This window comes from Sciurus vulgaris (assembly GCF_902686455.1).
Source record: "Sciurus vulgaris genome assembly, chromosome: 15".
Taxonomy (NCBI): Eukaryota; Metazoa; Chordata; class Mammalia; order Rodentia; family Sciuridae; genus Sciurus; species Sciurus vulgaris.
Genome location: NC_136476.1, coordinates 53,528,746 through 53,640,314, shown reverse-complemented (window position 1 = coordinate 53,640,314; position 111,569 = coordinate 53,528,746). Strand labels below are relative to the sequence as shown.

Here is a 111,569-nt window from a genome sequence, read left to right as displayed (position 1 = left end):
ATTTTGATAGTTTTTCTTTACCGAGTTAAGGAAAATTCCCCATATCCTATGTAACAGAAAGGTCTTTTTTTATGTTTTTAAAATCAGAAATGTATGTAACAAATGCCTTTCAGGATCTAAAATAGATAAGTTTTTCTTTTTTGTTAATACAAGACTATAAATTATATAAAAAGTTTTTCTAAAGTTGAACCATCCATACAGTTGTTCTTGTCATTGGTCATTAGCTACTATTCCTATCATACACTGCTGGATTTATCTACTAATTTTTTTATTTGTGATTCCTTAAATCTATTTTGTGCGATTTTGGTCTGTACTACCCTGTGCTAGTTCAGTAAAACATGCTAGCCTGTGCTTGTCCATATACTTCTCATCCCATTCATTAGTTTTTTTTTTTTCTATTCATTAGTTTTTACAAATAGCAGTACTGTCTTTTATTACAAGTGAATTATTTTTTCAAAAAGCTTTTTATTACTTTTTGTTTTAATAAGTTTATTTATTTATTGGTTCTTTTTAGTTATATATGACAGTAGAATCCATTTTGATATAATTATACAAGCCTGGAATATATCTTACTCTAGTTAGATTCCATTCTTATGGATGTACATGATGGTGGGATTCACTATCTTATTTTCACATAGGTATGGGGAAAATTATGTCAGATTGAATTACTTTGTATTATAGCTTTCCTCACATGGAATATAAAGTCATGTGGTAGATAATTGTGCATGTGAGCACTTACCAATGCAATGGGGAGTCTATTTAACAACAAATAGATCTTTGGTCAGTATCCTTGACAAGTATCTGACCTGGGAACTCTGAGCACCAAAAGCACAAGGCGTTTCCTTTATAAAATGTAGTACATTTTCTCTTCTATGTACTTAGATGAAATGCAACAATACTTATTTTCATTCAATTTCATGAAACTAAAGGTTCCTAATATCTTGATGTCTATGGTTATTAAGGAATCTATGAAAATTTTCCAGTAGAGCCAGGCACAGTGGCACATGCCTGTAACCCTAGCAACTGGGGAGTCTGAGACAGGAGGATCACAAGTTCCAGGCCAACCTCAGCAACTTAGTGAGAATCCTCACTTTAAAATATAAAAAGGGCTGGAATGTAGCTCAGTGGTAAAGTGCTGGTGTTAGATTCCGCAACCATTAAAAAAACAAAAACAAAAACAAAACAAAAAAACTCCAGTTTAGTTCATTTTACTTCTTTGTTCAAAGTCACATCTCAACAAATATTTTGAATGTACCATTGTGTGAAAGCAATATGAAAAAGCTCAGAGTTTGATTATAGGATTTTTAAAATTTTATATTCAGAAACGCAGAAGAGAATTTTTCTCATGGAAAATAAAATCATTGAATAGAATGGCATATCACAAAAAGCAGGACAGGGTGGGGGATGTGGCTCAGTGGTAGAGGCTTGCCTAGTACATGTGAGGCACTGGGTTCCATCCTGGGCACCACATAAAAATAAATAAATAAAATAAAGGTATTGTGTCCATCTACAACTAAAAAATATATAAATATTTTTTAAAAAGGCAGGAAAATAGGGCTGCAGATGTAGTGTGGTGGTAGAACATTTGCCTAGCATGTGTGAGGCCCTGGGTTCCATCCCCAGTGCCACCAAAACACCAAACAACACACACACACACACACAAAAGGAAGTAATACTCAGGTGCTACTGTCCTCCTGCTTACAAGTCACTGTCCAGGAATACAGGAAGAATTCAGAGTCACTTTTTTTTTTCCTTCCTTTTCAGAGAGGCGGGGCTTAAGATTTAGCCCGGAATTCAGATGCTCACTGGTGACTGTTCAGTGACAGCTGAACCAAGAGAACAAACAGCTGCTCTGCCCATTAATTCACACCACATCTGGTACAAAGCTTGTTCTATGGGATGGACACCAACGTGGATCTTCAGAGGGAGTCCTGCTATCTAGGACCTCATGTAAGTAATGTAGCAATTTTGGAGAGCTTTATTACTGATGCTGCTATCAGAAAAAAGGGGGAAATTATAAGAAGGAAGAAGGAAGCTTTGGTTTTAAATCTATCACATCCATTATTTTTTTAATGTCATTTGTTTTTTGTTTCTTGGGTTTTTTTTTTTTTTTTTTTTTTTTTTTACTGCTAACTCAGGTTAGTCATTCTGTGGTTGCTATTGTTTCTCAGTAACTGTGCTGAAACTCATTGCCTCTTTGCATTTCCAAATGGAAAGGAAATAAACTCTTTCCTCCAGGTTCTTGACATGTTCATCCGATACAATGGGTTTACTTTTACTTTTTCAATTCTCTGCTTCATAAATACAGTTTATTTCCAAAGAGTTCAGTGTTTGCTGCAACTATTTTAATATTTTCTTTTTCTTTTGAAAGATGGCATGTAGAACTTCCTAGTTTATATCTTTTTCCCCTAGTTATTTCACTGACCATATGGGAGGGAGATGCATTTACACTGAGTTTATTAGTATCTAAGCCAAAATAAAAGGAAGTTGCCACGTTTAGCCATATATAAATGAATCATATAGTGTGTCATAAAATGTAGTTTATTTAACCTAAATTTTTATTGAGGCATGTGAATGAATATTCATACATTTTAAGAAATCATCACATTCCAATATCACATTTTAAGATCATCTATAGTCAAGGAATGGCTTATAAGAACTTCTCAAATTTGACATTCCTGAATTATTTCCAACAATTTACATTTAGTTGTAGCACTGATGCAGTAACAGAGCTAATTTCAATTTGCCTTCTTCAATGAGAATTTATTTTTCTTTTTTAGTATTAAATTTAAACTCACAGTCAGATTTTCTGAATTTTCTGAGCTTTTAGCTGGAAGGTGTAAGTTTTTTTCATCATGTCTTTGATGAAATCTACCAAGAAATGGTTGTCTCTCTCCACCTATTTTTCAGTGACTCACTTTATTATTATTATGATTTTTTTTTGGTACCAGGGATTGAACACAAGGGTGCTTAACCACTGAGCCACATCCTCAGTCCTTTTTATAGTTTATTTTGAAACAGGGTCTCACTAAGTTGCTTAAGACCTTGCTAAATTGCTGAGGCTGGCTTTGGTACTTGCAATCCTCCTGCCTGAGCCTCCTGAGCTCCTGGGATTACAGGTGTGCGCCACTGCACCCTGCTCACTTTTCTTTTATTGCAGCTTAAAATGACCATTTCATTCACCTGCCTAATATTTGGCAGATTCTCTGAGCACATCAGCTCTGAAAGTCTCTGTGTGATCTTCAAATTACCTTCTAAGGTACTCTCCCATTTAAAAATCCAGTTATATTTTTTAATATTCTTCAATGAAACATTTCTCCTGTCAGGCTGATCTCCTCCTATGCTAGTCTCATTCTCATTTTATTATGTTCAATCATACCATTTTCTCTTGCAGAAAATTCTCTCTTAAAAAATGCAAAATTGATATGATTACATGGTATGCTGAATGTGAGATAAAGGACAGAGAGATGTCAAAGATGCTCTCAGGTTACTGAGTAAATGATAACACAATTTGCTGAGAATGAGAATTGGCAGGAAAGTCCAGGTTTCTAGGGAATAAAAAAACTTAGTTTTGAACAGGTTGATCTGAAGCGCCTATGGGACACATTCCAATAAGTTTGTCCTATAAACGGTTATTGGGTTTGGCCAAAGACTGGGCTAGAGATTCAGATTTAGCAACAATTTAAGTGCATGAGGAAGTTTGGAGGAATATTAAATGAGATACAAGGAAAGTTAAATACAGAATCCTAGGAAAGAATAACTTTTTAAAAGGATTTGAGAAGTATAGTAGCCAAAGAGGCTGTGGGTAGAAAGGAAATCAGGTGTCTCAGAAGTGCAGGAAATAGTACATTTCAAGAATGAGGTAGTGACCAACAATATAAAGGAAGGCTTAAGAGTCATATTTGGCCAAATTATATTGTTATTCTATTGTTATACTGCGTGCATGTGTGAATATGTAACAACAAATGCCATCATTATGTATGATTATAATGCACCAATAAAAAATGAGGAAAGAAAAAAGAAAGGCTTAAGAGAAGAGAAGCTAGAGGGCAGAAAGGTGAGATAGGTGTGTGGGCAGGTGGGAAAATATGAGTTGGAAAAGAGGGAACACGGCCAGGAGAGCATGACTGAATGTTTAACATGGAGCACATCAGACTGAAGTTCCTGGGTTTCCAGAACCCAGAACAGAACTTTACACCTTATTAAATTAAATTTAATAATGTCTGAGAGTCTAATTGTCTAAGACTTGGGCAGCTGCTATATGTAAAGTACAGCTGTCCCTAGGTATCCAATGGGAGATTGGTCCAGGACTCCCTTGGATATCAAAATCTGTGAATGTGCAAGTCCCTTTTATAAAACAATATATAATCCGTATATATCCTCCCATATACTTTAAATCATCTCTAGTTTACCTATAATACTTACTACAATGTAAAGGCTTTGTAAATAGTTGTTATATTGTATTATTTAGAGAACAATGACAAGAGAAAGTCTGTACATTTCAATATGGATGCAGTTTTTTCCCCTGAACATTTTGACTCATAGTTGTTTGTGGATACAGAACACGTAGGTACCAGAGGCTGACTATACTACAAAAGAATTGATCAAGAATAAGAGTATGAGGGCTGGGGTTGTGGCTCAGTGGTACAGTGCTTGCCTAGCATGTTGTGAGGCGCTGGGTTCGATTCTCAGTACTGCACATAAATAAATAAAATAAAGGTCCATCAACAATTTTTTAAAAATATATGAAAAAAGAATAAGAGTATGATAACAACTATAATGCACCAGTAAAAAAATGTGAAGAAAAAAACTGATGAAAAAAGAAGAAGAATAAAAATGTTACAAACTAGGAGTCAGGGGCAGAAAAATCCAGGGAAACAGGTAGGGTAAGAAATATAGTTGGGTGCCTTGGGCTAAGAGTGAGCAGTGTTTTTCAAACAGATGTAACACTTATGGAATAAATCATGCCTATTACAAACCTTTATCTCCAAATCATATCTTTTTCCAGATCCTTAATCTCATGAAAAAGTCTGATAGGTGCTGCAAACTCAACATATCCAAAATTGGTTTGCTAATTTTAGAGTTTGTTAATTGGAGTTTGTTATTCTAGTTTATCCCCAAATCCACTCACCTTGTTTCAGATAACAGTGTTGCCAGTCGAGGTAGAGACTTCATTCTCTTTCATCATTCCGTCACTATCATCTCTCCACAAGTTCTAGTCATTCTCCACATTCTTTTGATTCCATCCTCTTTCTTCCCACTACTATCACTTCGTTTATTTTTTTGTTGCTAACTACTGTGTGTCCAGTCTGGGAGTGTGGGGGTACAGAGGTCAGCCTGGCTTTGGAATGTCCTGGAATATTATCCTTAATGGGTATCTATCTCTTCAGCTAGTCCTTCCTCCTCTTTCCAATCCACCATCTGTAATTTTAATTAAGCAAATCTGAATATGTAACTTCTCTGATTAAAACTGCTCTTAGCTGGGCTCAGTTCAGTGGTGCACACCTATAATCCCAGTGACTCGTGAGGCTGAGGCAGGAGGATCACGAGTTCAAAGCCAGCCTCAGCAATAGTGAGGTGCTAAGCAACTCAGTGAGACCCTGTCTCTAATACAAAAAATAGGGCTGGGGATGTGGTTCAGTGATCCAGTGCCTCTGAGTTCAATCCCCAGTACCAAAATAAACAAACAGTAAACAACAACAAAAAAAACCCTGCTCTCAATTTCAGTGAGGAAAAGCCTGGCCTCTGTATCTGACGTCATGCAGGGCACCTGCTGACCTGGCCTCACTCTGTTTCAACCACGTCTCTAGTTACTTTCTGCTTCCTTGTATCTACCTTATACTATTTCTAAATTTCTTTTTGTTCTTCAATTCACCAGGCTCTTTTAAACTTGATTCATTACAAAGACTGAGCAATGGTATTATACTACTAAGATTATAAGCGTTGATGGTGGAGGATGATGGATGGGGGAACTTGAATACAAGCCATGTGGGCTAGCCATAGAGGAAAGAAGAGGGATGACAATGAGTCTTTGGTAAATGATGTGATCCTCCTTTAAGTCAATGTTTATTGACTGCTTTTTTAAAAATTAGAGCATTATAGTTATTCATAGTAGTTGGGTTCATTTTGACAAAATCATACATGCATGGAATTTGATTTCAATCCCCATTCCCTCCTCTCCCCCCTGCCCTGTTTTCCCTTCCCTCCTTTCTCCCCATTCTCCTTCCTTCATTCATCTTCCTTTGGATTGTTTGTTCATTTTGGTACTGGGGACTAAACCCAGAGGTGCTTTACCACTGAACCATATCCTCAGCCCTTTTTATTTTATTTATTTTTTATACTGGGGATTGAACCTGAGAGTGTTTAACCACTGAGCCACATCCCCACACTCCCAGGCCTTTTTATATTTTATTTAGGGACAGGGTCTCAACCTCTCAAGTCGCTGGGATTACAGGCATGCATCACTGTGCCCAATTTACTTATTTTCAGTAGGTACTTTGTACACATATGTGAAGGTGAAATTCCCTGTGGTACATTTATATATGTGCATATCATGTGATTTTGTTAAATTCATTCCATAGTTCCTCCCCTTTCCCATCCTTCCTCTCTCCTTCCCAATCTCCTTCTTATCCACTGTTCTTCCCTATACATTTATATCTGATGCCCTCTATTACCTTCTTTCCCTGATTTTGCTATAACTTCCACATATGAGAGAAAACATTTGACCCTTGACTGCTTCTGTGCATCAGTGAGACAAGCATACCTAACAGGGCTAACTTTAAGCAATGTAAGATCTGATTAAAGAAATAGGTCATATATAGTGAGATGACTAATATTACTGTTTCCTTATAGTATATAAATTATAACTTTACAGTCACAAGCATTCAGAGACACCAGATATTTAATACTAAGTATGAAATGGGTAGTCAAGCTAAGTGCTACAGGAAGTCAGAGGAGGAAGGATTATTTGGGGATTAGAGTGTTCAGATTAGGCTTCTGAACAGAGAGAGGATTTGAAGTCAGAGTAAGGTGCAAGTAGCAGAGACAAAGAATAGACTTCTCATGGGGGTGATGACGGAGAAATGACACAAAGCAGAGAAGGAAGTGCTCAGGACACAGGATGGGTAGGGAAATAATGTTGGTAAGACCAGCAAAAGATCATGGATCTTAAATGCTAAACTTGATCTCCTAGGTTTACTTCATCCAGCTGGTAATGGGGAACCACTGATTATTTCCTTGCTTAAAAGCAGTTTCCCTGAAAGCAGTCTTTTAAGGAGATTAATAAAATAGTAGTACGCAGGACAGGTTAGAAGAGCAAGGGAATTTGGCAGAAAAACAAACAGAAACATAGTAACCTAGGTGTTTGATACCAGTTTAAATTTTTTTTTTTTTTTTTTTTTTGGTACTGGGAATTAAACCCAGATTCACTTAACCACTGAGCCACATCCCTAGCCCTTCTTACTTTTTATTTTGAGATAGAGTCTGAGTTGCTTAGGGCCTTGCTAAGGCTGGTCTTGAACCTGTGATCCTCCTGCCTCAGCCTCCTGAGTCACTTGGATTATAGGCATTCAGCACTGTGCTTGGTTCCTATTTTTTAGAACAATTTTGAGATATTATTAACAGAGGATATTTTTGCAATTAAACCCTACACTAAACCTATACACTGATTATAAGGTAAAGTTTGATTTTTGGTATGTAAAATCATTAAAAAAGTAGGCATCTCAGAATTAAGGACTTACAAAGGCAAAGACCTGAACTAAGATGGTAGACTGGAAAGGAAAAAGCATATGCAGGAAACATGTCAATAAATTTGAAGGATTAGATGTTAGAAATAGACTGAGTAAAGATTAAAAGACGACTTTGAGTGCTGGCCATATAGCTTGTCTCGTAGAGTGCCTGCCTCTCATGCTGGAGGCCTGGGTTCGAGTCCCCAGCCCTCTGGGATTGTGGAAATAAAAGACGACTTTGATGATTCTGATGACTCAGATGAATCTGAGTTTGGATGAAAGTGACACATTAGTGCCATTGAAAGAAATAGGGAAATCAAGAAGAAGAAAAAAAACAGAACTACATTTTACATATATGTACTGAGTGTGAGGTGAGGAGATATTTAGCAGGCAATTGAAGAGACAGATCAAGCCCTGGAAGGAAAGGTCAGGCAAGTTTGTATCCAAGGAATTATCTACATGGAAGTAAAAAATAGAAAACTTAATGAGTGAATCAAATTCTGAAAGATGGAGTATATAAAGGACCAAGGACAGAAGCATAATCATAAGAGAGTTGTAAGAAAGAAAAACAAATGATCTGAAAGACAAGATCAGGTCGGGCGCAGTGGCATTCACCTGTAACCCCAGCAACTCAGGAGGCTGATGCAGGAGGATCGAAAGTTCAAAGCCAGTGTCAGCAACTTAATGAGGTTCTAAGCAACTTAGTAAGATTCTGTCTCTAAATAAAAACCAAAAAGGGCTGGGGATGTGGCTCAGTGGTAAGGCGCCCCTTGGTTCAATCCCTGGTACCTAAAAAGAAAGAGAAGATTAGGTTTGTTCCAGAGTCGGGGTGTTAAAAACATGAGGACAGAGAGGTTGAGGGCTATGTTCATGCTTAGGCTTATTAAATATTAATTATGAATATTTGGCTGTGTCTTAGGCATTCCTGCAGGTTTTGTTTTGTTTTGATGTGTTACCCAGGCTGGTCTCAAACTCCCAGGCTCAACTGAACTTCCCACCTGGGCCTCCAGAGTACTGGTACTACCTGAGTGTGCCACCACACCTGGCCAAGGAGCAGTTATTTTTAGATCATAATTGTGTTGACACACTTTTTATAACAGAGTCAAAGTTAAAGGCAAACTAGCTTTTAACACATTTCCAGTCCTTCTGAAATAGTTGTGCTAATTAAACTTTGTGAACCTCCATTAGTCAGGGATGACTGAATACTCTCTGGCTTACATCATTTCCCTAGTAGCCAGATAATAAAATAATTTATCTTCATAGCCCACAAAGAAAAAATACATTTTAAAATCCCAATATAAGGACAATATTTCACAAAAATAAACACAAAGTCATATTGATGTTTATCTCTCTTTTACAATTGGGAAAACTAGCATGGAGATGGTTTATCATCACAGGTATTGTAAAAATCTGATTGGCTGGCATGATAAACTGATTAGTAACTGATTAGTGATTAAATGGTCCTGAAATCTGAGTTACAAAAAGACCTCTCTTCCAGTTATGAGTATCTTAATTGGCACATTTGAAAGCATGGTTTTTGAGAGGCATGATGGCTCACACCTATAATTCCAATGACTTGGAAGGCTGAGTTCAAGGTCAGCCTCAGCAACTTAGCGAGACCTTGTCTCAATATAAAAAATACAAAGGGCTGGGGACATAGCTCAGGGGTAGAGCATCCTTGAGTTCAATATCCAGTACCAAACAACAACAATAACAACAAAAATCCTTACCTTTTAATCTCATGGTCTTACAAACCTGAAGTTGACACACATAGTTTAGGATTTTACTGAATTATTTCTTGCCAATGTAATCTTTTTTAAAAATATTTTTTTAGCTGTTGATGGACCCTTAATGACATTTATTTATTTGTGGTGCTGAGAATCAAACCTAGTGCCTTACACATGCAAGGCAAGCGCTCTACCACTGAGCCACAACCCCAGCCCTGCCAATGTGATCTTAATCCTTGATCCTTAAATGCTTTTCTTAGGGGAAAAGAATCACTTTCTTCATTTAGTGTAGCTTTATTATAGCCTCATAAAGCTCCTCAGTGCAATAGGAGCAATTCTTTGTTCTGGGGAGGCTATAAACAATGTGGCTTATGCAGCGATAGCTGATTTGTGTGTTCTACCTGGATACTATACTCTAGACACTATACTAGACACTCTGGCAATTAAAAGGGTGGTGACGAAGGTATAGAACAGGGTGAGAAGGATAGCTAAAGTAAAGATGTTTGTTAACATAAATATCCATTTAACATGGTAATTGGTTGCTTAGTTTTTTCCCCACCTCTTGATTGATTTCCTCATGCTCAGGGCAGTGATGGCAAATAGGTAGCACCATCCCTGCCTCCCTTGCATTCCCCTAAAAAACCAACATGACAGGCATCAAAGTACTCTTTTCCATTAAACTTTTACTCTATCTCAGAGTACCTCTGTTTTTCTTATACTGGAGGTCAAACCCAGGGAAGACCTCCCACTGAGTTACATCCCCAGTCTTTTTTATTTTTATTTTGAGACAGTCTCACTGAGTTCCAGGCTGGCCTTGAAACTTGCACTACTTCTGCCTCAGCCTCCCAAATAGCTGGGATTACAGGTGTGTGCCACCACACCCAGCTCAGAGTTCATTTTTGACACAGTTCTCCAGGCAGCTATTACCAATAAATTGGAGTTGGGGATCAAAATAATGGTTGGAGATTCTCCCTGGCTTACAGTTTTGTATTAGTATCTTCTGATTGCAAGGAATATGACATCTTAAGAAAAAGAGAATTTATTTTAAGGATACAGATGGATTGAAATCAGAAAGCAGTTCAGGATCCAAGACAAGTCGGGGAATGGATTCTTTCCCTGCAACCCACCTGTTTCACCTCTTATAGTATATCTGTGCCTATGTTTTTAACATGTCCCTTTTCCTCTCACATCCAACTGGCCAAACTTCTGTTCTCTCCATCCAGATTCTTTAGAGAGCTAGTTGAACTTAGGTAATTGCCATTGTGTCTGTTAGCTAACTACCTTCTTTTCACGGATCATGGAGAGGCAGCTTTTGAGTAGGCAGCCCATGGGCTCTGGTAATGTTTCTTTCTTTAGCTCAGTGGTGGTTTTCACTTCATGAAAATTCAAAATTCAACACCTGCTTAGCTATTCATTGACATCTCAATAAAAAAAAAATCTGTCTTAAAAAAGTTTGTGCCAAACTGATCTTATTTTCATTTTTTAACAAATAATTTTCTGTTTGTTGTTTCATTTTTTTTTTTTTTTTGAGTGGTGCTGGGCTAGAACCCAGGACCTCATGCATGCTAGGCAAGGGCTGCACCTCTGAGTTAAACCCACAGCTCACATCTTACTTTTTGAAAGTGTTATTAAACTGGTAGATCAGGAGAATTCCATTGATACTTACATTTTATTTTTAAAAAGTTATCTACAAAAATCTCTCAAGAGCCAAGTGCAGTGGCACACTTCTATAATACCAGCAACTCTGAAGGCTGAGGCAGGAGGAGCAAAAGTTCAAGGCTAGCTTCAGCAACTTAGCAAGACCCTATTTCAAAATAAAAAATAAATAAATAAAAAGGGCTGGGGATGTAGCTTAGTGGTAGGACAGCCCTGGGTTCAATCCCTAGTACAAAACAAACAAAACAAAACAAAAAATAAAAAAAAACTCTTAAGATATTGGTGTGAACAATTCAGAGAGATATAAACTGAATAATGGAAGAGCTATATTATTATTATTATTATTATTATTATTATTATTTTGTGGTGCTGGGGGTCTGGGGAATGATCCTAGGAACTTCTGTATGCAAGACTAGTGCTCTACCATTGAGCTACATCCCCAGTCCTTAAATTCTTAACTATGGAACAATGTACCCAAAAATTGATGACTAAGATGAACCTGAGGGTAGGCTCTGTTATTATGTGTAAAGACTCTACTTATATTAAGAGGAAATACGTGGTAAAAGCTGAGCAAGTGGGATCAACTGCTGGTCTCTTGTTATTAAAAGCTGTATGACCTTGGGCACCTTTGCCTTCTGTGTTTCAGGGGTCCTAATCTATAAAATGTGGGTGATAGAAAGGTTGTTGAGTACTGAGTGAGTATAGATAAAGTGTTTAGAATAGTGGGTTACAAATACATAGGTGTAATTTACAAAGTGGCAGGTTAGTTTATAATAATCACCAAATAAAAGAGCAAGACAAGTCCTTGTTAGAAGAAATGTTCCCAAAGCGGCCAGATGAGTATCTGTTAAGAACGCTATGGAAAGCCTGGGTGTGGTGGCATGTGCCTGTAATCCTAGAAGCTCAGGAGGCTGAGGCAGGAGGATTGTGAGTTCAAAGACAGTCTCAGCAAAAGCGAGGCACTAAGCAACTCAATGAGACCCTGTCTCTCAATAAAATACAAAAAAAGAACCGAGATGTGGCTCAGTGGTTAAGGGCCCCTGGGTTCAATCCCCTGACTCAAAAAAAAAAAAAAAAAAAAAAAAAAAAAAAGACTGCTGTAGAGGTTGGGGATGCAGCTCAGTGGTAGAATGCCTGCTTAGCATGTCCAAGGTCCTGAGTTCAATTCCCCTCACCACCACCACCACCACCACCAAAAAAAGCTCCTCCTTTGATATTCTTATAAGAACTAAGATTCTTTGTTAGTCTAATTATGTTCTGAGTGATTTAAGTTATATTTCAGCTTACAGAGTAATCGATAGAAAAATTTGATTTTTATTATACAAAGCCCTATAAGTACTTTTTTTTTTTTTTTTTTTTTTTTAAACTGGAGCACTTTGCTACTGAGCCACATCCATAACCCTTTAACTTTTTCTAATTTTGAGATGGAGTCTTGCTAAATTGCTTAGGGCCTTACTGAATTGCTGAGACTGGCCTCAAATTTTGTGATCCTTCTCCCTTAGTCTCCTGAATTGCTAGAATTCATAAGTACTTTTTGCAGCTTGTACAACCCTCAGACTAAAGCCAAATGGAATCAAACCAAATGAACAAAATAAGTTGGGAGGAATTTTGATATGTTAATTCACTTTTGAGTAGCAAAGTAAAAGTGATCCAGAAATGTAACATTATTTACCCATAGAAGAGTAAGAGAGAGAGAGAGAGAGAGAGGGAGGGAGGGAGGGAGGGAGAGAGAGAGCGCGTGAGCGCACGCATGAGATGGAGGCTGAGGCAGGAGGATTGAAACTTGTAGGCCAGCCTCAGCCTCAGCAATTTAATGAGAACCTATCTCAAGATAAAAAAACAAAAAGGGCTGGGGACTGTAGGTCAGTATTAAACCACTCCTGGGCTCAATCTCCAGTTTCCCTGCCAACACACATACACAACACAGAAGAAAGTTCCAAAATGGGCATCTCCCCTAAGGCTAGATGATTTCATCAACACAGAGCTGCCTGACTATTTATGGATATATGAAATTCTAATATTGGTCAGACACAAAACTTACAAGTGGCTTAATAATTGGGTGCAAATTCACAAAATGTATTTGTCAAAAGTACTTTTCCTAGGCACAATCTTAAGCTGAAGTGTTTTGAAAACACATTGCAGTGTAACATACATACAAAAAGAACACATTAAGTGTACAATTTGAATTTTTACATACTAAACAAACTCATGCCACCAGCACTTAGATTTAAAAAAAAAAAATAAACCTCAAGCATGTTTTTAAAGTTAATTCTTCTTAATTGTCAAAGAAAAAAACAATGTGCTTTGGGTGGTATGGTATGTAACTTTATAATCAAATGTCCCTCCTGAATATCTCCTTGACTTTTAGTACCACTTCTGGTAGGCAAAATAACAGCTCCCAAAAGGTCTACATCGTAATTCCTAGAATCTATGAATGTTACCTTACATAGCAAGAGAGACTTGGCAGACATGTTTAAAGATTTTGAGATGGGAAGATTATCCTGGACCACTGGGTGCACCCAACATAATCAAGTGAAAGAGGGAGACGGGAGAGGGCAGAAGATGTGAAAAGAAGAGGTCAGAAAAGCCATGAACCAAGGAATGTGGGCAGCCTCTGTGAGCTGGAAAAGGCAAGAGAATGAATTCTGTCAGCCTCCAAAAGGCAGGTGACCATACCCGACACCTTGATTTTAATCCCTGAAATTCTTTCAATTGAACTCCTAACCTCCAGAACTGTAAGGCAATAAATTTGTATTGTTTTAAGACACTAAGTTTATGGTAATTTGTTTCAGCTGCAATAGGAAACTAAAACAGCGTTTGGAATATCTGGTGAATCTATGTCCAGCTTAATTTACCTTATTGCCTATTTAATAGCTTCACGTGGCTATTTCATAGACATCTCAATTGTATGATGTCCCAAATTAAAATTTTACTTTTTTCTTTCCACATCTGGCCATTTCCCTGGTCTTTCTCATCTTAGTAATGGTATAATCACTGAGTACAATGACAGAAACCTGGAAGCCATTCTTTTTTTTTTTTTTTTTTCCTTAAGAAAAATTTTAAATAAGGTGGCTTCCTTTATAATTTATTTATTTATTTTGTGGTGTTGAGGGTGGAAACCAGGGTCTCATGCATGTTGGGTAAGCACTCTACCAGTGAGCTACAGCCCCAGCCCTGGAAGTCATTCTTGATTCCTTTCTTTTTATATCTAAGCCATAATTGTTTCATCCATATTATTTCCAAAATAAATCACATATTCGTCCACTTCAGTTGTCTCACTACCACCAATTCTTGACTCCTATCCAGTCCATTCTCCATCCAGGAGTAAAAAATGTTTAAAAAAGAAATCTGATGGCACTTCCTTGTATAAAACCCCTTAACGCCTGTACTGTTGAACTGATGTGACCTTTTAGTGGCTCCAAGCTAGCTGCAGGGAACTAAAGGTTCGTAAGTATGCTGCAAACTAGACCTTCATCATTAATTGAAACACATCATGCACTGCAAAAGTATGATGGAATTTAAAATTAGCTTTGTACCAAGAAATCTCAGTAGGCTGTTAAATAGTTTCAATTGTTGTAAATTCTTTAATGGTCGTAAAAAGTTTTCATATTTTGTGTCAATTTAGAGGCTTATTCGGTTCATTAACAGTGACTCAAAAATTTGACAAAAAACATTTACTTCTTCATTAGGAGCTGTGCGAACCCTTCTCACCAAGGTGTCTCTCAGGACATCCCGGGGAGTTGGAACTAGCTAGTTACCTGCAGTGCCAACGCTGAACTGACTGTAACGATCAGTTAGTATCTGTCTTGCCTTGTCATGACTCCACAAAGCCTTTCAGCACATATGGCAAGGAGTGACAAGGCTTAACTCCAGGGACAGCTCTGGGGCAGACGGGCTGCGCAAGATATTGCTTTGGTGTTGGTCTATGAAATGACTGAGAAAATGGAAGGCGGAAAAAAAATCCCACCTTAGGTGCAAGGCCTTAACAACCATCCCGTAGGAGGACTCGGGTTTCAGAGTGTGTGTCGCGGGCGGAGAGAACGCCTCGAGGCGGGAACAGGTTGGCAGGCCAGCTCCGTGGCCGCACTAGCGCTGCCACGACAACGGAAGGCGAGCTCGGAAAGCGGCCTCCTCAAAACCGGGGGGAAGGGGGCCGGGGCGGAAAGCAGCCAATCACCGGAGTCCTCTCAGGCGACGTAAGGCGCGTTCGCCGACTCGGCGTTCAGGCGGAGGGAGCGTGCGAGAAGCCAGGTCCGGGGTCGAGCGACGAGTCATCGACCGGCACGCCCGGGTTGCGGAAGCCTCGGGGGCGGGCATGTGCCGGCCTGCTTTCTGGCTATAGGTTCGGCTCTCGCCGGAGAAGGGCGGCAGCGGCGGCGGCGGCGGCGCGCGCGGGAGGGAATCTCTGACCGCATCTGGTGAGAGCCGCGCCTCAGCCCGGGACTCGGGAGAGCATCCTGCCAGACCCCCGGACCTCATCTTCTGGGCCCCTTTCCCGAGGCCCCATTTACCCGGCCGGCTGCCCGCAGCTTTCTATCGCTTCGCGCCCCCGGGCTCGCATCCCGATCCGGGACTTGCCCTGTGCCCCGCTGGCCTACATGAGAGTCCGGCTTTGGCCCGCTTCAGGGCCCGGGCTTGTGGCTGCTGGAACAGACGGGCTCAGTGTGAGCCAGGTGAATAGGGCTGGAGGTGCAGAGCGAAGCCTTAGCTTGTCTCCATCCCCACCGGCTGTGCTGTCCAGCAAGGACAGAGTGAACTTCCGTTACAGAGGCGAGCAAGAAAGGGTGGAGAGCTGCTTGACAGACAAGGTGCCCTGGAGTGTTTAAGGACCGGTCTGAAAGATGGTCTTGAAGGACCTGCCCAGCTCTCAGTCTCTTTGGAGTTCGGGCTCCCCAGGAAGTTTGATAGGCGTTTATTACCCGCACTCCAACCCTGAGCACTCTTGTAAAATTGTTAGAACGCAAGAAGTGTGTTTTGCTCCTCGGATAGGAAGGAATGGGGTACAGTTTAGCAGTGCAGATAACTGGTTAACCCAACTGTAGGAACTCAGGAAGGAGAAGCTAAATTGTGTTATAGCTTGGGGATAGGGTTCTGAGTTTCAGACAGACCACTTTCTATAACCCCTTCTATTACTGTGAGTCTCATTCCCTCTTCACTGAAAGGAGGGTCACATGTTATGTTATTTTCAAGGAAGGTTTACACTCATGGATGATTTTGGAATGAACATACCGAAGGCCATTGTCGAGCGCTGGGCCATTGTCAAGTGCTGGTGGATCATCCAGATCTGGGTTTGATTTTGGGTGATGTCAGTGATTGGGGACAAGTAAATAATTTTCTTTGTAACTCAGTGCCCCTGTTTGTAAAATGGGGCTAATAAAAGGGCTGTAAAAGTGAACGGAGCTAGTGCTTATACAGCTGTTAGCACAGTGCTTGGCAAAAGTGCTTGGCAAATGTTTACTGTTACCATTGTTTTCTTTGTTCAGTGACCAGCAAGTTCAGCTACCTTAAAAAAAAAAAAATCTCTTCACAAAGAACTCTTTCCACAGTTGAATGGAAAGTTTTTAATTTTGCTGGAAAGAGTTGAACATCTTTTGTCAATATGTATGATGGACAGTCTTGAGTAGAAAGTGGTTTTTAAGAATCGAGTTTCTCAGAGATTGCCAGTGAGTTTAAGAGGAAGACATACTATCTGTATATCTATCCATCCCTCCTCTTGTTACACTTATGAAATTTTTTTCCACTTTTTTTTTTTTCCGGTACCAGGGATTGAACCCAGAGGCACTTAACACTGAGCTACATACCAGCCCTTTTTAACTTAATTTTTTTATTATTATTATTTTGAGACAGGTTCTCCCTGAGTTGCTTAGGGCCATGCTAAGTTACTGAGGCTGGCTTTGAACTTGCAGTCCTCCTGCCTCAGCTTCCCAAGTGGCTGGGATTACTATGCCTGGCACATTTATGGGATTAAAGAATGAAATGAATGCAAATAGCCAGTTTCTCTTTGTAGTTTGTGAGCTCTAGGCTTTAGGGGATTATGGACAACATCCCTGTTCATGCACATTCATTTAAAAAAGATTTCTTGTTTTTGTCTGGTGTGGTAGTGCACACCTGTAATTCCAGCTACTTTGAGGCCAGCCTCCATAATTTAGCAAGAACCTGTCAAAAAATTTAAAGTGCTGGGATGTAATAGCTCAGTGGTAGAGTGCCCCTGGGTTCAGTCCCCAGAATCACAAAAAAAAAAAAAAAAAAAAAAAAAAAGATTTCTTTTTAAATAATGAAATATTTCAAATATCCTGAAAAAAATATCAGTATGATACCCTACCAATCCCAAGATTTAACACACATTGATCTGTTACCATATTTGTTTCTTATCTTTGCTTATGGTATGATTTAAAAAAAAAAAAGTTTATATAATTGGGCATGATGATGCACACATTTAATGCCAGTCACTCATGAAGCTGAGGCAGGAGGATTACAAGTTTGAGGTCAGCCTAGCAACTTAAGTAGATTCTGTCTCAAAATTTAAAAAGGAAAAAAAAAATTTAAAAAGGGAATGGGGTGTAGTTCAGTGGTAGAATACTTGCCTAGCATATCTGAGGCCCTGGGTTCAATTCCCAGTACTGTCCCACTACCCCCCAAAAGTTTACATATTATATAGACAAAGTCTACATAAAATGGTAAAGCCCTTTCATCCCCATCCCCCCCCTTTCCTCCCTTTCAAGAAAGGAGGATCACAAGTTTGAGGCTAGTCTCAGCAACTTAGGCCATAAACAATTTACTGAGACCTTGTCTCAAAATTAAAAAATTAAAAATGGGCCAGAGATGTGACTCAATGCTTAAGCACTCCTGGGTTCAATTCCTTGTACCAAAAAAAGATTACATTGTTGAATATTTCACAGTTTATTTACATGACTGGCTTACTCAGTTCAGGTAGAATAACTGTTTAGTAACTTGGTAAATACTAAGCACTGCCAGATGAAAAGTTTACTGTTCTTGTAAAGTAAGTAGAAATTGACCAACCATAAATGATTTACTTTGCCTCAGCTGGCAAATTTAATACCAGCAAAATTTATTCAGCTCAAGTTTTATCAGCGGAAGAAAAACTGTGTACAAGAACACTCAAGACAGCCATTGTTAGAAGAATATTTTTGCCTTTTTAATGATTAGGTAGTGCTTAGGTCTTCTGAATACTCTCTTGGCAGAATGTTCATTATCTTACAATTGCTATCTTTTGGGTGGAATTAGTTTTTACTGGGGATTGTAAATTCAGAATGGGCCTAATGATGGGGCAATTTGCATGGTCACAGAATTTTTCCCTAAATGATGAAGTACCAACAATAGAGTACTGCTGATAGGATTTCCAGTGGGTTTCGAGGGCAACACCCCTTGTGTTGACACCTGTAGTCAAGTTCCCTGGATTCCTGGTTACAAATTCTAAATATTGATGTACTTCCTGAAGCCTGAGCATTGAGATCAGAGTCCATGAGGTGTAATTTTACATCGATATAGAGCAGTTTAAAAGGTTACATGGGCTGGGGAGGTAGCTCAGTCGATAGAGTGGTTGCCTTGCATGCACAAGGCCCTAGGTTTGATCCCCAGCACTGCAAAAAAAAAAAAAAAAAAAAGTTTCCATAAAACAAACCTCCTATTCCCTGCCCCAATTTTTACTTTTGAATGGAGGGTGATGGGATGTGGGGATAAGTAGGCAAACAAGTTGAAAAATAGTATATTTGTATATGATAGGGCTACAGTGTTCAAAGGGAGGTAGCAACTAAGAGTAGCTGGGTGAGGGGACCTAGCTGAGGCTTATGGGAAGCCTTTAGAGAAAAGGTGACACTCAGCCTGAGTTTTTCTTTCTTTTTTCTTTTGGTACTGGGGATTGAACCCACTTAACCACTGAGCCACATCCCCAGCCCTTTTTTGTATTTTATTTAGAGATAGGGTCTTGTTGAGTTGCTTAGGGCCTCAATAAGCTGCTAAGGCTGGATTCGAACTCAGGATCCTCCTGCTTCAGTCTGAGCCACTGAGGTTGTAGACATGCGCCCCAGACCCAGCCTGAGTTTTTCATTTTCCATTTTTTTCCCAGTATTAGGGATTGAACCCAGAGTTGCTTTACCACTGAGCTACAGCCCGAGCCTTTTAAAAATAAATTTATTTATTTATTTATTTACTTATTTATTTATTTTTGAGACAAGGTGTTGCTAAGTTGATAAGTTTGAACTTGAACTTGCGATCCTCCTAGTGCAGTCTCCCAAGTCACTAGTATTACAGGTGTACAACGCTGTGCCTGGTTCAGACTAAGTTTTGAAATATGAGTAGGAGTCCAAACAAGAGGGAAGGCAAGTTTTAGGTAGAGTTACTGTACCTATAAAGGCACAGAGATCCATTAGTTGAACTGCAGGCAGTTTGGTATGGCTGGTGCTTTGTCACAGAGTAAGGATAATTTTAGATAGGGGAGAGATGGTCTAAAATGATGGGCTAGTTTCAGATCAGCAGTTTGGATTTCATCCTATAGTAATCTATCCTGGTTAGCATAATAATCTGATTCATAAACTTTGGAGGGATCACTTTGACAGTCTGTGGGAGGCAGGGTAGGACTAAAGATGGATAGACCACTTTGACAGTTGTTTCAATAGTTCAGGCCCAAGATGTAGGATTGAACTAGGGGAAGTCCTGGAGGGGAAGAAAAGAAGGAGATTTGGAAGATATTTAGAGGTGAATTGATAGAGTTTAGGAAGTAATGGAACAGAAAGTGAGGATGTGAGGAACAGAAAGGACAGGGACATCAAGGATTTGATGAATGATGTGCAAACTGAGTTAAAGAACAATTGAGAAGGAACATGTTTAGAAAAGAAAATGAATTTAGTTGGGAACATTGACTTGTATTTGTTTTGTTTTGTTGTGGTACTGGGGATTGAACCCAGGGCTTCACACGTGCTAGGCAGATTCTCTACCACTGAGCTACATCGCCAGCCTGGGACACTAACTTTAAGGTGCCTATGGGACGTACAGCTGGAGATATCTGGTAGCCATTTGGGGTTGTCAGTTTTGTAGGCACTGATGTGTAGGCGTTCTTGATGTATTAAAGGTAGGGGTTTTATATTACTTCTCTTTCTATTCCCCAGCACTAATCACAGTGCTTATATTTAAGGGAGTGTACAGTGTTGCCTCATAAGATGTGATCTTGAATCTTGAGGAAGTAATTTCCCCTCGAAAGACCTGTGTTTCCCTTTCTATAAAGAGAGGGAGTTCAACTATCAACAGTTCCCTACCAAAGTTTTCCAACAGTTTGGTATGTTGGGCTCATTTGTGAGATATGGCAAGTCATTCTTAACTAATAATAATTAAAGAGCTGATACTTACCCTTTAAATGTCACTCTTTCTTAATTGCATTTCAGTGTGTTTTCTTGAGTGTGAAAGAAAGGAGTCAAGTAGAGTTCGTCTGCTGGAATTTCATAACTGGCAGTTACCGTAGGAGTGTCACAGGAGTGGGGTTGGAAAAAATAGATTAAGAATCACTACACTAAATGGTAGGACTTAAAACTTAAAAGCTCTGTTTTATATCTATGAATTATTCTGATAACAATTTTTATTTTTGCAACTTCAGGAACTCTATTTTAAGAAACTCTCAAAACGAAAAAAACAAGCCATGGAGAAGAACGGGAATAACAGAAAACTTCGGGTTTGTGTTGCTACTTGCAACCGTGCCGATTATTCTAAACTTGCCCCGATCATGTTTGGCATTAAAACGGAGCCTGAGTTCTTTGAACTTGATGTGGTGGTACTTGGCTCTCACCTGATAGATGATTATGGGTAAGATGAAAGTGTTTTCTTATTCTTGCAAGGGTATACTCCAGAGAGCTTGCATATTTTGTAGTCATATGGACCTAAGTTTAAATCTCAATTCTACCACCTAGTTTTTTAAAAATTTTTATTTATTTTTAATTTATTTATATGCGGTGCTGAGGGTTAAACCCAGGGGCCTCATACATGCCAGGCAAGCGCTCTACCACTGAGCCACAACTCCAGTCCCATACCACATGGTTTTTATATAGCCTTTGAGAAGTTGCTTAACATCTTTGAGACTCAGTTTCTTCCATTTTAGAACAGAGTAAAAACCTATGTTGTAATTTATTGAGAGGAATAGAGATAATGATTTAAAGCATCCGTCACAATGATATTGCTTAGAGATACTTGATAAATAATCACTGTAAATAATATTACTGTTTATTATTATATTCAGTAGAAATGCCACGTATATTGTGTGACTTTAATAATATGATTCCATATAATCTATTTGTAAGTTCTTTTTTTGTGAGACTTGGTAGGTGCTGGGGATTGAACCCAGGGCCTGATGAATGCTGAGCATACACACTACTACTGAGCTACATCCCCAACCTGTTTTTTTGAATTCTAATGGCAATTCTTCAAAACTGGTTTGTAGGTCAACAGCATATGAAGTGGTATATACAGAGCAACATTTTAAAATATCTGATTGATTTATGAGGTAAAGTAGAATGTTATATTACTGTGACCATTAATATTTATTTTGAAGACATTAGGTTTGTATCGAATGTGGGATATATTTGCAAAATGAAGATTAAGTGGTCTTTGAGGGAGCAGAATATATAAACCAAAAATAAACATTCATCTTGCTATATGTAATAAAGTGGCATTTAGTGCACCCTTGTGGCATGAAAATGTTCATGCAGTCTCCAAAGGCGGGCAGAAATACATTATTATATATGAAAGTGGCTTGTGTTAAAGTAAAATTGTCCTTTTCTGATACTCTTTAAAAACAAGACAACACTAGCAAAACAAATAGGAAAACTACCTCCAAAATCTAATTTAGTGATTTGTTCTAAGAAAGTAAAGAGTAGAGAAGAAATGTATGGGAAGCTCAGTGAGCCATAGATTTTTTTTTTTTTTTAAATATGAGATGAATTCTATCTAAGAAAAATCTACATAGGTGATAGGACAAGGTAGAAGAGAAATTTTAGCTAGAGCTAGAAATCAAAGTCTGAGCAGGTTCTTTTTGCCTCAAATAATGAAATTTTGACAGGAAGACTGATGGAAGAGAGGCTTCTGGGAAAACTATAGTAGGTTTCTTTCTATTTTTTTGGTATCAGGGATTGAACCCAGAGGTGCTTTACCACAGAGCCACATCCCCAGCCCTTTTTAATATTTTATTTAGAGACAGGGTCTTGCTGAGTTGCTTAGGGCCTCATTAAATTGCTGAGGCTGGCTTCGAACTTGTGATTCTCCTGCCTCAGCCTCCTGAGCCACTGGGATTATAGGTGTGCACCACTGCACCCAGCTGTAGTAGTTTTCTTATCTTCTATCATAGCAACTGAGGGTGGAAGGGTAATATTTGTCTAATGAGACTATTAAAAAGGAAATTTGGCTAGTACTTAATGAAAATTTAAAGTTTAAAATAACTTTTTTTTTTTTTTTTTGGTACTGTATTGAAACTAGAAGTGATTTACAACTGAGCTACATCCCTACCCCCTTTTACTTTTATTTTGAGACAGGGTTTCTCTAAGTTCTTGAGGCTGGCCTTGAACTTGGAATCCTTCTGTTTTAGCCTTCCAAGTCTCTAGGATGATAGATGTACACCACTATGCTATGCTAAAAGTTTAAAATACCTTCTACCTCAAGAAATTGGTTGCTTCTCAGGAGAGGAATTGGGTGACCAGAAGACAGAAGTGAGAGTTTTTTTTTTTTTTTTGTTTGTTTGTTTTTTTTACTGTATAACCTTTTGTACCTTTTGAAGTTTAAACCAAGTGAATGTAATTTCCTTTCCCTTTCCTTTCCATGTAGCCCAGACTGGCTCTGAACTCCTGGGCTCTAGTGATCTTTCTGCCTTGAGTAACTGGTGTATGCTACTATGTGATTGGGACTATAGTTGTATGCCATCATGCCTGACCTATCTAATTTAAGAAGACATTAAAATAACAGGAAAATAAACTGCCTTCTATTTCAAGTACATATAGTCCAAGATGTATGATAGTTTGACTTAGAGTTTTTCAACCCTATGATGATTGAGTTTGAAGCAGTAAGCATCAGTAGAAATGTCCTTCAAGTTTTGATTTTTGATCTTTTCCTGGGCTGGTGAAATGCAGTATGATACTCTTTAGGAATGCTAGGCAACAAGAACAAGCTCCAGCTCCCAGTTAGCCTTGAGATCCAGAGAACAAACAATTCGAATTCTACAATGTACTGTGTTTCTAAGCTGTGATGTTTGGTAGGGTAGGTATATTAAGTGCATTTTCTTTTTTCTTTTTGGTACTAGCAATTGAACCCAGGGGTGCTTTACCACTGAGCACATCTCCAGCCCTTTTCTATATTTTATTTAGAAACAGGGTCTTGCTAAATTGCTTAGGGCTTTGTTAAATTGCTGATGCTGGCCTGGAACTCGTGATCCTCTTGCCTTAACCTCCCAAGTTGCTGGAATTACAAGCATGTGCTATCATGCCTGACTTAAGAACATTTTAAACTTGAGATATTTTCAGTTTATAATACGGTTATCAGGATGTAATCCTATTGTAAACCAAGGTGCATTTGTCCTTGGACATTTTTTTAAAATCAGCATTTTTATACTTCTAAGAATTGGGTGAAAAAGAAGATCAAATGAGTAACAACAGGATGCTCAGAAATTCATTTGTTCACTCAACAAATAGTTATGCATCTAGAATGTGCCAAATGGCTAGTGAGACAAAGTCCTTGTTCTCAGAGAACTTCCATTCTGGTGGGGGAGATGAATGAGATATAGATCAATAATAAAAACAAGAAATAACAAAATAATAGAGGAGATAAAATAATAAAGGAAAACTTTGTTATTAGAAAAATAAGAAAAAATTTTATAGTCTTAAGTGCTTTCATTACTGGGGGAAAATTAGGAGTAAATGAATAAATATCCAACTCAAATGTTAAAAAACCTATTTAAGAAAAAGAAGTTCAAGTTCTAGTAATGGCAGAGAAGCTTATATCTGATTAACTCTCCCACAGCTTCCTCTTAATTCTGGGAAGATATTTAGAAAAATATTTGAAGGCACTGGAGAGCAATCAGCAGCAGGCAGAAACTACAGGATATTGAATACCTAAAAGAAGGGATCTATCTGTACTATAGTAGGTGAGATACATGTTTAAATAACTCTTCCCCTGAGCATATCTCTGAAGCCACATGGTGTAAGTGGCTAGAACTCCAGTAGAAAGCCTCTGTTATTTAGTCTGAGATACTAGAAAATGGAACTTGGGTTGCTACAACATCTGGAAATTGAGGGAAAGATTCTAGAAATGAAATATCACAAAGGAGAAGCCCAGAATCTGTACATAAATTCTTCACAAATTCTTGTTTTACTACTGAACTGCACATACATGAGACTCCAAGAAATCCTGGAAAAAGCAACAGCTGGAGGCTGAAGAACCTGAGCAGAAATTTTATCTGTTCAGGGAAGATAGTTTGGAGTTTGAGTCCTACCAAGTTAGAGAGGCTTAGCACAGACCTCAGACTTTTCATTAAAACCCCAGAAAGGCTGCATGTTATGAATATGAATTATATTCCATTTGTTCTGTAAAAGTAAAATTGAACCAGATTCACCCTAATAAAGTGTTAAACCAATCTTCCATCAGTTGTTCAGCAAGTAACTGAACTGCGTTTAATTTCATTAAAGTGAAAATCAGTGGTCTTAAGAGAAAGATAACAAAACTTGGAGTCTCTTCAGTGTATCTATAGTGTTGAATATAGAACTACTAGTTGTGTGAAGAAGGAAAATTTGATCCAACATCAATAGGAACAGACCTAGAGATGGCTTAGATGTTGGAATTAGCAGTTATCTCAACAGACAAATGGAACTATGAAGAAGAATCCTAAAAGTCTAGGACCAAAATGTATAGCTTATAAAATGAAAATCCAACTGATACAGATGCCAGAGAAGAGAAGGTCAGTGAACTTTAAGACAGATCAATAAGAATTATCCAGGTAAAGAACCAAGTGAAAAATATAACATAAAACAAACAATCAAAAACAGATCTTCACTGACCTCTGGGGCAGTAACAAAAGCAATCTAATATACATTTTAATTAGAAAAAAGGGGGAACCAGGTATGGCCGTGCACACCTGTAATCCCTAGCTACTCAGGAGGTTGAAGCAGGAGGATCACAAGTTTAGAGCCAGCCTGGGCACCTTCAGGAGACCATGTTTCAAAGTAAAATAAAAAAGGTCTGGGGATGTAGCTAGTAGAGCTCTTGCTTGCATGCATGAGGCTCTGAGTTCAATCCCTAGTAAACTCCAGCCCCTTGGCCCCCACTCCAAAATAAATAAATAAATAAATAAAAGTTAGGGGAAGGGGAAAATGGGGCAGAAAAAATAAAGGGTAGAACTTTCCAGATTTGGTTAAAAAAAACAGATAAACAAACAAATGTCCACGAAGGTAAACACACCCTGAAAAATAAAATCAAAGAAAATAATACCTGGGCACAGCATATTCAAACTGCTGAAAAGGAAACTTTTGAAAGGAGCAAGGGAAAAATGATATTCCAATAGGAAAATAATGGTATGAATGATTACAGACTCTAATCTGAAACAATAGAGCCTAGGATATGATGGAACATCTTTAATGTGCTGAAAGAAAAAAAAAAAAAAAACCTGTTAACACAGAAACTTTTATACCATGAAATTATTCTTTAAAAATAAAGATGAAGTAGGGCTGGGGTTGTGACTCAGTGGCAGAGTGCTTGCTGGCATGTGTGAGGCACTGGGTTCGATTCTCAGCACCTCATATAAATAAATAAAATAAAGGTCCATCAATGATGGAAAAAAATTTTTAAAAATAAAGATGAAGTAAAGATATTTTCAGATAAAAGCTGAGCAAATTATTACCAGCAAGTATGCACTACAAAAAATGCTAAGGCAAGTGAAGACCTAAGAAAAATGATACCTGTTGGAAACTTAGATTTACAGGAAAGAGTGACTAGACATGGTAAAAATATGGGTATATATGAATGAAAACCTTTTCTGTTCTCTTAAATTTGTAAGAGTTTATTATAGAACTGTGCAAAAATCATGACATTGTATTGAGAGGTTTATAATGTAAGTAGATTTAAAAAATGTATGACAACAGAGGCACAGAGGATTGGAAGGGATGTTTACTATTTTAAGGATCTTTTTAAACATAGAGAGATATGATAATAATTCAAAGTAAACTGATAAGTGTTCACTTTCCTAGAACAACCTCAAAAAAGAGTACAGAGATGTATAGATAAAAATTCAATTGAGGAATTAAATTTATTTAAATAAATTTATTAATTTAACAAATATAAATTTTAATTTTATGTATGCCTGTAATCCTAGCAACTTGGAAGGGTAAGGCAGGAGGAACATGAGTTCAAGGTTGGACTGTAGAACATAATGAGACCCCATATGAGAGAAAAAGAAAATAGAAAAAGAAATTAACCCAAAAGAATGCATGGAAAGAGGAATAATAACAGATACACATGAGATAAATGGAAACAAATGGCAAAATGATAGACTAAAGCCAGACATAGCAATAATTACATTAAATGCAAATGAATTAATTTCTCCAATTAAAAGACAGCAATTATCAGACTAGGTGAAATAGCCACATGATGTTGGCCAGCATGTAAATGTAAATATAAAGAAATAGAGCTGGGCATGATGGCACATGCCTGTAATCCCAGCGGCTCAGGAGGAGGATTGAGAGTTCAAGGCTGGCCTCAGCAATTTAGTGAGGCCTGTAGCAACTCAGTGAGACCCTGTCTCTAAATAAAATATAAAAGGGCTGGGGATGTGGCTCAGTGGCTAAGTGTCCTTAGGTTCAATTCCTGGTACAAAAAAAGAGAGAGAGGTTTAAAATAAAGGAGTGAAAAAAGATAAACCCATGCCCAAAAAAGAGTCAACATAAGATATGATTATGTTTGTATCAGACAAAGTAGACTTCAGTGACTGACTGGAGACAAAGAGGGACTTCCACTTCTACAAACATTAATAAAAGTATCAAAGATCAATTCATTAGGAAGCTGTAACAATTCCAAATACATAAGTATCTAATAATAACAGTTTCAAAATATATGAAGCAAAATCTGAGAGAGCTAGAGGGAGAAATAGACAAACCTGTTGTCATAGTTGGAGATTTTAACCCTCTCTCAGGAGTTGATATAACAAGTAACTTGAAAATCCTTAAGGATACAAAAGCCTGGAGCAAAATGATTAATCACTTTAACCTAATTGATATTTACAGATGGGGTTTCCAATTACTGCAAAATACATGTTCTTTTCAAATGCATATGAATGTTCACCAAGGTAGAACATATCTGGGGCTTTAAATTGAGTTTCAGTAAATTTCAGAAGACTAAAATATGAAGAGAATATATTCTTTAATCAGAACAGTCAACTTAGAAATAAATAACAAAAAGATAACTAGAAAAACTTGAAATATTTGGAAATTAACACTATACTTCTCAATAATCTATAGGCCAAACCAGGAATCATCAGGGGAATTAGAAAATATTTTTAATTGAATAATAACTGTTTTAGATAATTGTAGACTTTCTTTGATATTACCAAACTTTGAAAAGTGATGGTTGTTTGAAGATTAATTGTGACATGGAATATGAAACCTGTCAATGAACTTTTCAGACTTTTCCATTAAAATCTTTTATTTTTTTTACTTATTTATTTATTGTGGTGCTGGGGATCAAACCCAGGGTCTCACACATGCTAGGCAAGCACTCTGCCACTGAGCTACATCTCCAGCCCTTGAACATAATAAGAATTATTATTATTTAAAATTTGTGGGATGTGATAAAGCAATACTTAGGGGGAAATTTATTGTTTTACATGCTTATATCAAAAAAAAGTTTAGAGTCCATGAGCTGTGTTTCTACTTTAATAAACAAGAAAAAGATGAGAAAATTAACCCAAAGTACCAAGAAGGAAACAAAGAGTGGAAATCAGTGGAATATAAAAATAAACAATGGAGAAATTTAACAGAACACAAAGTTAATTCTTTAAAATATTAAACAATTTGACTTCTAGTAATGCACAAGGGAAAAAGAAAGAAAATAGACCTTATCAGTATATGAATGACAGTGATCACCACGAACATAAGAAGGATAAAAGGGGACTATTATACCCATAAACTAGACAATTAGATGAAATGGACAAATTCCTTGAAAAACCACTGCTTACCAAAACTGATACTGAAGAAATAGAAAAATCTCAATAGCCCAATATTTATTATAGAAATTGAATTCATTATCAAATACTTACCATAAAAAATTTCCCACAAAGATGGCTTCATTTATTAATCCTATCAAATATTTAAGTGAGAAATAACACTTTCAAAAAATAGACAAGCTTTGCTAGCTTATGTTACAAGGTCAGCTAATACTAATGTCAAAACCTGACAAAGACAAGAAAATTCAGTCTAGTATCCTTCAGAAATAGACATAAAAATCAAAACAAAAATAGCAGATCATAGCCAACAATCTTATAATTGTGTATAAAAAACATAGTAAGACCAAGTAGGCTTATCTTGGAATTCAAGACTGACTTAATATTGAAAGCCATTGTAATTGACACATTAATAGAATGAAGGGAAAAACCTACATGATCATTTCAACAGATATCAAGAAAGCATTTAACAAAATTAAACAACCAGTTATGATAAAAACTCTTGGAACCTTGGAATAGAAGGGAAACTTCAACTGATAAAGCTGTCTGTGAAGAACTGACAGCTAACATAGAATTTATGCTTTCTCCCTAAGATTGGGAACAAGGTAAGGATTTCCACTTTTCCCACTTTTCTTCAACTTGTACTGGATGTGAAATAGCCAGTGTAATAAAGTGAGAAGTAAAAATAAAGGCATAATGACTATCTTTATTTACACATGATTGCTTGTATAGGAAAATCCAAAGGAGCCTACAAAATAACTGATAACTACATCTGTATGATGTAAAATGATACATGTAATGAATCCTTAGGCTGGGCTCAGTTGGCACATGCCTGTAATCTCAGCAACTCAAGGGGCAGGAGAATGGTAAGTTTGAGGCCAGTCTCAGAAATTTAGTGAGATCCTCAGGAACTTAGCAAGATCCTGCCTCAAAATAAAAAATAAATAAATAAATCCTTAATAATCTCACAAAATATGAAATGGATTAAGTATGAAATTGCAAAATTGTATGTATAGTGTGTTCTCAACCATGTTGAAGTATTTGCATAAAATGGCTAGAAAGAAAGATTATATTTGTTGCTGAGTAGTAGGTTTGTGAATAATTTCTGATTCCTAATTTTAAATTAAATGTATATTATATATTTAGAAAAAAATCATATCTTTTACAATTTAGTCATAACTGGGAAACCTTAAGGCATCAAGAGTTGCTGTTATTAAAACATGAAACAATCTGGAAGCTGCATTTCATAGCCACTTTAATTCTTTTAACTTATATTTTCATTCCAAACAATTATGCCTACATTAATGGTACCAAAGAGAATTTATAGTACGGTGACATGTCAGGCATCCTGATACTCTATTTTTTTTTTTTGGTAGAAATGAGCTTCATTTTCATAAGTAATATTTTTCCTATTACAATACATATTTCTTTTTAAAAATTGGTAAAGAAAAAAGTCCTAACCACTGTTTAAAAAAAAAAAAAAAATTCTGCCTCAGATGTTTCTCTCCCAAGTACTGACTGGAAGGGGCACAAGTGAGCATTCTAAGGTGCTACGTGTGGGGTTTTTGTTTGCTTGTTTTTTGTACCAGCAACTGAACCTAGGGGCACTTAACCACTGAGCCACGTCCCCAACTCTTTTTCATATTTTATTTTGAGACAGAGTTTTGCTAAGTTGCTGAGGCTGCTCCAAGTTGCTGAGGCTGGCTTTGAATTTGTGATCCTTTTGCCTCAGCCTCCCAAGTTGCTGGGATTACAGGCAAAGGCCACCATGCCTGGCTGCTGCATGTGTTTATCTCAATCTGAGTGGTGGCCACAGAGGTGTTCACATAACAAAACTAATCAGGCTATAAGTACACTTGTGGAATTTGCTCTTCATTTTGTGTGTAAGTTATGCTTCAATTTATATACTTTGTTTTAACAAGTAAAAATGTAAACATGTTTCTCCCATCAGGATTAGTTAGATTGCTTTTCTTGTATGTTAAGAACATGGTGTCACATCTTTATTTCTCTCCTGCTTTAGAAACACTTATCGCATGATTGAGCAAGATGATTTTGACATTAACACCAGGCTACATACGATTGTTAGAGGAGAAGATGAAGCAGCTATGGTGGAGTCAGTAGGTCTGGCCCTTGTGAAGCTACCAGATGTCCTTAATCGCCTGAAGCCCGATATCATGATTGTTCATGGCGACAGGTTTGATGCCCTGGCTCTGGCTACATCTGCTGCCTTGATGAACATCCGAATCCTTCACATTGAAGGAGGGGAAGTCAGTGGAACTATTGATGACTCTATCAGACATGCCATAACAAAACTGGCTCATTATCATGTGTGTTGTACCCGAAGTGCAGAGCAACACCTGATATCCATGTGTGAGGACCATGATCGCATCCTTCTGGCAGGCTGTCCTTCCTATGACAAGCTTCTCTCAGCCAAGAACAAAGATTATATGAGCATTATTCGGATGTGGTTAGGTAAGTATGTCAGACTTATTTAGCCTAATGGCTGTTTTTGTCAGGAAGTGTTGGGTGCATTTCAATTCTTTTGGAACTCATGGTGAAAATATTTCATTAGCAATCAGAAAGCTAAGGTTTGAGTTCTTAGATCTGCCCTGTGGTACGACGTTACCTTTGAAATTCACCTTTTCTGTAAAATAGGCTTATTGGATTGAGATTTTGAAAGGTACATGCTATATTTATACATGAAATGCTTTTAATTTGTTATATAACAAATATTTAGTGAATAGTTACAAGGACAATTTCTATTATATCAAAAAGGGAAAAAGTAAACTACAAAACTATGTGAATATGATGCCATTTGTATAACAGCTATAAAAATGGAAAGGCTAGGAAGTATGTATACTAGGTCATTTCTAGTGTGGGATTATGGGTGTTTTTATTTTTGGTTTTTCTGCATTTTATTTCTTAGTACAATAAAAAAATTGTTATTTTTTCTTTTAATTCTTTTCTAACAGTATTGTTGGAATACTCAGGTGAGATAATGAATGTTGAAAGCAAATAGCAAACCAGAAGTACTTATTAATATAAGGGATTTTGATGGTTATTATTAAAAAGCGAAAGTCATAGTTGTAGCATCAGAGTTTGTTATCTTTGTAAAGCAAAGCCTTAAAGTCTGAAATTTTCAGTGGTCAATAATCTGGCTTCTTGGAAATTACCTTTTTAAACATTTTTTTTTAGTTGTAGGTAGACACAATACCTTTTATGTTATTTATTTATATGTGGTGCTGAGGATAAAACCGAGTGCCTCCCACGTACTAGGTGAGCACTCTACTGCTGAGCCACAACCCCAACCCTGGAAATTACCTTTTGATAATCAGAAATAAAGAAAACAAGTCTAAGAACAGAATGTTAATAAGTAATTAATAGTGAGAGTACTATGTAGGGTAAAAATCAGGACTAATCATCTATTTCAGATCTTCCTTTTCTAAAAGGTAAATCCACTGAATAATGAAATTAATGAATAGGAAATTGATTTGGTGATTATGTAATCAAAGAAATTTGGTATATTTTTTATGCAAATCACATTAGATCAGGAATGGAACTGGGCTTTTTCCACTAGATAAGTTTTAATCCATTTTATGTATTTCTTGTCCTTGGATAGATTTATAGTCATCAGGGAACCTGCCTAGATAATGCTGGTGGAACAAGAGTCTCTCTTCACTCCCCTTTTCATATGCTCTTAAGTAAACACTCTTGCATTCTGTTCTAATCATACTTTTAGCTCTATATATTCTTGGAAACCTTGCGTTACTGAAAAATTCCTAGAGAATAGAAAATAACCACTGGAAAGCAGAAGTCAGCAAGATTGCACTTATAAGACCTAAAGTCTTATTTGGAACCATTTAAACAGTTTTTTATGGAAAGAGGGATGACAAAAACAGTGGTTATCAGGGTGTGGTCATGGAAATGAAGTAACTTTTCTCCAATGGGTGCTGCATCTTGCGATCCTATTTGAAGTGGGTATGCCATAAAGATACATAGGACTTTAACCTATAAATTAACTGACAAAGTTATCTAATTGTTTTACTGATATCTTGATAAAGTCATAATGGTTGTAGGGCTGCCTTGAAACTAGTTGTAGCTTTGTTTCCTAAAAGAAAATACAGGACATAGAGCTGGAGTCATCTACCCTTGGCAATAATACATTTTATATTATGTAGTGTTTGCCTACTTTTTTGGTTAGCAGCTTTTTATGTTGTCATTCTGCTTGCAAGAAAATAAGGTTGGGTGGGTCACTTGTGGTGCTTTGTAACCAGAACATTAATGTATATAACAATTCTAATAAAAACATTAGCAAAGGACTGGGGCCATAGCTCAGTGGTAGAGTGCTAGCCTAGCATGTGCAAGGCCCTGGGGTTCATCCCCAGTACCAAGAAAAGAAAAGAAAGAAAAGAAAAAAATGTCCTAGTAACCAAAGACACACCATGGTAAATATAGAACCTTACAATGCAAAACAAAGTCCTAGTACCTTAATAGAAAGTGTTGTATGGAAGGGCTGAGGCTGCTGAGTTTAGACACAAAGGTAGGATGGTTGCAGGTTGAGCGCTGGTGCCAACTTTACACAAGATGTATCACTGCCAGGAATAAATAGCTCTGGCTCAGTGTCATGTTTTCTTTCTCAAAGGTTTAAAAAAAGACATCTAGTTTTTGCTATTTTGCTAGTCTTTCAAAAGAAACTGCTTAAGTGGCTCTGTATAGAATCTTGAAATGCAAAATGCCATCTCACTGCATCTGCATTGTACTACGGTTATTTTCTGTGTACTACAAATATTTCTTACACTTCAAGTAGAAGATAAATGAGAAGGATTTTGCATTTCATTTCATAATTGTCACAGATTTCATGCCAAGTTTTTTTGCAAAAAAAATAGGTGTAGCCATTATGTGAATTATGCCAGTATTACTTAAAAATCATTTATTATGGGCTGGGGATGTGGCTCAGTGATAAAGTGCTTGCCTGGCATGCACAAGGCCCTGGGTTCAATCCCCAGCACCAAAAAATCAACAACAACAAAAAAATTTATTACTAAACTTCCTTTGGTGCAAGATTAGGATGCACAATATATTTATGAATATATGTTAATGTGGTAACAATTATATGGTGAAATATGATATACTGGGTGTGGTGGCACCCAGTATTATGCTTATAATCCCAGCTACTCAGGAGGCTAAAGAAGCAGGAGGATCCCAAGTTCCAGACCAGCCTGGGTAAATTAGACCCTGTCTCAAAAATAAAAAGGGCTGGGGATGTAGCCCAGTTCTTGCCTACCATGTGCAAAGCCCTGGATTCAATCCCTAGTACTTCCCTATGCCCACTCCCCCAACGAAAAGAGAGAGAGAGAAAAAAATGGAAAGCTCTTATGAGGCAAACTGCCAGCATTTTTCACCCTCTTAATCTTCTGTTTGACCTTTGGCAGTAAATTGTAGCAATAAGTTGTGTAAAACAATCCTTACTGGACTACAGAAGCTTCATAACATCCTCACTTTCAAAGAAAATTTGCCCCTGAAAGCCCAAGGATCAGAAAGACTTGCACTCTGTGTTTTCAAGGCAGAGTCCATGGGCAAACAGAACCACCATGAAGAGTGTGGGTGAATGGGCCTTGCAGTGAGATCATATTCCTCCATAGCAGCTGCCTGTTTACATTGGTGTTCTTTGAATTCTACTGTGAGGAATCCTGTGTGAATAACTCAATTGCTATATTGAAGCCTAACATCCTCCTTCCAGCTATTGGTCACGGATGAGTTAATTCACATTATGGAAACAGAACTTACAACAGGACAGACTTATCCCTGTGGTCAGATTGCAGCAATATGTACTATGTCCATATTCTTTATGGTGAATGCACTTCTTTTATTGCCACTCCTTCTCCCAAGTTTTTAATATCTTTGAAATAATTTCTTTCTAATGGTTCTGACCTATATCTAGTAGATTGCCTGAATTTATGGTGATCTCATCTTTTGAGATGTAAGTTAACTGTAACTAAGAGGCTGTTTCCATTATCTTTTTTTTTCTTTTCTCTTTTTTTTTGAGACCAGGTCTCCCTCTGTTACTCAGGTTGGTCTTGAACTTCTAGGTTTGAGGAGTCCTCCTGCTGAACTCTTGAGTAGCTGAGAGTATAGGTGTACACCACACCCAGCTTTCCTCTGATCTTTTAAATTCTTGTATTTTATAGTTTCCAGTAGATTCTTTCAGGCCCTTAGTACTTTTTCTTACTAAAAATAAATAAATAAATAATAATGACGACAACAACAATAAAAACAACAACACAACAACAACCATTATATTTCTTCCTCCTCCTCACTTAGAAGCTAATATAGGACTAGTAAGTTTTCAAAATAAAAATTTGGAGTTAAAATGGTATTTTAAATCAAATACTACTGAAGATTCTAATGCAGTAAAAATCCTTCTTTATCATTAATCATAACATAATTAGTGAAGCTCATTTTCAGTTTTATGGGGTAATACAGGCCCTGTGATAAGTGTTGTGTGGTGTTTGGCATAGCACTATCAGCCTGAACCTTTTACACTTTACTTGCTGAGGAATGTCTTGGTATCCCAGCCTAATGATGAGTGAAGTCTTTCAGCAGAGTCAGAAACACTTGGCATTTGTTGAATCTGGTGGGTGATGGTTTGGGAGAGCAACTGTGCATTACGTCAAATATTCTTAGTGATCATTCAACTTCTGAATACCCCAATTTATAACACATTATTATTAATAAGTAATGCTGATTATTGATTAGAAACATTAGTTAGAAATTTGGAATAGTCATGTTTTCTAGGACTTTAGACTATTTTGGATTTTAAAACAATGAATGTCTAGTTCCTGCTATTTACAAGTATATTTTACATTTGTGGTAGCAAGAATCTGTAAAATGTTGTTTGCTGATTCCTTGTTGTTATTTAGTTCTTATCATTTGATCCTAGTATGGATGACCTGCTTAGAAAGTGACAAACTGTTTTTACTTTAGAATTTTTAAAAGCAGACTTTAGGGTCTTACTTTTTAGAATTTGCTGCTGCGTCTCTTAAGTTTCATAACTAATGAAGCAATGTGGTTTGGTTTTCTTTAAACAGGTGATGATGTAAAATGTAAAGATTACATTGTTGCACTACAGCACCCTGTGACTACTGACATTAAGCATTCCATTAAAATGTTTGAATTAACACTGGATGCACTTATCTCATTTAACAAGCGGACCCTAGTTCTGTTTCCAAATATTGATGCAGGTAATTGACCTTAAAAATGAAATCATACCACCTACCTTTGCAAATTTTATGTTTCTGTTACCTCTTCTCTTGGATTCCTTCCTACTCACCCATCTTATCATTGAAGGCTACTCTATTCTGATATGCATTTCAATTTTCAAAGAATTACCTATTTTGCTATAGATCAGAGTTGTGATTTTTTTTTTTTTTTTTTTTGTCAACTTGGTAGAAATTTAGTAAGAAAGAAGTAAATACTTAAGAAAAAAAGTCTAATGTCCACCTTACTCTCATGGTTAGTTTCTCGCCTCGTTTCAACCAACGAGAAATTGTAAGAGACACAAGACTTAAATCTTAGAAGTCTAGGAAAGTAATGATTCCACTGACTGTAGTAAAATAGCCATTATTACTATTTCTTGTTTTCTTTCTTATTTATGTTAGGTGTACCTTAATGTAATCTTGAGCTTAAGCAGTTTGGATCTGGAATCCCCAACCAGTTGATGCTTAAGCCTGCCCTCGATAATCACCTGCTGATGGATGGTACTGTGAACTTGGGTGCTAGTGAAACCTTAGGCATGTTAGCTGGGATATGAGATATAAATGAGAAATACCAGAGCAGGGTCTTACACTGAGGAATTTTCAAATACTGGCTATTTTTAGCTGACAGTACTCAAATTGCTCAGCTCTTAGCATTTTTTTTGGTAAAGGAGGCAGGACCCAGCCAGGCACAATGGCACATGCTTGTAATCCCAACAACTCAGGAGGCTGAGCAGGAAGATCACAAGTTCAAGACCAGCCTCAACAACTTAGCAAGGCCCTAAGCAACTCTGAGATTGTCTCAAAGTTTCAAAAGAGTTGGAAATGCAGCTCAGTGGCAAAGCACCGCTGTGTTCAATTCCCAGTACCAAAAAATAAATAGATAAATAAATAAAGGGCAGGACCTTTTATCTGCAATGCCAAAATGTCACCATCTTGCTCTGAAAGAATCCTTCTCTTAATGTTCCTTTAATAATCTTTTCTGTTAGGGGAAACAAAATAAGTGTTAGTGGTTTAGGGATGTTGCCCAGTGGTAGAACACTTGACTTAATACTACTGATCCATCTCTAACCCTTGAAATTCTATATAAACATGTATAATATGTTTATGTATCTCTCAATTATATTTTCTGTTTGTAATATACTTTCCTAATTGTATATACTTTAGAAGAGAGATATTTTTCCTTTATAAAAGTCCCCAAGATTTAAAGGAATTTTTTATCTCTTTCTTCTTATTATTATTATTATTTTATTTTGGTGGGGTTCTTTCCTTTGTCTTTTCTTTTTTGGAACTGGGGATCAAACCCAGGGCTTTGCAAATGTGTGGCAAACACTTTGCTGCTGAGCTACATCCCAGCCCAAGGCCCAGTGGTTTAAAGGTGAATATTTAAATCATGTCTGCTTGCCTCTGTTCTCCATGTTTTTTGGGGTTTGTTTGTTTGTTTACCGGTACTGGGCATTGAACCCAGAGGTACTTTACCACTGAGCTACATCCTCAGCCTTTTAATTATATTTTATTTTGAGACAGGGTCTCACTAAGTTGCCAAGACTGGCCTCAAATTTGTGATTCTTCTGCCTCATCACCTGAGTTTCTAGGATTATAGGCATGTATCGCCTTGCCCAGCTCCATGGGGTTTTTGATGAGATGTACATAGAGGACAGTAAGGAAATAAGTATGAAGGTATCAATCACTTTTATCATTTTCTGGCTTTGTGCCCAGTTCCCCATGGTAGGAAACTTTCTGGAAAATTGTATTAGTGCTTGTGGTTTAAGCTTAAGGTCAAAGATAAGCATTTAGTAGTACCTCTCCTGTGTCATGTACTATAGTAATTATAGATGGTGACTAGAATACTCTGGCAAGACTGTATGCCCAGAGAAGTGTCCAGGCTCACTCCAAGGAGTTAGGCCCTGAGTCCATTTACCTATCTTGCTACATAGTGAACGTTAAAAAGAGAATAGATGGCATGCACTGCTTCTGTTAAGCAGTAGCTCCTTCCCACTGGTGGGCATAGTATAGTCACTGTTCTACCTTTCAACCCATTGGATGAGCAACTTTCCCTTCCTTGTCTAGGAGAGGATGATAGAGAAGCAGAAAGAGAGGTAGAAAATATTGCTTTTCCCTCAAATACCTTTAAATTTTCTTAAAATCATGCATTTAAAATATTGGGCTGGGTGTAGCTCAGTGGTAGAATGCTTGCTTAGCACATGCAAGACCCTAAGTTCAATCTTCAGCACTGCAAAAATTTTTAATAAAAAATGTTCACTGTGGGCTGGGGATATAGCTCAGTTGGTAGAGTGCTTGCCTTGCAAGCACGAGGCCCTGGGTTCAATCCCCAGCACTGCAAAAAAAAAAAAAAAAAAAAAAAAAAGTTCACTATGGTATCAGAATCAATTTGAATTTTCTTGGAGTTTAGCCCACACAGGTGGGAGTGCTGTCCAGTTGAGCTATTGTTAGTGTAAATATGAGCAGAATCAGGCAGAGGTTTTCTGATGGATGTCCCTGGGGTGTGGAGAACAAGACCTTTCCATTTAGGATCTCCAGATTAAGGGACATAGGTTATAGGCCTGGGTTTAGCTTTAGTTGTTGTTTAAGGTAGAAGTTTTTTACTGGGGCATTAATAAAAGTATTTGCTTTGTTGAATTTTGTTTCAAAAGCTCCAACTGCTACCGTTTGAGTTCCTAGATGAATTGAAGTAGAGAGCTAGCCAGACGTTTTAGATGCTCATCATTCATGAAAAGACTGATTAAAATTATTTCCCCAATAACTGGTATGAGTTTTTATGGAGATTTCCTTAATGGGGGGAATACTTTCTAATGGAAATGGTTTCTTTGTCTCACACACCATTTAACAGTTGGTGTTCTTCGTTTTCACAGGGAGCAAAGAGATGGTTCGAGTGATGCGGAAGAAGGGCATTGAGCATCATCCCAATTTTCGTGCAGTTAAACATGTCCCGTTTGACCAGTTTATACAGCTGGTTGCCCATGCTGGTTGTATGATTGGGAATAGCAGCTGTGGGGTACGAGAGGTTGGAGCTTTTGGAACACCTGTGATCAACTTAGGAACGCGTCAGATTGGAAGAGAAACAGGTGTTTACCTTTGCTTATATCTCAGTTGACTAGGCTTTCTATATTTCTATGAGTTATCATAAGGTATGCTTATATTGGTGCTAAGCATATATTTTTGGGAGTGAATGAGGTAAACGACTAATAGCTTAAATCTAGAAATAGTCTAGAAATAGTACATGGCAATTACCAAGTATTTGAGCTCTGTTTATACTTTTATTGTCTTTAAAATATCAATTAGAGTTAAGTAGTTCTTAACTATGACCTTCGATGGCTGTATTTAAGAGAGAATGTGGTTAAAAAAAAACCAATGTGATTGAATGTGTCATGAGCATATGACACATACTTTACTACTTTCATACTATAGTCATGAGTAAATGACACACAGTATACTGCTCTTTCATTTTCTGGGCCTCGTGGAGTCTCTTCAGTCAGTTCTTTAAAGCATGGCAATTCTACACAAGGTGCTCCTTAATACCTAAGGTATCAGGATTATTAATATACTAACTGAAGTAGATCCTGTTTTTAACAATAGTCCAAGTTCTAATGCTGTCTACATGTAAATATATATCTGTAGCTAATGGAAAAATGTATGTCATTATTAGAAAAATAGAACCAGCGACACTAGTTCCAGCTCTGCCCTTTCTTCCGCTCTTTGTAACTCCTCCTCTTTCTGTTACCTTTAGATCATCTCTCATTCCCAGAACATTACTTTGCTCCTCACTTCATAAATAGAAGCTGTGAGATGGGAATTCTTTCAAATTCATTAAAATGTCATGCCATATGCTAGACTGTGGGATTTGTTAGTAAACTGGACTAACAAGGACTGAGCTCTCATAACTTAACTGTCGTGGGAGGAGAGATAGATTATAAACAGAAAGAAAAATGTCAGCAATTCTGTGTGTCATACTGAGGTAATGTGATAAGCTGTACTGGGTTGGTAAGGGAAGACCTCTTTGAGGAAATGACACTTAGGCTGAGATCTGAATGACAGAGTCAGTTGTGTGAAGAGCTTGGAGAAGCAGAGGGAACAGCCAGTGTGATGCCTTAAGGTGGGAACAAGTTTGATGTGTTTGAGAAACGGAAGAGCCAGTGTGGCTGTAAAGTAGCGGGCAAAAGGCAGAGAAGGGGGCAGACTTCTATAAGCCACAGTATTGGCTTACAAAATTTGTAATTTTTTCTAAGTATTATGGAAAGCCAGTTAAGGGGAGAATGGTATGATATGGCTTGCATTTTGGAAAGATGACTCTGGGTGCTTGGGGAGAGAGTGGAGTGTGATGGGGCAAGAGGTGGAGCAGGGAGACAGACAGGAGCTGTTTCAGTTGTGCAGATGAGAGACAATAGTGGCTTAGGCTAAACGGTAGTACTGGAGATGAAGAAGAATTGATTTGGTGTTGTTATAGTATTTGCTGTTGCTTGGACGTGGGTTGTAAAAGAAAAGAATCAATAATCTTGCCTAGATTTTTATATTGAGCAGTGCAGGATAGTTTCCAGATAAGGGAGCATTGAGGGAAAGGAACAGATTTGGAGGAAATGGAATTTAGAATTCTCTTATGACTGTGTTAAGTTTCACATGTCCATTAGATAACCAAAGCAGAGATGGCAATAAGCAGCTCAATAGTTCCAGGGAGAGTTAGGGTTGGAGGTAGAAATTTGAAAGTCATTGGTATATCGATAGTTATGTAGTTAGGACATTAGTTTAGCTGCTGTCACAGAGACTTCTATCTGGTGGTTTCTCTAGCTCAAGTCTGTATTTTAGCCATTAGGAAGGAGAAAAGGAGGGGAACTTGCCCTTCCCTTTAAAGACATGACTTGGAAGTTGCAAATACTTCTCATATTTGCCAGGACCTAGTCACATGGCCATACTTAGCTAGTCTTTGGCTGGGTGATCAGATGCTACAAATTCCATTTCTAGTATAAAAAAGAAGGATGTCAAGGATAATGGCATTCTGCTGTAGATAGTATTTAAAACCAAGGATTAAATGAAATCAGCCAGGGAGAGTTGGTAATAAGGACAGAATGGAGCCGAGGACCAACCCTGGAGCTCTTCAACATTAAGAGTTTTGGTGAAGAGGAAAGGCTAGCAAGGAAAATTGAAAAGGGCTGGGCGTGTTGGTGCATGCCTGTAATCTCAGCAACTCGAGAGGCTGATGCAGGAGGATCCCAAGCTTAAGGCCAGTCTTAGCGACTTTGCGAGATTGTCTCAAAATAAAACAAATAAATATAAAGGTCTGGGGATGTAGCTCAGTGATAAAGCACCCCTAGGTTCAATCCCCAGTACCAAAAAAAAAAAAAAAAAAAAAAGAAAAGAAAAGAAATTGAAAAGGAACTGACAGTGAGATCAGAGGAAAATGAGAGTATGATATCATTAATCCCCAGAAAATACTGTTTTGAGGAGGTGGTGTTGAACACTGCTGGGAGTTAAGTATGATGTGAAAGGAAAGAATTGAACACTGGATTTGGCAATGTGGTCTGCATCTTTCTGCCTCCACACTTACATAAATGTACGTGCCCATTCAGGACTCCTGTCCTTTATAGTGTGTGTGTATGAGGTGGGGGTCGGGGAGAGTGTGTGTTCTCCTGCCCACTGCTCATCCTTCCACCTACGCTCAGGCCCCACCACTCCTGCCTTCTCAGGGACTTGCTCATCAGGCATCGTTTCTCTTCGATGAATGTTTGACCTCCTCATCCGAAACTTGCTTTGGCCTCTTGAATCTTAAAAACAATACAAAACAGCATCTCCTTTGACCTACATCCCTCTCCACTCTTCCACTTTTCTTAGCCACGCCTGTTACAAACATGACCGTTCTCACAATATTCCCTCTCTCACACTGGTCACATTGATTAGTGGAGAGAAAGTGACTTCCTGAACAGTTCACTGGCCTTTGAATGGCCAGTCCTACCTGACCAGCTGATTGACTGGCTGAGGAGATGAAAGGCAGGGAAGGTTGAAAGTGGACTTGACAGATGACTAGGCAAGTTGTACGTGGATTAATCCACCCTGTTTAGTCCAATTAACAAACAAAACCATGATTTATTCTCTTTGGGAATGAAGAACTCTAGTGCTCTTCAGTGTTTGATATATGGAAATCTTGCAAGCTCTGCAGTCCTCTGAGTTTTATGAATACAGCACACTGCTAACTTCTTTATTCTTTAGAGATTCCACATCCAAACCATTCTAATGTGTCATGATTTACCTAGGGGAGAATGTCCTTCATGTCCGGGATGCTGATACTCAAGACAAAATATTGCAAGCACTGCACCTTCAGTTTGGTAAACAGTACCCTTGGTGAGTATACGACCTCTTTTAAAAGGTGATTTAAAAGGGGAAATATTTTGGGCACCACTTTAAAGTTGCAGTGGACCAGTGTTTAGTCCTCTTAACAGCTTTTCTTCTGATGTGCAGAGCTCCCTAGCTGCTGGCCAGACAAGGATGGCAAGTGTCACACCCCTTAGGTGCTCTCCCAAGGGCTCCAATGTAGAAATTTATTTTTTTAACTTGTCTCAGTTAATTATATAGTACTTTGGCTAGGAAATACTATTTTAACCTGATTTGACTTTCTGGAAGTATTAGAAAATAGTGTGACAAATTTTCTTTAAAAATATTCTAGTTCAGCATTTTGATTAATTTTGGTTGTCCTCCTTTCTATTTCAAATTGATGAATTTTCTCAGAAAGGTAAAGCTAAAACTTCTAAAAAAAAAAAAAAGAAAAAAAAGAAAAAATGCAGGTACTTACTCTGTTGCTGAAGAGATCCAGATGTCATTTTATTTATTTCTGTATAATTATGATTTTTAATTTTTTAATTGACATAGAACACTATAAATCATTTATCATGTACATGATGCTTTGAAATAAACACTTCTGTACACACATATTGCAGAGATGTTATTTTATTTTGTTTTATGTATTTATAAATTATATTTTGCAATGCTGGGGTTCAAACCCAGGGCCTCAAGCATGCTAGGCAAGTACTGTTCCTCTGAGCTACACTCCCAGCCTAGACATATTATTTTATTAAAAAAATTTTTTTTTTACTTATACATGACAGTAGAGTGTATTTTTACATATTATACATATATGGAGTATAACTTCCCATTCTTGTGGTGGAGTTACACTATTCATATATGAACATATGAAAGTTATATCTGATTGGTTCTACTGTCTTTCCCATTCTCATCTCCCCTTCCTTTCCCCCATCTCCCCTGTCCAATTCGGTGAACCTCCACTCCCCCCAACCCTCATTGTGAGTCAGCATCAGCATATTAGAGAGAACATTTCACCTTTGTTTTTTGGCATTGGCTTATTTCACTTAGCATGATAGCCTCCATTTCCATCTATTTACTGCCAAATGCCATAATTTCATTCTTCTTTATGGCTGAGTAATACTCCACTGTGTATATGTACCACCCAGACAGGTTATTAAACAGAAGGAGCACAAACTATTTTAACCTAAACTTTTAGATTTCATTAAAACTCGCCCTCAACATCTCTTAATGTATAGTTAATTTAATTGTCTTGGATATTGCAGTTCAAAGATATATGGAGATGGAAATGCTGTTCCAAGGATTTTGAAGTTTCTCAAATCAATTGACCTTCAAGAGCCACTACAAAAGAAATTCTGCTTTCCACCTGTGAAGGAGAATATTTCTCAAGATATTGACCATATTCTTGAAACTCTAAGTGCCTTAGCTGTTGATCTTGGTGGAACAAACCTCCGAGTTGCAATAGTCAGCATGAAGGTAAGCTCACTGTTCGGCTCATAATTTTGAAATTCAGTCTTAAAATGTATTGTTGGAAGATGGGACTAGAAATATATAAGAGAGTGTGTGATCATTTGCCTATAGTATTGATTTTGGATCTGTTACGATGTTTGTCTGGTTTATCAACTATTAACATTTCAAAGAAGTAAATTCTCAGGGAATCCACGGTTAGATTTGATCAGCAATGGGGAGACAGACATCTTTAGGCATCAGAGAGGGCTTTTGCCACTCAGGAGACATGAAAGTCTATGTTTAGTCACAAGGAGTGGAGTGTGAAGTATGCTGATCACCATCTCCACCCAGCTGAGAGCACCTGCACCTGCACGAGGTGAAAGAAGTTGCTTCTTCTCTCGGGTACTGTCAGATGTAAGCATTCTCTATTTTTGATTTTTATAAGTATATTCTTTATTGAATAGAGTGCATCTTTATTAACTAGACCAGCACCATAGCATTGACAGGCTGAGAGCGTCTTCCTAAAAGTAACAAGCTATGTTAAAATGCTCTTGTAAAGACTTGATGAGGAAAAACCTTTGAAATATTGTAGATATAAAATTTCAGGAGTGCATGAGAAATAGCAAAGATTTTAAAAACAAAGATACAGGAAGCTTGTTAATATCATTAATCAAATACAGAAAAGCAAAGCAAAACATACTTTTCCTAAGAGAAACCAAAAGGCCTCTCTTAGGGTTTTTTTTTTTGCAGGACCAGGGATCAGACCCAGGGCCTTGCCCATGTTAGGCTACACCCCCATCCCCATGAGTACTTTCAAAAGAGTTAATAGAACAATATTTTCTTAACCTGAAAAGGATTTCTTTCTTAGCAATGGCCAGCATCCTTTGTGAAATTCTAGAGGCATTCCTGTTGAAATCCAGAAAAAAAAAAATTTTTTTTGCAACATTATTTAACATAATTCTGAAAATTATGGAGAGACTAAAATAAGGAACAGCAAAAATGGAGATTGAGGACAGAATAAAAAATATTGTCTAGACAATATGAAGAAATCAACTAGCTTGTAAGGTTAAATAAGACAATCGAGTAACATGGTTGCATATTATGAAAAATATGTAAGTATCAATAACATTTTATCTAAGTGAAATTTTAGACAAAGATTTGAGTTTTCCTTTAGGTGGTGTTTGTCAACTCCCCTGCATATTAGCATTATCTGGAAGCTTTAAGTAAACAGATGCCTAAGTCCTGCCCCAGACTAATTAAATTGGAATCTCTGGGGAAGGGTGGGCCTATCAGTATTTATTTATTTATTTTATTTTAAAAAATTTTTATTGTAAACAAATAGGGTGCATCTTGTTTCTCTGTATTGGAAATAAAGGCATACCGTTTGTGTAATCATACATTTATATAGGGTAATGGTGTTTGATTCATTCTGTTATTTTTTTCCTTCCCCCCACCCCTCCCACCCCTCTTTTCCCTCTATACAGTCCCTCCTTCCTCCATTCTTGCCTCCCTCCCACCCCCCCATTATGTATCATAATCCGCTTATCAGCGAGATCATTTGTCCTTTGGTTTTTTGAGATTGGCTTATCTCACTTAGCATGATATTCTCCAATTTCATCCATTTGCCTGCAAATGCCATAATTTTATTATTCTTTATGGCTGAGTAATATTCCATTGTATATATATACCACAGTTTCTTTATCCATTCATCATCTGAAGGGCATCTAGGTTGGTTCCATAATTTGGCTACTGTGAATTGAGCAGCTATGAACATTGATGTGGCTGTTAAGAGTAGATTCTTATGCACAGTGAGTTTGAGAAACACTCCTCTAGGTTGATTTTTTAAAAAATTTTAATTTGATCTTTTTAGTTATACATGACAATGTGTTTTGACATGTCACATGTACGTGGAGTATAACTTCCCATTTCTGTGGTTGTGCATGATATGGGATTCATCTATGTGTTCATCGATGAACATAGGAAAGTTGCGTCCAATTCATTCTACTGTCTTTCCCATTTTCATCCCCCTAGGTTGATTTTAAATGACTATTGTTAGTAATAGTTTTAACCCTTGTATCGATATGTAAAGATCCCTTAATAACAATAGAATTTAAAGAGAAAAGGAGACTCTATTCAAAACAACTCCTGAAGAATAATCAAAACCAGAAAACTGTGATATACATAAAGAAAACTGTAAAACTTTCTATAAAGCCCTAAAAAAGTGTTCTTGGTGAAAGTGCTGAATATTTTTTAAATGTCAGCAATTCCCAAATTGGATTATAAATTTAACATACTTCTAGTCAGTATTCCAATGGGATTTTAAAAGTTGAATAAAATTATCATGAATCACAAGGTTTTTTAAAAAAAGTTTAGCATTATTCTGAAGCTAATACACAAGTGAGCTAGGTGTGGCAGGACCCCACCTGTAATCCTAGCTACTCTGGAGGCTGAGGCAGGAGGATCACAAGTCTGAGCAAGAGTCCCTGTCTCAAAAAGAGCTGGGATCAAGACTTGAACAAAACACTAATATCGTTTCTAAGAGCTCAAGGATCTCTTCTTTGGGCATGACCCCAATACCCATTAAAGTGTGCACTGGGGCAAACTAAAGGCTGTGTAGAAATTCCTGTTTGTTCCAACAAACACCTAAAGATAGGCCTTCTGTCTGCCTTCCATTATAGGAAGCAGGAACCTAACTTCCAAAAGCAGCAATTAATTAACCCAGTTGCAGGGCAAGGTTAAAATTTAAATAGGATAACTATTTAGTTGCCTTAGTATTTAAACAAAAAAATTTTGTCAGTTGAAGAGTAAAATATGACCTTTTAATGAATGACATTCAGATTAGCCAACATTCACCTTAAGCTTAAGAAAGGGACCCATTTCATTGGCTGTGGATTGCTGCAACAACTGTATATCAACAACTCTTCCTCAAGATGGAGTCCCAAGAAACTACTTGGACTTATTCCAGGGCTGTCTGGAGCCAGAGAGGGCTCTGCCCCGTCATCGAAGTGTGCAACGCCTGTGCTGTAGCATTGTCTGATTGATAGTATGTGCCTTAGCTAAGACGAGTGAGATAGATCTTACTGTTTTTTCTTTTGTAGGGTGAAATAGTTAAGAAGTATACTCAGTTCAATCCCAAAACCTATGAAGAGAGGATTAATTTAATCCTACAGATGTGTGTGGAAGCTGCAGCAGAAGCTGTAAAACTGAACTGCAGGATTTTGGGAGTAGGTAAGATTGTAAATTACAAATCCAAGAAATACTCATCTTAATGTACAGTCCACTAAGTTCTGATGTTTGACTGAACATCATGTCATGGTCTGCCTTGTGTGTAGATGGCTCTGGTCCTGTTTGTAGGCCTGAAGCATGGTGACTTCCTGGGATGCAGCAGATAAGCATTATGGGAGAAGCACTGATGTTTCTATAAATGTATGGGGAGCTATAGATTTAGTTCAGAACTGTCTGGTATTTCTTTGTAGTCCTTGGCAATGTTTGTGTTGAGATCTTAAGTCTATTAACGTGTGTGTGGGGGGGGTGGTGGTGGTGGGTTTTTGTAGTGCTGGGGGTTAAACCCCGGGCCTTGGCAAGCAGTTGTACTAATAAGCTGCATCGCCAGCCCTACTTTGTGTTCTGAGCTAAGAAGGTTGGCATGCTTCCTAAGATTGCTCATGGGAATTCTTTTCCTTGTGTTTGTGGTGGAGCTCAGGCATTTCCACAGGTGGTCGTGTAAATCCTCAGGAAGGCATTGTGCTGCATTCAACCAAACTGATACAAGAATGGAACTCCGTGGATCTCAGAACCCCCTTGTCTGACACTTTGCATCTCCCCGTGTGGGTAGACAATGATGGCAATTGTGCTGCCATGGCAGAAAGGAAATTTGGCCAAGGAAAGGGACTGGAAAACTTTGTTACGCTTATCACAGGCACAGGTAAGAAGAGGAAGGGGGGAGTTAGAACGTGTGTGGGGACACATCTCTGCCTTAGCCTTCAACTTCCAGCTTGAGTAGATCCTGAAGGTGAACCACAGGTGAGAGCTTAAGGCTCTCCCAAGTTTTTTCTGGACATGTGCCCAGCACTAGGCATGCCTGTGGCCTTCTGAATTTCTAGGAACTTCTCAGACCTAGTCAGAGTTCTTATTCCCCAAAACTTCTCGTTCTTCAGCTTTTGCTCCTGGTCTTTTTGTCTGTTAAATGTCTCAGCTGCTTTGTTCTAGGCACCAGAGACTAATACATTTTGCCTTTAAATGCTTTTTACCTACACCTGTGTATAACTGCCCTCAGCACTGGAATAGTTCCCAGTTAGGTGAGAGATACGGAAACTCTTGGAACTGGTCCTCCAGGGAACTACCAGATAAGTCAAAACCACCACAGTTTTTTGAGAACAAGTTGATTCTGCTTCCTAAGGAACTGGATCTATATGCCAGAACTGGGAATGTTCAAGGTCACTTCCAAAGGAGGGAGTGGATGATGGGACCAGGGTAAGTTAAATTAAAAATCAGACTTACTGAGATTAGCTGTTTTCCTTCTTTCCTTCCATGTTGTAAACTTTTGGTTAAGTTTCTGGAGTTGTAAAACAAGTTGATTCTGACATTCTTGCCACTTTATTCATTGCTTAAGTGGTAGGATGGATTTTTGGAGTGCCCTACCCTTGTCATTTTCATTGACGTCCTAATTTGGTTTTCCTCTTTTTTTTTAATTTTATTTTTATTGTATATATTTAAGGTAGACAATTTTATTTTTAAATGAGGAAACAGATCTAGTAAGTAGTTAGGTTTGGGGTTAGAATATGCTTAATCTTAACACTGGTGTGTGCTCAAACTCTCCACTATACTACTGCCCCTTTGAGCTCACACTTTGGCTTATATACTTCTTCCCTTTTCTTGGATGTGGTTTTAGATAACTTGGATACCATTTCCTAGCTCAGAGTAGTTAATACACTGCAAATCAGAGGGGTGAGGGTGCCAGATAGGAGGACAGCTCTTAAAAACAGAACTTACTAAGCTAAGATCCCCTTTATTCCTTAGTAATTCCTAAACTCATTAAGAAGATAATTGTTTATATTCGTAACATTTGAATTGGATTTTTAGTTATAGCATTGTCAAGAAGAGACAAAATCATATTTCATGTTCTCTCCTTCAGGAAGCAGGTGGTGTGTGGTATATTTTATGTTTTATCTTGGCTTTCCCTCAAGCAAAAGCCTGAGTTGGGTGCAGTGGCACAGCACTCAGGAGGCTAGGGCTGGAGGATTGCAAGTTTGAGGCCAGCCTCAGCAATTTAGCAAAAACCCTGTCTCAAAAAATAATAAGGCCAGTCGTGTATAAGTAATAAGAATGAATTTTTTAAAAAAGAAAGAGTCAGAAATAAGTGAAGAAAAGAAAAAAACAATAATAGTAAGGCTGGGTGTGGTGGCACATGCCTGTAATCCCAACAGCTTGGGAGGGTGAGGCAGGAGGATCCTGAGTTCAAAGCCAGCCTCAGCAATGGCAAGGTGCTAAGCAACTCAGTGAGACCCATTCTCTAAATAAAATACAAAAAAGGGCTGGGGATGTGGCTCAGTGGTCAAGTATCCCTGAGTTCAATCCCTGGTACCAAAAAATAAAAATATAAGGACTTGGGTGTATCTGAGTGGCAGAGCAGCCCTGGGTTCCCTTCCAAGTACTGGGGGTAGGAGGGAGAAGCAGAGCCTGAGGACTATGCGGGTATTTTCTTTAGGAGGTGAACCTGGGAAGCAGGAGGGAGTGGGAAAAGTGAAGCAGAGGAGGAAAGCTATTTAAGGAAGCATCAGAATGGCCTCAGGGCCAGTGGGGGTTGAAATCTCCCAGAACCTGAAAAGGCCTACAGTGCAGAGTCCAGAATTGTTCACTTGTAGTTGCTGGCTCCTGTCTGACCCGGCGAAGGACCTGTGCTTCACAGCTGACTGGGCTCTTACGGGGGCGTGGGAGAAGCCATTGCACAGAGACAGGCAGTGTGTGCTTGAGGGGATAAGCCCTCAACGCTTGGTGAGCCAGGCGCCCAGAACTGTCTGCCATGGCTGTTTGAAACCACAGTGAACCACGCAGATGGGACACAGGTATCCAAAGATCTGCTAAAAATATTTCCTTTCAGAATGCTGCCAAATAAAGTTTTGGTGCTTACTAAGTATCACTGTTTAGAAAAACAGGCATTATATAGAATCTCAATTTGAAAACTTTGCTAAACAGCTGAGGCATTGCCACATCATAGTTTTTTGTCTCAATGCAGGAATTGGTGGTGGGATCATCCATCAGCATGAATTGATCCATGGAAGCTCCTTCTGTGCTGCAGAACTTGGCCACCTTGTTGTGTCTCTGGATGGGCCTGACTGTTCCTGTGGAAGCCATGGGTGTATTGAAGCATATGCTTCTGGAATGGCCTTGCAGCGGGAAGCCAAAAAACTGCATGATGGTTGGTACCTTTCTCCTTGGGATTAAGTAACCAAAGAGTAGACAGGTATCCAGAGAGCCAGGACTTGTAACCTTTTCACTCCCTAGAGAAAGAGCAGGGTTCCCGCCTGATGCTCCTCTGAGCTTGGCCCCGACCCAGAGTAACTCTCTTCCTCTCCAGGGGTAGAGGTGAGTAGGGGCCTAGAGGTCCAAGACATCAGGGACAGTTTCTTTCAGTTTTGGTTTCTCAGCCATTAGCACAGGGCAGGTACTTACTAAACATTTTAATTAAGCAATAAATGAAGACCTTACAGTTTCTGAACTAAGACTTCTTTGAATTAAAGCCATTTCTAGACATGTTATGCAAGTCAGGATGAAGAGATTCACTTAGTGGCATTATTACATACTGGGCCAAAGCCACTGAGCATGATGGCCAAGGAACACCAATGCAGGTAAGCAGGACGCTGCAGGTGCCTCCTCACTCTCCGCACAGGGAGGGAGTGCCAGGTGCCTTCCTGGGAGTTGAACCACAGATCCAGGGAGTTAACCAGGCAAGTGTGGTGGCCAGGGGAGCTCCTCTAGGCATGAAAACAGTTGTGTGGATGTATAAAGGGCAAGACCGAGCATAGTGTAGCAGGAGAAAAGCTCAGATCTGAATTTTAGATTCTTCACTAAACTACTAACTTGGTAGTTGAATGGAAGATGGCTTTAAGTGGGACGGTTCTGGAGTGACTTTCAGGTTTCTGATTGGACAGCTCAGGGTTGGGAATATAAGACTTGGTGTAGGCCTGTTAGAAATACTGAGGTGCCGCCAAAAAAATCAAACGTGCTCAGAAGTGAGTCAGCAAGGCATAACGTTATTCTTCTGCAGAAGGGTTTGCCTCCAGAGGGAATCAGGCGAGCAGCACACCAGGCGGGCGGTCCACCTGCTACCCCAACAGTGCTCCCTCTGCCCTGGCTGGAGGAGCTGGTGTTACAATCTAATGATTAGCTGATTTTGAAATTGGGGCAGGCAGAGGGAAGGGCTATAGTTAAAATGCCTACAATTGGATCCTAGTAAGGCTGAATATTATATTCTGAAAATGGACCACTGGACTTTATTTCTCATGGGCAGAAGATGATGGTTGGGTGCCTGTGGGACATCCAGGTGGAAATGCTTAGGAGGCGGCTGAACACTGGGGTCTCTGACTCAGGAGGATGACTAGGCTAGGAAGAGGGACTGGAAATCATCACTATGGAGGTGGTAGTTAAGCCTGTGAAGGAGAGCAGGGAGTGAGGCACCCCAGAGTCAAGGATGGAATGCTGAGAAGCATCAGCACTTGAGGGGCAGGGAGAGTGGTGGGGGGGAAAGCCAGCAAAGGGAAAACTTCCCCAAAACAAAATGTGTTTGAGAGAGGGTGTAGTCAGTAATGTTAAGTGCTGCTTATAATGTAGAATGAGAACTTTGGCCACACACACATCATTTGATGCCCTTAAAATGGTGTTCATGTTTGATTGCTAGTTTCATTTTCACCTCCCTAGAGAGCCTCTACATTTAAATGATTTCCCCCTAATAACTCTTCCCCTGTGAACCTTTCACACCACAGATGTATTGTTTATGTACTGCATATATATCCATACTTTATACATAAAATGAGGGAAGCCAAAAAGCTACATGATGGTTGGTATCTTTTTGCTTTTGAACTGATTTATGAGCATGTACTAGTGGGACAGAAACCACAGGAATAGAGCAAAAATGTGCAAACACTGATTGATTTGTAGGTGGAGGCAGATCAGTTCAGGAATCCTGCCTGGTAGCATCTTTCATTGGAGAGGTAAGAGTGTGGAAATCTATTGGTGAAGGAATAGAAGAACAATGAGGGAGAGAGAACTGGTAATTGCGAGGCCCAGGAAAGACAGGAGAGTATCAGTTGCTGTCTAGGTAGCAGTGTGCATGGTTGGGGATTTTCTTCCTTCAGAGCCCTAGAATAATAGATTAGGCTACAGATTGATCTGGGCTGGTAACTGACAGAAAGACAAGGACCATAAGTAACAGAAATCCTTATTTAGCATTTACTCTAGCCAGCACTGTTAAGTACTTTATATCCGTTATCTCATTTGATCTCTGAAATGACCCTTGGTATTGCTACCCTAGTCTTCTAGAAAAAAGAAACGAGTAGTGATGAAATGACATAGACAGGTCTGTGCAGCTAGTAGTGGCAGAGCTGGAAATGCACCCAGGCCTGTCTGTTCTGCAGTCACTGTGCCTTGCTGCCACAGAACACGGGGCCCTTCTGGCAGTAGTGTAGCACTGTATCTGGGGTAGATGAAGATGGAGCCGAACTGAGGAATCTGGTCATTTTGGAGGACAGAACACTTCAAAGACTCCAGTACTAGAAGTGGGAAGCAGGGGAGCCAGAGGGCTAGAAGACTGTCATCACACTTGAATATTTTCCAGCTGTGGAAGTTATGGATTATGTACATCCCGGTAGCAAGAGTGCAGCAAAGGCATTGGGGGCAATATATAGGGATGTTTGTGAATAATAAAAGTTTTGCATGATGTGTACGTGGGGCTGGGGATGGAACTCAGGGCCTTGTGCTAGGCAAGTGCTCTACTACTGAGCTTCATCTTTAGCCCTGCAGCTGTGAACAGAAAGCACCTCACTCGGGTGCATAAGCTTGGCTTCTCCCCAGGGCTGCCCACAGCTCATTAATGACTGCTTGTCCTCACTTGGTTCAGAGGACCTGCTCTTGGTGGAAGGGATGTCAGTGCCGAAAGACGAAGCCGTGGGTGCGCTCCACCTCATCCAAGCTGCAAAACTTGGCAATGCGAAGGCCCAGAGCATCTTAAGAACAGGTGAGCCCATGGCTCCAGGCAACCAAGCCACAGGGAGGGGCCTCAGACCCCATGGCTCTGGCAGAGACCCCTCAGTTTCCATCAGGGAACCAGTACTCTGCATTCTGTTCAGAGGTACTTTTCCTATCTTCTGAGAAAAAAAAAAAAAGGAAGCTTATTAAAAGTATTTGCCAGCAGTACTTTCATTAACAGGTGTTTGGCTTTACAATTTTGAAAATACTACTTTATAGGATAGAGAAATATAAGAGAGCAGTAAGAAAAAGTATCACTTCAGAATTTTACCAGAGATACCAACTATTATTATTTCTTTCAAGTCTTTCTATTCCTTTTCTGTTTATTTTTTACATAGTTGAGATTATATTCTATAGTGTATGCAGTTTTACACCCTGCTTTTTTTGAGACACATTTTTCACTTTAAGATATCATATGGTAGTTTTCTCACATTAAGAATAAATCATGCTGGGCGCAGTGGCACAAGCATGTAATCCCAGCAGCTCAGGAGGCTGAGACAGGAGGATCACCAGTTCAAAGCCAGCCTCGGCATCAGCAAAGTGCTAAGCAACCAAGTGCGACCCTGTCTCTAAATAAAATACAAAATAGGGCTGGGGATGTGGCTCAGTGGTCGAGTGCCCCTGACTTCAATCTCTGGTATCCTAAATAAATAAATAAATAAATAAATAAATAAATAAATAAATAGCAGGGCACAGGGACACCTGCCTGTAAACCCAGACACTAAGGAGTTGAGGCAGGATGACTGCAAGTTCAAGGTCAGCCTCTGCAACTTAGTGAGACTCTGTCTCAAAAAAAAAAAAGAGTAAATCATGGCACACACCTATAGTTCCAGCTCCTCCTCCTCAGGAGGTTGAGGCAGGAGGATCAGTTGAGCTCAGGAGTTCAGAGCCAGCCTGAGCCACATAACAAGATCTCCATCTCTTAAAAAAGGAACAACTCATGAACAGCTATTAAAATATTGGTCCCCCACTACTTAGTATGAACATACTCTACCATTACTGGCCACTGGCTCTTTCCTGCCTTCTTCCTTGGTGTTTTTAATTTAGCTCTCCAAAACTTAATTTTGTTTTCTTATAGCTGGAACAGCTCTTGGTCTTGGGGTTGTGAACATCCTCCACACCATGAATCCTTCCCTTGTGATCCTCTCTGGAGTATTGGCCAGTCACTATATCCACATTGTCAAGGACGTCATTCGCCAGCAAGCCTTGTCCTCGGTGCAGGACGTGGATGTGGTGGTTTCAGATTTAGTTGACCCTGCCCTGCTTGGTGCTGCCAGCATGGTTCTGGACTATACAACTCGAAGGATCCACTAGATCTCCCAGAAGTGGACATGGCTGAGACTCAAGAACTCCTTAGTGGAATCAAGTTCTCTTTTAGATGAGCATTTCTTAAATAGCAAATTTAGTATTTTATTGCAGGTGACATTGGCAGAAAGTGTTTTGCTGTTTGTCTCTTTTAAATTCACCTTTCCCTGTGCCCATTTTTGTAGATGCTGCTCTTTCTGATGTTTTCCTAATAAGGGTCATTTTAGCATAAACCTCTAAGTTCCAGACACAATCTCCTGTGCTAAAAGGAGCTACAATAATAGACCAGGAAGCCTTAGGACTCTGCTTACTAATGTATCACCCAGACCTTGCAAGCCTGCTTTGGATGTGAGCTTCATATGAATGTTTGGGATAATAATAATTCTTTATCTAACCCCAAACAGAATAGAATGGGATCCAGTCAGGGAACAGAAGAAAAATTTTACCAAGAAAAGCTTACCTTTTTTTTTAAAAAGCTTTGTTGAAATATTTTTTAAAGTATACAATTTGATAAGCTTTGACTTGTGTATATACTTATGAAACTATCACCACAATAAAGACATTGGACATGCTGGGCTTGGTGGAGCACACCTGTAATCCCAGTCACTCAGGAGGCTGAGAGAAGATTGCAGGTTTGAGGCTAGTCTTGGCAACCTAGCAAGAGGATCCTGTCTCCAAGTTAAAAAAAAAAAAAAAAAAAAAAAAAGGTAAAATACTTTTCTAGCATGTGCCAGGCGCTGGGTTCAATCCCCATCACTGAAAAAAAAAACCATGAAGACATTGGACATATCGGTCACCTCCAAATGTTTTTGCTGAAAGATGTTATTACACTAGCAGCATTTATAGGAGACTTGATTTGGACCAGGGATCTGGGTCTGAGGGTGTAGCTCAGTGGTAGTGCTTGGTGGTGCTGTTGCCTAGCATGTGCAAGATGCTGAGTTTGATTCACAGCACGGCAAACAACAACAAAAACACAAGGATCTGAATTACAGTGGCTTTAGTGACCTTGTCTTCATCTTCTTAAGAGACCACTAAGAAAGCCACTTGGACTTACAGCCTCTGAAAGGAGATTAGTGCCAAAAGGATCTTCACTCCTGACCAGCAGACAATTCTTGCAGTAGCTTTCACACTGTACTGCATATGATCCCAAAGTGTTCATGGGTGCAGTTCCTAGAGCCCAGGTCCATGAACCCAGATTCTAAGAGCCTGTGGAAAATTACAAAATGTAAACGAATGGAGAAATTTAAAACAATGAAAAAAAATGGGTCCAAGTTCTGCTTTCTCATTACAACCTGTAAGAAGTGCTTCCAGCCACCACAATTTATTAAGTGCCTATTGGGTGTCAAGCACTGAACTCAGTGCTTCATATATATTATCCCAAATTCTTACAACCTGTGAAGTAGGTATTTGAATTCCCACTTTGTAGAACCCCAAACTTAAGTGTGTTTAAGTGATATTATCTAAAGCTATAGTTAGTGAATCTTAAATAAGTGATAAGGTTTGATCCCAGGTCCTGATGTGCTTTTTCTGCCAAGCTGCACAACTTTAATTTCAAAAACTTAAAAAAAAAAAAAATTTTTTTGTGTAATTGTAGATGGATAGAATGCTTTTATTTTATTTTTATGTGGTGCTAAGGATCAAACCCAGTGCCTCACACATGCTAGGCAAGTGCTCTGCCACCGAGCTACATGAGCTACAGCCCCAGCCCCTTGAAAACTTTCAAAAATGCTGATAATTTTTACTCTAGGTTAGCAAAAGCTTTAATAAGAACTCTGATTTGCAAATGACTGTTTTTTTTTTTTTTTTGGAAACCAGGAGTGCTTTACCCCTAACTACATCCCCAGCCTTTTTATTTTTAAGACAGAGTCTCACTAGGTTGCTGAGATTGGCCTCAAACTTGTGATCCTCTTGCCTTAGCCTTCTGAGTTGGTGGGATTACAGGCATGCACCACTACACCTTGCTCAATTCATTCTTGACCCTATCTCTCAGCTGTGAGTTTAATCAAATATTCCTCTCTATTACGATAATCTTTGCCAGTACAGTATTTGGTCTAGTAACAGGATTTTATGAGTACTTGTAGATAATCTAAAAAAAAAGCCATATTTTTTCAGATTTTTATTTTAGAAAAGCCTGAAGGTTTCTACAATGTATTGTTTCAGTGACAAAATACAAACAAAACCTAAGGACTCAATTATCATGTTTGAATCACTTCCATCCTGGTGGGTTAGTGAAAAGGATAGGTTGGCTGATTCCTAGAACACTGTAACAGCCCTTAAACAATCTGTAGGGCCTGGTTACTGTTCAGACATTCCACGGTGGCTCAGGCGCATCAGTGTCTGGGTGAGATAGTGTGGCACAAAGGGGGCATTTGTTTCTTGGTTGAAACCACGATCAGTGAACACCAAACAACTGCATTGCTATCAAGTTTCATGCCAAATATTTGAAAGGATGGTACTGAATCGAAAACCAAATCTTAAGTCTTTATTAAATTCATGGAAAGACTAATATATTCTGACATAAATTATTACATGTTTAAATAATCACATATTAATTTATTTTAATGTATATATTTTATGTTACTGTTCTAAATCAAATTCTAAATAAAAAATACATTTCTTTGTTGAAATCTTAACACTGTTGTATTGTTCGTTCTTAACTCACTAGCTAAAAGCATTTCCCTTCCTAGAAGAGATTTATGTTGTATTTTTTTAAGGTTATATAACTTAAGGCAGCTAATATTGCTTTCTGAGTAACAACACAAAGCCTATTAATAGAAAGCATTGTTATATTACATTTAAATTGACATAAAAAAGCAAAGTTGCAGACAGGCACAGTGGTGCATGCCTATAATCACAGTGACTTGGAAGGCTGAGGCAGGAGGATTACAAGTCTGAGGTCAGCAATTTAGTGAGCCTCTGTCTCAAAATTAAAAAGAACTGGGAGTATAGCTCAATGGCAAAGCACTCTGGGTTCAATCCCCAGTACTAAGAAAAAAATTAAAATCTAAGTTGCCCTAAGAAAGAGGATGGCAAGTAAATGCTGAGCACCCACTGAATCCCCATGCCAGACACACAGGCATTAGGAACAAGTCATGAGCACTGTGTAACAACATTTAAAAGATCTGAAACCAATAGTAATTGTTTTCTCTCATGGTTTCTTTGAGTTGGGAATTAGGGAAAGGCTTTGTTTGGTAGGTCTGGCTGAGTGTCCTGCACTTGTAGTTAAGGCAGTGGCTGCAGCTATAACAGTGTGTTGGAGTATCTAGGAACTGGCCAGGCATTTCTCTCTACAGTTACAGGGTCTCAAGTGGTCTCTGTAGGCACACTTTGGGCTTCACAGTGGAAAAGATTTTATTTTTTTTAATAGCAGCTCAGGGCTACCAATTAGTGTTTTCCAAATCAACCATAAGCTGCTTTACCTTTTACGACTGCCTGGGAAGACACACAGCATCACTTTTTTGGGGCAACCACTGAGCCACATCCCTAGCCCTTTTTGAAACAGGGTCTAAGTTACTGAGGCTGGCCTCAAACTTGAGATCCTCCTGCCTCAGCCTGAGTCACTGGGATTACAGGCATGCCCCACCACGCCCAGTGTTTTACATCTTAGAGCTGCCATATTCCCTGTGAGGGAGGCAGGACTAGTCCATATGATGGCTCTAAGATAATATCAAAAACTAAGCTGTACTAGGTAGAGGGCCAGAGCAGTTCAGGGCAGGGAGTAAGTGAAGGCACAGTGGAGGAGGACTTTGAGCTGCTTCTTAAATTGGCACCAGACCAAGGAAAGCCTACCTAAGAACAAAGGAGGAAGAAGGGCAAGTAATGAATGTTTCTCTGCTATCCACACATAATTATGCACTGGCAAGTTGATGGAGTTTCTTGGAAATGGCAAGACCCATCCCACTTCCTGGGTATGGTGTTATAGGAGTTTGCCTCAGTCTCCAATTTGGAAATAACAGATGACTACACACAAAAGTTATTAAAAAAAAAAGGGGGGGGGAGGGGTCTCATGAAAAAAGAAGGGAGACCAGCAGAGTAGAAAGATACCAGGGGGAGGGAGGTACTAAAGAACTAAATTGACTAAATTATATTGTTCTATTGTGTGCATATATGAATATGTAACAATGAATCCCACTAGTATATGTAACTACAATGTACCAGTTAAAAAAATCATGAAAAGTAAGGAGGGTGGTAAGAATGGAGGAAGGAAGGACTGTATAGAGGGAAAAGAGGGGTGGGAGGGGTTGGGGGGAAGGGAAAAAATAACAGAATGAATCAAACAATATTGCCCTATGTAAATTTATGATTTTTAATTAAAATAAATTCTAAAAAGAAAAAAAAAATCATGAAAAGTTACTAAAAGATGGCTTTACCAAGTGCTTAAAATCAACTAAAAGGCACCATATTACACCAGGTTCTGTGGGCAGATGACAACTGTGTTGAGCACAGCCTCCTAGAAGAACCAGTGGTAAAGATCAGCATGGTGCAGCAGAGCTTTCTGAGTAATGGAAATGTTCCATAATCTACACTGTCCAATTCAGATGCCACCTATCCACATGTGGCTATTGAACATATGAAATGTGACTAGGGCTAAAAATGTATTTTTAGTTTTAACTAAACAGCTACATGTGTCCAGTGAGTACAGTACTGGACATCTCAGGTCTAGATGAAGGATTTTATGAGAGAAATATAAACCAAGTGCCTGAGAATGGCACAGACCCCAGTAGGTGCTACCGGAATCAAGGAATGGTGCACACACTTGTGCCATCAAGACTCAGCTTTACTGGCTGAACCAAAGGATTAGTACAAGTGTACAAAATGTATTGTTGAAGACCCTAAACTAAGGGATGGTGACAAGAACCCATCTAGAAGAAAATGTCTAGGTTGGTGAGAGGATTCAGGGCTGCAAGTTGGGTAAGCAATAGGGGTTATTTTTTAATTACAGAATTTCCTTTTCAGGGGCTGCAGTTGTGGCTCAGTGCAGCAGAGCACTTGCTTAGCATGTGTGAGGCACTGGGTTTGATCCTTAGCACCACATAAAAATAAATAAATAAATAAATAATTTTTTTAAAAAAATTCCCCTTTCAAATGAAAATTTCAGCCAGCAGTGGCACATGCCTGTAATCTCAGTGACTCAGGAGGGAGGCCAGCCTGGACAACTTAGCAAGACACGATCTCAAAATAAACACAAAAAGGGTTGTGAATGTAGCTCAGTGGTATGATGCCCCTGGGTGCAATCCCCAGCACCACAAAAATAAAGAAAAATTTCCAGAGAATTCTACCGCAGCAGGACAACCCTGGAGCTATTTTAGTAAGCCAAGGCTAAGTGCCCAATGGCAGTGCCTCCTCAGCCCTTAAAATGATAAAAGGGAATTCCTCATCCCTGCAAGCCTAATTCTAAACTGTAGCACATCTTGAGGTCAATAACGAAGCTTCATGTATATTGTTTGAAACAGAAATTTATTCTCAGAATAATGCACAAAAGCACAGGTTGAGGCTACTGTTGGGAGTGTCCCTCCCTTCCTCTTCCTCCTCCCTCCTCCTCTCTGAATGCCAGGGAGAACACAGTTGAAGGAAACATGCAATCACAAACAATGATCAACTCTAAAGACAAAAGGTTTGGTCCAAAAGAACTCAACATAATTAATCCAATTACTGTGAACAGCTTCACTGAGTAGGATTAAGATATTGCAGATGTAGTGTTTCCACAGGTGGCTCTTCAGTGCACCAGGGGGGCCTGCTTGAGGGAGATGAGGACTGAGCGCATGCGGGAGACATCTTTGGCCTGCTTGCTGGACTTGGGATTAAAGTCACACAGCCGGGCCACCCGCTCCCACTCAGTGCCTGGGGACGACTCATCAATGTCATTTACAAAGGCTTCTTCTGCTGCCCTGGAAGCAACAACAAAATATGTTGGTTTAAGGCAGAAACTCCTCTGAGCAACCTGGCAGCTATCCTGCTACCGAAAAGTGACTGCCTCTTCATCCCTAACTCAGTGGCATTCTGGTTTACCCAAGAGGAACTACCCCTGGCCTAAGTGAGACTCAGGGGCAGACAATGTCCAGCCCTCCCAGGCACAGGGTGCCCAGGCTGCTGTGTAAAATGGTGGAATACAGGTGTTTGGTTCAGGGCTCACTGTCTCTCTGTCTGGCTGTCTCTCATCAGAAGGAACATTACAAAAGCAAGTCCTTGGCCAGCTAAGCGCTGCTTTTATTAACCAGAACAAAGCAGCAGGCTTATCAAGAACTCGAAGAGTAGCTTATGCTGGGCTATACAGAGTTTCAAGGAAATTTTGAGACTTCTAAAAAGCCCACAGGTCATTGCACAATAGCCTCTAGATTTATTCCTTGGCTGGAGAGAAACAGGGTAGATCAAAAGGAATTCAAGACAAAGCTCCCATGCTAGCAGGCACTAGAAACTAAAGCCATTCTGGAAGGGGGTTTGTTAGGACATTCTTCAGCCAGAGTTTGCCATTTTCTCTCCAGCCAGGTGCCTGGGGCCACTCAGGACACGCTCTGGCAGGAGAGCCAAGGTTAGCTGCTTTTTGGCAGGATGCTGTTCCAACATTCTTTCACATCAAGGTCAGCCCATCCCCAATCGGGAACTAACTGGTGGGGGCTATAGCTCAAACAACAGTGGTAAGAGGCAAAAAGACACAATATATTCATCTACTCCAACAAGCATCACGGGCAAAGCAAAAGCAATGGAGATGACCGGTCTGTGGGGACGGAGGGGTGGCACTATCACAGGGATGGCCGTGGCAGACACCGCTGAAGCCCAGAGCCACTACAACACTGCGACTTCATGGCACACACAGTTAGGGGCAGTGAGAAAGGTTTACTTAACTGTTCTAGGCTGTAGCAAGGATGGTTTATGTTTGTGCTTAAAGGTGAAGAGAAGAAAAGAAACAAGGAGAGAAACTTTAGGTCAGATATAGAAAATGAGAATGAGCTCAATGCAGATGGTCAGTAAGCTAGACATGCCCTTGCCACTCTTAACTATGCTTGGGAACGTGCAGCTGGCTTTGCTGGGCCACCCTGCTGCCCAGCAAAACCAGACTCAACCTTTCCAGTCTCCATTTCTACTCCAGAGAGAATGTGCAAAGTCAAATCAAACACCACCTGTAAATCCAGCATTTCACAAGTCTCACTGCAAATGCACTTGGGGGCCCAGGAAACCTAGTTCTGTCCTCTAATGAAGTGATTATCTCAAGGTTACAGACCCTAAGAGGTTCTATAGACCTCAGCCTGCCACCATCTTCCGCAGGCTCTTCTCTATTCTACCCTCATCTCCCTTAGATGAAAAGGGGATCCTAATTTTTAAGGAGGAAACAGTAAGAACTGTTTCCAGGCCTTCAGCAATACTGCTTTGATGACAGGAATCCTTAAAAACAAAAATCTTTTCCAGGATGATGCAATTTTCTTGGGAAAAGCTGAAGTGGCCCATATCAGACAGTTTGTTATCTTGACCTCAAGGCTGAGCCCTCTTTGTGGTAGGGAGGAGACAGATCATCAGAAGCTGGTCATCAAACTGAATTTCTGACATGTAAAACTATAGAGAAACAATGACAGACACCCATCAGAGACAACCCCCTCTGCTCTGGACTCCTCTGCCTGAGGAATAGGCAGCTCGCTTATTATTTGAAGGATTCAGTATAGAAAAGTAGAGTCCCCACCACTCTGACTTTGGCAATGCAAGGTGCTGCTACTCACTGGCTCCTAACCTCCTGGAACTTTCACCTGCTCCCAGATGGGGAGAGTTCTCCTTCCCACCTGGGGACAGGCAGGCAATAGGGGCTTGGAAGCAGTAGTAGTGGTAACAACAGCAAGAGGTCAGAGTCCACCCAAGTCTCAAACCCATCCCCAACAAGATCACAAAGGACCTACATTTTCAAAGGGAGTTAACTCACTTCCCTCCCGAACCCCAAATATGAAAAATGGCCATCAGAGGGTGTAGGGAGTCACAATTCTGCAAGATTAGCAATGAATCATACCCCAGTTTATCAACACTCAGGCAGTCCCCATAGTGCCAATTTGAAATATTTTAAAAAGCAAAGCTACCTGTGACATAAAAGGTACATTAACTCTAAACAAAAGGTAGAGAGACTCAAACTAGAAAAGGAATTAGTTTTGCAACATACACATAACCAATCACGTCAGCGAAGGGTTGTTTGTAGAAAGCTTCATCTGCCACCCTAGACAGCAAGAGGTCCAAAAGGCAGGCAAGCAGGCAGGAAAAAAGAGAGAACATTGAGAAGCAGAAACATCTAAAATCCACAATAGAGGTGCAACTGGGCTCTAGGGAGCTGCTCCTAAGGCTCTGTCCTAACCCCCAAGAGGCTTCTGGCATGGGGCTCCTCCCAGAGAAAGCACAGGAGCTTCAGCTCTGGGGCTGCCCCAGCAACATTTATTAAGCACCATTTGGGCTAAGTCCTTTCACATGTATTATATTGATTCAATTCTCAATAACCTATGTGTCACTGAGTGCTTTCATCCCATTTTACAGATGAGTTAACTGAGGCTGAGAGAATAAGTGATTTGCTCAGCTACAACACAGTGGCAGGGTTCAGAACTCAGCCAAGGCAGCCTGGCTCTAAGTGCAGGGTTCTTTTCATTGAATAGTAAAGCTGCTTCCCAGCTTGTGTATGCTCAGAAAGCTACGCCACCTTTCTGCCAGTCTCAGTAAATATCAATGTCATGAACAAGACCAAGCACCAGATGTACTCAGTCCCAAAGATTAATCCCAAATCATGGATTGTCCAACCATTTCTTTGCCACACTGGCTGGGTGGAATACATTTCAGTATCATGGGAACACACTTCATTTCAAAAGTCCTACCTCAGAGAAAAAGCAGCTGGAGACAAGCAGTCTGCTGGAAGGAACACTGGTCTTGGGTTCCAGGCTCCAGCCCTTGCTAAGGTTATCCCTCAGCAGGCTCTCTGCTCAAGAAACTGGTGCAGTTTCTGAACATTTCTATGCTAGACCTGACTAGTTCTGATGAAGGACAGCCCAGTATCCAGAACTCCACCCCTTCTTAACTCACTCTGATGGGCAAGTGGATCAACAGGGCAGGTCTCTCGGATAAGAAGGAAGGAGGCATATTGGGTAGAGACAGGGTGACTCCTGGACCCAGCCACCTCACCCACTGTGGCTGGGCAGGGAAACTTTCTCAAGGAGTCTTGGTCCCTCATTTGCCAGGGCAGTTTAGAGTGGGCAAATGAAAGGGCATTTTTAAAGGATAATCATGCTGAGTCATTAACCTAGGGGCACATACTCATTTGAAGGCAAAATCTAGTGATTTTAATTTCAGTTTATTTTTAAACTCACACATACCCTTCTTTCTTTCCCATTTTGATTTGTATACAGGAGGCATTTCATGGAAATTTAGAGAAAGCAAAAAGAGCAGACTGATTGTAAAAGTGACTCAGCAGGGAAGCAGAGAGCTGTTAGTGGGCTGAGTGAGTGGGAGGGCAGGGCAAGGTAGGCCAGCATCCTTTTAGTTTACACAAAGGGCTCAACGTTATCAATTCCAACTGCAGCCTGCTCCTAGTGGAAGAGAATAGAGGTTTCACGACCCCTGTCAAAGGATCACTACTACAACAAAGGTTTGATGTCAGCCTCCACTCCTCTGTAGCTAACCCCAAGACTAAAGAGCCAGTCACTGACAAGAACAGCCCCATGAAGAACAAACAGAAAACTACATACACCAAAAGCAGGCAGCCACACCTGTTTGCTCTTCACTTAGCACAAGAGGGATCTGAAAGTGGCAACTGCCAGCATCAGCAGGAGGGGCTTAGGGAAGCCAGGGGAGGGGAAGGAGGAGGATTCCTGACTACTGGACAAGTTCCAGAAGCCTAAATACAATGCAGAACTTCATTCTATAAATAGCCCTAAAATGGGCATGGAGAATGTGTCACTGGGAATGCACTATGGATCCCCCAGACTTTAAGTCTCAGAAGAGCTAAAAAGTCTCACACAAAAACCACCTGTGATAGGTCAAAAAGTTTCTCTTCTGGCTTGGAAAGAACATGTTCTGGAGTTTTTCTCCATGAGTGAACTGCAGAAGCCATTCACTGCTTTGACTTGACTGCTCTAGAAAGAGAATTCTTTTCCACAGGTTGTCATTGAATTATTCACATGTTTGTGCAGTGACATTTAGGTCCTGATTTGGGATAAAAGAAGGGAGATGCAGTTTAGGGGCTAACAGATAACAGATTCTGTGCGCAGGGCAAGCACATCACCTGCCTGCTGCCTGCCTCCTCTCTGTCCCCCAGCACAGGGCCTGGCCTGGATGTGCTCCCAATGCCTTGGTGACTGGCTAGGTAAGGGCACCTTGAGAGAAGGGGGACTAAGGACACACAATTAACTGGATGCTCTTCCTTTCCCCACACCCCCCACTTTCAAACTCTGCTTTCTTTCTGGGGTCCCCTTACATCCAGCTGCTGCAGGAGTCACCCATGGAGAATGACGCTTGCTTGAAATAAGCACCCCTTTTTCTTTTCTAAAAATATTCAATATTTACCAGCAGAGAGAAAACAGGGAAGATGAGTCATTTGGTATACACTAATGAGAACTACTCCTTTAGACTCTAAAGTGTGGAGGCAAACACAGATAGAGGAAATTTGCAATATTAGACTCTCCAGGGGAGGTCATGTGCCATTGGAAGAAGTTCCCCCAAATTTTCTTAAGTGGCTGCCATCTCTATGCTCTGAAGAAACATGGGAATGAGGTGTGAAAACCATCCCTTCTGTCCTAGAACCCTGGTGACAGTGGCTAACATGTCACTAGTCTTATGTAAGCAGGTTCAGGCCTGTGCTGCAATTTCAGGGGCAAATACCTGCTTTCTAAACAGCTCTACATGCTCAGTGTGGGATCAGTCAGTCCCTTCTCCTCTCTGGAACTTGAGAGGTAAACCTGAGAACAGCCAACCAAGATTCTACAATTCCAAGTAAAGAAAGACACCATAGCCCTATCTCCACACCTGGAGAGAGCCACTCTCTCTGACTTGAGCACCCAGAACAGGCTTTCTCTAGAAGAACATCTAATTCTGTACACAGAGAGGAAGCCCTTTCTTTACAGGAGTTCAGCAAAATTGCCTTTAAGAAATTTCTGCAACAAGAACCCATTTTCCAACATGTTCATTAAGTTTGAAAATCTATGTGTCAAGTTGCTGAAGCCTCACGGACCCTGCATAGGGAGAGGCAGCACATTCTGCCAAGTACTTCAGAGCAGACCTGAGTGCTGAAGCAGGTTACTGGAGAACATCAATGTACCCACTCAGGTTTCTTTACAGATCTGGACCTGCGCCTAGAGCGGGAGGTAGCAATCATCTTAAGTAAGCACAGGGTAAAAGAGACCAAAGCTGTCAGAACTTCATGCTGACCACAAACTCAATAGAAGCCCTGGGTAGCTGGATGGCAGCCATCACCTCTAGCAACTAGATACACTGACTATTCTTGCCACAAAATTTCAAATGGAACCTGACAGGAACTCCGAAAGTGCATCCCCCTGAGGAAGGTGACCAGAAAAGAGGTAAGGCATCTAAAGGACAGCTGACAGAACCAAGGATAACCAAAGGAACTCAAAGAATGAAGAAAGGGCTGGCTCTATGAAAGAAAGTGGCCCTCCATTCTGTCATGGTTGCCCCACAACTGCATTTGCTGGTTCAAAGCAGTTAGTTCCCCAGCTTTCGCAGATTCCACTAAACACAGCTGCCAGAGATAAAGGCATTTAACCCAATTTGCTTTAGGAACTTAAAGCTCTATCCTGAAAATTTAAATATCCCAGGCCCAGTCTGGCCTGCTTCTATACCAAAGTGAAAAGAGTGACTACTACTCAGTGAAAGGTGGGCTTTGAATCCAGCAGAAAAAAGCAAGCCAATGTGCCTACCCTGAGGGAAGCCGAACTGCAGGTTCCTCTAAGCTACTTCCAAGAAGGAAGAATTTCCAAGAAATGAAGCACATTAAAGACCACAGCTGCTGCTTCATAGTGACATGAGGATGAATGTGTTTCCGCCCCATAGCTACTTCAACTTCAGGAAGTGAGTAAAAGGGATTCTGAAAAAAGTATTTTTAAGAAGAACTCAAGAATTTCTTAAGTGCAGGTAAATACCCACTGAATCCTAAATCTGAAGTCCTGTGTTGAAACTTCCTCAGTTCCCTAATTACAGAGCACATTTCCATGCTGATGGACCCTTTCACCAAGCATCTTTCAGAAGTCAAGGTTGTATTTAGGCAATGCATCATGACCAAGTCTATAATCACGTCCTAAGTACAGATAAGATCTTGGTATACATTCATGAAACCAACCTTTCGTTTTAAGTGTTCCATTTTTTCCACATGGACAACCCATGAAATAACTTTCCCTTTCCCCGAAATACAGTAATACAGCCGATACAAATCAAACTCACTACAGTCGAGATGGCTAAAGAACAGGCAGAATTATGCTGTCAGGGCCCAGGAGACTTATAACCTCTGTTTCAAGGACTTTCTTGAAAACCTTTTCAAAGTATTTCACACTAAAGGAGGAAGCAGTCGAGAACCTGGACTGGATACTAGAAAATGGATATGATTCAGTCTTGGAAAATGAGAAATGCTAGAACCATTGTGGACTTACCTGTTGTTTGCTTTTGTTTTCTGTAGCTGCTCGTCCTGTCTTGCATACCACTCTTCTAGCTCCTTTATTGCTTTTTCTTTCCACTCTGCTTCTTGCTTCCGAGAATTGGCATCTTTGAAAGGAAGGAAAAGACAACATAAATGAGGCAAAGCACATTTTTAAGTTCTTTCCATCAGCCTATTGTGGTCTTACTGAATTTATGCTCGGTGTGGGCACAGGGGTATAAGTGTGGTGGGGGAAAATAGAGGGGAGGAAAGGATAAAATTATATTTTCCCAATTTGTGCAACTAACTTTTTATTCAACACAACACAATCCCCTCCGGTTTCTGGGAGTGGCTTACCATGACCAAATCCACCTCTATACTGGAAAAGTAGATGAAATGCTTCATGAATTTGTGTGTCATCCTTACACAGACACCATAATATTCTTTTCTGTATCACTCCAGTTTTAGTTTATGTGCTGCCAAAGTGAGCACACATAACCAACTCTTGATCTCATGATCCTAATCCTTGTCTTTCACTACATCTTATCCTAGTCCACTGACAAGTTGAGGGGTCATTAGTTGAACCTGTTTGTGAACAAGATGAATTCAACTGAGGAAGCACAGAGAGGGGAAGAGTATGGGAACACAGACTGCAGACTGAGCTCATGGAAGACCCAGGACAGAGCTCTGAAAGAAACCCCAATGGAGAGAACTGCAAGGATTTGGGTGTGGGATCATCATCAACAGTTAACCAAAAAGTTCTAGAGATGAAGTGAGAAAATGCATACCTTGTGGGTAAGTTAGACTGGATTCTCAAACATAAAGTTTTTTAGAACTAAACATGGTTTTCCCTAAGACATTTAGCTGAAGAGACTTAGGACAAATGAGGAGGGTGGAAACACAAGGTTAAGAAAGTAATTCTAGTGCTGGGTTTGTGGTTCAGTGGCAAAGCGCTTGCCTTGCTCTTCAATCCTCAGCACCACATATAAATAAATTCTTGTCCATCTACAACTTACAAAAAAAAAAAAAAGAAAGAAGAAAGTAATCCTATAAAATGGGCCCACTATGCTGACCCCTATATGCCTTCTTTTCCAAGAAGAAATTTATCTGCAGCCCTGCCCGGCCTAATAGACAGGATATGTCACATTCCTCAGCAAACTATCTGCTAACTGCAGGAGAAATACAGGCCCAAGATAATATCAATGGGAAGAACCCAGGAGATTTTTGTGACCAGATCCTGAAACTCTAGGAGATAATAATAATTCCTCCCAACCATAAAATCTGTAAGAAGGTATGGTTAAGAATCCAATTAGAGCTGGTCAGTATGGGCCAGGTGACCTAGAGATGCCATGACAGTGGGGACTTGAAAGTCTGCTGTCACCTTGCTGTCAGTCAAAAGCCAAGACCTGGGTGGGACTCTCTGGAAACTTCTCTGGGATCCCCAATAAAATTGGAGTGCAGGAGAGGCACACTGTCCCCCTCCTCTCTGAGAGGACTCATTCTTTTCCTTTGGAGTGTCCCCTTCCCCTTTTCCATCCCTTCAATAAACTCATTTCTATTACTCTGAACGACATGTCTGAAATCTTTCTGACTTGATCGCAAGAAACTGGGGTCTTAAGAAGGGTATCTTCATGCTGCCTCAGCTTCTCAGAAGACCCCAGATCTGTAACGGTGGGAGATAAAGAAATACATCCTTTGCCGGGTGTGGCGGTACACGCTTGTAATTGCAGCAGCTCAGGAGGCTGAGGCAGGAGGATCACCAGTTCAAAGCCAGCCTCAGCAAAAGTGAAGCACTAAGCAACTCAGTGAGACCCTGTCTCTAAATAAAATACAAAATAGGGCTGGGGATGTGGCTTAGTGGTTGAGTACTTGAGTTCAATCTCTAGTACCAAAAAAAAAAAAAAAAAAAAAAAAAAAAAAAAAAAAACACGTCACAGGTACCGGTGCAGGTGACATGCTTCACACATGTAGGCAAAAGCTCTATCACTGCATTAAATTGTCCTCTGGCTTTCATAAATTCAGGAAGTGCCACTGGCGGTAAGAATTCCTCAATTCTTAGCTTGATGGGATAAAGATCCAACCATGAATGCAATCTCTTTGAGTCTGGGAGGGAGGAACGGATAAAAGAGTCCCTTCAGAAAGCAAGGCACACTGACAGGGGACTTCTCTGGTCACCCTCATTATTGTTCACAGAAAGAAATTATTTGAGAATGCAGTCAGCACTAAGCTGAAAACCACTGACATTGGCTCTCTATTTTTAGCATCTTGTGCTTTCTCACAGTTCTTGCAGGGAAAAAGGTGAAACTGAAGAAACACCTTATGTGTGGATAAATTCAGTTCAGCAGGAAGGCAAGGCCAAATGCCTGACTCCTCAAGAAGGCACCTTCAGTTAAGAAAACTTCATGCATGGTGCAGTGGCACACACGTGTAATCCCAATACTTGGGAGGCTGAGGTAGGAGGATCACCATTTCAAGGCCAGCCTTGGCAACGTAGTGAGACCCTGTCTCAAAAAGGGGGGGGGGGGGGGGGGGGGGCGGTGGCAGGGTGGCACTAGAGATATAGCTCAGCGGTAGAACACCCTGGGGTTAAATTTCCAGTACAGAAAGAAAAAAAGAAAATTTTTCGGGAGCATTCCCAAGGTACCCAAATTGATTATTGGAAAAGAAAATGAAAATCGTCCACAGCCAAAGTGTACTTTCTATGGAGAAGATAAACACTGCTAAACTTTAGAAAAACAGAAAAAATAAAGCTGGGTTCTAATTTCAGCAGTACTTGCTTCCAAGTCTAACAAAGAACAAGAAGCAAGGACCAAAACTGCTAGAACCTGAAGTCCTATTTTCATCTTCCTAAAGGTGCACTACTCAATACAGTAGCTACCAGCCACATATATCTACACACATTTAAAGCTGAATAAAGTTATAAAATTTTGTTTTCTCAGTCACACTAATTAATGGCCATGTGTGGTCAGTGGCTATCATGTTGGACAGCACAGATACCAAAGAATTATTATTAGTGCTGCTACACAGGCTCAAGCTTAAGCATGTCTTTGTTCTGAAAGTCATATAAATTAGACTAGATATAAAAGATTTGGCAATAATTGGCTATGTTATCTGGGTCAAGTCCATTCCTATTTCCAGATGTCAGTTCTCCATCTGAAAAATAAGGAATTATGTTTTCACAGGGAATTTCTTTTTCTTTTTCTTTTTTTTTTTGGGGGGGGGGGGGGGGGGGGAGGGGTGGCCCAGGAGACTGCGGATTTAACCTAAGGCACTTTACTACTGAGCCACATCGCCAGCCCTTTTTTTAAGATTTTGAGACAGGGTCTCACTAAATTGCTTAGGGCTTCGCTGAAGTTGCTGAGGGTGGCTTCAAGCTTGCGGTCCATCTGTCTCAGCCTCCCAAGTTGCTGGGATTACAGGAATGTGCCATTGTGCCTGGCAGATCATTGGTTCCTAAGGAATAATATTACTGACACTGTGGTTACACAGGAGAATGTCTGCTTCTAGGAAACATACAATGAAATATTTAGACATGAAGTAATAAATCTGTATATTAAAGCAGATCAGCCAATTAAAAGTATGTGTACATGTAAAACATATAAATATATCTCATTTATATAAAGATGGCAAGAGAAAAATTACTGAATCTACGGAGTTGTAAACATGTTCATTTTCCTTTTTTGACTATTCTGTATTTGAAACCACAGATTACATCCTCACACCCTACTATGCCTCTCCAGCCCACCATGTATAGACATGAGCTCTCTCCTGACCTTGAACCAACAGTTACCTGATTCTCCATATACATATTGCTTTACCTGAGGCCAGGTTGGTTAGCACTGACCTTGGGCTTGGCCTGCCCATCTTTATGGATGTATACACTAACTCTGCTTAGAAAGAAATGAGCATGGATATGGACCTTCAAGCTGAAATTCTGCGTTATTACTTTTTTTTTTTTTTTTTAATTTTTTTTTAGTTGTAGATGGACAAAATACCTTTATTTTATTTACTTCTTTTTTAATGTGGTGCTGAGGCTTGAACCCAGTGCCCACGTGCTAGGCAAGCACTCTACCACTGAGCATTCCAGCCCCTGCTTTATTACTTCTTAACTGTGTGTTTTAAATACTTATTTTTACCTATGATCTTTACTTCTTCATCCATAAACCTGTACAAACTTATTTTACAGGGATATTAAGAAAAACAAATTGTGTGTGTTTTCTTACATATCCCACATTCTCTCTGTAAGCATTACCTTAAACTAAGCATTGAAATGATAAATGGACCGTAAGTGCCTTTCACAAAGATATCATCAAATTTACCAAGCACTTTCATAAATACCACCTCAGACTACTCTTGGAGATTAGTTACACACCTTTCATAGATGATGACACAGACTTTGAAGTGTTTGAGTAACCAGGTACCCACAGCAGGTTAAGTTAAAATTGAGTCTTAAACCCAGTCTTTCATGGCAAGTCCAGGACTCTCTCCACAGCATCACTATGCCCTTCCCGGGAGAGGAGGCTTTCTGAGCTGCCACACTCCTCACACAACAAAGCTAAGCATCTCCAAGTTAGTGGCCTTGTAATCTTCAGGTTGAGAAAGATTTCCCCACAGATCAAAACAAGTGAGTTTGGTTTAATCCCCCAATAACACCAAAAACAAAACAAAACAAACAACAACAAAAACCCATTAGAAAAGGACGCTGTGGCTAATTCATGATAAAAGGGATAAAAGCAGAGTCCAGGTCAACAAACACAAAGAAAGATGGATTCCTTACCAAGGGCTTCCAAGCGTTCCATTTGCTCTTCTCTCCATTTACGGATACTTTCAGGCTCTGACTGCAATCGATCCACTTGTGAAATAGCTGCATAACTGTCTGTGGGACCATTACTCTCCTTAACACAAAACACAATTATGTTCTATCAGTACCAAAAACTCCTTCCTGAAATGTGCTCCATAAAAATTAGAACCTCTAGTTACATATAACACTGGAGGCTGCTGTAAAAATGTTAAAGAATTACCTTAAAATCAACAACTTCACATACTGATAGGTTTAAACATTAATGCATTGAATTCTTATAATCTCGTTAAGGAGGCAGAATGGTTGCTAACTGACTTGTTAATAAGTGGGACCTGGGAGGGTAATAGGAAGGTTGGGGGTTGGTGGGTAATGGACATATTAGGAAACCATATTACCAGTTTGTTTCCTCACTCAACACACATAATGTTATCTTCAAAATAACAAAGGTAGGTACATAGCAAAGAAAGGCCTGGAAATTCTAAATGCTATTATAATATTCAGGATAAAGGTCACTTAATACTATCTAATCAAAATAGTAAATTCTAGGAAAGAGAATCCAAAGGAAGGTGAGTTACTACTACTACTACCCCTGCCCCCCAATAAGAAGGGAGAGAAGGATGAAAAGGCAGGCAAATGTGAGGCACTGGGCAGAAAAATGAGGTAGCTCTCATTTTTTTCCCCCACCAGTACTAGAGATTGAACCCAGGAATACTCTAACACTGAGCTATATCCCCAGCCCTTTTTAAGACAGGATTTTGCTAAACTGCAGAGGATGACCTTAGAACTTGCAATCCTCCTGCATCAGACTTCCAAGTAGCTGGGATTTCAGGTATGTACCACCAAGGCCAGCAGCAGTAACTCTCTTTTGTTGTAGATAAGATTTGAGAGCTAACAGATAAATGGATAAAAATTCAAAGTCATTAATCTTTGGAGATTTATTCCACTTATTGAAATGGGAATTTATCAAGCTTAATCTTACCAGACTATAAACAAAGATGAAAAGAGAATTATTAAAAGCATTAGTAACTCACTTATTACAGTGCTTGACAAACTACATGGCACAGAGTGCTTAAACTAGTCATTCTCGTTATTATGAAGGATCATTTCCTGAAAATCAAGATGCTAATGTGAGGGCCAGGTTGATAACACCTTAAAAGAGTGCTCTTCCTCTCAATGCCACCATTTTTTAAGTCTTTCCACTTTGGCAGATAACATACTAGCTACTAATATATCCAGAAAAGTCAAAAGACTGGAATCTCTTCTAGATAATTTAAATTACAAGAAAGGAAGATTCTCAATCATTATCATTCAGTATGATTATACAGTACTCTACCTGGTAGTATTCGCCATTCATCACTCCATCAACAGCATCTGTAAGATGAGATTTCAGTCGTCAGCCAGGATTGGTCAAACATTGTGCCAAAGGACGATATATTGGAATACAGTATTGGATACTATAGGACTATGAGCTACTTAATGCTACCCCTCTGGTAGGTACTAGAGCATAACGACTTTTTATTTAATGAAAACTAAGATGTACTTATACATAAATGACTTCATCAAAATATACACAAATCTGTCTCCAAGCTACCAGGTCAAAACCTTTTAAAATTCTGTTTTCTGGTTTAGAGAGGTGACAAATGGAAAACTGGAAGAAGAGCTGCATAGAGGAACAGTGATACTCTATTAAAGTTTTGGACAAAGCAAAAGAAAACTCTAAACTCTAGCCTGAATCAACTATGAGCAGAGATGTGGAGCTTCATTTTCAAACCCAGGTGCTGCTTTGGGCATCGGAAATCTCCACTGAATGGCTGGAGTAGGTCTGGTACCTAAAGATCTACAGTTGAGACTTCTTATTAATTTCTCTAGACCACTTGGAATTAGTCCAAAATAATTACAATTTGAGCATACCAAATTAAATCAATGTATTTTCACATTGTTTTCAAGGATACAAATCATAAAAACTCAAGTATGATATACAATCTCGCCTTTTTAGCACAATTAACTACTCATGAGTTAAATGAGAAAGTACACTTCAAAAATATGAAGCGTCTTCCTAATAAGTAAGGCCTATCTGTACCTTTTGCCTATTCAGCACAAAGGGGTTCCATAGTGCAAACATATTTGAATTAAAAACAGTACTAAGTTAAAAAAAAAAAAAAAAAATCTAAAAATCAGAATTTCCAGAATTTGGGGAAGGGGAGGTAAAGAATGAGAGGCAAGCAGATAGAAGATCTGGCAATACTGGGCCTGCACTCCTGAACTGGTAATAATTGCCTGGAACTGAGGGTAACCTTTCAAATAAACTGAAATCAATCTACCACTCCCCACTAAACCCAATGACTTGCTTTTAAAACCCTTTGTGTTTGCTTCACTAATTCTGTTGCCCAATTAGCATGAGTTTCTAAGCCCTAACAACAGAGGTCTGGGCAGGGCTGCATAGTCCCTCTGAAGGAACTGCCTTGCCTTCTAACAACCTCAGTATAGCCATAAAACCTTAGCTTCCAAAAACCTCCTCTATTATCTAATTTACTACCTACTGTGTAGGATTTTATTATTTTATCCCAGTTTTCAAACTTTCAGTGACTATCTTATTATATGAGGTAGAAGAAAATGAGAGAAGAGATGAACTTGAAACATACAAGAAACTGAAGTATTAACAGGAATGCCAAGCAGTTAGCAAGGACCATCATTCTGAGGCCCTTAGAGGATAGTACATGAAAAGCCCAACAGCTTTCTTAGAGGTCTGGGGCAGGAAGGCGCTCAATCTTGTTTTTCCTTCCAATAGAAAAGATTTCATGCTCAAAATGGAGGTAAAACCGCCGCCCGGTCGCCCCCAGCCCGACTCCGGCCGTCGCCGCCGCCGGGGGGAGGAGGGCCATGATCCAAAGGAACCAGAGCAATTGAGGAAGCTGTTTATTGGTGGTCTGAGCTTTGAAATTACAGATGATAGTTTAAGAGAACATTTTGAGAAATGGGGCACACTCACAGATTGTGTGGTAATGAGAGACCCCCAAACAAAACGTTCCAGGGGCTTTGGTTTTGTGACTTACTCTTGTGTTGAAGAGGTGGATGCAGCAATGTGTGCTCGGCCACACAAGGTTGATGGGCGTGTAGTGGAACCAAAGAGAGCTGTTTCTAGAGAGGATTCTGTAAAGCCTGGTGCCCATCTTACGGTGAAGAAAATTTTTGTTGGTGGTATTAAAGAAGATACAGAAGAATATAATTTGAGAGATTACTTTGAAAAGTATGGCAAGATTGAAACCATAGAAGTTATGGAAGACAGGCAGAGTGGGAAAAAGAGAAGATTTGCTTTTGTAACTTTTGATGATCATGATACAGTTGACAAAATTGTTGTTCAGAAATACCACACTATTAATGGGCATAATTGTGAAGTGAAAAAGGCCCTTTCTAAACAAGAGATGCAGTCTGCTGGATCACAAAGAGGTCGTGGTGGTGGATCTGGCAACTTTATGGGTCGTGGAGGAAACTTTGGAGGTGGTGGAGGTAACTTTGGTCGTGGTGGAAACTTTGGTGGAAGAGGAGGCTATGGTGGTGGAGGTGGTGGCAGCAGAGGTAGTTATGGAGGAGGTGATGGTGGATATAATGGATTTGGAGGTGATGGTGGCAACTATGGCGGTGGTCCTGGTTATAGTAGTAGAGGCGGCTATGGTGGTGGTGGACCAGGATATGGAAACCAAGGTGGTGGATATGGTGGTGGAGGAGGAGGATATGATGGTTACAACGAAGGAGGAAATTTTGGTGGTGGTAACTATGGTGGTGGTGGGAACTATAATGATTTTGGAAATTACAGTGGACAACAGCAATCAAATTATGGACCCATGAAGGGGGGCAGTTTTGGTGGAAGAAGCTCTGGTAGTCCCTATGGTGGTGGTTATGGATCTGGTGGTGGAAGTGGTGGATATGGTAGCAGAAGGTTTTAAAAACAGCAGAAAAGGGCTACAGTTCTTAGCAGGAGAGAGAGCGAGGAGTTGTCAGGAAAGCTGCAGGTTACTTTGAGACAGTCGTCCCAAATGCATTAGAGGAACTGTAAAAATCTGCCACAGAAGGAACGATGATCCATAGTCAGAAAAGTTACTGCAGCTTAAACAGGAAACCCTTCTTGTTCAGGACTGTCATAGACACAGTTTGCAAAAAGTGCAGCTATTGATTAATGCAATGTAGTGTCAATTAGATGTACATTCCTGAGGTCTTTTATCTGTTGTAGCTTTGTCTTTTTCTTTTTCTTTTCATTACATCAGGTATATTGCCCTGTAAATTGTGGTAGTGGTACCAGGAATAAAAAATTAAGGAATTTTTAACTTAAAAAAAAAAAAAAAAAAAAAAAAGAAAAGATTTCATCAAACCACTCCTTTCACTTTCTTGATTCCTAATGAAACCCAACTTGAACTGCCTATTTTCAAATTAATCAATCCTAACATTTCATTTTTTCATTCAGTCTTTTTTCTACCAATTCCCCTGCCCTTGGCTTTTGGGGCATTGAAAACTTATAGATCATTTCTCTACCATGCTCTTCTTGATACTAAAATATTTACTATTTTTTCTAGAAAAAAGAAAATGAAAACAGAAGAAAATGGCATAAATTCCATCACTAGTTTCTATACTTATAGTTTTTCTCACACATGTACATAAAACTAGGCTCCTCCAATAAATGCTTTTTAGTAATCCATTCATCTATATCATTTAAAAAAAAAATGGGGGTGGGGGACAGTACTAGGGATCAAACTCAGGGCTTTTTGCAAGGGTTCTACCACCAAACTATGTTCCTAGCCCTTTTTAATTTTTTGGTCTGGGGATTGAACCCAGAGGAGCTTAACCACTGAGCCACAACCCCAGTCCTTTTTATTTTTAAACAGTCTCACTAAGTTGCCCAAGCTAGCCTTGAACTTGTGATCCTTCTGCCTCAAACCACCTGAGTAGTTTCGATTACAGATGTGTGCCACCATGCCAGGTGATTATCATTAAATTTCTCAACTTTCTTACTAGGAAAACACCTACTACTTACTGCTTACAGTGTGCCAGGTACAGTGTCAAAAACTTCACTTCACATACATTAACTTTTGATTCTTGCAACACACCTCCCATGTATCAACACTTCACAAATGACCTTAGAACAAGTAGGATTCCTTGAGAGAATAGATATTCTTGAAAAAGCTGATAATTAATGACATTATTTTCTTCTTATTTTTTATGTCTAAGATAATACGGATAAACATTAAATGCATGTTAGAAAATCAGCCTTTAAAAAGTTGACAGGACAGGAATGTAGCTCACTGATAGAACGCTTCCTAACAGGTGTGTGGCTCTGGGTTGGATCCCCAGCAACAACAAAAAAGGCAGTGTTAAACCTGAGTAAGCCAGCATGACAGGAAAGATCATCTGTTAATTTAAGAATACAAACCACGGGACCTAAGCCCATAGCAACAAACCTCAGTTAGCTATGATCTGTTTCAACTACTGGTTTGTATATACATGTGTATTGTGTGTGTGTGTATATATAAATAAATATAACTTCAATATTCCATATTTCCCTTGGTTTAATTTTCCTAATTGTTTAACTCCTTTGCTTTATTTTTTTGTTTTTGTTTTTCCTGGTATTGGGGAATGAACCCAGGTTCTCATGCATCCTAATCATACACTCTACTGCTGAGCCACACACACTGAGCACAGGAACTTCTGGGCTTTATAAAAGTACCAAAAAATCAGCGGTCTTCTATTACTTCATGCTGTTGTGCGTGTCACCCACCCATAATTAAAAAAAAAAAAAAAAATCTTAGTTGTCGATGGAACTTTATTTTTATTCATTTATTTATATGCAGTGCTGAGAACTGAACTCAGTGCCTCACACATGCTAGGCAAGTATTCTGCCACTGAGCCACAACCGCAACCCTCATATAATTTTATAATTTTTAAAACATTCTATAAAGTTTTTAAAAAAAGTTTATCAAAAAGTGAATTCAAGTATTAAAGTATTTTGCTGGCACATCAATAGTGTCAATTATCAACTGAAAAAATTGCTGGGTCATAGGATTTTTTTTTAAATTTTTATTAGGGAATATATATTTTAAAGACTTCTAAAACATTAAATCATTTGCCCCTAATTAGCCTACTAGTTTATATTACTAACAGCAGCAGCACATGAGTATCCCATTTCTCAGACCTTCACTGCTGATGCTAGAGACTACTATGTTTTAAAATTTTTGTTAATCTGAAAGCAGAAAGGAAAAAAAAAACTTCATGGAGGCTTTGTTGTAAATAAGGTAAATAACATATCAGACATTTGAGTTTCTTCTTTACCAAACTGTCTTGAGTTCTGCCTTTTTTTTTTTTTTTTGGCTATCCTTTGATTGTGAGGTATTCTCTATTAGTAGTACTCTCATGTTGCAATTTTCCCCCCATTATGTCTTTTAATTTGGTTTATGACATTTGGTGCCTAGGACTACTACTTAATTAATGTTTATCACTTGGTATGTAGTCGTTATTAACATTTTCTTTGATTTCTACACCTGCTTTTATGATGAAGGTCTTTCCTACTGTGAGACAGATAAATATTCACTTTTCTTCCGGTACTTTAAATTTTTTTTCTCTCTTTAATCCATCCAGGATTAAAAGAGTGAGACAGTTTAAATCCTAGAGACTATAATGGTTACTCTGGCCAGACCTACATTTTAGTTAATATATGACAGCTAACATACCTATTATCCAGTTAACATATTCCAGCCCAGGGTCATTTTCAAAAGAAGAAACTTTGATCACTACTCCATATACAAAACTAGAAATAACCCTCAACCCATTCCTCCTAAATCACATGCTGCCTGTCCTTTAAGTCTGAAGACTTATCCAGACACAGCATGTGTTTTGAGCTCTTCCTCAGTTATGTACTACAGTACTGACATTCTTGTATGAATCAGCAACTGAACCAAGTCAAAGGATAGTCCACGGTTAAAGAAACATGCAAAAAGAACATCTAGGGGGCCTTAACTTATTAGGATAGCTAAGCCAAACAACTTAATGATCCAGAGGAAACTTCCTAGGGCATTTCAGGAACTCTAGAAAGATATAAGGGTCAGAGTAAGTTTCCAAAGGGGAAAAGACTTCCAAACCCACCTTTAAACTCTCATGTTCCCCAAACATTTCAAGTCAAGCAGACCCAAGTCTGAGCCACTGGTTAGCTGCTACCTTAGGAACACTACTTAAACTTCCAGGGTCATCAGTTCTCATCTGAAATACGTGATGATACTACCCCTTAGATTACAGAGTAACTGCATAGATTTGAAAGCATATGGACTTCCTGGCATACATAAATATACAATGTACTTAAAATATTATGCATGAGATTCCCTAATTTTCTCTCTACCAGTGCTACCAGTAAAATTACTCTCCCTCTAGAAAGCTTCCCTTTAGCCTGTCTCAGTGGCACATGCCTATAATCCCAGCAGCTTGGGAGGTTGAGGCAGGAGGATCTCCAGTTCAAAGCAGCCTCAGCAAAACAGAGGCCCTAAGCAACTCAGTGAGACCCTGTCTCTAAATAAAATACAAAATAGGGCTGGGGATGTGGCTCAGTGGTTGAGTGCCCCCAAATTCAATCCCCGGTACCAAAAAAAAAAAAAAAAACTTCCCTTTAATTTATCCACCCCTTCTCTTTCTCCTTCAATAAAAAATTTGTCAGAAACATAATATATACTGCCTTGTTGCTATATTTCTCTGTAGCTACTTAATCACTGTTCTCCCCATTTAGCCCTCAGGATTGGGGGTTTTCAGTTAGTTTGTTCACTTGTGTTGCCTCCTTTTTGATCACTCATTCTTCTCAATGTCCCCCAAACTACTTTGCCCAGGCTGGTTACCTAATACCTTCAAATTTATATCTCTTCTCTGGATCACCTGAGAATCACCAAATCTCAGCCCTGTTTTCTTGTGCCCATCTTCCATCTTTGGAATTTCCCCCAAGGATGGATGTTTACCAATCAGTAAGCACTTTGCAGATACTCTTTTATGTATTCCTCAAAACACTATGTGAAATATATTATGAATCTTTTACAGAGAAGAAAACTAAAGCTTGGGAATCAGTGGTAGTTCTATAAACTGCCTAAGACCACAAAGCTAAACTCACAACCAAGTAGCATAGGATAGGACAGAACAGTAACCACTAGCGAACATCCAACAAGTTCTCTAATCCCCAAAGGAAGTGCTTACCCTGCACTATTAACAACCTCAACTACACTGTCAGGGATCTGGCATTAAGTCACTAAATGCTTAGTTACTAAGAACATCTTTCCCAGGAACTAAGTCAGCAATCATCCTTTTCCTTCCCTTTGCTGAAGGCTTGATACACAAAGGGCCCATATATCTACTCTTCTCTTCTTTTATCTTCCCAAATTGCCTATCCGCAATAGCTGCATGATCGATATAGGACTCGCTCTGCCCACTTCTCTGTGAAACATGTAGATTATCTATGTGCCTGATACCCTGCTAAGTAATGCAGATACAACAGTGAGCAAGAATAACACTGTCCTTAAATCATGGTAGTCTTCTAACTATGGTCCCTGCTTCTCCCAATTGTCCTACCCAGAACAGCTGCAATGCCCTTCTTTTAGCCCATCACACCTTGGCTAAAACAACCGCAACAGAATGTGGTACAGTCTAAAGGTGCGAAGACTTAGGGCTCAACTATTAACTAGTCATTTCTAAGCAAGTCATCTCTCCCTAGGATTCAATTTTCTGTTAAGTGAAAGGAAGACTAAGAATCTAATAAGTACAATTTTTTAACTCTCAAATTTAAGAACCATCCAATGATCATAGTTCACAATTCCATAATCTCTTAAAGTCAATTTCGTCTATCAGTCACAGCCCAGTTCTGTTCAACTTGCTTGTTGTAAATTGCTTGTTCAGGCATACTACATGTTCTCATGTAAGTTCTTACTGGGGCGTTGATCTATTTAGAAGGTAGTGTAGTACAAAAGTTCAGAAGCTAAAATATATCATAATTTTTTTTTTTTTTCAGAGACTGCAAACTACCCCTCTCCCTGCAAAAAAGGTTCTGCCTGGATGGCACAGTAATTTGAGATTTCTGAGTCTCAAACAAAGAGCCTTAGGGGCCTTACTTACCAGGAAAATCCAAGTCTCCAATGCTCCATATTGTCTCATGCCCAGTCTTTCTCTTATTTATATCTCATGCCTGGTCCATTAATGTTTGAATTTAGGGGTAGTACAGACACTCCTATTTGCCCAAATAATGCCCTATTCTCCTTTATTTGGAATGTTTTGTTTTCTAAGTAAATGAAAAGCCATGTTTTATTTCGTCTAGTTAATTTCTTACTCCCCATACTACTGAACAGGTCTTTTCCACTCAACCTTATGTCTCACACCACTGAGCATCACAGAGGGTAAGGCATTAAAAATTGTCAAACTGCATCCTATCCCTCTATCTTTTTGTGCTTGAGTTTGGCTGGGAAAGAGTCACACTCCATTCTCTATTCACTTCTTCTTCCCTCCCTGATTGGTCCAGACCAATCTCGGTTTCTCCTTGGGCAATACTGACAACCAAAGCTGTTTCCAGAGGAAGAAGAGCTCCAGAAGTCCTAGCTGTGTGATACTCAACAATGGTAAACTCCTTGGGCAATACTGACAACCAAAGCTGTTTCCAGAGGAAGAAGAGCTCCAGAAGTCCTAGCTGTGTGATACTCAACAATGGTAAACTCCTTTCCCTCTTGGATGGGGTTTCTTTCTCCAGAGTTAGACCATCTCTCTTCAGTTCCTTGCTCCTTCATTCCTCCTCCCTGTAACCCAACACTCTGTACTGCATCTCAAGTGCTTAACTGCTGACTTGCATTACCATTTTTGTTTCTATGTCTTAAAAGCGGTAGCACTGTTCTAAATTTTTTCTGCTCTACTTTCTTAACAACATTCTTTCTGAGCTCAAACTTGCCTTTGAGTCTACCCCGACTGCGCCAATGCGGCTGCTTCAGAGATCAGGCTTAACGCACAGCAAGTGCTTAATGAAAAGTTGAACTGAACGGGCTTCTTCGAGCTCCTGAACCTGACCGTCACCCTATTTTCTTTGCTTTCTCGCTCTTCCGCGCCCAGCAGCACTCAGACACTCAGAACCGGTCAGGCTTCCCGAGCCCAGATTTCCGCATGACTGAGCCGGGGTCTCGTTTCCTCTTTGCACTCTTCTCTAACCTCCTGGTTCGGCCAGGAGCTCGAGTCACACGGACGCTCTTGGACCCACTCTGGGCCGAATTTCCCAAGTCCGCCCGCCGCAAACGCGTCCGCACTCTCACCCGGACCCCCCGGCGGCTCGCCGTGCGGCTGAGGCCCGGGGGCACCGCCGTCCAGGATGGCGAAGGCCTCGTCGTTCTCTATGCCCGCAATCTCGCTCTCCTGCTGCGCCAAGAAGGCCGCGGCCGGGTCTTCCTCGCCAGAGCCGGCCACCCCGTTCCCCAGCGCAGGGCCGCCGGGGGCGCCCGCAGGGGCGCCAAACGGATCTAGCTCAGCCATGGCGGGCAATTCAACGGCACAGACACCAACGTTGAGAGACAAGCCAACCGACACACCGACACCGCGCCCGGCAGCGGCCGCTGTGGTGGCGACTGCGATCGGAGGGCAAGCGGGAGGAGGGAGAAGGTGGAAGCGGAAGCCCTGCCCCTATATCCGGCTGGTGCAGGCCGAGTTGGAGAGCTGGAAAGGGAGCAACCAATCAGAGGACAGGAGCTGTCCAATCAACAGGCGGAGGGGCGGGTCCCCGGGAACAACTCGTGACTGCGAGCCTCGCCGGCGGGCTGCCTGTGCGGGAGGCGGAAGTGCCCCCCGACTGAAAGCTTTTCGGGCGCCGGCGTTCAAGAGCTGAACTGACTTGGGACGGCCGCCTTTGAGGGGACTCTGGTGGCCCACGGGGAGGTGAGGTAAAATTAGGGCGGCTACGATTGAACGTCTGCAGAAGAGGCAAGCCACTTAGGCTTCCTGAGCCTCAGTTTCCTCCTTTGTAAAACCGGCTCAAGAGTCTCACGTGGCCTCCCTTCACGGTTTATTGGAAGACTGAATCCTTGTTATGTATGTTACTATTTTTTTTAAAGTTGTAAAAATATTTCTTAACTTAGGTTAAATGTTTCTTAACCTAGTCTGGATTATTTGTTGTGATGGAGACAACTGACTTAAATGTAACTGATTCAAATTCACTCCGATTTTTCTCTCCTAAAAATACTTTTCCATAAAGGCAAATAGCCCTGGCGCCGGGACACGCGCCTGTAATCCCAGTGATTTTCGAGGCTGAGGCAGGAGGGTCACAAGTTCAAGGCCAGCCTGTGCAGTTTAGCCAGGCTCTGTCCCAAAATTAAAAGGGCTGGGGATGTAGCTCAGTGGTAAAGCTCCCCGGGGTTCATCCCTAGTTACCTACCCGACCCCGCCACAGGGGAATGTATTTGTTTGACAAAGAACTTTTGCATCCTGTATGCCTTTTTAGAGAGCTAGACATAAGTTTCTGTAACTGGAAAACACCATGGAGATCTGCTGCATCCAGAAAACGTAGCTCTGGAAGGAAGGAAGTCTTTCCCAGGGGGAGTCAGTGGCCAAGAGGAAACCCAGGTTTCCTGGGGACTTCCTGATGGTACAAGCTACAATTTTTTTTCCTCCCCAGTATAGGGGATTTAACCCAGGGGCACTCTACCACTGAGCAACACCCCAGCTCTTTTTAATTTTTATTTTGAGATGAGGTCTCACTGAATTGCTGAGACTGGACTTGAACTTTAAGTCTTCCTGCCTTAGCCTCCTGAATCCCTGGGATTACAGACCTGGGTCACTCTGCCAGGTTAGCCATAACCTCTTGTATGTAGACTCCTTTCCCAACTAAGGACAAATTTTTTGTTGTTGTTCTGAGTTTCTTTATACTTATAGTGTACATTTAAACAAAGGGACAAAATATGCCAGAAAATTAATAACATAATTAGTAACTATAAAATTTTATAAGAAATTTGTCTTAAAGAGGTGAGTCGGCCTGTATAATCTTTCGCTGTGTAATAAATTTTCTTAAAACTTAGCACCTTAAAATAACAAGTATTTATTATTTCACATTATTTCTAAGGGTCAGGAATCTGGAAGGTTGTGGCAGGTGGTTCCAACTCAGTACCTCTCCTGATGTTGTAGTCAAGCCGCTGGCTAGAGCTGCAGCTGTTTAAAGCCTGACTGAGGCAGGACAAGCCACTCTCAAAGTCACATGGCTGTTGGCAGGCCTCTCCAAGAGGCTTACAACACAGAATTTGGCATCTCCCAGAGTGAGTAATCCAAGAAAGAATGACCGAGACAGAAACCATGGTGTCTTTTTAACAACTTTATTGAGAGATAAGTCACATAACCTTGCAATCACCCATTTAAATATATTCATAGAGTTCAGTATCCATCAGTGATCTTCAATCATAATAAATTTTAGAACATTTTTATCATCCACAGAAGAAGTCCATACCTGTTAGCAGTTACTTCTTCAAACCCCTCAGCCTTAGGAAATCAAGTCTACTTTTTGCCTCTATAAATCTATTCCAGACATTTCGTATAAATGAAATATGATATGCAGACCTGTGTGACTGGCTTCTTTCATTTAGCACAATGTTTTCAAGGCTCATCCATGTTGTAGCATGTGTCAGTACTTCATTCTTTATATGACTAAATATTCTGTTACAAGTATGTGTCATACTTTATCCATATTTCAGTTGATAGATATCTGGGTTGCTTCCACTTTTTGGCTGTTATGGATAATGCTGCTAAAAACAATTTTGTATGTCCACCCACTTTGTGGTGCTGGAAATTGAACTTGGGGCCTTACACATGCTAGGCAAGCACCTTGCCACTGAGCTACATCCACAACCTGTTTTTCGCTGCACATGTTTTCATTTCATTTGAGTTTATATACCTAGTAATGAAATTACTGGGTCATATAGTAATTGTGTGTAACCATTTGAGAAATCGGCATACTATTTTTCAAAGTGACTACATCATTTTACATTCCTACCAATGTTGTATGATGGTTTCCACATTCACTAACATTTCTTACTTTAGGATAGCTATTATAATGAGTATGAAGTGCCATCTCATGGTTTTGATTTGTATTTCACTGAGGACTAATTATATCAAGTATCCTTTCATGTTCCTTTTAACCATTCATATATTTTTAATGAAATGTCTACTCAGATCTTTTGCCCATCTTTTAATTGATTTGTTTGACTTTTTACTTTAAGAATTCTTTGTATATGCTTTTCAGGGATGGGTGTGTGTGTGTGTGTGTGTGTGTGTTACTGGGAATTGAACCCAGGACCTCGCATATACTAAGCAAGCACTCTCCCACTGAGCTACATCCCCAGCCGTGTTTTCATTTTGAGGCAGCATCTCTGAGTTACCCTGTCTGGCCTCAAACTTTCAGTCCTACTACCTGAGCTTTCTGATAGCGGGATTACAGACATGTGCCACTGCACTCAGCTCTTTTTACTTTCTTGTCTTTTCACTTTTTTGATGCTGTTCTTTCTCTAGTTTCTCTTCCAGTTATTTTTGCTTTTAGAGTCATATCTAAAACACCTTTGCCTATCCAAGTTCATGAAGATTTAAATCTATGTGAGATTGATAAAAAGTTTTCTACAAAGTTAAAATTCAAGCATGAAAACGGGAGCATAGCTGAATATTTTAAAGGCATTATAAGTCTCTACCTCTGGAGATTGCTCGCATTCTCCCTTGAGTGCGTGTTCCTTACTTTACCCCAAAGGGGTCTCTTGAGATTGCTACGTGCCTCCCCATTTATCCTTAAATGTGTATCTACTTTCTTAAATAAACTTCTGTGCCTTTGGTGTGTGCAGAATTTTTTTTCCATCATGCTTGCCAAGAATACTGCTGGTTCTGATTCATATTCCCCCTTCTTTTTGGGAACTCACTCTGACCCTTCTCTGGAGGCATCTCTTCTTCTATGACAACTCTTGGTGGCCCTTATGGGGATCTTCTGTGGCTTTGCTTTTGGTGAAACTGGCCTGCTGGAGTTTTAAAAACAAAACTTGGAAACCAAAGCCAAGGAAATAAAAAGCCTAAGGAAAAAGCGGCCAGTGTTTTGGCCCTTGCCTTCTAAGGTCAGCCAAACCCGGAAATGATAGGACCCCTCTGAAAGCTCTACAACTCTGTATCTTCCAAATTACATTTCTGTGTTAAGGGATGGCAGCGCAAGAATTCCAACCCAACCCCACAACCAAGACCAGTGTCTAGCTGGTCAGCATAAGACTTGATCCCTGACTAGGCTACCCGAAGCAGCCATAGAAAATGAACCCTTACTCCTCCCCACCCCTTAAGATCAAGGGATCAAAGTCTGGAGAGGAGGAATGAGATAGGAATTTAGGATAAAGAGAGAGAGATACTGAATCTTAAAGGAAATGCCCACAAGCTACTAAGATATAGAAAGCACCGGTTTAAATATTGCACAATATGCCCTTGGTCCATGCCTTGTAAAACAAGGGAAATATGTATGCAAAGGAGAACTGGCGGGCTGGGGAGATAGCTCAGTTGGTAAAGGGCTTGTCTTGCAAGCACAGGGCCCTGGGTTCGAGCCCCAGTACTGCAAAAAAAAAAAAAAAAAAGGGAGAACTGCCATGAAATTGTAGCTTGGCCCTGCCTCCACATCCAGTCCAGCCCCTAGCACCAGCTTTCTGTAAATATTAACACCCTACAACAATGAATTATTGTCTCTCCCTCTGAAAATAGCCCACATTCTCCCTTGAGTTCATATTCCTTTCATTACTCCAAAGGCATCTCTCTTGAGATCGCCCACCCAGTCTTCCTTGAATGTGTATCTACTTTCCTAAATAAACCTCTATGTCTTAAAAAAAAGACATAACACGAGGAAATATGGAACTGAATATTCCTATAACTAGTAAAAACGGTTTAATAAAAACCTTCCCACAAAGAATGCCATTTGGCTTTATTAGTAAAAATTCCAGCCCTTACAAATTCTTCAGAGAATTTTTTAAAAAGAGCATAAATTCCTCAACTCGTTTTAATACAAAACAGAGAAAGAAAAATACAGACTCAGAATTGTTGGAAAAAACTTGAGAAAGCGGGGGTAAGATGGCATAAACACACCATTGGTCTCTTCTGCTGAATGCACCTATAAAACCAACAAAATGCATGGAGATCTATTTGAGGATTCTGAAAAGTAACAGTGGCAGCAGAATTGAGGAAGAAGACCAAATTATGAAGCATTGAACTGGCAGTGAGTTTACCATTTTTTTAGATCTATTATCCTCCTGCCATTTGACCTGACCTGATCTGGGCATAACTGTGGATGTATATGGCAGGGTGACAAGTGAAGCTGTCTAGCTGGAGAACCAAAAAACCCCAGGGAAACAAATATGAGATGAGGGAGGAGGAGGAGGAAATTGAGTGAGTGACCCCATAACTTTCTCTTTGTTTTGTATTGCTTACAAAGTACTAGGCTTAACCCTGAACTGTACCTAGGTGACTTCTAAATAGCATTAAAAAAAAAAAAAAAAAAAAAAAAAAAAAAACTTGGGAGAGCTGAATTTACCACCATCCAGGTTTCAGACTGACCACTGGGTGGTGCACACATGGAACAGATCTCAAAGCTATTGCAAGGTTTTTTTTTTTTTTTTTTTTTTTTTTAGTGCTGGGGATCAAACCCAGGGCCTTGTGTTGCAAGGGAAGCACTCTACTGAGTGAGCTATCTCCCCAGCCCAATTGCAAGGTCTTTGAAATGTAATTTTAACCATAGACCACAAAAGGCACGTTAGGTCTACCAGCCTGAACCTAACTAGGTCAATTGCATATTAATACAAAAATAACAACATTCATCATAGGATTTATTTTTAACTTTTGGTACAGGGGAATTGAACCCAGAGGCACTTTTCCACTGAACTACATCCGCAGCCCTTTTTAATTTTTATTTTGAGGCAGGGTATCTCTAAGTTGCTGAGGCTAGTCTTGAACTTGCAGTCCACCTGGCTCAGCCTCCTGAGTGGCTGTGGTTATAGGCTTGTCATCATGCTCAGCCCCCCTTCATAGGATTTAAACAAGACCTAGAGCTTCATAGCATAAATGTCTAAGATAAAATCCACAATTACTTGTTTTATGAAGAACCAAGAAAATCTCAGCTCACAAGTATGACATGTTACAGCTGAGTTGATTAATATATCATAGTTATCTGGAAAAGATATTAAAGCGGCTATTATAAAAATGCTCCAACTAATAGTTGTGAACACTTTTGGAACAAATGGAAACTACAAAGAACAAAAATGGCTGGATGTAGTAGTGCACCTCTATAATTCCAGCTACTTGGAATTATAGACAGCAGGACTGCAAGACCAGCCTGGGCAATTTAGGGAGACCCTGTATCAAAATAAATGTTGAAAGAAGGTTGGGAATGTAGATTAGTGATAGAGTGCTCCTGGGTTCAATCCTTAGTATCGGGAAAAAATGGCAGTGTTACGATGAAAATTAAAAAAAAAAAAAAAGAAAGAAATTCATGGATACTTGGGCAGAATAAATAGTCAACAGTCAATGAACATGAAGATAAATTAATAAAATTGAACAACAGCAAGGAAAATGAGAGAAACTGCAAAGCACCTCAGAGACCTTTGGAATAGGAAGTCCAACATTTTTTTCATTAGACTTCAAAAGGAGTGGAAAAAGTGCAGAACTGAAAATATTTGAAGTAATAACTTCTGAAAACTTTGAAATCTACCTAAAGATTCAAAAAACTCAGTAGACTCTCCCTCTGCTTCCTGCTATCATGAACTGAGCAACTTTCTTCTGCCATGCCCTTCTGCCATGATGTTCTGCCTCACCTTGGGTCCAGAGCTATGGATTTGTCTGACCATGGACTGAAACTCTGAATCTTTTTATAGAACATATGTAACTCCAATGCTATTAAAAGACTCTCAGGTATAGAAGACCAGAACTCAGCCCAACAAAGGAATTGAACTTGGAGTGACCACTTCTTGGAAATCTTAATTTTTCATTTGTCAAGTATAAACATTAATACAGTTTTTCTGGTAATACAGTAGGTCATATAATTCTGATTAGAGAGGGAAAAATGAAACTATAAGCAATAAAGCATGTATTTAGTATGTTCATTTTTTTTTTAAAGTTCAATAAGCCACCAAAAGGATAAAAGGCAAAGAAATCTACACTCAGACACACAGTAAAAGTACCAAAAACTATAGAAAAGGAAAAAAGTCTTCAACCAGAAAAACAAAAGCAATTACATACTACCATAGAAGAATAAGAACAATGACTTTTGAGTGAATATTGAATTCTCATCAGGAACCACGAAAGCCAGAGGAGGTGGCACAACATTTTTGGGGTATTGAAAGAAAATACTATCAACCAAGAATTTTGTATGCAGTGAAATTATCCCTCATCAGTGAAGATGAAGAAAAATATTCTCTAGGAAGAACAAGAGAATCGATGTTCAGCTGACATGCTTTAAAAGAACTGCCAAAGGAAGCTTTTCAGAAAGAAAGGAAATGACACCAAAAGGAAACCTGAAACATCAGGAATGAAGGAAGAGCAAAAGAAATGGTAAATACTTTGGTAATAGACTACTTTTCTTGAGTTACTTAAAATATAACTGATATCTGCTGAAAGATATTTGTAAAATAAAGTTATCTATATGCATAGCTATTGATATGTATATCTAAGTATTATGGTTTAGATGTGGTGTCCCCCAAAAGCTCATGTGTGAGACAATGCAGGCTTTGGAGGAAAAATTATTGTTTTATAGCCTTAACCTAATCAGTGAATTGATCCCTGATGAGATTAACTGAGTGGTCACTGGAAGCAGGTGGGATGTGGCTGGAGGAAGTGGTTCATTGGGTGTGTGGCTATGGAGTGAATATGGAGAGTGGACCCTCTCTCTCTGCTTTCTGATTACCTTGTGAGCTGCTTCCCTCTGCCACACCCTTCTGCCATGATGTGCTGCCTCACCTTGAGCCCCAAGGAGTGGAGCTGGCCTTCTCTGAACTAAGACCTCTGAGACTGTGAGCCCTCAAATAACCTTTCCTCCTTTACAGTTGTTCTGGTTGGGTCCTTTTAGTCACAGCAGTGAAAAAGCTGGCATATATATATATATATATATATATATATATATATATATATATTTTCATATATTCTGAGGATGTAGATGTAATATATATAACAACTGTAATATAAAAAGGGGAGAGTAAAGAAACCTTATAGCAGTAAGGTTTTTTTATCTTCCATTTGAAGTAGTAAACTGAAGTTTGGTATCTACAATATAATCCCTAGAGCAACCACCAAAAACTTTGTACAGAGATACAGTCAAAACAATAAATTTAAATGAAATACTGGGGCTGGGAGTGTGATTCAGTGGCAGAGCACTTGCCTAGCATGGGAGGGGTCCTGGGTTTGATCCCCCACCCTAAAGAAGAAAAAAAAAGAATTACTAAAGAATATTTAAATAATCCAAATGAAGGTAGGAAAGAAGAAGAATGGAAAAGAAGAAGAAGAAGAAAAAAAAAGGAAAACAATAATACTTAAATATGAACATATCAATAATTACATTAAATTTAACTTTTAAACATACCAGGGGAAAAAAATCAGACTGTTAGAATGAATAACAAGCACGAACCAACTCTATTTTCTACAAAAACCATACTTAAATATAATTATATATACACATTTACATATGCTAAAAATAAAGGAAGATACAGCAAAGTAAATTTAAAGCAAGGAAAATTATAAGGATAAAGACAGACATTATTTGATAATAAATGGTTGACTGAGTAAGAAGGCATTTCAGTCCTAAATGTGTATGGAAGTATCCACGATGAAGGGGGTGAAAGGCATACCAAATTGTCAATACTGGGGATTGAACTTAGGGTCTCACACATGTTAGGCAAGCACTCTATCACTGAGCTACATCCCTAGCCCAAGGTATCTAAGTTGGAAAGGAGAGAGTTAAATTGTCAGTTTTCAGACAACATAATCATACATAGAGAAAACTTTAAAGAATCCACTAAAAATCTGTTGGAATTAATAAATAAATTTAGTAAAGTTGAAGGATACAAAAATCAACATGCAAAAAGTTAGTTGCATTTCTATGTGCTAATAGCAAACTCTTTGAAAAAGAAATTTTAAAAAATTCTGTTTACAATAACTACCAAAAAATCCAAGCAAAAATGTGATCAAACAGGTAAACCATGTCTACAATGAGAACTATAAAATGGTGTTGCAAGAAACTGAAGAAAACCCAAAGAAATGGAAAGATAAATGAAAGTTTTCTAAAATCCTAAAATTCATATGAAACCACAAAAGACCCTGAAGAGCCAAAGCAATCTTGAGCAAAAAGAATAAAACTCTGCCACTATGGTGGTACGCACCTGTAATCCCAACTTGGATGCTGAGGCAGGAAGATCACAAGTTCAAGGCCAGTCTCTCTGTCTCAGTGAGATCCTATCTCAAACAATAAAAAGGGCTGGAGATGTAGCTCACTGAAAGAGCACCCCTGGGTTCAATCCCAGGTACCACAAACAAAACAAAGCTGTAACATCACAATATCTGACTTCAAAATACATTTCAAAACTATCGTAACCAGAACAGCATAGTCCTTGGGTTAAAACAGACACAGAGAGACAATGGAACAGAATAGAGTCCAGTGCATGTATTTACAACCTACTGATTTTCAGCAAAGATATCAAGAATACACACACATTGGGGAAAGGACTGTTTCCAGTAAGTGGTTTTGGGAAAACTGGATAGCCACATGTACAAAAGTAAAATTAGACCCTTATCTCTCACCATATTAAAAAAAATCAAAATGGATTAGACTTAAATGTAAAAAGAAGGAGGGTGCTGGGGATGTAGCTCAGTGGTAGAATCATGAGGTTCTGCACTGCTTAATATCCCAGCACTGCTAAATAAAAGACTTGAATGTCAGGCCTGAAACTATGAAACTACCGGAAGGAAAAAGAGGAACCTCTTTGTGACATTTATCTGGTCCATGAGTTTTTTTGATTTGACCTCAAAAACAAAGGTAACAAAAATAGGCAAATGGAATTACATCAAACTAAAGAGCTTCTGCACAGCAAAGGACATGATCAATAAAAGACACAGGTACAGAATTGGAGAAAATATTTACAAACTATATATCTGATAAAGAGTATCCAAAACTTAGAAGGAATTCAACTCAAGAAAACAACCCTATTTTTAAAATGGACAAAAGACCTGAAGAGACAGTTCTCAAAAGAAAATGTGAACACTGGGGACAGTGGCACATGCCTACAATCCCAACCCAGGAGACTAAGGGAGGAGGATCACAAGTTCTAGGCCAGCCTAGGCAATGTACCCAGACCCTATTTCAAAATAAAAATTTTTTAAGGCTTTGGGGATGTAGCTCAGTTGATAGAGTGCTTGCTTACATGTATGAGGCCCTGAGGTCCAATCCCTAGTACCACCACACACATACAAAAAGACATGGCCAACAGTTATGTGAGCAGTGGTTCAACATCACTAATCAAGAACCTGCAGGTTGGAGGTGGTAGTGCACACCTATAATCGCAGCAACTCTGGAGGCAGAGAAGGAGTTCAATGCCAGCCTCAGCAACTTAGGCCATGAACACTCAGCAAGACTGTCTCCAAATATTAAAAGGTTTGGGGATGTGGCTCAGTGGTAAGCAACCCTGTACCCCTGGGTTCAATCCCTATTACCGAAACAAACAAACAAAAAGCCTATCCTGCAGATCAAAATTGCAATGAGTTATCACTTCATCCTCTTTCACTATTATCAAAAGAATAAAAAGGGGGAGATCCAAGATGGCAGACTAGAGGGAGGCTGTGTTCCTTGTCGCTCCTTAACTCAGGTTTCATGCAGAGGATATCTGTTTCTTGGTGAGGCAGTTTTTGCTGCTTATTGATGCCCTGCTGTTTACCCCATTTGTCTACTGCGATCACCTGCAGTCAGCCAGCATATCAACACCTTTTTGAGTGCAGATTGCTCACTGTCAGGTGCCCATCATCCGTCATTTGCCTGCCTCTTGCTGTCCATCGCCTGCCTTACACCTATCCAACATCCACCACCCAAGGTTCACCTCCAGATCGTCCAACAGCAACCAGCAAACTGACCACAGACCACCAGTGGAGCGCCAGTTGACTGCTGTTCCTTGGAAGTTCACTGTCATAGTACCTGCAGGTTTGGTTACACGTGGCTGTGGCCATTTTGAGACAACAGCCAGGCCCCATAGGACCCCTGGCTAGACTGACTGATTCCTGTCTCCAGAATCCCTCAGCCTGACGGATCATTCCCTACCTCGGGGGCCCTCACAGACTGACTGCTCCCCACCACCAGAACTCCCAGACCAACTGACTGCACCTTACCACCCAGACTGACTAATTACACCCCACCTCCAGAACCCCTGCTTGACCAACCACACCCCCTGCCTCCAGGACCTCCAGACGACCACTCCAACACCCGGAGCTGCAACTCCCCCTTTGCCAACGCATTTGGAAGCCAGAGCAGCCATCTTGGATAATCCTGGAAGCTGTACCTCCCATTTTAGGTGGGGCAAATCCCATCCTGAGGCGCCTGCTGGGGAGTGGAAGCTCATTGTCAGGTACCTCTCATGCATCAGGCTACTGAAGACTGGGAGGTTTGAATACTATTATGACTGTTATAGTGTAGATTTTCTTTTTTCTCCTTATTGAAAAATTTTGTTTTTATTTCTTTAGTTTTCTTGCTGTCTTTTCCTTTTGTTTACCTGTCCCTCAAAGTCTCTTTCTCCCTTTTTGCACGCTAACAACCAACTTCTTTTGATTACACTCACTCTTTCTATTATCTAGAACTTCTATATATTCTTTTCTTATCCCATTAACAGCTATGTTCTATACCCTTCCACATCCTCTTTGTCCTCCATTAGAAACTGAAGACCTTATTGCAAATCAGTTTGTTATACTGAAGATAATACTTGAACTCATTCTGTTTATGACAATATTGTTAATGTCCTCATGGGGGCTATTTGGTCTAGGGTTGCATACTGTCTGAACTGGACCCTGCTAATATTGATCTGCCCCCTTAAAAAAAAAAAAAGTTTGGAAACCTATAGGGCCACTATAAGCCTATAGGGGGAAAACTGCAATACCCCAGACCTGCACTGCTAGAGGGAAAGATACATGAACAACATGAAAAAACAAGGGAAGAAAATGATCCAAACAAATCTAGATTCTATATTAATAGAATCCAGTGACAGTATGGTAGAAGAACTGTCAGAAAAGGACTTCAGATGATACATGATTAAGATGATTCTTGAAGCAAAGGATGAGATAAGAGAGCATGCAGGCAATGAATGATAATACCAATAAGCAGTTGAAAGAGAAACTGCAGGAAGCAAAAGATCATTTCAACAAAGAGATTCACACACACACACAAAAAAAAGTGGAAATCCTTGAAATGAAGGAAACAATAAACCAAATAAAAAATGGACAGCATCACCAAAAGACTAGACCACTTGGAAGACAGAACCTCAGACAATGAAGACAAAATATTTAATCTTGAAAATAAAGTTGCCCAAACAGAGAAGATCGTAAGAATTCATGAACAGAATCTCCAAGAACTATGGGACATCAAAAAGACCAAATTTAAGAATTATCAGGATTGAGGAAGGCACAGAGATACAAACTAAAGGAATAAACAACCTATTCAATGAAATAATATCAGAAAATTTCCCAAACCTCAAGAATGAAATGGAAAATCAAATACAAGAGGCTTACAGGACACAAAATCACAACAGATCCACACCAAGGCACATTTTAATGAAAATGCCTAACATACAAAATAAAGACAGGATTTTGAAGGCTGAGAGAGAAAAGGATCAGATTACATATAGGGGAAAACCAATACAGATATCGATTTCTCAGCCCAGATGCTAAGAGCTAGAAGGGCCTGGAACAACATATTTCAAGCTCTGAAAGAACATGGTTGCCAATGAAAAATCCTATACCCAGCAAAACTAACCTTCAGATTTGAAGATGAAATAAAATCCTTCCATGATAAACAAAAGTTAAAAGAATTTACAAATAGAAAACCTGTGCTACAGAATATTCTCAACAAAATATTCCGTGAGGAGGAAATGAAAAATAACAATGTAGGTCAGCAAAGGGAGGAACTACCTTAAAGAAAAATCCATTCAAAGGAGAAACCAAGCCAAGGTAAAAGCCTAAAATAAGCCCACATGACTGGGAATACAAATCATATCTCAATAATAACCCTTAACATTAATGGCCTAAATTTATCAATCAAAATACATAGACTGGCAGAATGCATTAAAAAGAAAGACCCAACAAAATGCTGCCTTCAAGAGACTCATTTCATAGAAAAAGACATCCACAGACTAAAGGTGAAAGGATGGGAAAAAAACCTACCATGCACATGGACTCAGTAAAAAAAGCGGGCTTTTCCATCCTTATTTCAGATAAAGTGGATTTCAAGCCAAAGTTAGTCAGAAGGGATAAAGAAGGACATTTCATACTGCTTAAGGGAACCATAAATCAGGAAGACATAATGATCATAAATATTTATGCCCCAAACAATGGTGCATCCATGTACATCAAACAAATCCATCTCAATTCCAGGAATCAAATACACCACAACACAATAATTCTGGGTGACTTTAACATACTTTTGATACCACTGGATAGATCTTCCAAACAAAAACTAAACGAAGAAACCATAGAACTCAATAACACAATCAATAACCTAGACTCAACAGACATATATAGAATATTCCATCCATCAATGAACGAATTCACTTTCTTCTCAACAGCACATGGAACCTTCTTGAAAATAGACCACATGCCACAAAACAGTCCTTAGGAAATGCAAAAAAATAGAGATACTGCCTTTTGTTCTATCAGATCATAATGGAATGAAATTAGACATCAATGACAAAATAAAAAACAGAAATTACTCCAACACCTGGAGACTAAATAATATGCTATTGAATGAAACATGGATAACAGAAAACATCAGGGAGGAGAGAAAAAAAATTCTTAGAGGTAAATGAGAATGATGATACAACATATTAAAATCTCTGGGACACTATGAAAGCAGTACTAAGAGGAAAATTCATTGCATGGAGCACATTCAAGAAAAGTCAACAACTAAATGACCTAACAGTACAGCTCAAAGCCCTAGAAAAAGAAGAACAGAATAACAGCAAAAGTAGTAGAAGACAGGAAATAACTAAAATCAGAGCTGAAATCAATGAAATTGAAACAAAAGAAACTATTCAAAAAATTGACAAAACAAAAAGTTGGTTCTTTGAGAAAGTAAACAAAATAGACAAACCCTTAGCCACACAAACAAGAGGAGAGAGAAAACTCAAATTACTAAAATTCGTAATGAAAAAGGAAATATCATGACAGACAACACTGAGATACATAACATAATTAGAAGCTACTTTGAAAATCTGTATTCCAACAAAATAAAATCTACCGAAGACATTGACAAACTTCTAGGGACATATGCTCCTCCCAAACTGAACCATGAGGACATACACAATTTAAACAGATCAATATCAAGCAATGAAATAGAAGAAGCCATTAAAAACCTTCCATCCAAGAAAAGCCCAGGACCAGACGGATTCTCAGCCGACTTCTAAAAGACCTTCAAAGAAGATCTCATTCCAGTACTTCTCAAAGTATTCCAGGAAATAGAAAAAGAGGGTACCCTACCAAACTCATTCTATGAAGCTAATATCACCCTCATATCCAAACCAGGAAAAGACACATCAAGGAAAGAAAATTTTAGACCAGTATCCTTGATGAATATAGATGCAAAGATCCTTAACAAAATATTGGCAAACCGTATCCAAAGCATATTAAGAAAATGGTGCACCATGATCAAGTGGGGTTCATCCCTGGAATGAAAGGATGGTTTAACACCCATAAATCAATAACCATAATCCATCATGTCAATAGACTTAAGGATAAGAATCATATGGTTATTTCAATTGACGCAGAAAAAGCATTCGACAAAATACAATACTCCTTCATGCTCAAAACACTAGAAAAAATAGGGATAGTAGGAACATACCTGAACATTGTAAAGGCTGTTTATGCTAAGCCCATGGCCAACATCATTCTTAATGGAGAAAAACTGAAACCATTCCCTTTAAAAATGGGAACAAGACAGGGATGTCTCTTTCACCACTTCTATTCAACATTGTCCTCGATACTCTAGTCAGAGCAATTAGGCAGAACCAAAGAAATTAAAGGGATACCAATAGGAAAAGAGGAACTTAAGCTGTCACTATTTGCTGATGACATGATTCTCTATTTAGAGGATCCAAAAACCTCCTCCAGAAAACTTCTAGACCTCATCAATGAATTCAGCAAAAGAGCAGTCTATAAAATAAACACACATAAATTGAAAGCACTTTTATATGCAAGCGATGAAACATCTGAAAGGGAAATGAGGAAAACAACTCCATTTGCAATAGCCTCAAAAAAAAAAAAAAAAAAAAAAAATTGGGCATCAATCTAACCAAAGAGGTAAAAGATCTCTACAATGAAAACTACAAAACATTGAAGTAAGAAATTGAGGAAGACCTTAGAACATGAAAAGATCTCCCATGTTCTTGGATAGGCAGAATTAACATTGTCAAAATGGCCATACTACCAAAAGTGCTATACAGATTCAATGCAATTCCAATTAAAATCCCAATGACGTACCTTACAGAAATAGAGCAAGCAATCATGAAATTCATCTGGAAGAATAAGAAATCCAGAATAGCTAAAACCATCCTTAGCAGGAAGAATGAAGCAGGGGGTATTGCAATACCAGAACTTCAACTATACTAAAAAGCAATAGTAATAAAAACAGCATGGTATTGGCACCAAAATAGACAGGTAGATCAATGGTACAGAATAGAGGACATGGACACAAACCCAAATAAATACAATTTTCTCATACTAGACAAAGGGGCCAAAAATATGCAATGGAGAAAAGATAGCCTCTTCAACAAATGGTGCTGGGAAAACTGGAAATCCATATGCAACAGAATGAAACTAAACCCTTATCTCTCACCCTGCTCAAAAATAAACTCACAATGGATCAAGGACCTTGAAATCAGACCAGAGACCCTGCATCTTATAGAAGAAAAAGTAGGTCCAAATCTTCACCTTGTTGGCTTAGGATCAGACTTCCTTAACAGGACTCCCATAGCACAAGAAATAAAAGCAAGAATCAATAACTGGGATAGATTGAAACTAAATAGCTTTCTCTCAGCAAAGGAAACTATCAGCAATGCGAAGAGAGAGCCTACAGAGTGGGAGAAAATCTTTGCCACTCATACTTCAGATAGAGCACTAATTTCCAGAATATATAAAGAACTCAAAAAACTCTACACCAAGAATACAAATAACCCAATCAACAAATGGGCTAAGGAAATGAACAGACACTTCACTGAAGAAGATCTACAAGCAATCAACAAACATGAAAAAATGTTCACCATCTTTAGTAATAAGAGAAATGCAAATCAAAACTACCCTAAGATTCCATCTCACTCCAATTAGAATGGCGATTATGAAGAATACAAGCAACAATAGGTGTTGGAGAGGATGTGGGGAAAAAGGTACACTCACACATTGCTGGTGGGGCTGCAAATTAGTGCAGCCACTCTGGAAAGCAGTGTGGAGATTCCTTAGAAAACTTGGAATGGACCTACCATTTGACTCAGCTATCCCACTCCTCGGCCTATACCCAAAGGCCTTAAAATCAGCATACTACAGAGATACAGCCACATCAATGTTCATAACTGCTCAATTCACAATAGCCAGACTACGAAACCAACCCAGATGCCCTTCAATTGATGAATGGATAAAGAAACTGTGGTATATATATACAATGGAATATTACTTGGCTATAAAGAATAATAAAATTATGGCATTTACAGGCAAATGGATGAAATTGGAGAATATCATGCTAAGTGAGATAAGCCAATCTAAAAAATCCAAAAGACGAATGATCTCACTGATAAGCAGATGATGACACGTAATGGGGGGTGGGAGGGGGGCAAGAATGGAGGAAGGAGGGATTGCATAGAGGGAAAAGAGAGGTGGGAGTGGTGGGGGTAAGGAAAAAAATAACGGAATGAATCAAACATCATTACTCTATGTAAATGTATGAATATGCAAATGGTATGCTGTTACTCCATGTACAAACAGAAACATGTATCCCATTTGTTTACAATAAAAATAAATTAAAATTAAAAAAAAGAGAATAAACTTGAGAATCAATCTAACCAAAGAGGTAAAAGATCTCTACAATGAAAACTACAAAACATTAAAGAAAGAAATTTAGGAAGACCTTAGAAGATGGAAAGATCTCCCATGTTCTTGGATAGGTAGAATTAATATTATCAAAATGGCCATATTCCAAAGGTGCTATACAGATTTAATGCAATTCCAATTAAAATCCCTATGACATTTATCATAGAAAATATAAAAAGCAATCATGAAATTCATCTGGAAGAACAAAAGACCCAGAATAGCCAAAGTAAATCCTGGGCAGGAAGAGTGATGCAGGAGGTGTCGCTATACCAGATCTTAAACTCTACAATATGGCAATAGTAACAAAAATGGCATGGTACTGGCACCAAGACAGACAGGTGGATCAATGGTACAGCATAGTAGACACAGAGACATACCCACATAAGTACTGTAACCTCATACTAGACAAGAGTGCCAAAAACTTACAAGGGAAAAAAGGTAGCCTCTTCAACAAATGGTGCTGGCAATACTGGAAATCCATATGCAGTAGAATGAAAGTAAACCCCTATCTCTCACCCTGTACAAAACTCAATTCAAAATGGATCAAGATCTAGGAATTAGACCTGAGAACCTTCACCAAATAGAAGAAAAAGTAGGCCCGAGTCTCTATCACGTTGGCTTAGGACCAGACTTCCTTAACAAAACCCCCATAGCACAAGAAATAAAAGCAAGAATCAATAAATGGGATAAATTCAAACTAAAAAATTTTTTTTCTCAGCACAGGAAACAATCAACAATGTGAAAAGAGAGCCTACAGAGTGGGAGAAAATCTTTTCCACACACACTTCAGATAGAGCACTCATCTCCAAAGTTTACAAAAACTTAAAAAACTTTACACCCAAAATACAAAGAACCCAATCAATAAATGGGCTAAGGAAATGGGCAGACACTTCACAGAAGAAGATATACAGTGATCAACAAATACATGAAAAAGTGTTCATCATCCCTAGTAATTAGAGAAATGCAAATTAAAACCACCCTAAGATTTCATCTAACTCCAATTAGAATGGCTACTATCAAGAACACAAGCAATCATAAGTGTTGTCATGGATGTGGGGAAAAAGGCACACTGGTATATTGCTGGTGGAATTGCAAATTGGTACAGCCACTCTGGAAAGCACTATGGAGCTTTCCATTTGACCCAGCTATCTCACCCCTTGGTTTATACCCAAAGGACTTAAAATCAGCATACTACAGTGATGTAGCCACATCAATGTTCATAGCAGCTCAATTTATAATAGCTAGATTATGGAACCAACCAAGATGCTCTTCAATTGATGAATGGATAAAGAACCTGTGGCATATATACACAATGGAATATTAGTCAGCCATAAAGAAGAATAAAATTATGGCATTTGCTGGTAAATGGATGAAGTTGGAAAATATCATGCTAAGTGAAATAGGCCAAGCCCAAAAAACCAAAGGCCGAATGTTTTCTCTGATAAGTGCATGACCATATATAATGATGGGGGGCAATGAGGGAAAGAGAAGAATGAAGGATCTTTGGATGATGTAGAGGAAAAAGGGGTGGGGATAGAAAAACAGTAGAATGAAACAAACAGTATTACCCTATATATATGTATGATTACATTAATGGCGTGAATCTACATTGTGTATAAACATAGAAATGAAAAGTTGTACCCCATCTGTGTACAATGAATCAAAATGTGTCTGAAAAAATAAAAAATATTTTTAAAAAAAATTTAAAAAAGCAAGGGCTGGTGAGTTTGTGGAGACAAGGGGATCTTATGTAAATTGGTACAGCCATTATCGAAACAGTATGGAAGGGCCTCAGAATAGAACTACCACATGATTCAGTGATTCTGGTAATAGATATTTATCAAAAGGAAATTAGATCAGTTTGCTGTAGAGAGATCTGAACTCCCATGTTTATTGTACTATTCACAATAGCCAAGATATGAAATCAACCTAATTATCCATCAACAGATGTATTAATAAATAAAATGTGGTACATATACACAATGGAATACTCATTAACCATAAAAAGAATGAAATCCTGTCATTTGTGACAATGTAGATGAACCTAGAGATCGTTGTGTTAAGCGAAATAAGCCAGGCACAGAAAGACAAATACCGCATAGTTTCACTTGTGTGGAGTCTAAAAGAGTTGATCTCATAGATGTAGAAAACAGAATGTTGGTGCCAGAGGTTTAGATGTTTAGAAAGAAGTGGGAGATGAGGAGATGAGTCAAAGTATATATGATTAGTTAGATATGAGAATTTTTTTTTTTTTTTTTTTTTTTTTTTTTTTTTTTTTTTTTTGTGGCAGTACTGGGAACTGAACCAGGGATGTTCTAGTTCTTTTTTTTTTTTTTTTTTTTTTTTTCATTTTGAGACAGGGTCTCACTAAGTTGCTGAGGCTGGTGCTGAACTTTATAATTCTCCTCCCTCAGCTTCCCAAGTAACTGGAATCACAGGCTCTGGTAAGTGTTGAGTGCCCTGGAGTGGGGAGATCATGTGGGTAGGGAAGAGAAAGGGGGAATAACTACTAAAGGTTATGAAATTTCTTTTTATGTGAAGATATTGTTCTAAAAGTGATTATGGTGATGGTTGCACAAACGTGGTAATACCAAGAATTGTACTCTTTAAATTGGGGAAATAAAGGAGGATTATATTTCAATAAACATTTTTAAAAGAAAGTAACACAGTGACTGCAAAATATGTGAAACAAAAACTGACAGAACTGAAAGGAGAAAGATGCAAATCCAAAATTATAATTGGAGACTTCAACATGTCTTACATAGAAAAGCTATAGAACTATTAGGAAGAAAACCAGGAAGATATGGTAATGGTCAATACTGTCAGCTCAATGGATCTAATTAAAGAACCCCCTACCCAGCAATACCAAATATACATTTTTTTTTCCAAGAGCACATTGAACATTCACAAAATAGATCAGATCCTAGGTCATAAAATAAAACTTAACAGATTTTTAAAAATTAGAAAAAAATACAAAGTATGTTCTCTGACTGTATGGAATTAAAACAGATATCAAGAACAGAAAGAAATTAGGGAAATTTCAATTTGGAAATAAACACATTTCTAAATAATCCATGAGCCAGGCATGGTGCATGGCTATAATCCTAGCTACTTGGGAGGCTGAAGCAGGATTGAAAGTTAGAGGCCAGCCTGGATAACTTAGCAGAGCCTGTCTCAAAATCAAATATAAATGCCTGGGAGAGTAACTCAGTGGTAAAATCAAACATAAATGCCTGGGAGAGTAACTCAGTGGTAAAATGCTTGGTTAGTATGTGTGAGACCCTGGGTTCAATCCCTAGTAACACACACACACACACACACACACACACCCAGCATTCTTACACTGAAATGTACAGCATTTAAATGGTTAATTAAAAAAAAGAAATATCTTAAGTAAACTTCCACCTTAAGAAATGAGAAAAAGAAATGCAAAATGCAAAATAAGCTGGAAACAATCAGAGGGAAGAAAGGTTAAAGACATGAGCATATATAAATAAAATTGAAAAGAAAGAGAAAATTAGTGAAATCGAGCTGACTCTTTGAAAAAATTAATGAAGTTAAGAACTAGCAAGACTGACAAGAAAAAAGATATAAATTACCAATATCACCAATGAAGACCTTGCAAATATTGAAAGGTTACCAAGAGAATACTATAAACAATTCTATACACATAAATTTGACAAGTTAGTGAAATGGAGGAATTTCTTGACAACCACAACCTACTAAAACTCACCAAAGATAAAACAGGTAATCCAAATAGTTCTGTGACTATTTAAGAAAATGAGTTTGTAGTTAAAAACCTGAAGGAAGAGGAAAAGGAAGTTGAAGGGGAGGAGAAAGGAGAAAGAACTCTCTAGGACTGGTTTTTCAGGCCAGTAGTACCAAATATTTAAAGAAATAGCACTGGTTTTACTCAGTGTCCTCAGGAAAAAAGAACAAGAGAAGGGAGCATGTGCCAACTTATTTTATAAGGCAAGAGTTACTCTGATACCAAAACTAAGAAATACAAAAAAAAAAAGAAAAAACTATAAACAAATATCCTTTATAAAAATATAAACTTTAAAATATTTAACAAAATACCAGCAAATTGAATCTAGCAGCATAGAACACTATGCCATGACCAAATGGGGTTTTACCCAGGATGCAAGGCTAGTTCAATATGTGAAAAATCAGTGTGACCTAAATACTCATAGTCTAATGAGGGAAAACTACAGGATTATATCAATTCAGAAAAAAATTGATAAAATTCAGCATTGATTTATTATAAAATCTCAGCAAACTAGAAATACAACCGAACTTCCTGACCTGTTAAATGACATTTGTGAAAAGCCTAACATCATATTTAATAGTAAAAGACTAAATGCTATACCCCTAAGATTAGAAACAAATCAAAAACATCCCCTCTTATCACTCAGATTCAATAGTTCTAACCAGACAAGAAAAAGAAATAACAGGAACACAGATTGGAAGGAAGAAATAAAATTGTTCCTATGTGCAGATGACGTGTTGTTGTCTATATTGAAAATCTTAAGGAACCTAACAAAAAGACTTCTAAAAATTAATAGGTGAGTTTGTCAAAGTTGTAAGATATGTGGCCAACATAAATATTAATCATTTCTGTACACTAGTGTCTATTTTAGAAACTGAAGTTTTAAAAATACTGTTTATATTAGCTCCAGCAAAAGAAATACTTAGGTAAGTTTAATAAAATGTATAGTATCCGTATGGAGAGAATAATAAAAATCTGATTTTACAATTCAGATTTAAATAAATGAAGAGACATGATATGTTCATGGATTTGAAAATTTTTAGAGTTAAAATGTTAACTAATTAACAAATTAATCTAACATTTAATTCAATCTGATCAATCAGGATTTTTTTTTAGTTGATAACATACAAGCTGATTCTAAAATTTATATGGAAAGACAAAGTAGAATAGCTAACCAATTTTGAAACAATAATGAAGGGATTACACTGTCCCATTTTAAAATTTCCTATAATAATCAAGACACTGTGATATTGGTTAGGAACAGACACATAGATCAAAGAAACAGAGTAGACAATCTAGAAATCGACCCACACAGATATTGTCAATTAATGTTTTTTTCAATACTGAGGATTGTACCCACGGGTGCTCTATCATTGAGCTACAACTCTACCCACTATTTACTGGTCTCCCTAAATTGCTGAGGCTGGACTTGAGATCCTCCAGCCTCACCCTCTTGAGTAGCTGGGTTACAGGTGTGTGCTACCAAACATAGCCTGGCCTTTTTTTTTTTTTTTTTTTTTTTTGGTACCTGGGTTTGAACCCAGGGTCATTTAACCCCTGAGTCAGCCCTTTTTATTTTTTTATTTTGAGACAGTGTCTCGTGCTAAGTTGTGTAGGGCCCTGCTAAATTGCTAAGGCCGGTTTTTGATTTTCCTGCCTCAGCCTCCAGAACACATGCCAGGCAGGTGCTCTACCACTGACCCACAACTCCAGTCCCCTAGCCAGTTAATTTTTTTTTAATATTTTTTAGATGTTGATAGACCTTTATTTTATTCAGTTATTTATATGTGGTACTACAAATTGAACCTAGTGCCTCACACATACTAGGCAAGCACTCTACCACTGAGCTACAACCCCAGCCCTGGCCTATTGATTTTTAACCAAGGTGCAAAATAAATTCTAAGAAAGGGTAGTCTCACAAATGTTGAAAAATTGTTTACCTGGGTGTGGTGGCATATGCCTGTAATTCCAGTGACTTGGGAGGCTAGGGCAGGAGGATTGAGATTTCAAGGCCAGCCTCAACAAGTTAAGTGAGACCCTCAGCAACTTAGTAAGAACCTGTCTCAAAATAAAAAATAAAAAGTGTTGGGGATATAGTCCAACCGTAGAGCACCCATGGGTTCAATCCCCAGTACAGTATCAAACCAAACCAAACAAACCCTCAACTAAATGCTGTAAAAATTCAAAAGGATGCTAGACTAAATTTTAAAACTACAGAATTTTTAGAAGAAAAGTTAGGGAAATATTTTCATGACCTGAGATGAGGAAAAGGGTTTTTAGATATGATACCACTTTAAGAAAACCAATAAATTATACTCCACTAAACTGTAAAGCTTTTTGCTCTGGGAAAGACACTCTAGCTCAGTGGTAGAACGCTTGCCTAGCACATGTGAGGCACTGGGTTTGATCCTCAGCACCACATAAAGATAAATAAATAAAGGCATGCTGTCCACCTACAACTACAAAATAAATTAGTAAAAAAGTCATAGAACTATAAACAAAATATCAGTTTTACCATATGATTTTACAAATAATAATAATAACCTGAGTGAAAGCATAGCAAAGTGGAATCCAGTAATATACAAAAGAAATTATGTAATTACTAAATTTAGTAATTATATAAAATACTATATATAGTACTACATATGAAAATATATATTTCATGACAAAGTTAGGTTTACCATAGGAATGGAAGGATGCTTTTACGTTAGTAAATTAATAATAGTAACATGTCCTATTAAGGAATTAAAAGAAAAATGTATGCTTGTTTCAATAGATGCTGAAACGTATTTGATTCAATATCTATTAAATTATAAACATATCATTTTCTCCTAAATGGATCGATAGATTCAACAAATCATAGCCAAAATCACAATGGGATTTTTTGCAGACATAGACAATGTAATTCTAAATTGCTGAAGCCAGCCTGGAACTTGGGATCCTCTTGCTTCGGTCTCCTGAGTTGTTGGGATTACAGGCTTGCAACACTTAGCCCAGCAACAGCCTAATTCTAAACTGTATAGAATATGCTAAAGCTATTCTTAATAAGGAGATTGTGATGTTGGTATAATTAATTAATTAATTAGCAATCTGAAGAATGCAAATAAAAATCCCATTGAGATACTACTTGATATCATATTGGCTATAATTTAAAAGTCTGACAATACCAAGTATTGGCAAGCGTGAAAACAACAGGAATTTTCATATACTACTGATAGCAGCATAAATTAGCACAATGCTTTGGAAAATAATTTGGCATTAACAAGAAGATAGTAATTCTACTCCTATGTATATAACCTAGAAAAACTTGAGTACATGTTCACTAAGATGCCTTCTCAAGAATAGCATTGTTGAGTACATTGAGCTCCATAGAGACAGCGCCCGGGCAAGTGAGAGCCGGACGGGCACTGGGCGACTTTGTGCCTCGCTGAGGAAAAACAACTAAACATGGGCAAAGGAGATCCTAAGAAGCCGAGAGGCAAATTGTCATCATACGAATTCTTTGTGCAAACTTGCCGGGAGGAGCACAAGAAGAAGCACCCAGATGCTTCAAACTTTTCAGAGTTTTCTAAGAAGTGCTCAGAGAGGTGGAAGACCACTTCTGCTAAAGAGAAAGGAAAATTTGAAGACATGGCAAAAGCGGACAAGGCCCAATATGAAAGAGAAATGAAAACCTATATCCCTCCTAAAGGGGAAACAAAAAAGAAGTTCAAGGATCCCAATGCACCCAAGAGGCCTCCGTCGGCCTTCTTGTTCTGTTCTGAATATCACCCCAAAATCAAAAGGAGAACATCCTGGCCTATCCATTGGTGATGTTGCAAAGAAACTGGGAGAGATGTGGAATCACACTGCTGCAGATGATAAGCAGCCTTAGGAAAAGAAAGCTGCTAAGCTGAAGGAAAAATACAAAAGGATATTGCTGCCTACCGAGCTAAAGGAAAACCTGATGCAGCAAGAAAGGGAGTTGTCAAGGCTGAAAAAAGCAAGAAAAAGAAGGAAGAGGAGGAAGATGAGGAAGATGAAGAGGATGAGGAGGAAGAGGAAGATGAAGATGAAGAAGATGATGATGATGATGAATAAGTTGGTTCTAGCGCAGTTTTTTTTTTCTTGTCTATAAAGCATTTAACCCCCCTGTACACAACTCACTCCTTTTAAAGAAAAAAATTGAAATGTAAGGGTGTGTAAGATTTGTTTTTAAACTCTATGGTGCCTTTTTTTGTATAGCTAACATACTACCAAATGTGTCTTTAGATAACCCTGTCCTGGTGGTATTTTCAATAGCCACTAACCTTGCCTGGTACAGTATGGGGGTTGTAAATTGGAAATTTAAAGCAGGTTCTTGTTGGTGCACAGCACAAATTAGTTATATATGGGGATGATAGTTTTTCATCTTCAGTTGTCTCTGATGCAGCTTATATGAAATAATTGTTCTGTTAACTGAATAACACTCTGTAATTGCAAAAAAAAAAGTTGCAGCTGTTTTGTTGACATTCTGAATGCTTCTAAGTAAATACAATTTTTTTATTAAAAAAAAAAAAAAAAAAAGAATAGCACTGTTTGTAATGTCCCAAACTGGAAAAACCCAACTATCCACTGGCAGGAGAATGGATAAATGAATGATATATTATTATGACAGAATATGATGTAGAAGTGGAATGGAAGGAACACCACTTACATGTGAGAACATGGATAGACTACTAAAGCATAATTTTGGGTGAAAGAAACCAGACACAAAATAATCTGTACTATACAATTCTCTTATATGAACTTCAGAATGAGCCAAACTAAACTATATTGTTAGAAATGCCACTTAGAGGTACAATTGCATAGAAATCCAAGGAGCACATCATAAAGTCAGATGGGAAATCAGCGGTTTTAATCAGGAAGAGGGGAATGGTGATGCTATATATTTAGAACTGAATAGTGGCTACATGAATATTTACAATAATTTGTTAATTTGTACAATTATGTATCATGCACTTTTCTAGGTGTGCATTATATTAATAATTAAAAAAGGTTTAGGACTGGGGTTGTAACTCAGTCTTACAGTGCTTGTCTAGCGTGTGGGAGACCCTGGATTTGATAGCCAGCCTCCACACATTTATGAAAACAAGGTTTAAATGTTTCTTGCACATCTGAATAAGCATACTGACATGTGAAATATTTCCTTTTGTTCAAAGATGTAACACTAATCTTTTGCAAGTAATGTAGAATTGTTTTTAAAATATTTATTTAGTTGTCAATGGACTTTATTTATTTATATGCAGTGCTGAGAATCAAACCCAGTACCTCACACACGCTTGGCGAGCGCTCTACAACTGAGTCACAGCCCCAGCCCAATGTAGAACATTTTATGGCATCTTTTAAAGATGCAGAACATGCAACTAGCCATGAAAGAGTGGAAGCTCTTTCTCGTGACTGAGAATGGTGAAAATGCAAAGAAGACATGCATGGTAGCAGATGTTTTCCAATACACTCTTAATGAATCTGGAAATTTTTAAGAGCGATCAACAGGTAGGGAAGGCATGGAGACTAGCCATGCTTCTGTGGTCTGAAATGCTGCACTGTGGCCTTCATTGAGCCTGAGGCATGCTGTCTTTGCTTTATACTTGCAGAACTCTTCCCAAGGAGTAATGCTTTCTCTGATGATAGTTGAGCAGTAGAAGAGGCAATGTTATTAAATGACTGTCAACAAATAACCCATGAAAAGTTACTCATCATTATTAGTCATCAGGGAAATGCAAATCAAAACCACAATGAGATGCCACTTCACATCCCTAGAGGGACTAGACTCAGACAATTAAGAGATGGCAAGAATGTGGAGAGATTAGAGCCCTCATACATTGCTGATAGGAAAGTAAATGATGGAACTGCTTTGAAAACAAGACTATCAGTTAAAAAAAATCATTAAAACCATCCAGAAATTTCACTCTAGGTATATATCCAATAGAAATGACATTCACATAAAAACTTATACATTAACATTTATAGTATGCCACCAGCAAAACTCCACATCATTAGAACGAGATCCTAATTAGAATAAGTCATACTCCATGTATAATATGTCAAAATACACTCTTCTGTCATGCATACCTAAAAAGAAAAACTAAAAAGTCTAGAACAACGTTATTCACAATTGTCAAAAAAGAGGAAGTAACCCAAATGTCTGTCAGCTATGGCATGGGTGAACAAACTATGACATATCCTTATAGTAGATGAACCCTAAAAACATGCTCAGTGGAAAAAGTCAGATAAAATGTCAGATTCCATTTCTATGAAATGCCCGAAATAGGCGAATGCATGGTGATAGAAAGTAAATGAGTAGTTGCACAGGACTAAGATGCGGTTAGAGGGTGACAGCCAGAGGGGTGTGGGATTTCTTTTTGGGGTAATGGCAGTGTTCTAAAATTAATTTTGATAATGACTACACAGCTCTACTAAAAGTCATTGAGTTGCGTACTTTAAATGAGTGAGTTGTATTGTATGTGAATTATTTCTTCATAAAGCTTTTAAAAATGTCATCAATCCTTGGCATTATTGCATTTATGGTTGGGGTCTTTTTGTTTTTCCTTTCTTTTCGTTTTTGGAACTAGAGAACAAACCCAGGGCTTCAGTTCTGTGGTGCAAGCACTTTACCACTGAGATACATCCCAGCCCAATTATTAATGCACTTCTGAACAATTCAGTTTGGATTAAAATATCCCAGTTTTTAACACCAGACTTCTCACCATAACAAAAACGCTGTATAGGTGGTATAGGAAAAGACAGGGAACTCTTCTTTGGGTAACTGGCATCATGATGAAAGGAGGATTCACTGACACATTTCCACCCTTATGTGGCATCCTGGGCAATGTATCTTAGGAATATTTGGAAAGAGTAAAGCTCCCTTACTCACTTTGTGTGTGTGTGTGTGTGTGTGTGCGTGTGTATATGTGTGTGGGGGGGGGTGTATAAAGTGAGAGAAAGATAATTTTGAAAGGAAAAGAACTAGAAATAAACCTCAACTGTCGATGTATTTCAGGTAGATTGATTTTTAGAAAGGAGCTAAGACTCTCAAAACTGATTCCCTTAAAATTATGCATGTCTGACTTTCCTTTGGTTGAAGACCTGAGTTGTAATTCAAAGGTTTTATCCTTCAAAGCCATCCTCTCTGCCATGAATTGCCAAAGTCTTCCTAGCAGCAAAAGCCTAGATGTGATTCTAATTCTACATTCAGCCATGGCAGTTCCTTCAGGCAATAAGGTCTGACTGCTTCAGCCTTGTGTGCTAATATCAGTGTGAGAGGGGCTCAGGAAGAAAGGATGGAGGTGACCATAGCAAATTATAATACCACCATGTGACCATAGCAAATTATAATACCACCATGTCAAAGAGCTCTAATGATTCTGATGCAGGTGGGAGTGATCAGTGTCACGCAGCTCTTCAAGAAAAAGAAATGCAACCAAGAAAAAGACAAAGAGGTGAATTTTGGGAGCTGGGGTTGCAGCTCAGTGGTAGAGTACTTGCCTTGCACATTTGAGGCACTGGGTTCGATCCTCAGCACCACACAAACATATACATATACACATATATATGATGTCTATCTACAACTAAAAATATTTTTAAAAAATCATCCTTTTAAAAAAAAGGTGAATGTTGGGGACAGAAATCAGACTGAGTGAGCTGGGCTAGGGATTGATTTGAAGAAGAGATATGATATTTAGGAAATTCAACTGGGGAAAAGATGGGTAGATAGCAAGATAACAAGGTGAACTTCAGAGCCGCGGAATGTTTGTTTTCAGTGTAGGAGAAATTTGAGAATATTAATGGAACAAAGAAGATAGGAAGAAGGTGTAGAGAGAGGGGAACTAAGGAGCCTGAGAAGTCGAGAAGTGACAGAACTGAGACAGGTGGAAGAGTAAGCTTTGAATCAAGGAAGCACCGCTTCTTTGAGGTGAGAAGGAGCAGAAACTCCCTTTCGGTGTGAGTTTGGTTTTAGAGCTCAGGTCATATGACTTCTGCTTCCCTGGAGAGCTAATGGCAGAGTCAGTGACTGAAAGTGAGAAAAGGGGAAGAATGGGGATCCAGAACACCAGAGGGGGTTGGAGAGTGAGCGTGAGGAGTGGTACAGGGAATCAGCAAGAGATTCTTTGGACTTTCGTGCTGTTGGTTTAGTAAACCTGGGGAGTAAGGCAGCTGAGCCTAGTCCATGAATCTGTAAGACTTCATTCTTCCAGCTGGGCAGTGAGATGAGAGAGGTGGTAACAGCCCAAGGTTTGAAGAAGTGCAAAATATGGGAGAAGTCCCGGAGGGAAGAGAAGGTCAGCTATGAATTCCAGGGTCCTGACCGGTAGGAGAAAGTAAGCCCTGAGAGGGAATAGGATTTAAAGAGAGAGACCACCTAAGAGAGCTCGGTAAGGTAATGCTGAGTAGGTTATGCAAGATGGATTGAAAAGAAAAATGGAAGTGAGCAGATTTGAACCCTGAGAATGTCCAAAGTGTCCTGCATGGTCTAATACAATAGCCACCAATCTCATAGGGCTATATAAACGTGGTTAGACTGAACTAAGCTGTGTTACAATGTAAAAATTCATGCTGGATTCCAAAGACATACTGTGAAAAAGAAAAAAAAGGTCATTGAGTATCTCATTAAACTTTTATATTGACTACATCTATAAATAATACTTTTACCATATTGAGTTAAATAAAATATGTATTAAAATTAATTTCACCAGCTTCTTTTCACCTTTTTAATGTGTCTACTAGGAAAACTTGAGTTACATATGTGGCTCACACTACATTCCTGCTGCATGGCACTGGTGTAGACACTCCCTTCCCTGGCACATGGATTGTCTGTGTCCCCGAAATCTGGAACAGGGAGCCAGCGAACAGAGGGACCTCAGTGAATGGTGTGTGCATGCATTTGAAATAAATGAATGGATGAGTAAATAAATTCACGAATGAGTGAATAAATGAGTGAGGATTATATATAGTTTTCAAGAAGTTAGTCAGTTTTCTATATCACTGAGGATTATGTGTAATATACAAATGAATGAAACAGTTAAAATTGAGGAAAGTTCGTGAAAGCTTTGAAATAGGGAGTCTCACAGAGAATTTTATGGGAAACTTAATATAAGGGCCTGAGAATTTGAACCCTTGCCTCACACACCCACCTTTTTATCTTTTAAAAAAGCACTTCTGTAGC

General features: G+C 39.0%; 3 protein-coding genes and 1 pseudogene across 9 annotated transcripts; 3 read left to right on the top strand and 1 right to left on the bottom strand.

Moving 5' to 3' along the window:
• Nucleotides 1-1,809: 1,809 nt before the first annotated feature.
• On the top strand, nucleotides 1,810-56,514 carry GNE (glucosamine (UDP-N-acetyl)-2-epimerase/N-acetylmannosamine kinase). 3 transcript variants are annotated; one of them, XM_079113527.1, is made up of 12 exons: nucleotides 1,810-1,950; nucleotides 20,718-20,923; nucleotides 30,325-30,776; nucleotides 35,393-35,545; nucleotides 38,431-38,643; nucleotides 41,821-41,908; nucleotides 43,150-43,360; nucleotides 46,432-46,561; nucleotides 47,037-47,258; nucleotides 49,569-49,751; nucleotides 52,449-52,565; nucleotides 53,655-56,514. In XM_079113527.1, the coding sequence occupies exons 1-12, from the start codon at nucleotides 1,900-1,902 to the stop codon at nucleotides 53,888-53,890; spliced, it is 2,262 nt and encodes a 753-aa protein (XP_078969653.1). In that variant the 5' UTR covers nucleotides 1,810-1,899; the 3' UTR covers nucleotides 53,891-56,514. The 3 variants fall into 3 exon arrangements, with proteins under 3 accessions (XP_078969653.1, XP_078969654.1, XP_078969652.1); XM_079113528.1 differs by lacking the exon at nucleotides 1,810-1,950 and adding an exon at nucleotides 14,697-15,528; XM_079113526.1 differs by lacking the exons at nucleotides 1,810-1,950; nucleotides 35,393-35,545 and adding an exon at nucleotides 15,542-15,918.
• Nucleotides 56,515-59,319: 2,805 nt separating this feature from the next.
• CLTA (clathrin light chain A) lies at nucleotides 59,320-81,937 on the bottom strand. Of its 4 annotated transcripts, XM_079113575.1 has the most exons (7): nucleotides 81,579-81,937; nucleotides 72,611-72,648; nucleotides 71,254-71,371; nucleotides 66,493-66,604; nucleotides 62,019-62,072; nucleotides 60,725-60,760; nucleotides 59,320-59,769 (listed from the first exon to the last, which is right to left on the bottom strand). In XM_079113575.1, the coding sequence occupies exons 1-7, from the start codon at nucleotides 81,793-81,795 to the stop codon at nucleotides 59,598-59,600; spliced, it is 747 nt and encodes a 248-aa protein (XP_078969701.1). In that variant the 5' UTR covers nucleotides 81,796-81,937; the 3' UTR covers nucleotides 59,320-59,597. The 4 variants fall into 4 exon arrangements, with proteins under 4 accessions (XP_078969701.1, XP_078969702.1, XP_078969703.1 ...); XM_079113576.1 differs by lacking the exon at nucleotides 60,725-60,760 and having other exon boundaries at nucleotides 81,579-81,936; XM_079113577.1 differs by lacking the exon at nucleotides 62,019-62,072 and having other exon boundaries at nucleotides 81,579-81,935.
• On the top strand, nucleotides 74,085-77,333 carry LOC306645622 (heterogeneous nuclear ribonucleoprotein A3-like; the record flags this gene model as incomplete). Its single annotated transcript, XM_079113562.1, has 1 exon — nucleotides 74,085-77,333. The coding sequence occupies one exon, from the start codon at nucleotides 74,085-74,087 to the stop codon at nucleotides 75,219-75,221; it is 1,137 nt and encodes a 378-aa protein (XP_078969688.1). The 3' UTR covers nucleotides 75,222-77,333.
• Nucleotides 81,938-105,744: 23,807 nt separating the features above from the next.
• Nucleotides 105,745-106,841, top strand: LOC306645474 (high mobility group protein B1-like; annotated as a pseudogene). The gene has a single exon. The product of its transcript is annotated as a high mobility group protein B1-like (transcript).
• Nucleotides 106,842-111,569: the final 4,728 nt, after the last annotated feature.

What these genes read in the sequence shown, in the direction of transcription:
- GNE (XM_079113526.1), top strand. Translation starts at nt 15,709, where the DNA reads ATGAGAGTCCGGCTTTGGCCCGCTTCAGGGCCCGGGCTTGTGGCTGCT. An exon ending in CTGCAGGATTTTGGGAGTAG is followed by an intron (nt 46,562 to 47,036) that starts GTAAGATTGTAA and finishes GGTGGAGCTCAG; the next exon opens with GCATTTCCACAGGTGGTCGT. An exon ending in CCAGAGCATCTTAAGAACAG is followed by an intron (nt 52,566 to 53,654) that starts GTGAGCCCATGG and finishes GTTTTCTTATAG; the next exon opens with CTGGAACAGCTCTTGGTCTT.
- CLTA (XM_079113575.1), bottom strand. Translation starts at nt 81,795, where the DNA reads ATGGCTGAGCTAGATCCGTTTGGCGCCCCTGCGGGCGCCCCCGGCGGC. An exon ending in GGAACGCTTGGAAGCCCTTG is followed by an intron (nt 66,605 to 71,253) that starts GTAAGGAATCCA and finishes TTCCTTTCAAAG; the next exon opens with ATGCCAATTCTCGGAAGCAA. An exon ending in GCTGACGTGATTGGTTATGT is followed by an intron (nt 60,761 to 62,018) that starts GTATGTTGCAAA and finishes TTCACCTTTAAG; the next exon opens with CACAAACATAAACCATCCTT.